The following is a 140,531-nucleotide window of genomic DNA, read 5'->3' on the forward strand; positions in this document are numbered from 1 at the left end:
ACAATGATGACAATTCCATACAGTGACTGTCCCAATTCAACTGATAATAACAAGGACATTTATTTTCTTAAATCCATGTTCCACATGCCTGCTTGTCAAACCAATCCAAGGGTCATAGAAGTCATTTTTCCACATACTTGCCACCACTTTTTGGGCAAAATTAAGTTTTGTTTTCAACTGAAACCGAGCTTTTCTACATTAGGACAAACCATTTGAGATACCAAAACTGAATATATTTGTATGTTACTATACTTCATTTATTTCTTTATTTTATTTGATTGCTGTTTTATGCAATACTCAAGAATATTTCACTTATGTGATGACGGCCAGCATTATGGTGGGAGGAAACCGGGGCAGAGCCCAGGGGAAACTCACGCCAATCCGCAGGTTGCTGGAAGACCTTCCCACTTGCAGCTGAAGAGGAACTCCCAGCGACCTCATTGGTGAGAGGCCCCCGGGTTATTACGCTACGCTAACCAACTGAGCCACAGAGGCCACCAACACTTCATTGATTGAGGTAAATATCACTGCCTATATATAAACTCCAGCTGGCCTCCTACAGCTTGTTGATACTGTAAACTGATAATCAGCACACACTGTGGTTTAATATTGTAACACGTATTTCAGGATACCAGTCCAGTGAAGTGTGAAGACCTGCCCAGAAAGCTTAAATATCTTAGAGCATCAGTCTAGATCGACTGAACTCGCAACAAGAGCTATTGGTCTTGACATTACTTCAAAAAATATTCAACAGACATGACTCAAGACAGAATGGTCATGTATTAATGGCTTATGGAATGTGTGGCTATCATTCTTAGTCTGAAAAAGGAAATATCCAAAGTAATGAAAAGAAAGAAAAAAAAAACATTTGAGAAAATAAAAAATCATGCATCACCTTACACGTAAGCTTCTCTGCACATTATCTGAATTCTCTTGAAATATTTTCCTTACTAGTAAAAATAATCGAAGATTTCAATCAACAAAATAGTTCAAAACAAGGTCTGATTTGACTTATTGACTGGGTACTAATCACATGAAATTTACTGCAAAAATCAGCCACCTGTAATAAGAAAATGAAGAGACCCACAAATAGTAATTTACTCCATGGAGTATTAACTATAATGATATTCAAACAGAAGGCTACATATTTACAGGGCTAAAATACACTGCTACGTTATGTATCAATGAATTATCACTTTTTCCATGACAAATACAGCTGGATTTCAAAGGCCTGAAGTCCAGTCTGGCACATATCTCCTTGTTCAGTCTTTGAACAAAAAACACGCTTTTATATTGAATTTATGTGGCTGGTAAGTGCATCTTCATGTCTGATAAGGTCTTAATTTCGCTGCTATAAGCATTATGTAATTATATAACTATCCCTGAGAACCGATTTGGTGGAGACCAAAGAAGCTTACTATGTCTCATGTTTCATACACCCCTCAGCTTCCAAAAATTGCCTTCTTAAATCTAATCAACACAGAGGGTCATAGAGATTTCCATTAAAGGGAGATAACTCGTAACAAGAACAGTTTTCTTCACAGAATTTTGAATATCTTCAAACTGAGGTAATGTAAAATTTTGAATATTTCTTTCAAAAAACTACCTCAATATGAATAAATATAACCAGCTAATGAGTTTTTTTATTCAATCAATGGACTTAATACTGGCTCGCAAGGCTTGCAATCATGGGTTGATCACAACAACTTCAAAAAAATTTTTTTTTTTTTTTTTTTTTTTTAACTTTTTGTTTTTCTGAGGAAGGGCAACCTGAATTTTCGATTTCATCAAAGGTCAACAACTCTGGTTGACAGCTGTCCTTTGGCTTACCTTGACATCTGCAGAGAAAATGATTGGTGTGATGAGGCCATTATCAGTTGCCACGGCAACGCTAACATCTACTGTGTGATATCTACAAAAAGATATGAAGGTAAAATATAACCCAGCACAAAGCTATCATCATGACGCGCCTTAACATGCTTGGTAGGTCTATAACTCAACATTTAATAAGGAATTCTTACAAGGCCAAGAGATGTGCCATGCTGGAGCAACCAGAAACAACATGTCGCATCACTCATACCCCGCCCACACATAGTTCAAAGATAAAATAAAGTTTGGGTAATCAGAAACAGCAGAGCCCTCAGATAATAGAAATAACTCCTACCTGATTGGTTAAAACTGATAAAACAGCCAGCGCTTTCAACTGTCTCATTGTGTGCAGCTTTGGCTACACTGAACTGTGATATCTCGGTTGTCTGACATCACAAAAATAGAAAGCTAAGCTTTTAAAACTTCCTGTGGGATTTCTTCATCAATGCACATATACACTAACAGATTTGAGCTACAATCAGTAGTTTTCTCCATAGAAATGTCTAAATGACACAACCCTACTTTAGAAATAGAAACGTAAGCCTGTGTATTTAACATAGACTTTAGAGGTAACTGTTCTACTATACATGTACTGTATGTATGGTGAAAATCGTTGACCTGTAGTGAAGGCTGAATGCCATAAATACAGTAGAGTGGGAAGGTGCATGATGAGACATGCAAACATTCAAAGTTTTTTGGGTTTTTTTTTTTTTCCTTTTGACAAAAGGAATAGTATCTTTCCAAATACAAATCACTGTTTTTATCCTACAGGACACTGGGCATGTTAATTTTGATGGATGATTTAATACTTATTAAATTGTTTTTAAATTTTTAAATTGTAAAATTTCAGCTGGGTACTTACTGTCTGATAAACGAATCAAGCCAGGATGAGTTGGCTTCTGGAACACGTTTACTGGCCAGAGCTGTAGCTTTGATCACAAAGTCATTAAGGGATAGCTTGATACTGTCTTTGTCTAAAACGTGGTTCAGTTCTTTTCTCACACTGGAACACAAGAGGGAAATTTACTAAATGTGTATTCATACTGTATTGTGTCTCGGTCAAATTTCAGACAAAAAAGTGAATCAGAATGGCACGAATAATTTGTACAGAAATATCACCTATGTGTCTCCTGACATCATTAAGTGGCATTTAGAAGTCGGGTTTGATCACACTAACTTGACAAACTTGCTTATGGATAGCGTCAATGTCAAGTCACTGACCTGAAGAAAGTGTGAGTATCTACACCAAAACATTATCCAGAATGAAGACAGTAGTTGTTATCCATTAGCAAGTTTGTCAAGTTATTAATGTGTCTCTTGTCATGTTTGTGGGAGGATGGTCTTGATGCCTTAAAGTGAACATAAAGTCAGCCAGTAAAGTTGAATTAATTAATGCAGTAGTATTCCAGAAATGTTCTAAAAATATTTTAAAAATTCTAAAAACCTCGGAGCTCTCTGTTCAGCAGTATTAAATAATATGAGAATGAGAAAATACAAACAAAAATGCCTGATATCCAACCAAAGAGTATCAACTCTATTCCGTGTTCAAAGGGCTGATGTTATTTTTTTTAGCCTGGCGCTCAGTCTGGGTGATCTTCATAAGCACAAGCGTCGTGTTTCAGCGGTCCTGCTTGTCCTTGTCTTGCATGGGTGTAAGCATTAGGCCTTGCTGGCTATACCGAAATCAGGAAATTTATTGAACATAGCAAGACCTTTTGATTTCTAAGAGACTCTTTCATGCAGGGGAAGATATTTTTCGTTAGAAATCTGACTTGAACTCACAGCGATCCCAATGGCGACAAGCACTACGCCACGGCGTTCCCCGCTGTAACTCCATTAAACAGACTGGCACTAAAATACTAAGCATCATGTGAGTAAGCCACTAAATCCATTATCCTGAAGGTTTCAGCCTACCAGGTGAACTAGTATTTTTACCTGTTGCCGTATTTCTACTTCATACCTGATGATATTTTCCATGTTAACATCGACGGACAAATAATAATGAGGGATGGTTTGCTTGGACTGGAGTAACCGCTTAGCTATAACCTGCAATTAAAGAAATGAAACAAAACTCACAAAATTGTCAAAAACTACTTATATGTATATTTAAATGTAACATTTACTGAATGACTTTGAGAACTTGGTTAAAAGTAGAAAGCAAACAAAACAAAAATGGTCTGGTGCTCATTTTAATTTTAAAAGAAAACAGTTGGCATGCATTTTTTTTTTAACCACTCCCCTTACCACTTTGGAAACGAGTCTGGGCTCAGGTGTTCAAAAGGGTATTAGGGCTTAAGTTCACTATCAAATTTAGTCCACCTTGTTTTAAGTTTTAAGTCTGTTTAATTATAGTGAACACACTTTTCAACAACGGGGTTTATAAATAGTACATATAAGACTTAAGTCATAAATTTTATTGATTTGTTTATCTGATTGGTGTTTTACGCCGTACTCAAAAATGTTTCGCTTATAAGGCGGCAGCCAGCATTATAATGCAGGAAACTGGGTAGAGCACGGGAGAAACCCACGCCCATCCGAAGGTTGCTGGAAGACTTTAAATGATACATGCAAGGGCTTTAAAAAACTCGCCAACAGGAAAAAAAAATTAAATAGTGGTTGGTACATTGTTCTGTAGTAAAGAGTCACTGTGCACATTTTAAACATTCTAGATCAAAACATATTAATCGTAGCTAAGTTTGAATTTTGGACTTAACTCTTAAGACATTTGATAACTATGGGCCCTGACCCCTACTTTAAATGGAACATACTTTACAGTCTGTGTTTTTTCAATCTGTATTCTCCATAAACCTACATGTAGTAACACAGATACATGTTTTTACATAGGTCTGCCTGCTAATCACTGTTGTATTTTGCCCAAGCTCAGTCTTGCGCTCTTACCTGTCTAACATTGGACAGAGGTATATCAGTGTAGGCTGCCCCTGGTGCTGGGGAGGGGGCCTGTTGGGCCACAGGCTGTGCCCCTGGGCTGAAGTTCAGCACATCCTGTCCCCGGATCCTCCCATCTGGGCCAGAACCCCCTGAGATTTGCTGCCAACAAAAAAACACCACCATTCTGCATCTGCCTTTTTTTTTCTCTCTCTGACACACTGTTAGTTACATCCTACTCAGGAATAGTTTACTTTAAAATTCAGCTACTGTCAAATCAGAGAAAACCAAAGAAACTACCGTAAGTTGCATCACACACACAAAAAACTTCCAGGTATAAAGTCATAGTGGACACAGTAACAACTGGATTTGAACCCTCAATCTCATTTATCAAGGGTTAATGATGCATCAGCTGAAGCAGTCGAGGTACTCAAGGATATACCTGTACAAATCGGCACCATAAATTAAATGTACAATAAACTCAAAAACATCTATTGCAGATTAGCTTTCTAACTGATAAAAAAATTTAGTAGTCCAACAAACATTTACACTATGTGCATTACCAGCGATATCCTGGCTTAAATGCAAATGTGGCTTCGAGTGAGTTTGGAGAGGCCAAAGTGAATGCAAAGCAGCAGGAATTAACCTAATCATTTGCATTACTGAACTTGCTGAAATATGACTGTGTCAATGGACAAATTCCTGAACTGGTTTAGAAAAAGACTGGTAGTGTGAACGCAACATTTCACAAGTGGCTACAATTTAATCTGTACAGGTTTGATCCAGATTAAATTTTGGGGATGTGAATGTGGTAGCTAGATGTATTAAAGAAAACTTTTCTCAGAGAGGAAGAAAGTTAAGAAACTGTAATTACTGGAATTCTTTTGATGCTAGCATGCTCGCCAGTGGACTGCAGAGATTCCTCCTCACATGATTCAAATTTATAGTCCCAATAAACACAGGCCAAGAGGAAAGTTTAAAACTTACCGTAATATCAATGCCTTTCTCTGCAGCTAGCGTCCTTGCGAGTGGACTGGTGAAAACTCTGCTTCCTGCTGGAGTGGCAGGTTTGGCAGCTTGAGGTTGTGAGGGTGGGGGTTGAGAGGCAGCCGGCATAGCAGGGGAGGAGGGAGGAGGGGAAGTCTGCTCAGCTGGAGGCTGAGAGCTGGGGGCAGATGCCTGATCTGGTGTGGAAGAAGGTGCTCCTCCTATTGCCTGGTCATCAGCTTCAGTAGGAACATAGTCCTTAAAGGCAGCAATGTCTGATTCCTCTGGCACTATGATACACAGCAGCTGAAATTTTAAACAATATTAAACATAATTTAAGCATTGTAGATTTCTTCAATGAAAGGTAAACTGCAATGGTTTTTGGTCTGAAACTGAGAGTTATCAGAATAAATACATGGTGGTGACTGTGTTACATTTTTCTATAATTTTGTATATGTTCAGGTATTCTATAGCTTTTATATAATACCAGGGATTAACCACACAAATATTTATAGTGTATATAATGTAAGTATGAGTTACACATAATGTCCAATTCGCAGTAGAACGCATGATTTTCTTCAGTGACGTGGCTGCAGTGCTTGGATACTCAATATGTATTTTATGAGGACAAATACACTGATAACTGTGACATAATAAAAGAAAGAACAAAATAGTTCATAGCTTTAGACCATTTTGTTACACATGTTAAGGAGTTTTACAATTTCACCACTTGCTCAAAACGTGGCTTCTTGAGCATTCAGAATGTTGTGACCTCAATGTAGTCCAGGTTCATTCATCAGGATCTTCAAAAACATCACAAAAACTGTTATGTGTTTGTTAACATCACTAAAAGTCACCACCAATAACACTGCCAGGTTCTTCAGATTTTTTTACATTCACAAACAGTGGTTTGGTTTACGAGTAGAGAGAATACTGTAATTCTCCAACCAATTCGTTTTCAAGGTGATTATTCAAGCATATTCTGAAGGCATTTTCCTGTGTTGTCTTAAAAAATTATACTTTTTGTGAAGCCCTGAAAGTGGCCAATCTAACCAATGTAGTTTTGTCTCTAATACCAAATTAAAAATGTGTATAAATTGCACTTAAAGTTGCTCTTTTCTGTGTGAAATGGTAGGGGACATGTATTTGATGCTCCAGTCAAATCTGGCTTGGCCATCAGCCAGAGAATTAAATTAAAAAAAACAAACGGTTTTACACTGTCAGGTATAACACCTAGAAATGTTTTCAGTTTTAAGAATCCACTGCATAACACACCAGAGATGCCCTGTACATACACATAACCACGGCAGCCCTACTCCATGGGCTCCTTGGTTTCTAGTCTGACCTTGCCAATGGGCACATCCTTGCTTCCTGCAGGTATGAATATCCTGGCCAGGTAGCCCTCGTCAGATGATTCCCAGCCCATGGTGGCCTTGTCCGTCTCGATCTCCGCCAGCAGGTCACCCTCATTGACGCGTTCCCCCTCCTGCTTCTGCCAGCTCACAATGCTCCCCATCTCCATGGTGGGGGACAGGGCTGGTAATGCCACCTTGATGTGCTCAGGCAGATCTGGACAAGGAAAAAAGATTTCAATATAGAGTTCTAGACTAGAACTGTGTCAAATCTGTCTATCTTTTCAAACACACACACACACACATATATATATATATATATATATATATATATATATATATATATATATATATATATATCTGATTGGAGTTTCACGCCATACTCAAGAATATTTCACTTATACCACAAAGGCTAGCATTACGGTGTGAGGAAAGTGCACTGGGCCAGACAAAAAATTCACCATCCACAGGTTGTAGACAGACTTTCTTTCGTAAATCATTAAACTACATCAAGGATTGACCTTTCACAAGCATTTTCTTGGAATTGACATACATTTCTATATGTGTTTTTGAAATAATAATTATCAACTAGTAATTGTCAGGCTTAGCATGTCTTTCCCAGACAAGGTCATGATAAATGGACAATTAAATGCAGTGGTCTTAGGGTTAAATACCTGAACTGCTGTAAAGGCGGGTCTGTTGCCATGGTGCCACTTTGCATAGATGTTGTTCAGCTGACCGGGACAAACTGAAGTTAAAGAGAGCCCAAACCTTGGCTTTAACAATTTCAAACATAATTTACACAGAGTCTAAAAGACAATAAACAACTTACTCCTCCTACTTAAAATATATACATAACAATAGTCTAACTGTTTAATATTGTTGTTATCTCTCCTGTAAATGGGCTATATGTCTGTTTGTGGATGAAAATTATTCAGACAATAATCAGAAGAAAAAATCCTTCATTTCCACAAATGAAAACTGAATATGACTCAATCACAGATTCCCCTTAAGTCTGGAACAAGCTCTTTCAGCTTCAGCTGTTACTCTAAATCAGGAGCTTCAACAGGTACCTGGCGAAGCTAGGGAGGTTATGTACTCCAGTTTCCTCCACCCATAACTTTCACTACTGACAACAGACATAAGGGATACGAGTTGTAAGTGAAAAAGTCTTCAGTATACTGTTAAACAACTATGAAATGAATGAATTGCCAACATGTATCATCACATAAACTCATATAATCTATTTTGGCCATTTGTGCTTTGTCAGGATGTAATCAAGATCAAAACCAACTGATCGCACGACATAACAAGACTCTGAATTCTTAAAACAGTAAATTACATTAACTGTCATTGTTTTGTACCTTAACAAAACATGACACACAGTATTACTGGATATGTATGGAATTTAGGAGTGACAAATATCTTGTGCTAAGGGAGGCAACTCTTGTAAGAGATGCCACTTTAGTGTGTAGATTTTTTAATCTGAAATTATAAATGATTTAAATTCAAAATTTAAACAAACATTCATTTAACAAAGAATCTGTTTGGAAATGAAGTCTATGGACAATGCATACAGTAACAAAATAAATAAATGAAAATTTACACTTTTCTAAAAACTTCAGTAAATATATGTTAGCAGGAAGTCCCATAATTGTGCAAACATACAGCAAATTTAATATTTTGTATTACTAAAACTGCTCTGTTTATATAAATCCACTTGCCCATCTTATGACAGCCTACGTTTGCCACAGCTTCTCATCATAAATACAATTCACGAGTTGTGTTTCAGATATCACTTCAGTCGCTACAGATTTTCTTACATACATATGCATCCTGTTAGGCTGTATTCAATACGCAATCTTAACATTCTGCAATCAGTGCAAGGCCGCCACTGGTATGACATGCATGCACGTTTCTTGCATAAGGCACAATATACATCTATGGGCTAAAATATTCCAGAAAAATAATACAGTAAGCAGTCCAAAGATTATTAGGTTTGTCAACAAGTCATGCATCAGGTGATTTGACATGAAGGGGGAAAACTTCCATATAAATGAAAGAGAAAAATTTGTCGTGTAAACGTGAAAATGATTTGCGCCACGGTATTAGAGTTGTCAAATGATTAATGTCATTTTCCTGGACATGTAAACTATTTTTACATGATTTACTAACACAGTCATTGGCGACGCTAACATAGTGATAAATCACTACTCATTCAGCACAAAAAAAAAGACCCGTTCTGAAAGTGGATTTTATGTGTAAATCTGCAAATGAACTTCATCTTCAAGTTCAGCAGATCAGAGAAACCGAAATGACAGACCCATACCTTCTACACCGCGTCCTTGCATTTTTCAGAGCTCTTGTGCACAAACATCTCGTGCTGGTCGATTTCAGAGATTTCGGCGTGAGAGATCGCCTTATAACGGTTCTTACGACATTTGTTGAGCGAAACATTCTTCAAATTTTAAGAGGCAAGCAGCCGACCTTGCCGGTAATCGAAACAGGCGATGAGTCTGAATGCGAAACGGCGGCTAAAATGTAGGAGAATCTTATGACATCTGTTGAGTTCATTATAATGCACACAAAAATATAATCTGATATGAAAAACATAGTCAATACTTCAAAAAGGTCAAATGTCATAAATAAAAGATATCAAGCAAGTGATTATGTTCGAAAATTGCGAAGACGTTGCAATAGTAGCTCTGCATCTAATCCTCGTTTGATTACGCGAGATCCTGCGAGAGTTGTAACCATAGTGCTCGTCGATGCTTTCGGTTCATGAACTGGGCACCTCTACACAGATCGAGAAAGGAGTAAAATCAGAAGATTGCAGACGAAATAACAATGCCTGCCGGTAAGAAATTAGTCTCTATGTTCTAGTCATCTTTTCGAAGTCTAAAAATTGCACTCAGCAAAGATTATTGACATGATATTGTATCAGCCAATTCTCTGCCGGCTACAGCACTTAGTAGACCCTAGCCTTGACACCTGTTAAGTTTATCGTCTGCTACTCGCTTGTTATCTTGTTTTGCCACTTTTAAAAAGTTCCACTCTCCCAAGATTTATTGAAAGTATGTATAAAGTCAGTACAGTGAAATGTGTAGAATAACACTTTTATATTTGCAATAACAGAGAAGAAGAAAGAGAAGACGAAAGGAGACGAACCAGAGGTGTGCAAAGGGATTTACATCTTCCCGAATGGAGACAAATATGGTAAGGCTGAAAATCTCTTTGTTAATCGTCGATGTTTTAGTTAGGCTTCCAAGCGACAATTTTGTTTTTCTTCTTCTCTGACAACTGGTTTTTTTTTTCGTTTTGCGAGAAAACTGCGTGTCACAGTTGTTAACTTTATACACATGTTCAGTACCAAATCCCTTGGGCTACCTGCTGGAGTGTAAAACGTTACCAACCTGTGACCAACTTTTTGGCCATATTGGAGAATTATTGAAATGTAAAAAATACTTCTTCTCCAGATTGTCTGATCTGATAGCATTGAAAATTGATTTATTTATTTATTTATTTGATTGATGTTTTACGCAGTACTCAAGAATATTTCGATCACTTACGACGGCAGCCAGCATTATGGTGGGTGAAAACTGGGCAGAGCCCCAGGGGAAGCCATGACCATCCTCAGGTTGCTGGCAGACCTTCCCACATACGGCCATTGAAAATTGATATGCATGTGCAAGACTACTGGGGTTATCATGATTGTAAATTTTGTGTCAACCACTTGACCAAAAAAGCATCAAAAATATGAAGTATGACGTAAAATGCAAGGTCTCATTTTGCCAAGGTGCATGCAGTTCACTCGTTCGGAGAATTCATTGTTTAATATGGCTTACCTCTGTTTTTTCCGTCGTATTAGAAAAACCTGAGGACTTTTCAGAAGAGCATAGATCTGATAGATTTGAACGGCCTGTTGTGAAGAAAGTTGAAAGTTTTAGAAAGTGGACGCTAAAAGCTGTGTGCACAGACTGCTTGGAAGCTGTATAACTACATGCAGTTCTAGATTGTCTTTTATTTTTTTCTTTTATCTTTTAGTTTTACATCTGACAAGCGCATGGGCTGACAGGGTAAATGTCAGAATAAAAAGAATTATAATGGAAGTCATTTACCTTACAGAATTAAAATTCTTCGACCATTAAATCCTCAGTTAGCTGTATTTTTTTTAAGTGCTTTTGTTATTTTATTCCTGTGACCTGAGGAGTGAGGGCCATTGATCTGTATCATACTGAACACGATTTTTGCGCATACTGTAAATATAAGTTGCCCAGTCTTACTCTTAAATCTTTTCTCTTCATAAAAAGAACAATACATTTTTCTGTAACTTCTGGATGTTGTTTTCTATATTATATAATAGTGTATTTTCAACCTCTGTTTTTAAAGCAAATTTTTGACTTTTACAGAGAAGACAGAAAGGCAGAACATTATCCCTTTGTCTGTGGCATGGGCATTTGTACATGTCATTTTGACAGAGGTTACTGCTGTCAGAATACTTCCAATGTCATATGAAAGAGTCATTCTGATTAGCACAAGTCTAGGAATAGGTGCCTGACATTTTGGAAAACATGTCCCTTCAGAGGTAGTTGTAAAACTCATTTTGGCCAAATTGCAATATTGGACCAAGGTCAGTTAATCAATAACTGTTTTCATTTTGTTTATATTTACAGATGGATTTTACATACAGATAAATGGTTCACAAGAAAGGTGTGGAACTGGTACTAACCATTTTGTGGATGGGATTGTGTATGAAGGACAGTGGGAGAATGACAAGATGAATGGCAAGGGGAAATTAACTCATCCCTCTGGTGCAACTTATGAGGGAGATTTTGTGGACAATAAATTTAACGGAATGGGAAAATATTCCTGGCCTAATGGTTCTTACTATGAAGGACAGTTTGTGGAAAATCGGTAAGTCTTCAATAATAATGTGTTTGTGGGTTTGTTTGTGCTGTGGGAAATTGGGATATTCATGTATAACCATGGTAGCTGAAGTATATGGTTACAAACTTCAAACGGATTCAATACTATATTCAGACAGGAAGTTTTCCCTGCTTCCACTGTTGGCCATAGGCCCTGCCTCGGTGGCAATAAGGTGTCAAGCTTACTTTTTTGTCTTGTCTTACATGATGTTCACTGGTGGCTGTTAAGAAGTACACCAGTGAAACATCTTAACTTTTCATGGTTTCATGGTTTAGTTACTCTTTGCACTCATAATATACTGGATGCCATTGTGACGTAAAAGTAAAAAAACATTATTGTACATTATGTTTTGCATTATGTTAGTTAAATTTTAAATAAGAGTTGACCACAACATACCATCGGAATCCCTGTCAGAGTTCTTCACACAGCCAGCAATATATGACGCTGTACAGTGGTTTTGTTCTTCAGTTTTGTTTCTTCTAGCATTGTACATGCAAACTTCACTCAGTGGCCATTTCACACTTTCACTGCATTAAATTATGGGACTTTATGGCAAAAGCATTTGAATTTTTTTATTTTTTAAAATTTATTTTTTTACTTATTTGATTGGTGCTTTATGCCGTACTCAAGAATATTTCACTTATACGACGGCGGCCAGCATTATGGTGGCAGAAAACTGGGCAGAGCCCGGGGGAAACCCACGACCATCCGCAGGTTGCTGGCAGACCTTCCCACCCAATCTTAGAACTTGAATTCTTCAGCACAGCATTTAACACCTATCAATCAATCAGTCGGTCAATTATTCAGTCAATCATCTGAAAACTATGAGTTTCATCTGTTTCAGCATGGAGGGTGAAGGTCAGTTCACAGACACAGAAGGGCAGAACTGGACAGGGACATTCAGGTTTAAGGCTGCTCCTGGGTTGAGGTTTAAACTCAATTTGGACTGAAAGTAAGCTGTGTGAAGAAATTGGATTGGGCTGAACTTGAACTGAGAATGAACCTTTGGAACAGGTTCAAACTGAAAAGCAGGGGTACAAGAAGAGCTTAAAACTTACCTTGGACTGACAATGAAACCTGTATGTTATAAAACGGCTGTTAATGGTGATCCATTGTGATATGAACTGAAAAATGGTGACAAAATAGGATAATGGGAGCTTTGAGGTTCAAATGAACCTCCAAGTTCCAAGCCCATGGAAATTTGGTGATTTCAGTGACAGTAACAAATTTCATCAAGTGGTTTTCATGTTCCATTTTACGGTGAGGCCTTGTCTCCAGCCTGCCTTCAATCCTGCATGTATGCAATAAGCAATAAAGTGTTGGGCCTGTACACGTTTGGTGGAGATTTACGCCAAAATGACTGTGCAAAATATGATGGTAATGAGCGGGGCAGAGTAGCTCAGAGGCTACATGTACGTGGAATATTGAATTTGTGTGGAACTTCCATGAACAAGGCCAAGGTCGACCATGATACAGTTCATGAAAATTCTGGAAGATAATGAAATTTCAAAATTCTTTTTTCCAGGCCTTCACGGTGTGTAATAGAATTTCATTCTCTATTCATGAAATGTCATGGAAAATTAAAACGACAAATTTCTATTCCATCTGTTGGCTGTATTCAGTTCTTTCATATACATGTCTGCAATACATCTCAAATTATTTTCAGTGTGAAGATTATTTTGTGGATACATTGACACACAGGTGACGATATGTCGCGACGAACACTTGTTCATTCCACTATTGCCACGGTAAAAGAGTGCCATTTCCCTGATATCTAGGCTGATAGGTATAGTCTTGGTGACACCTGACGTCAGGGGAGTGAACCAACGATCCAGCGATTATGTCCAACATTCGTTATCTCCCTTGCAAATGGAATACCGGCGCGGAACAGCACAATTTGAAAGCAGCCGAATGTCTGACATCATTGAAATATTGTAATGGATGAAGGTAAGGCAGTAGAAACTTAACAAACATCTCCATTGATATATCTCCACCAATACAACATGAATTATATTACCAAGCATAAAACCAGACCAGCTACGAGTGTGACAAATGACAAATAGCCACACGTATTATCTGTATAACCAGCGAAATTTGGTCTCCTGTTAATTCATGTTCAAATATTGGTATATGTTTACATCTGTTTGTGACATCGCGATACTGTCGGCCGTGAGATGACGTAATTAATGGGAAAAGTTAGGAAAAATTCAGTGATTCAGGCGAAATCAGGTTCTATAGAAAGTTCAAAGAAGTCGTTTGGACGGCCGGACAAGTCGATTGAACAACCTCAATATTAACCAGATTTTATTGGTTGTTTCTAGAAGATTTTATTTAAATTCTTCAGGAATTAAAACGTTTCTCATTGAAGACCTTAGCCTGACTTTGACAGCTTTCTCTTGTTTGCGAACGCCTTTTCGTTTCCGGTTGACGTAGTCCATCTATGCGGAGTTCGTTGCCGGCTCTCAAAAAATCGCCGCACATTTCCTAACTCCAACTCGATGGGACCGGTTTCAATGAAGTCTGCGCAAGACGGCACCCAAACTTAGCTGCACTAAAAATACAAGCTCTTATTCTCTATGTCTTTTGAGTTGAATTAAGAAGGTTGAAGTTGTTCTTACAAACGGCAAAGGAAATGCAATAGTTTTCTCGAGGATTTCAATGCCAAAACTCCATTTCAAACCCAGAAGTAGGTCACGTGACAGTTCAGAATGGCTGTCGAAGGCGAGGAACTCGATTCTGTCGAAGTTGTGAGTAAATTAATTTCATCGGTGAGGCTAGTAAAGTAAGAGGATAGCATTAGAGATTTCACGGTATAATTACATTTTAATGAGCAGAGGAGGTGAGATACATTGCCATAAGTGGTAAGGATATGGGACTTTGAAATCCGCGCCATGTTTTTTGAGAGGCGGCGATGTTACGCTGAATGTCAGAATTTTAAAACAGAACACCGAGTTCATCTAGATGGACTACGGTAGACGTTGTTTCCGAACCTTGAAAATATTGGACAATCAGAGCAACGGACAACACCATGGGACATTCGTTTTAAAGTGGACGTGGAGGTATACACTCGATCCAAAAGTTGTCACAGTCAGGAATATATCGAAGGCTGGACTGATGAACAGAGAAAATATTGTATAAGAAAGACAGGTACTTATGGTAACAAGTTGGCCACTGTGGAATTGGCGACACAAGGCCCTTTGAAAAGGGGAATAATTGTTGCTGGCAAATAGAGCTCGCAGGAGTAATCTACCTTGTAATTCCTTTATACATGTATATTTAAGTGGTCAATAAAAACAAACTGTTTTTAAATTGTCCAAAAAAGAAGTCATTTGCATCTTCTGGTATGAATATGTTCTGAATGAACATAAATGTACTTGTTAACTTCAGTGATTTCTCATAATATTGCTCAAATTAAAATAATATTAAAAATTAACATCGGTAATGGGATAAAAAATTTTGAATACAATAAATGACTGGTAGGTTGAGTGAACAAGCCATATGAATTTAAGAGCTGTCCAATCATGTTTGTAAAAATATATTTGGGCAATAAAATGGAAAAAAATATTCTAATTGGATATAGTCGCAGGGCCTAATCCAGCCCTTCCCAGCGTCCGATTACCGGACGCTGCCGTTCCCTCGAAGTGCCCTTTGCGTTAAAAAAAAAAAAAAAAAAGAAACAGCCGGAATTCAAGACTCAGATTATCTGCGTAGTCGCTAGGCTTCGGTTAGCCATTCGCCACATTAGGTTTGGCGAATATAATTTCGCCAAATACTTGTGTGGCGAAAGCATATTTGCGTCCCTTCGCCACAGTGGCGAAAGCAATGAATGCCTTTCAGCTGTTTAGGGTTAAAGTTCATAAATTTACTCAAATTTAATGTTGGATCCAGAATCAAGAAGGAATATTTGACTTCAGTGTGAAAGAACTTGGTTATGAAAACAGCAAAGTTTTAAAACAGCATTTAAAATCGGAAATGTATGCCCTGTAGGTGACGAAAATTGGGCCTGCTATACTTCAATTAGCATTTAGATTAATCGGGCCGGGAATTACTTTTAATTTACTATCTAAAAAAAAAAAAAATGCCGACCGACCCGATTCGACTTCAAATAACAGGGTTTGTTACCCAGAACAAACAACTTTTAATGATGGTCTGGGGTAACTATGATACATATATCAGTAAATACAAGCCATCCTTAGACTGATTTTTCGGGCTAGGTAGCTGTTGTGGGGTGGAGTTCAACCGTAGGAACCGAGGCCCTTAAAAATGTATGAGAATTGAAATATTCAACAATGGGGTGCCCGTCACCGGTGCCCCCCTCCCCACCCCCCGGCCTCTTGAGGCCTGATTAGGCCCTGACTCGAGGGCTTGTAAATTACCAAAATATTCCGTTTGAAATAAAAATTTATTCAGTTTTTGCTTTACCTTCCAAGAAGAGTTTATAAGGGTAACAACCATACTGTCCCTGTCTACGCTCATTTTCATAACTGCCGTCACTAGACAAGGTTAAGTTTTGGAGGCTGTGTTACGCACCTAGGCTTAGCCTCACGAGGTCGCTTCGCGCATTCATCAGTAAAATTTGTTTCAGCTGTTGAAAAGGATCATGTTGTGCTTACAGTATCAGTAATCAGTAATATCAGTAATTAATAGAAACAGTGGTTGAGACAGAACTTTTGTGCTTTCTGACATCACTTCCTTCATGCCTCATCACGGTGACCTCAGTGACCTCGGCGTTTTTGAAGATTTCTGTACAAACTTTTTAATTGGTGACTGTGATGTAAAGCAAACGTATAGAGCGGCGCACGCGCTGTTAAGCAGTATGGGTAACGACAACGAAAATGTTCCTGGGCCCTTGCCTACATTCCAACATTCGGATTGTTCTGGACAAGAAACTTACCTAAAATATTTGATGTTCCATCACCAATAAGTTCTTTAATAAGAATTATATACCAATATAGGTCTATATAGAAGTATAACCAAGAGTTCAGGGGATCCTTGCGTTAAAGGTCGCGGCATACCAGGGTTTACTCCGTGTCGGTCGATATCACTGACATTTTGCTATTTTTTTGTCAATGTCCGTCGGTCGTGTTTCAACATATTCCAAAATGTGATAACATTCGAAACCGGTGGTAGCGAACGCAATTCGAAGGTTTCCCATCGCTCGCTCTAATACAGCGTTTTAGACAATATTCACGAGAAAATAAACCTACAAAAAAACACCATTGTTAGCATCCCTTGCCAAGTGAAAAAGTGTTGGCCGGCTAGACGATAACATTTCTCATAATAAATTAAGACTAAACATACCATTGGTAATGCGATACACATTTTGAATACAATAAACGACTGGTGGGTTTGAAGGCGTTATGTTTTATTTATTTGTTTGATTGTTGTTTTACGCCGCACTCAATAATATTTCACTTATACGACGGCGGCCAGCATTATGGTGGCAGAAAACCGGGCAAAGCCCGGGGAAAACCCACGACCATCTGCAGGTTGATGCCAGACCTTCCCACGTACGGCAGGAGAGGAAGCCAGCATGAACTGGACTTGATCTTATAGCGACTGCATTGGTGAGAGGCGAGTAATGTTTTATTAGGTCATGTGAATTTAAGGTCTGTCCAATGATATTTTTAAAAATATACATGGAAAGTAAAATGAAAAAAATATTCTAATTTGATATACTTGAGAGCTGGTAAATAACCAAAATATTAAATTTTAGGTAAAAATTTGTTCAGTTTTTTGACTCAGGGTACGTAGGAAAGTAACTTTTACAAACCCCTATATTCTCAAGCCACGTCACATCCAAAGCAATCGATTGCTCGATGGTCAACCTTGATTAGACAGCCCTCGACATAAGAGGAGATCGAACCGACCGATCACGTGTCGATCACCTCATTCGAAAAAAGGGGGACCGAAACGTCGGTTACCATAAAAGCCACAGGGGACCGATAAATAATTTCGGCAGATTAGGAGTGAACGTGTACGTAGTGTCTGCCGCTGCCGAAAATGCAACCGCTCAGTCAAAGGGGAGCTTGTCGCAGTGCGGCGCGAAGGGAAATGCATGCATGCGCTATGAGCCGTGGGTCAGGACGCAAAAGACATTTGGTCATCACAAAAATAAAACAGTTAATTGGGTCACTGTCCAAGCGCGGCGCACAGAAGGTGTAGTTTAACGTTCACTGATACCCATGTATCTTTACCAACCAGAAGTTTAGGGTCCAACAACACTGACAGGCATGCATATGCTGTGATCTGGACGATTCCAATTATTGGAAACTAAAGGGGTGGTGAGGTTGTTCCAATACGCGTGTGTTGTACTTCGATCTAGGAATTTCATAACTGTCAATGAAAACTTTGAAGAGAATACGTACTTGTATCATATATCACAAGGCCAATCTTAAAATGCATTGCATGGATTATTTTGCTTGAATTGGCTTGCAAACCTAAACTCAAAGGTCCCTTGTTCTGCTGCTGTCTAGAAATCTGGTGCCGCGTCTCTTTCAGGCGATTAAAACAATGCCAGCTAAGTTTTTGCCTTCATATTCATATCTGTCCATCTCTTATTCTATTGATATCGGTTCTGCTGCAAAGACAATGTACATGTATGTATTAATAGAATGCAATATATGTGTACATGTGTCCGTTTACTCGATCGCAAAACAAGGTAATCAAAACAAGGTTAAAGTCCATGGCATTCCACCGTTGGGTCAACGGTCGCCAGAAATAATAGCCAATCGTTTTAACTGCTAATTAGAATATTGACAGAGGCGCCGCGCTGTAGATGTTTGTCACAGTCCAGAGCGGAATATTGGCGCTACGTCGAGCAGAATCTTTTGAGGAGCTGACGAATATTGCTTAGATTTTAATCGTTATTTGTGTATAAATATGTTTTGATGGCTACCAAAAAGCCAGAGACTGTCCATCAAAAAACCTTCGAAAAGTGGCCTTTCAAGGAAGAGTTCAGAGTTTTGGCAACTGACAGTGATGGTAATATCACTAAACTGCAGTGCAAAATATGTGCGGACAACTTGGCAGCTATCAGGGCAGAGGCGGCAAGGCGAAATGTGAAAGGTGCAGCGTTTAATGGCATTGTGAACCTGGCAGACGGTGTTGAGTGCGTCCACCGAGGAAACTTATCTCGTCATATCAAACCTGGTGGACTGCATGACTGGGCCAAGCAAAGATTTGGCAAATCACCCGTGGCATCAACGAGCAGTGCTCCACAGGCAGGGTACGTACCATTTAAAGACATTAAATTTAAAGTTTAAAATAAATGTAACTGTATAGGAAAATGATACACACTGATGTAATAATGTAGAATATAATAATAACTTGTTAAATATAATCACGAAAATATTTAAAATATAGGTGCCGTATGCATATAGTTACACTGGTGTGCATGTGTTGTTCATCGTATATAGATTATAATTTGTAATGTTTAAGCTCGAGTTTCTAAATGATTTTCTCTCCCTTTTGTTTAAGGCCTCCCAGTGGATCTGGTCAACGCCGCATTGATATTCTTATCGACCAAACTTCAAGCACAGCATATAGGCACCTATTCAACACCGCCCTTTGCATTGTCCGGCATGAAAGGCCGTTTTCTGACTTTCGTAGTCTTGTTACGCTACAGCGCAAGAATGGAATCAAACTGTTAAGCGGAAAAGACACTGACAAATGTTGTCGCCAGTTCGTTTCTATAATGGCCGCAATACTCCGACAGGACATTGCAAAAATGCTGCTCCGCTCCAACTTCTTCTCGGGCCTTATGGACGGCTCCCAGGCCAGGAAGACGGGTTCAGAAAAGGAGCTAATCTATGCAAAAATTGCAGTGAACGGATGCACTGTAGAGCTCCTTGTAAAGTGCCAGGATATGGCCGAGATCGGAGGGGAAGATGCTCGAAGTTTAAAGCAGGCCTACGATCAGGCATTTTTGGATTCCTGTGAGGTGCCGAAGGAAAGGCATGACAAACTGATGGTGAGCATCTGCACTGACGGCGCCAGTGTAAACATGGGGAAATATAATGGCGCATGTACCCAACTGAAGGCTGAACGAGAGTGGCTGCTCGTGGTACATTGTTCAAACCATCGTCTGGAGTTGGCCATTAAAGATGCCTTTGCCTCTGACAAATCGTTCGAAGAAGTGGACGAAATCATGACACAAATGTATTATCACTTCAGAAACAGTGGCAAAGCCAAACGAATATTCACAGCGACAGCAATCGCATTGGGCGTTACTTGCGTCGCTTTCACGAAGGCGCACGGGACGAGATTTCAAAATCACAAGTACAGGGCATGCAAGGCCATGGTGATTAACTTTTTGCCCCTCTGCTTGTATTGTGAAAATATGATAGAAACACCAGGCGCGTGCAAGACAGAAACGGTAGCAAAACTCCGTGGATACCTACGAAAGTTCTTGTCATACTCCTATCTCAGCAGTCTTAACTTCTACATGCAAGTCCTGAGGGTCACAGCTCAAATGTCATACGTCCTGCAAACCCCAACGTCACTAATAACAGACGTCATTGAATCGATTTCAGAGGCAAAAACCAACCTTCGTGAATTGACGGCAACTGAAGAAGACTTGCCGTTCGATACGGAAGGGACAGCCGAGAGTGACAGTGTGAAACTATCGGCCAAAGCAACAAACTTGCCAGCGACGCTTGCCTTCAAGGAAAAACTAAACGAAAAACAAAAGAGACAGGTCGAAAAATACTGCACTATTGTGAAACAGGACTACGACATCAAGTTTGTGCGCCAAGGAAAAGCAAATGTCCGGAGAGTTAAAGAGACTCTGATCCCAGCAATATCTGAAGCTATTGATGCGAGATTTGCTCCTTTCCTCTCTGAACAAGAAATCTATGCATCTGTTCAAATAGCTGACCACAGATGCTGGGACTTCGAAGAAAAGACATTTGGTCTTGACAAAATCCAGAAGCTGAGTGAGCATTTTCAAGAGCCGCTGGGGTATCATGAGTACGACATGAAAAAGGCCCAATCGGAGTTCAGACAGCTGAAGGCCGTTGTTGCTGCGAAGTACAGAAAATTCCGCAACCCCTTGCAGCTGTGGAAAACAGTCTTTCAGCATTATGTCTCTAAGTATCCCAACATCCTACTGCTGATAGAATTGTGCCTTTGTTTTGCTTGGAGTTCTGCAACGGTGGAACGCGGTTTCAGTGTTTGCGGCCGGACCTTGACAGATGCCAGAACGTCCATGAGCAAGGGTACACTGGATGACCTGCTTGTACTCAGGATAAACTTGCCATCGCTCGAAAAACTGGACAGCGAGTATGAAACAAGCCTGGTGGATAGAGCAGTGTCACAGTATCTGTCAACACCAAGAAGAAAAAGTGGAAAGGCGAAGCAAGTCGCCAAATCTGGAGGTTCTAGCGAGCCTGGACCAGCCATAATGCCCACTCCATTCTCATCCAGCCGAAATCCTCTGTTAGAGGATGACAGTCATCTGTATATTTCAGAAACTGATAGTGACGCAGACAGTGTGTCTGATGATTCAGAAATAAGCGATGTCGAATCAGTGGAAATGCCGATGGAATTCGAAGAGGAGATTCTGAGTGATTAAAAACAAGATCGCCTACATAAAAGTGTAAAACTTTAGCTAGGTGCCATTAAATTTAGTTCTTTGCCTTGCACTGACTTTGTTGATTGACTGTTACATAATCATGGCTGAACTTTTCACGTCAACACGTTATTACTTCAACAGGAAAGAATGACTTTTGTGCAGATCTCGTTTATTTGGTTTTGAATTTTTAACGTTTTGCTTTGAACTAAAATATTTCTACAACATACATGTATAATATATATGATAATGTGTGTGGACGTCGTATCATTCTTGCACATTGATTACTTATTTAAACTCATTTTTTTACCTTTTATCGCAAACTTAAATACATGCATATAATATATATATATATAACGTTTGTAACGAAGTCGTGTGTGTGATGACATACACCTCGGGGGACCTGGCATTTCAATGCAATAACGTCTTATATGTTATGTCTTTTACATTAAAACCATTTAAGTATGATTGTGTGGTTTTGTTACATATTCAACTGCGCCTGTATTAAAGACAAACGTACAGAAGGCTATTTTTCAAAGACTTGCGCCAGCATTGGTTCTTTCGTGGTATGTTAACATACAATTACAACTCCAAACGGTAACAACGCGAAGTAACGAAAACTCCGGCCGATATGAGTCATTTGAAAAATAGTTTTTGCAAAAATAGGTATAGCAACGGATACGCCAGGTAGATATGTCATGCATATTTATCCTCATTGTAGAAAAGTCAATGTTCTCCTTCACCTCCTATCTTGCCAAAATACTGACTGCGAATCCACATGGCGTGAGTGAAATGTTTGTAGACATCGCCATGATCTACATGCATCAATCAATCCTTGTATTTAAATTCAATAATTACGTTCTATAACTTATGCGTATATACCGCAGGCTGGTAGTCATAAGTCTGCTTTAGACAGATCGCATAACAAGTTAGGAATACGAAACTTTCAATTTTGAGTGGTTAAATTTCACCGTGGCAGTCCCCGCCTGTAACTGATTGACTGGAAGTGTGGGCGAGTCCAAAAGCATGCTAGCGTAGGGGGTTTTCGACTCGAACTAATGTCATTATTATTTAATGCTTGGTTCCGCTGATTTTCTGTGGTAGCAGCAATCGGGACACGTCATGTTTTGTAGAAATAGTGAATTGAGAATATTCAAGCAACATTTACAAGTTGTATCATTACTTTTCGAAAGACATTTCTTTACGCAACTTCAAAACTTACCCACCCCGTGTGACCCTCTCGCAGCAGTCAGCTTTGCGCGGGAACGTGCTGGAGACATTATGCCTTTCAGAGCAGGATTTGTATTATTTCATTACCTGCTTGGAGTACTGGGTACGTTTATTTCTAATACAAATACAACAATAATGTGATCAGTAGTGACAATGATAAATTCTTCATTTTTTACACGATCAGTACGTCAAACACCATAGACATTGCTCCAATCAATTCGCCAGTTAAACCCACCACTCGGACTTCGCTGCGATTGCCAGTGGGTTTCATGGACGGCGTACCAGCGACTGCAGCGAGACTGGGACTAGTTACTTCTGAAAACAGACGGGAAGCCCTCTAACAAAATTAAATAATGCAGAGCATACATATATATCATTGTGTACATGAACTTCACGGCATACCTGTATATTACAAGGAACAATTTTGGTTCTCGAAACCTACGTAATCGATACAGGGGATCGATCGGTTACCAAAGAATTTGGGGGAGATCAAATGTCCGATCACCTGAACGTTAGGTCGGGGGATCGATTTCTCGATCACCATAATTATCCTTATGTCGAGGGCTGATTAGAGCTACGATTTGCATGTTGACCGAACATACTTTTCACACCAAGCTTGCTTAGAAGACTGAAGTTCTACATTCTTCAAGTTCCCACTTGGGAGATCTCCAGATTATATACAAGTAGTATACAAGTAGACCTCGCCACACGGGCGAGGTCTAGGCTAGTCGCCTTTTACACCAAGCTTGCCTAGAGGGGTGAGGTCCTATCCCGCATGTTCACCGGACCCACACGGGAGAGGTCTAGGCTAGTCGCCTTTTACACCAAGCTTGCCTAGAGGGGTGAGGTCCTATCCCGCATATTCGCCGGACCCACACGGGCGAGGTCTAGACTAGTCGCCTTTTACACCAAGCTAGCCTAGAGGGGTGAGGTCCTATCCCGCATATTCACCGGATCCACACGGGCGAGGTCTAGGCTAGTCGCCTTTTACACCAAGCTTGCCTAGAGGGGTGAGGTCCTATCCCGCATGTTCACCGGACCCACGCGGGCGAGGTCTAGGCTAGTCGCCTTTTACACCAAGCTTGCCTAGAGGGGTGAAGTCCTATCCCGCATATTCACCGGACCCACACGGGCGAGGTCTAGGCTAGTCGCCTTTTACACCAAGCTTGCCTAGAGGGGTGAGGTCCTATCCCGCATATTCACCGGACCCACACGGGCGAGGTCTAGGCTAGTCGCCTTTTACACCAAGCTTGCCTAGAGGGGTGAGGTCCTATCCCGCATGTTCACCGGACCCACACGGGAGAGGTCTAGTCGCCTTTTACACCAAGCTAGCATAGAGGGCTGTCCTATTCTGTATGTTCACCGGACACACACGGAAGAGCTGTTTACGCAAGTCGTCTTTTACACCAAGCTTGCTTAGAGTGAACTGTATAGGCTATAGTCGCCTTGTACGCCAAGCGTGCTTCTTCTGCATGTTCACCAGCTATATAGGCTTTTGTCAGCTTGTACACGGTAACAGCAACAATTAAGCAAAGAAAACAAAGCAATTTCTATATGCTTCAAACAAATTATTATCATTTCCCCTGCTCAAGTTGCCCGTGTGACCTTTATAATGTTTATATGGCTCGTGGGAAGCCATCCCAACTCGTCAGTTTTAAACAAACGTCATGACGTCAAATTGCAAGCGTCAAAACATCGGCAGCGTTGGATTCGAACTCTTAGATCATTGTTCATAAATTGCAGTGTTATGTGGATCAGGATGCACAGTATATGACGAGTTAAAATGGACACCTGTTAAATCTGAAATAATTCATAGGTAAAACTGTGTAAACACCTTCAGCGCTTAACAGGTGTTTTTAATCAAATCCATAAATTTGCAAGCTGAATGGTGTTGCATGATTGCAATCGATATAATGACCCAATGTTAGACTCGATGTGGTGTGGAGGACATTCTCCTACCGTTCAACCCCGAACTTCAGCATTACTTCAAACCCCACGTGTTGCTCCTATCAGTCCTTCCGTTAATCTCCCCGCCGCCCCCTACCCTCATCGTTGCCAACAGCTGGTGGATTTCAGTCACTTCTGCCCTCTTCTCCTCTCAATTACACATCCCTTGTAAGCTTATACGGACACAAGCGCCCACCTTCTATGTCTATTTTTAGTCCTTCTGCGTACCAGATCACCGTGACCCCCCATCTGAAGCCCCGCGTACTACTTAAACCACCTTAAACCGTGTCAGAATGATACGCGCCACAGATGCGGAAAACGGGGGTAGTAGGGGCTGTCCATGTTAACAACAGAACTTCTGAGTTATCTGCCGAGCATTTAGGACACGTCCTTGGGAGGTTTTGCAGAACTTTGAACTGTAGTTTTATACGTAGTCTGTCCCAGTTGTTCGAGATTGCATCATTCAGATGTCAGTGCAGTTTTCTTCGAGAAAGTTTTCGTAGTCGTGGAGGGATGCCGGTCGTCGGCTGGCCACTGGCTGCCCCCGAAAATAGACACTGGCGCGGCGGAAAGTTTGACTGCGGCAAGCGTGATCTTCCCTGCTAACTTCACCGAAGAGAGCTTTAGATCCTGTTCACCCCGGACGTTCACCTTGCGACCTTGGGAACGAGTTGGGATTTAGCGGGTAAGCAAACAGTTGCCAGCCCCTGGTAACAATGTAGAGACCTAAGATACACGTGGTTTACTGTGAATTGGGCATAGAGATTTAAGCCTGCATGTGTGGAACAAATGTGTAGAAGGGCGGGGGGCGCAGTTAAATGTTTAGCGTCTATTTCTGTACTGATAGTTACAAACAAAAACAGCATGAAAAGATAGCCTAACTAGGCACATACAAACCTTACCGGTTTGTTCTGTTTAACTGTAGAAGTGGCTGAAAAATTGCCGAAGAGGCGTTAAGCTTTACTCATTTATTTATTTATTTATTTATTTATTATTATTATTTGTCTACCTCTTTAACCAATTCCTTACAAGCATTGTGGTATTACAATTTGATCGAATGTAATAACGTATATGTCGACCTTACGTATACGCATTGTACTAAAAGAAAAAAACAATGTTAGTTTTATGCAGTGTGTTGTGTGAGGAATGCTATGTATTTTGATGTTATGACATATTCAACACAATATTCTGTTAGTCTAACAGAATCCATATGTTGAAGTAATAGAATACCCGTGCCTTGTTGACAGAATAATCTGCTGCAGTAACAAAATACATTCTACCATGACAACAGACTTCCTGGTAAACTTAACAGATTATTTTTTGAGAGTAGAAGTATACTGCAATTTCCATTTAACTCACTCCGTGATAAAAAACGAAACAAACCAAGAATGCTTCAAGTTAATTTTATAATTGCGTGTACCCGTTGGAAGTGGGCGATTTACGCCATGACCAGAGCGTTATTATTTCTTAAATAATAAACCACCCCGCGTGTCTAAGTTTAAATATGTCATTTGCAGTATGAATACCCCCCACTGTGAACACGTGTACGACGTAGTGTTGCAAGACTTCATTAGCATAATTACCAGCCCAGTCAGACAGGGCCATAGCTTACACATAGTATGTACCAAGATAGTATGGCACGGCTCGGTGAGCTATTAGCATACATGTATATGCATGTATACACGACCGGAGCGTCCTGATAAAATAACTTGCAGGTAACTTACCTTGCATTTGCGTTTGAGGACCGAATAGATAGGTCTAATCATCTATACGCAATTGGTCGTTACAAGAGATGTTGTAAGACCCATATTCGGTCGCCATGTTGGACAAGGTAGTTACATTAATAAAAGAAACAGGGGTAGATAAATACTGGGGGTAGTTAGAGCAAGGGCAACATGGTAGTTACACCATGAGAAACAATGTAGTTACATACTGGCAAACCGCATAAAAGCATGGAAAACAGTAGAGTTACATCACGGGAAATGAAGTAGTTAAACTGTAGGAAAACGGATAGTTACATGATGGGAAGCAGGGTAGTTACATCATGAGAAACATAGTAGGTAAATCATCTGAAACAGGGTAGATACAACATGGCAATAAAAGAAATTATATATCTTCGGAGCCAGGGCAGTTATGTCCTGGTTAACAGCATTTTACCATCCTAGGGAAACAAAGGAGCTCAGTTCTGGCAAACATCATAATTACATTAAACATAACAACATATATAGTTACATCCTAGAAAATGGTGTATTTGGGAATGGGCGAGTTTTAACCTGGGAAATGGGATAATTATACTCAACAAATATTAATAGTTGCATTGTGTCACATGGGGTACCTCAGTCCTGGGAAACAGAATGGTTCAGTACTGCATGAAAATGGATAATTACAGCATGGAAAACAGGGTAGTTACATGCTGGAAAATAAGGTGGTTAAGTCCTGGCACACAGAACAATTTCAAGCTGGGGACCAGGGTAGTTACATGATTGGAAATAAGGTGGTTACGTCCTGGGAGTCAGGGTAGTTACATCCTTGGGTGTATTGTTTAATTCTTGGAAATAGGGTAATTAAATTTTGATTTGATTTGATGTGATTGGTGTTTTACGCCGTAGTAAAGAGTATTTCACTTATACGACGGCAGCTAGCATTATGGTGGGAGGAAACCGGGCAGAGCCCGGGGGAAACTCACGACCATCCGCAGGTTGATGCCAGACCTTCCCACTAAGGGGCCTGAGAGGAAGCCAGCATGAGCTGGACTTGAACTCACCGCGACCGCATTGGTGAGAGGCTCCTGGGTCATTACGCTGCGCTAGCGCGCTAACCAACTGAGCCACGGAGGCCCCGGTAATTAAATTCCGTAAAAGAACGTTGAACTATGAACAAGAACACTATGGGAAATGACATCGTTACATCCTAGGAAACGCATTAGGCACAAGTTAGTTCAATCCTTGAAAAAAAGGTAATTACCTGGAATCAGAATATATTTGCATTGATTTTTTAGGAAACAGTAGTTCAGTTGTGGGAAATGAGGTAGTTACACCCTGGGGAACAGTGTAGTTATATGTTTGGAAATATGATTTATCTTGGAAATCATGGTAGTTACTTTATGGGAAGTAGCGTTGTTCATTCCGGGGAAACAGTGTAGTTATATGTTTGGAAATATGATTTATCTTGGGAATCATAGTAGTTACTTTATGGGAAGTAGCGTTGTTCATTCCGGGGAAACAGTGTAGTTATATGTTTGGAAATATGATTTATCTTGGGAATCATGGTAGTTACTTTATGGGAAGTAGCGTTGTTCATTCCGGGGAAACAGTGCAGTTAAATAATTGAAAGCAGAGTGGTTAACCTACATACTGGGAAACAAGATGGTTACATCATGGGAAACTGGGTGGTTTCTGAGATACGCGGTAGTTCGACTAATTTTACAATGAAGTTTTATTTTTATATACAGGGGCCGCCAAAGAGACAAAAAAATATCAGTTAGTGATATCAGAATTGAATATCAGTGATTACGAAATCTCACAAACTGGTGGACTAAAACAACCCAGATTACACTAATTTTCACACTTAGCTCCTTTGTCCATATACAGGTTACAACATTGCAATCACTTTTAAAGCTGTCGAAGATTGTGTCCGGCATTGTAAAAGTTTTGAATGTCCGATTTTTACTTTTGAAAATCTCGGCCGCCTGGGACAGGTTGATGCAGGACTTTGTTACTAATACGTAGCGGCCCGCTGTCCGCGTTGGTCAGGTGTTCACATACTACAGGTCGTTTAACATGGAAATTCGTTCGGTCGCGGCAGAGAATGGCCACATAGGACATAGACGCTATATACAGGTGCCCGTAAGTACAGGTTTGACTATATATATATTTGTATCCCCGCCCGCCTTCTGATACGTTTGTCGAAAGTGTCACATCCGGTAGTTTGTAAGTCAGTAGTAACAAAAAAATATAAATAAATAAAACTACAAGCGTTTGCGAGAGTAACTGAATACGAGGTGTGTCCCTCACTATTGCAAGGTTGCCATGAATTGTTCTCATTTTCTGTAGACCCTTATGCATGTATCAGAGAAAAAACTAGCCGCTTTACGCACACTCTATTTATTACGGCATTAGACACGTCATGCTACATTTCTGGGAAGCCACGAGGTACAAGTAACTAAGCATGTAGATGTTGAGGTTCGTTGGGAAAAAGTTGTGTAAACACTGACACGCATTTTATCTCCACCCAAGATATAACCAGAATGACAACCTCACCCTCTTGCGAGAGAATGGGAGGGACCTGTTATACAAGCTGACTAATGAGTGTAACCGTGTTTAATTGACTGGCGCATATATACTGTTGATTATTGTAGGGATGCACAATGCTGTAGGAAGTGTTTGATTTGCCATACAACCCACACATCCCAATTAGTACCACATGTTTTTATGGCAGCAATTTAGGTCATAGCTAACAGGCGTGTTGCAGTGATAACGGTTACAACGCGAGGGCACATGCGTAGTTAATTGTTAGTTTTACTTATAGATGTAGTTGCACGCAGTTGATCACACCTTCTATTATGAGAATGCGATAGAAAGGTAACAGTTTTATTTAAAATGATTCGGTTCTATCATTTGCAATAATAGTATGACAATTGAAGATATTTCTCCTCTGTTGCAAAGCGGAGAAAAAACTATTCTGATTGCATGATAACAGTCCCAGTGTGCCAGCTTTAGGCATCCATGCAGTTGCGAACTATCATGTATTTATAAATGTTTATGTATTTTTATGGCCGAAGTTGTAAAAGTATTTACATATATTTGTTTAACCCTGCATGCATAGGCTACGATGTATATATATATATATATATATATATATATATATATATATATATATATATATATATATATAATTGCATTCTTATCAGAGAGGGTTTGGTTTTGGAACCGCGTCTCGTTGATAAAACAAAACACTATACTGTACAAAGAGTTTTTCTGTCGTAGAGATTAGACGTTTGTATGCGTGCAACAAGTTGTCTCTATGCTGGATTATGCTATCAAGATGTACACGTCATATTGCTTTGGATTGCTCTGACTGTCAGCTTGTTTTAGGTCTCCTTGACCTGACACATAATCCCGGCACTGAAATAAAACTCGATTACGTGAGGGCATGTTCTCAACATTACTGTATGAATATACTTCAGGTATAGCATGTATAACTCATTGTATAACGGTAACCGGGATTCATTTACTAGAACTTCCCTGTTGAAAAGACTCTCTCTATATATACTTCGTCAATATAAAAGCTGTTGTTACGCATGCTGCAGATCAGGTGCGATATATATATATCGCACCTGATCTGCAGCATGTCACTCAATCCATCTGTTAATATATCTATGCAGACAAAAGACAGTATCTCTTGTGATATTTTGGTTTGATGATAGTTTGAACAACATGTGCCCCAAGCTCTTTACCGTCAATCACATTTGTTTTTTGTTTTTTTTTTTTAATCTCCGTTACTCTCGCAGCACAGTTGCTCGAGTTACCTCACTCGACGACTATTCCTCTCTATGATGAATTTCTTTTCTTATAATATTATAACTTCGCCGCTGGCACCTGTTACATATATATCTATTGGAAAATGTCGCCACGACTTGGTCACAGTATTTTCTTTGCGGCTTTAAGTCATACTCATTCATTAATTTATAGCCTATAGCGTAGATATCTAGGTGCTTAAAGTTCAGCGCCCTCTTTGATTGGGTACATCTGGATACGAGCCAGTCAGGCGACTTCATCCCCGGTGAATGACAGCTTCGTCAACCGTAACAAGTAAACAAACACAGTGAGTCAATATAAGCACACGTTGTGCGTACACATGTATACGCTCTGTGATGCATGGGGCTTCGGAGGATGAAAATCGCATGTCGAATGACGACACATATTCCTATGACTATATATTAAACTTATGCGGAGCCCTTTCGCATAAGTTAAATTGGAATCAAAGCGGTGTAGTCTGTTGTTCTTTCCTCCATTTGCTTTGATGTTTTATGAGCAATCTGGTGAAGTAGTGCTTTTGTTGTATAATAAAAGAGTGGTCTGGCCGCCACGGATTCAAGTCGAGATTGGACGAGAAAAGGCACCCCATTTAAGCTGTATTTCTTCATTAACAGAGTATTAGGTTATATGGCAATTAAAACAACCAGTACAACTTGCCATGATGAGTTGGGCTTCATCTCACAGTAGTTATGTTGGCGAGAGGCTCCTGGGTTATTATGCCGCGATAGACCTCTCTAACCACTAGGCCACGGAAGCCTCAAAATCAGATAATCGGGTCATTAAACCTAGTATAGTACTCAAACATTTCAACGCATTTAAAAAATCTAAAAAAAAATAATGAATGAAAAATGTATGTTTGCGCATAATTTTCAGCTGCCCACAAGATCAATTTACGTCATTTTTTAGCTTTCTTTCCCATATAGATGATCGCAAAATACCAAGTGAAGCCTTCGTCTTTCTTTTTCTCGACCCGCGCTTGAACTCCAGGCCCCGGTACCACAAATCGTTCTTAGACATACGTCAAAAGTTCAATCACTAAATTTGGTATGTTCCTTTCCGTTGTTTTAGCTGAATTTTGTTTTGCAACAGGTTACCGAGAATTTTGTTATCATGCGGTGTTTCGACCTTCATACGTAAGAAACATATATTTTAAAGTGTTTTGAAATTTTGACTTAAGTCTGAGATCGCTTTGTGATCCGGAAGCCAGTGATAAGTCTTATACGTTCTTCATTGTACAGATGCGATTCATTTGCTCCTGCTGGTAAATGCAATGGTAAACAGTTACCACATGATTTTTTGTGTAGATGTCCCTCCCACGGAGTCATCCATCACTCCGGCTTAAGGCTTGCACTCTAGGGTATAAATGTACATAAGCTGTGGTTCACCCGCGTCGTGACTTCAACCTCCTGACAGTGATAATTTTTGTTATCGGAGATTCCATTCCATTACATATGGGATAAGGCATCACATCTTGTAGCTCATACTGTAACAGTGATGTCAGTCGTAGCTGCTCTGGGCCAATCATCAGCACACTCTTTGGTAATGTGACTAGAGTATTGGAGACGATTTTAGTGTGAAAGTGAAAAATATACCTTTTAGGTAAGAAATTCTTTCTTAAACAGAATGTGTCTGGCTTTCAAATGTGATAGTTTCAGTGTGTTGTAGTGTTTTAAATTTTAGGAATCGGCAAAAAACAGCAGGTCGCCCATTTAGCCCCGTGTTATATGTATCACCTTGTTTGGAACCTGGATACTCGAAACTAGCAGTGGACTCCAGGCTGTGTTTTTATTAGAAGTTAGACATACAGAAATAAAAAGAGGAAGTGAATAGCGACGTTATGCCCAAATCAAGCAAATAAGGAAATGGTCGATAGATACCAGCACTTCCTGCTTCCCGAAGAGTTGAGAAGGGTCAAATTAAAGAGTAGATTTCTGATAGGCAAGCTTCGCTTAGTTATAAAAGGAGACTGACCATGCAAGAGCTCTCTCGTGCGGATCTGGTGATCAGAATAACGGTGTGTCTGTTTTGTTTAAAAGGTATAACATTTTAGTTTTGTGATATTCCATAACCGAGATATCGCAGTTTAAAGTAAGCAAAATCGCGTGCATTAAAAAAATCGAAGTGTTCAGTTTAAACCAATCAAGGGCAAGTTATTTCTAGAACCTGAGATCGAAACTGTTTCCGATGACGTGATGCGAACAATTTTTGCCTTTTAACCATCTGTGCTTGGGCTACGAGTGACGCAACATCGTGTTTCTGGTTACTCTTATATATGGTGTCTTCCATGGCCTCGTAAGAAGTCCAGGTGAGTTACCAAATCAGAACAAACAGGCCGTGCTCGTTTTGTTCTCTTCCCGCCTCTCTGCCGAAATAACTGAGCTTATGTTATTTGTGGTCTTTTTTTTTCAACACAGTGTAAAGGTGGGTTTCGCATTTTAACTATTTAATTTATGTGTTTTTTTCTATAAATCTATAAATATGTATATAACATATAGAAATGGATGCATATTTGGAAAAGCCAGCATACAGATTTCTGGTTTTAAAAAGTTCTCGCTATAATACATCGGAAATAATGTGTTGATGTGGCGTTAAACCATGATCATTTATTCTCCATCTCCATTGTATGGCTATGACTTTGCCAGTCTGCCGTAGATACAGTCATTCAATCATTTATTTTATCTGCCTTACTCTGAATCTAAAACGGTGTTAATGTCGTCTTTGTATATGCTTCAGATGACTTCCAATAAAACAGTCACTTTTGATAAATTTTAGTTTTTGTTTCGATGAATTATCAGTGTTGAGGTCATATTTGTTCCGGTTTAGACATCCGGGTTTTATGTGAGATGGAAGTATTGCCTAATTATGGACATTTACTGATATTTGTAAGTCTTTCCAGTATTTAAGCCTATTAAGTAGGTCTCTTTTCGTCCGTCTCGTTGGGTGCCATGGCGATATCGCGTCTGTGGCTTTGTCAAGTGACCTCTGTCATGTTGAGGCGGAAGTGTGTTTAGCCTTGTTAAGATGATAGACACGAGTCCCCAGGTTATCTTGGGTCATCGCACACATATGTATATACACAGCGTATAGGTAATAAACCAGCACCCTTGGTGTTATTTGTACAGTATAAAAATTATGATGCAATTTTACGGAAAAATAATAATAAAAATGAAAATGACAGTACTTCATGTACGGTCGTTTTACATGCATACACAAACTGTCATCTTTATATGTTCATGTCTTAAAAAGAATTGGTCTGTGAGAAATTTAACGTAAGACTGAATGAATGAACGAATGAATGGATTCATGGATGGGTGAATGAATGAATGAATTAATGAATGAATGATTGAATGGATGGATGGGTGAATAAATTAATGAATGATTGATTGAATGGATTGATGGATGGGTACGGTTTAAAGTAACATTGACAGTATTTCAGTCACATCATGGCGTGACCAGGTCAGAACCAGAGAACAGTTGTGGTTTTGCGATGAGAATGACGCCATCTGGAATCAAAACGCAAAGGAAACAAAACGTTAACTATTGTATGCATATGTGTAAAATATCGTTTAAATTATATATTAACAGCATACACTCCAAGAAAATAATCTGATAATTTTAACGCAAAATCTGTTGTCTGAGTGAAGCTAGAACATGTTCTGTTATTGAAACATAATACTGTAATCTGTTAACCTTATCCAATATTTATTTATTTATTTGATTGGTGTTTTATGCAGTACACAATATTTCACTTATACGAGGGCGGCCAGTATTATGGTGTGAGGAAACCGGACCAAGCCCAGGGGAAACCCACGACCATCCGCAGGACTCTCTGATAATATTTACAGATTACTTTTTTGAGAGTACACTCAAATGATTGTCTAAAGTCAAATGTGTGGAACCTTCACCAAATATCGGCAAAATCGACGAGGGCATTTTTGATATCATATTTGGTCTCGCGTTAAATCTAAACTTCCGAAATCGTTGACAAAATTATCTTTAAAACGGATGAGAGGTCTAGAGGCCTCGCGAGATTGTATGCTACATGTAGATGTGTTAATGCTGCGGTTGGAGATCGGGGCTTCATCCTAACCTAACCACATGACATGTTGTGCGTGACTTCTAATCGGTCACCTACTTTGCAGCGGCTCGTAAGATATTATTAACAAGCCTTTGCTGACACGGTTTACTTAAAGACGCTTATAGATTTGCGGTTGTCCAGACCGTTTTGAGGTCAACGTTCGAGATCGTTTGCTCTATCGTATTAGCCTCTGATTTAAAATCTCGTGTGGCTGAATGCAGCACACCTATCGACGTGCATATGCATACACAGGTGAATAGAGTATCTCTCTATATAAAGACCTCCCCCCGGACTCTGCCCGGTTTCCTCCCACCGTAATGATGGTGGCGTCGTATAAGTGAAATATTCTAGACTACAGCGTAAAACACCGATCAAATAAATGAATGAAGTAAGTATAAAGACCCATTGATTTGGAGCATTTCTGTTGTTCTTTGAACCATGGACTTGAGATCTTGCGTTAATTGTGATGACTTTAATCTGCGTCACAAGTTGCTAGTTCAAAAACTAGTTTGTCAAGGATACTCCATCAAACGCCTTTATTCTAAGTTTCTCAAAGTTTACAATGAGTATAACACTCTCGTTGGCAGGTATGGACAGAGCATTCAGAACCTCTGGTGATCTGAATTGTGATCAACCACTTAGACGACGCTGTTATCCCTATGTACATATCTATCACGTACATGGTATTTAACAACATAGATGGCGCTGGTTGCCCAGCGTAACCGTCTATCTTGTATGTCATGTGTAATATCACAGATGGCGCCTCCTGTAGCATGAGATCTTTACAAATTAACGCGAAAGACGTAATCGTCCGTTACTTTTGAATCACAATATTACCGGTTAGGGTCTGTAACGCTCGTCATTTTCAAACTGTATCTAATACCGCTTAACCTGGGGCTAAGGGCCGTAAAGGTAGCCATGCTAATTACATCTGCATGATGCCTTTATGAACAGTTGCAATTAAAGCGCGACTGAGATACTTGTTTAACTGTTATTTGACATGGAACTCATTCACGGACTACGAATTTGAATTTTGATATGGAATTCATGCCTGGAATATTCATTGTCTGCCCGGCATCATTGAAAACTGATGACCGCTTCTCTCTTGTGTGTTACCGGCTTTATTTCTTATTTGTATAGTTTCTAACATACCTTTGTCTTTGGGAGTTAGTGTTAAACGTTCTTTTGTAAATGGATCTTGCGATTATCGACTTGGAACGCCTTTTACGGACTATGAATGGTATATGAATATCGGACTTTATATATACTTATATATATAAATACAGTAAACCTATATGTATTCGAAGTATACCTATGGTGTACAAACCTAAACCTGTAAATATACATTTACTCTCTCTGTATAGGCCTATATGTTGAGAGCCATTGTATATGTTTCTGTATACTGTAGTTTGGACTAAGGGATTGTAGGCTTATGGGTCTTGTTTACGTAACTAAGTACAGTAAATCTATATTGGGGATTCCTCCCACTATAACGCTTGCCTCCGTCGTATAAGTGAAATATTCTCGAGGACGACCTTAAACACGAATCAAATAAATAAATGAATCTATTAATATTCGAAGTATATCTGTGGTGTGTATGCTTAAACAGGTAAATATACCTCTCTTATCTAAATCATGTAGCTGAACGGACCAAATTCTATTGCAAATATATTTATTAAACAGATGTTACATCATCATTTATAACATTATTACATACAGAATATGTATATCAAATGGTGATCCCGAATTGCCACCATACAATTTTCTTTTTTTTCAGGTGCCTTTTTCTTTTTAAAGAAAAATCGAAATAGTACTGAAGATCACATTTACAACTAACTTTTCGGGTTCTTTCATCTGAACTTTATATAGTTTATACATTTTTTTCCAGCTTTAAGTTCAGTTCACCTGCCATTGAAGCTGTCTTGTGCACGCAGCTTTTTAGGGCGTGTAAGTGAAATCACAATTACCCACGCGTAATCGGAAAAATGTAGTTGACTTGGAAATGATGGCTTGTGTAGCTGACGTTAATTTGCTTGTAATGGAAAATTAGTCAGCCGGATAATTAACATTGATTGCGTTCCTTTTTTTTCTGACGTGCATATGTATTTGTAACGCCTTATTTAACACACATTGTAACCGTACACCGTGGAGAGTGAAACCAGTGTAAATCTGAGGGTCCAGCTGTATCCAGTCATACGATATGTGAAACACAACAGAATGAATAGTAAACCAGAGCGGCAGCAACCATGTGACCAAAATAGTCACACGTAACCTTTGAAATCCGGCCTTTTTTTTTCAGGTAACCCAGACTGTAATATCCACGAAAATTAACATTTGCAGAAAAATGGAACTTTGTGCGCTCTGAAACGTACTAAAGTGTGTATCATTGGTAACACTAATCTAGCTATTAGGCCTACCAAAGTTTGAGAAAACTTCAAAGGCTGAATAGCCTTCACGACTAAATTAAATTAACTCTAAGTTACAAGGCACAACTCTGTACATAGGACTTGGGCAATAGCTTTGTGTGGTTGGCTGAAGGCTATCACATCTACAACACGCTAAATATATGGGCGTTCGAGCAGGGCTTCAGTGTTACGCTGGGATCAGGTTTACGCCCCACTTTGATTTAAGATGAATGCTTTAAAATGAATAATCCCCCAAAAATGTGATCAGTCCTCATAGACAGACGAAGTTATATATATATATATGATTTTTTTTCCGATTTCGCACCAAATGCACTGTTTTTCGGTATATAGAGGGTAGAGGAACCCAGTGTAAATCTTTCTAGAGGAGACGTTCCGAATTTAAAAGCAGATCATTTAAACTTCCGGTCTGATATCGCGAAACATGAATCATATTTTTTTCATAAAAAATATGTACAGATGCAAGAAAGGAATTCTCAGATCAGTTGTAATGAAAATGAAAGCCCATTGTTTGGTGTTCCTATAGCAACAGGATTTTTTTTTCTTTTGCAATTTAAGACTACAAGGCTCAAAAGATAGGGGAAAAAAAAACAAAACCAAAAAAAAACAATCAACAAGCCCAAGCTGCATGTATACCTCTCCCATGACAAGTCTCTCATGGTAATGCTGTAATTAGATATGTGGTTATCCCAGAAAATTCCCTGACATCAAATCTAGGAGTAGACACGCGATAGCATGGTGAATACGGATATCAGTTGAAAGCTATACAATATTACCTCCAGAACTCATTGTTCAACTAGCCGAATCTTTTTGTGTGTGTAAATTGGCTATTTTTGTTCTTGTAAATTCTGAAATTAATTCATGGGGTATTTTTGTATTCGTTTCTTGTAAAATAAAAAGCTAGAAGATTGTGATGTGGTGTCCTCAGACCTACATCCGCGCACGCGAGCTGTTCGTTCAACATCATCTGCATTTACATCATCAATTTCTGAGGAGCACGTTTGCCTTCGTCAACCCGCTAGAAGATTGTGATGTGGTGTCCTCAGACCTACATCCGCGCACGCGAGCTGTTCGTTCAACATCATCTGCATTTACATCATCAATTTCTGAGGAGCACGTTTGCCTTCGTCAGCCGTTTCTATCTCCAGATGTCACAATGCTTTATTGTGCTGAAATCGATTTTAATTTCAGTTTTCCCTAAAATACACTCAGGAACCGACACATGTTGCAGCTTATCCTGCATTGGATATGGATTGCATGATATAATTCTCACATTTACTAAGTATACAAGATTGTAGTTCGTGCTTCAGGGTCACCAGATCAGTATGACTCGGAAAATGGTCAGCATGTGCGGTAGAGACGTATTGTCTTGACGGGAACTACTTATGAAGAGTGTTTGAGTATATATTTATTTGATTAATGTTTAACGCCATACTGGTTTATGACTGGAGGAAACCGGATACCACCAAGAGTTGGATTCGACTACGCACAAGATCTCACACACTCACAAAGTTAATCTGTTAATTTTCACAGAAAGTTGGGAGTGATATTAGAATGTATTCTGCTGTCGCAACAGATTATTCTGTCCAATATAACACACACTACACACTATTCTTTTAGCTGAATATAAAGATTCTATAAGACCAACAAGAAATTATGTTCAGTATGACACATTCAGTACTACATGTATGTTGTAATAACGCAGTGCATTCTGGCATCAACAGTCAATAGATTTTCTGTTCAGATTTTAAGATTAGTTTTTTAAGTGTATAGGCCAATGGACCTGGTACTTACAGCCGGCCAGTGTGTTAACGATATGGGCCATGCGGCGAGGCCCCGCTGGACGTGTTTGAGTCACCAGTATCACATGGAAACGGCCAGTGACGGCCTGGCGCGTAAACCACGTGTACACGTATTGTCCTAAGATGTCAACTGTATCGACATTGTAGGCGATTACGTCTGTCATGTATCCTGTTCGAAACCCGGATTGGCGTGAGCCAATTTTCAGAACTTGAATCTGTGCTATATGCACGGGAAGTGTATATAGTTGTCGCCGAAAAAATCCCATCAGATTTGCAGTATATATTGTTACAATTAGTTGTCCGGCTCATTATATAATTTTCAGAATAGTGAAATGCTGATGGACAACATATTAAGGACTTTAATGAAACATTCTACATAAACAGATATTTTTAGTCCGTCTTCTTTTTCTCTCTGCAGGTGAAAGCATGACCTAGGAAGACAAATTCGCCATTAAATAAGCATGGAGAAAGGCTCAGAGAATAAGACGATGCTACCCCCTGTCAGCTGTGTCGAAACAAAGGAGACAACCCCGCAGAGATGTCTGAATCGGCTATCAGACATCCGTTTCTACACGGCCAGTCTTACTTTTGCCATGTTCTCCTTTTCTCTTACTTGGGGATACTTCCTGGCTTCGCTAACGACAGTCGAAAAACGGTTCGGATTTGGCAGCACGGAGACCGGGATGATTTTCGGCTGTTACGAAATCGGCCATCTCTCAATCGCCTTGTTCATTAGTCATTTTGGCAACCGCGTTCACATACCTCGGCTTTTGTCTCTGTCTTTCTTTGTACTGGGCTGCTGCTCCATCACCCTGGCCTTGCCTCACTTCTTCCTGGGACCTCTGACGATTGGCTCCGATCCTATCACCGGTAACGCCACAGATTTTGAATCTGTGGGCGAAATCTGCCAGACTGAGTCTTCGCCCAAAGCCGATCCTCTGGTATCCGGGGACAAATGCGCAGCATCGGAAGCGGGCGCAATTTCCGGTATTCCATATTTTGTTCTCCCGGCTATTATATTCGTCATCAAAGGGATGGCAGGAACGCCGATGAGCTGTCTTGGTGTGGCCTTCATTGATAACAATGCCAGCGAAGGCAAATCCCCACTATATATGGGTAAGAAATTCATCAAAGGTAGTTCCCAATCTGTGTTTGTTAGTAGTTTTAGAAAGAGCACAAACAAATATGGTTATGAGATAAAAGACTTCTACAGGCATAGTAAAACCAGAGCGATGAAGGTGTGATAGTTTACAAATGGTCACTCGTAACCGTTAACATTCGATCTAGTTTACTTCATTTAGGGCTATATTCTAACTGTTCAAGCACCATGGTTTTTGCAGAATAAGAAAAAAATATTCAGAGATGTAAATTGTAATATATTAGACGGCACTCGTCTAGAATGGCTGAAAGTGTTGTATTGTCGAGCACCAGACAATGAAAAACATTTAAGAGGGAACAGATTTTGACACAAGTCCAAGACCTATATTCATTGTCCAGTATCGTAATTTAGAAATTGGCCAATTTGTGCATACATATGATATTTCTATACAACTTAATTGAGCTTCCATAGTTCACATTCTTAGCTGATGTCTCTTTTTTTCTAGGTATCTGTTTTGCCGCCATTTCTCTGGGACCAACGGTTGGCTTTTTCCTCGGTGCGTGGTGCCTCCTGATGTACGAAGATCTCACAGGTAAGGGAACAGACGTTGCGTTATACATGCATATGAGTAAATTAAAAGTGAATTACACACTTTTTGGTAACATAATGAGCATGTATAACTGATCATGTGGCTCTACCAAAATAATGTAGAAAATAATTTTCTGCCCCAGTTAAAAACGAATTGATATTATGAACAAAGCAAGTTTTCCAGTTTGCACTGATATCCCCATTTTAGGAATAGTATTGAATGCGAGCAAAGTGTCCGGATGTTCGCGTTCTCAAAAATTGGCTGACGTCCGGTTATTTTGCAGAGCCCGCCATTACGCCATCTCACCCTCGTTGGATCGGAGCCTGGTGGCTAGGATTGCTCATGTCGGGTTCTCTGGAGATACTGACGTCATTGCCGCTTCTGCTGGTTGCCAAGAAGAGGGACAAAGTGAAAGCCTTAACAGCAGGGGAAGAGAAAGTGAAACCGCCAGTAGATGTGTACACGTGCAGAGGTGAGACAACTTTCAGAAACGTATAAAAAACAGGTTTAGTTTCTTTTTGGAACCTTTCTCGCCTAAATCATTTAATTGATTTGTGCGATTTAAGTTTTTTGCCGTAGTCAAGAACAATTCGCTTATATTAGGGCAGCCAGCGTTGTAGTGAGAGGAAACCGAGCAGAGCTCCGGGGAAACATACTTCCATCGGAGGGTTGCTGATAGACCTTCCCACTTAAAACCCAGTTACCTTGTTATGTCTTGTAATATGATTTATGAAGTTATATTTCCTGTACTAGTAAAGCGGGTGTAGAGGGCTATTTACCGGTGGACTCCATATGTAAACATTCATTACATGTTGTTACATCTCTTTATGCTTTGGTGTTACAGGGTTAATCCAGTCTATGATTCGTATTCTGAGAAACCCGGTGTTCCTCTGTCTGACCTTGTCAGGAACGTCTGCTGTCTACGTCGTCGCCGGTTTCTTCACTTTTTTACCCAAATACCTTGAGAGTCAGTTTGGAGTCCCAGCATGGAGGGCGAACTCCATTGCAGGTGCGTGTTGTCGTGACCAGATAGAGGGTCGAAACCTTTTGACACCAATTTGTCTTTAGGTCCTTGTCTTCTCAAAGCGCACATAGGAGATCGACAGCCAATGCTTCGAGTATGTGTCGAGTTTTAAAATCCAACTCGTCGTTAATGGTACAGAAATTCCTCATTTATCACGTGACAAAAATGTTAGGCACCTTTTGTTGGCATTAATTTCCTGATCACGTTTCTCACCGTGTCAGGGTGGCACAAGTGACCCTTCTTTCCCCAGACTCACTTCCCCAGTCAATCATCTTCCCCGTTTGTTTACTTTCAGTAACATTTTGTGAAACTTTTTCAGATGCGGATGCTATAGTAAATGTTACAAAAAAACTTTTTCTGACAGATCATTGGTACACCAGGACTCTTTTTGCCGTTAGCGATGAAAGAGTTCGAGCGCGAAACTCCCCTTCTATGACATCATTGGTCTTACTGTAATTTCTCGTTTTGCTAATCCAAATCATAAAACATACTCTCATGTTGTAAACCAATATTCTAGATTTCTTCTCTTTAAAACAGTGACTGCTGTATTTGACACCTTAGACAAGAATGAAGTTGATAGAAAATTAAAATTGATTTGGTTTCAAGAATGGTTCAAAACGATGGTGCAGTATTGTCTTGAATGCTTCCCCAGGTTTAGTCAGCGGCTTCGCAGCAGGCCTTGGGTCGATTGTAGGGGGCGCTCTTGTCACCAAGCTCAAACTACGCTTCAGGACAACTCTCCTGCTGTGCATGATCTCGATGTGCATATCATTGCCCACAATGTTGTCCGGTATGCTGATGGGATGTGACAACGTCAACCTCATTACCTCCAACTTATCCATGAGGTAAGTTCATCTTCTCTTAATCTTTGTCTGAACAGTTAGAATGAAACAGTAAAACCGTATGTGAAGTAAGCGGGAAATCTTCCCCGCGTAATGTAACTTTGGTCTAAGCTGGGTAGCCTGTTGCTGATTCCAGCCTCGGCGGTGACTGGTGAAGTAGTACCCATGGATTACAAGAGAACGGTGGGCAATCCAGATTGTACCCGAATAACCATTGCGTGGGAAAAGCTAACTCAGTGTAGTGTACTAAATGCTGTTACATGTATCTTCAAATATATGTCAACAGCATTAAAGTTACGAAGGTAGTGAAGTACGCAAAGTGATGTCGTTGGGCTTATTTTTTGGGTTGGGTGGTGGGGGGGGGTCTTTTTGTAGTCCGTAAAAATTCATTTAATTTAATATTATGTTGAAATTCTGGAGCCTCGTACCAATGCGGTCATTGTGAAGGCCTGTCAGGTTTTCTCCTACAACAATGCTGGCCGCAGTCGTATAAATGAAATATTCGTGATTACGGCATGAAATACAAATGAAATAAAAATAATAAATGTTGAATTTGGGATGATCTACAGTCAGACATGCCCACGTCATGAAGTAAACAGTTCGAATTGTGGGTAGAACAATACGTCCGTTGTTCAATCCAGATTCGACTGATGCCTAAGACTTTCATAATATTAATCTCAGTACTACATGGCTTGGCACTCAGTATAAGAGGAACGGACCGAATACTGATTGGCCCGGTGTCAGTATAATGTGATTGGGTGGGGGTGTCATGTCTGGTATCTTGGGCATGGCGTTCCAGAAAGGCATCGCATTAAGTATGCTGGCATAGGGTTCGGCCTGGTACGATTAAGGAAACACCGTCGTCAAGGGACCGAAATAAGTTGAAAGAAACGTTAAGCCCTAATCAGAAAACACTAAGACAAACAAAAATACTAAATAGGCTTTCAGGGTAATCTCAGCTACGTTTGAAAAATTAGCGCATTATGGTCTGTTTTTCTTTTGTTTTGTTTTGTTTTTTTAGCCCGGGTGTCAACAGCACATGCTCCAGCGCATGCGCATGTTCCGACACTGAGTACTATCCAGTGTGTGACCCGGTCACCGGAAACTCGTACCTCTCGCCTTGTCACGCGGGATGTCAGTCACATGATCTAGTGGAGGTTGCAGGAGAAAAGGTATTGCATCAAAGCAATGACGTTGTGATTCCAGGGACTTCGCCAAGTGCAAATATGAAGCCTGTTATAAATTTTAGTTATGGTAAATCAGTATATCTTCCAGTAGAAAGGCAGTATGCATTTGTTCATGTGTTTGAAAGTGCATCTGTAAGTGCATGGTAATGTTTCAATCTTCATACTTCTGTATGCTATCGTGCAAAACTTAATATTCAGTTCATGACATCCGAAATTTCCCATCAGCAGGGTCCAAAAAAGTTATTTATTTCAGAATTGCAATTTGTTTCGAAAGAGAGGTTATCTCCCCTTGATTCCGAATTCAGTCTGGTGTGTCTGTTTCAGATGTTTACGTCCTGCACATGTACGTCCGGTGGTAACGCCACCCTGGGACTGTGTCCGCGGGACTGTGGGGTCCTCATCCCTTACGCTATCATCTTCATTGTCTTCACCTTCGCTCAGAGTCTGTTGACAGCCCCAGGCCTGATACTCACCATGAGGTAAGCAGCTCTTGAAATTTGCGGCCGCTAAAAAAAAATTCCGACGACACTTCAACTGCATTTTTAAAAAGGCTTAAGACAACAAATAATACAATTACTCCACATATTTCCCTGCACAGCCTACAGAAAAGTGTTATTATATCGCCACTGTACCCAATTAAATTGTCTCGATTCCATCCGTCAGCAGTTTTTTGTTTAACCATTATCAAGCAACACATCAGAGAATTGCGTAATTCGACGTAACAGCTTCCGATGACACGTGATTCGTTGTCGAACAAATCACAACTCCAAGTAAAACGCATTGTTTTCGCGCTAAAAAAACCTGGAATGAATATTTCAACCTTATCCGCACGAATCCACACAGACATACACTACAGCTGAGTTTACCTTATATAGCTATTATTTTAGTTTTGTGAATTAGGATTCCAAATCGTAAGAGTTATATTTTGCCGCAACATTGACCAGACAAGAAGTGAGGATGCTTTTTGGGCCTTGTGCATAAGTCTCTGTCGTGATGAGCACGACTCGCGTTGATATCTTTCAGCCCTTGGCGCATTGTTAAAGATTTAATTGTTTGCGATTTTTGATCTTTACATGCATATACGATAAAAAGGAAATAGGAGTAAAATGTTTCTTTAATAAGAGCATAATCTGTGGTAGTAGTGACAAACTGATTACGTAGGTGAGTGCATGGCGATCTAAAACCCTCTGATTTGTTGGTAGGCCTACATGTTTGTCTACCCTGGTAACTGTATATTAAATGAAAAATGTAATTGCGATCATCACTCTTTCTTGGACTGGTCGTGCTCGTTAATGTGAATTTTATCTTTTCCCGTTTTCCGTAACTTACGTATTCACATTATTGCTGCAAAGAGTTGCCGTCGCGAGTTCAGCTCAGGCCAGATTTTACGTCGGATGCCGAATGCCGCCGCTAATTTTGAGGGCTGGGTAGGTGGTAGGGAACGAGACGAATGAGGTTGCGTATTCGAATCCAGTTTGAATCTTCATGTGGGGATATCAAATTTTTTTAATAATATCATCTTTTTAATAATAATTCTTTTAATGTAAAAAGTTCATTTAGTTATAATTATTACAATTTACAATTACTATATAAAATTTTCAGTCGAGATATTTTGGGATGTCCAGTGGTTTTCATGACCAATTCAGCACAATAAACTTAACTACTGAAATATTCTTGAATATGGCTGAAAATCTGAATCAGATAAATATATTAATGGGAGAAATAAGAAAGTCATTTTCTCACATAATGAGCAATGGACTCTGTTCTATAAGAATAAAAATATTCCACCATCCTGATGTGTCGGAAGGTCTGTCAGCAACCTGTGGATGGTCGTGGGTTTTCCCCGGTCTCTGCCTGGCTTCCTTCCACCATAATGCTGGCCGCCATCGTATGAGTGAAATATTCCTGAATGCAGCCTAAAATACCAATCAGATAAATAAGTTCCGGCATCCTTTTACAAGAAGACGGCTTTCTGATACGACCCAAATAATACTGACCATAAATCTGAAGTTGTAAGTTAATGCAACAATCAATCATTCCATTCACCCTTCGATCGATCAGTAAATTCTTTCCTTCCTTAGGTGTGTGAAGAAGAGTGACAAAGCCCTGGCCGTGGGAATAGCCGGCTGTATTGTGTCCATATTGGGTAAGTACAATTTGGTATGTGCATTTGACGTATTCATTATAGCAGGATCTGTATTAAACAGCAGGCAATACACACTCTGAAACTGCCTGGTAGTAAATGGAGAAATATTACCAATATTATTCTGTAAATGCTGTTACATGTATTTCGCGCGCTCTGACGTTGGTTGTGGAGGGCAATCATTGGCTGAACAAAATTTTGCCTAACCCAACGTCAGAGCAATCTGAAACCATCACAACATGGCGCCTTGGAAGTTTGATACGCAGCAAAAGTGACTGTGTTGAAAACAAGAATGGTACCGCCGGTGAATAGTACCGCTGAAACACTACAGATGTGTTGTAGTGAAACATGCGAATTGAGCAAATAGCGGCCTGGTAGATAATATATTGTCATTTCGGTTATAATGAAGTTAACTATTCACAGGTTTTGTTGAGCCATGACTTTGTGTTACAAATATTGAATTTTTTGGTGTCACCTCTTGAAATGTCGGCTCTGTTGCTTGCAGGTTGGATCATGGCTCCACTGGTGTATGGTATCGTGATCGACTCCGCATGCGCACTCTGGCAGACGACGTGTGGTTCCGAGGAGAAAGGCACCTGTTGGCTGTACCACAACGGCGACTTTCGCATCAAATTCCATGGACTCACTCTGGGTTTTGGCCTCTCCTGTCTGATGTTCTTCTTTTTTGCATTTAGATTCAGTCGAGGTAAAAACTTTGACGAGGATAACGATGAGGAAAGGACTAATCGAACCTCTGGAGAGGACAGTTCGAATTGCAATATGGTGGACTGTGGCGAAGGCATCTGCGATGGACAAAACGAGTCTGTGCCACTGAGACAAGTAAATCCCCCAAACGACAGCCAAAATAACAACCAAAATGTTCTCTAGCTCTTGTGGCAATTGTAATAGGCGCCGAGAACCAGTTTTGAAAAAGGGACCTTGTGGTGACATGTATTTTTGTCATGACTGAAGGCCATTGTGCATAATCAACGCTTGACAGCTGTAGGATCCAGGCTACAGCCAACTGTAGGATACATACTGTGGCTAACTGTAAGGTCAACCCTGCGGCCAAACTGTAGGTTCAGCGGTAGCAACAACTATAGGATCCACTCAACAGCCAACGGCGAACAGTATGATCAATGCATCGTCAACCGTAATCATCCACGGTAATTTGTTACTCATTAGAGATGTAAACTGGTTAATATTATGGCCTGTTTTCACGAATTTACCTCAGACCATAGATTATTTATTTTTGATGAGTAGTAATGCGGTGTCCGTGCTTACCATGCTGCTAAACGAACATAATGCCACAGAGAAACGGGCTTCATATTTGCACTTGGCGAAGTCCCTGGAATCACAACGTCATTGCTTTGATGCAAGTTTTGATTGACCATAAATCAAACGGCAGATGATCTCTACAGTAGTTGGCCACACTTGCCTCAACAGTACATACACGTCCCACCGCCATTTACTTGCCTTGTGAGGAAGAAAACAAAACCCAGAAAGGTTTCTGCTTTGGTAAACTGCTATACCCCAAAGAGGAAGAGACTTAGGAAGGCTTACTAGCAGAAGTTACTTGAAGTAGCTAAAATGTACGCTTGCATTGTTTATTGGGAGAATTTATTGGGAAAACCTAATGTAAGCAGTTTCGGCTCTGAACAGCAACGCACTAGATTCAAGGTGAAGGACAATGTTTATTTGCCACTATCTATGACGATGGTGCTTATCCGCCCTCTACCAGGGGAAGGAGGTCTTGTTTGTGATGGGACGGCAGTGCCTTCTACTTGAAAAACAATATCAGCAACGCTTATGCATGGTCACTTGAATTATTATTGAAAAGAATGACATTCTAATAAAAGTAGGACTCAGAGGCCTCGTACCAATGCGGCCACTGTGTGTTTAAGGCCAGATCATGATGGCTTACTCTCCCGTTACACGTGGGAAGGTTTGTCAGCAAACTGCAGATAATCGAGGGTTTCTTCTGGCTTCTGCACGGTTTCCTTCCATCACAATGATGGCCGCGGTTGTGTAGTTCTTTGAATCCCAACGGACACTGCCTACTGACATTATGGCACTGCTCTTCTGTGAGATTTGCTTCCCTTTGCAGAGAGCTGGTGTCGGTTTTAGTACAGATGAAAGATAGAAAGTACGAAGCCAAGTGAGTTTTCCTCTTTATATCTCAAAGTCACGTTGACATTGACGAGCACAACCCTACGCACAATATGCCATAAACATCAATCAAGAGGAGTATTCTTCAGCCTAGTCTGTTTCCGGTGTTAGAGTCGTTGTGGTCACTGAAGTGAAGCTGGATATGTTCATTGTTAACAGGTGTACCTTTACCAGGGAAATACTTCACGTATGTATGTATGCCTGGAGGAAAGCATGCTTACCTGAAAAATGATTTCTGCTGAACCTGACTTTTGTGACGTAACAAAAAAAAATACCCGGATGTATATCACCATATTTGCAGTTTTGACTGCGGTAGACTGCAGATATGCAAATTCGTGGCCTTATAATCTTGGTTACACGTATATGACATTTCTGACTTCTAACAATGACAAGTGTGATGCCTGTCTGAACACACAACGTTGGAAGGGGCATATATGTACTCTGTTTTCTGCTTGACAACTGTGAACTTTCTGTTATAGTGAGAGAGGACATTTGTCTGCTTGTCTGTGTCAGGGACTTGCAGGAGATCAACACAAACTAGTAAGTGCTGACAGAGATAACTGCAGTCAAACAATGGAATTTATGCATCAGGAAAGCTGTTCTCCTAATTTAAAAGCTTATAAAGTGTTGTCTCCGGCCTCTAGACAACGGTGGAACTAAACTGCTGCCCAAAATGCCTTTAAACATCACCGTAGCGTTAAAATCGTGTTGAAAACTAAGGAAATAGCACGCCGTTTTTATAGGTGATACGGCGTGAACGATGATGTGTTGGGGGCTGTAGTAAGAATAAGATGAGCTTCACCACGAGAAGTTAATCACCGCGAAAGTGCCATATTCAGTATTACCTGACGTATGTGATCGAATGTCAGTGCCAAACAGCTTTTAATTCACGTCATGCTTTATGGTATCCGGTGATGATTGATATCTGGAGAATAATGCGGTTCGCTGTAGTGAAGTCATTGTCCAACCTGTGACGTAGTTGATGACGTCATGGCGATGGTGTGGCGAGCTCGTGACATTCTAAACCGCACGTGTCAATAGGTCATGAAACTTACGCGATTGAAGCGAGACTTGGGCTTGTGACATACGTTCACTTTTTCTCGAGACATCGCATCTCTCTCGAACAGGATAACATTTAGGATTTGGCTGATGTATATGAGAGGCGTATGACTTTGAAAATGAAAGCTGAAAAGAATGTTTTAATGAACTGAGTTTATTCTGTTAAGTTGTCAAATTGTGTACGTTGTTTCTGTTGTACAGACAATTCCAATGTGAAATGCGATGGTTGTATGAAAATCAGGGATATAGTTGATATGGAATCGCTTTGTGTTGATGTAGAGAAGGATAAACACATTTTCAGAAAGTGTTATAAGACTGGATATTTATATGAGCACGAGGTTGTGTAGAAAACAAAATTTCTGGCGGAGATAGAAACTTGTGACGACCCAAGAATTACATTTTCAAGTCTTTTTAAGTTTGTGAGACAACTCTACCCTAGTTTCTACTGTCAAGACGTGCTCTGGTAGGAGCCATTTTATTTAGTCAGACTGAGGTTAAGGTAAGTCATTGTGTGATACGGCTGATGTGAACTATTTTGCCATGGATTAAGTGTTGACATACACTGTATGGATGTCAGCCAATCAGAAAGCAATATGGAAGTTTTTCGTGTGGTGAATGCCGTAGAGTTGTCAGAAATGTTTAGATGTTGACTGTCACCCTTTGCTTTATATCACGACTCATTCAGAGGTGGTAAGCAGAAGATTCTTTGCACAATCGGCTAATAACATCGAAGGAATGCACTGTAGCCCTTCTATGAACAGAAGTACATTTTTCGTGGAAGAGTACTTTCTTGATTATGCATGACCAGTGTTCCTTCCCTTAGGCAGTGTATGGAGATCATTTAGAGGCGTTTTTGCAGAGATATGTTTCAGAGTTCAGTCCTATGGGCCTGGATAGTCAGCTTTATTCAGCTAGTCTTCCACATGTCATATACCAAGATGGAGTGTTTCTCTACTTTGCTGTAGTATTATTTGTCTTAAGCCAAAATGTTTTGCGTAAGCAAGCAGTTTAGGGCGTTTCGTGAAACTGTGCCTTCACACTTATATCACTGATATAAAGAATGCTACGTTTTGAATATAACCACTTCATTTACAATCTTATCCTTAAGTTTGGTATTAGAAAGGCGTGATTCTCAGGGTGTATGTTTATATATTAAAGTGGTTTTTCCACTCGCCTTTCTGGAATATCCTCGAAGTAACAGCAAGTGGGTCAAGGCTGCATTGTAACAACTCTAGTCATGTACGCGGCAAAGCCCATGTTTTATTGGCTCTCATGTTACTTACAGAGTATGATTCATTGAAGGGTGAACTCCACAAGGTCACAATATTGTTACAGTTGCCGATTCGAAAGCACAGTCATTATTGAGGTTTTCTACATAACCTACAAGCACCAACTTGCAACGTTAGGAGTATCATTGGCCACTATTTCTGGGTTTCTCCCCCTCGATGTTTCTGTGGAATCACATAGGCCATTGTCCAGAATAACCACTTAAAGTCTAAAGACCAGGGCCAAAATTTCGCGTGGATAACCCGGAAGTTGTGATGGATGAAAATGATGTCTTGGTGTTTCAGATTTTGCGTAGTTATTCTAGTTCTGCTGTTTGTCTCTGGTATAAGATGTAAGATAAAGTATAAGATCAAGTGAGTCGTGTGGTTGTCATGAAGACGTTTCACTAAAGGTATCTTAATACATTCTTTGTAACATGTCCAAAATGGCCTTAACCTCTTCGGGAGACCCGAACAACGGTAGCCCTATTTGATCAGTGATATTCACACAACTGTGCATAGGCGTCAGCATTTTTACACGCATATCCCTGGTCAAATTTACCCATGTCATGGAGTATCACCATTGTGCCTTTGTATACATGATATTATGGTAATACATTTTTTCTCCTAATTTTTGGAGATGCGACTACATGAGAAGTAGCATCATTGTGGTTACTGTTGGAACTCTGCATTTTGTCATCCGTCGCTTGAGAAACATTTTAGGTCATCTAACAATGTACGTTTTTACACCTTAAACGCGTATCTATGCAGTGTGGCAAATTAATGTGCAAATAGGCAATGTCTTTCTTTATTCCATTAAAAACTGCTATGCAATAATCTTTACGGGACAGAAAACAAAAATTATATTCAAATCTCTACATTTTTGCCCATGGGATGATCATAGTATGTAAGGTATATAGTTTACGTGCACTGTTAGGTAAATAGCCTTGATGAAAAATCAATATTTTACATGTACATCAGAGTTTGATCCAAGAACCAGATAAGTGTCATTTTTTGAAGGCAGCAATGTTTTGTTGTTCATATATTAGTGCCTCTTACACAAGTGTCCTCGATCTTCTTGGCCACAGTTAAGCTGGAGTTCCTACAACCGAACTCCAAACGGGAACAAATATCTTCTATTTTAGTCGACGCTACAGCGAATTTAAACCAGTGCGTATACATGAAAAGCACACTGAACTACTTTTTGTCAGCTGTAGTCGTCCCTTAACCTCAGAGGGGCTGTGTCAGAGTACGCATGTGGCATTATGAGAATAATGCCTTGTACGTCGCGTTGGTACCAAAAAGCAAATATAACGAATTATCTTCCATATATAAGTGTTAAAGGCGTGTTCAAAAATCATTTGTACAACATCGATAAAGAAACATTCAACGACGATGACCTTTTTTTCCAGTATATTTTATTTCGTGGTGGCATTTCTTTTGTTGGCATGTGCTGATATACCTTCACATTGTTATAAGCAGAGGGTAAAAATATGTCCGTTTTTCGTGTTTATTTTGTTAAAAATATGATATTTTGATTCACAAATCTGATTTTTTTTTTTCATGCAGGTACATGCAGTCATTAGATCTCTTAGTCTACTTAAGTTTACCTATTTCACGTATTGCACTACTTAGGTCTTGTAACATATCGCACGTTTTCACCTATTGTACTGGTTTATAAATATATGCTGCATTTCTGATGAGATTTCAAGCCGTATCGGTCCTAGGATACCATAACCTACTATATCAGATATGATGAGATCTCTCAAATAGTTTTAAGAGCGTATACCTGTAGGACAAGATATTTAGAGTTCACTTTGATGTGGAATCAGAGGAGACTTGTTTTGATGCTCTCATTTCCCTTATAATGCCACAGCTGATGGAAAATTGGTGTTCCGTGAATCCAGCAAGTGTTCAGTTTGACACTTCGAGAAGGTGTCACAGTTGTGCCAAAAATATTCAACTTGTAATCGATGTTGTGTTTATGAGCTTTTCCATCGGTGCTATCGACCTTGATTCTTCCACACGGTAAACACACGGGTGCTAGTGGTGCTATAGTGTAAGTAAATCTACAATATGATATTAACGACATAAGCCTTCGATGCCACCTCATACTTACAGAAAAGTTTAGGTGTGATGGACAGGCGTAAATAAGGAAGTTTCCTACCTGATTGTCAGTGTCATATTTCAGTTGCAATTACAGCAGGATTATTGGTGCGATATTTGTAGCAAACAGGGTCTTTTCCCCAGATACTGTTGGAGTTTTTGTAGTATATATCCTGCGGATGATTACTGCACAAATGATGTCGTTTGGAATTGAGAATCTGCAGTTTAAAATCTAAAACGCAGAATATTTATTTACAGCTGTTTATTACAAAGGAAGAGAATTTTGCTACAGCGTGTAGCGTGTAGTAAAGTTGTATATTATATATGATAGTGTGTATGTGGTTCTACAGTACTTGTACTTCATTGATACAACATCTCTGTCAGAAAGTAGTTTTGTGCTAAATTTTGTACTTAATGAGTATTCCCGTGATTGATTAAAATTATGTATAAACAGGTACCTACTGTCCGAAGTCATGGTTGTAAGAGTAATGTAAGAGATAAATGAACTGTTAATATATTTAATTTAAGAGGTATCGGACATTGTTTATCCAAAGTTACTGGTTGTTTTTTGGTGCTATCTTGTTGAAGAGTTCCTTGTAATGTTTCAATTAAAACTAATCTTGTTTCTTTGTGTTAAGTCCACTGGTTTACTTGGTTTATTTTGCTTGATTAACGAAAAATTCATTAGTCAATTAAAGATGGTTTGCTTAGTTACCTTATAAATCAGCCAGCCATCATAGAACTCCTTTTGTACGTGGTTTATTAAGAAAGTGAAATCATCTTTCACCGGGTGGGGGGGGGGGGGGGGGGGAAGGCATCTGTGACTCAGGAGGTTAGCACGCCAGCGCCGTGTAATGACTCCAATGCGGTCGGGGTGAGTTCAAGATGGCTTCCGCTCCGGCCGTAAGTGGGAAGGTCCGTCAGCAACCTACGGATGCTCGTGGGTTTCTCCGGGCTCTACCTGTTTTTCTTCAACCGTAATGTTAGGCGCCGTCGTATAAATAAAATATTCTTGCGTACGGCGTAAAACACCAATCAAGCAAATAAATAAATCTTACACCTGATATAATTTAGTGTCTCTCCGCTACAGAGACTTTAAAAGAGGGAATTATAGATGAAACTTTGGTGGTTCAGTGGTAGAATTCTCTCCTGCCATCCGCGTGACCCGTGTTCGGTTCCCTATCGGTGCAATATTTTGGTTGAGTTTTTGGTGTGACCTTTGACCTACTTTACTGGCGGCAACATAGACTATAGAATTTTTAAAAAATGCAAAATTGTCGAGGGGTTTCGGTCTGGCTGTGAAGAGTGAGTGTTTTGTTTCTTGCTCCAAGTATCCTTCGGAATCTGCAGGTAATCCTGCCGCCGTTGTAGATATTTTTGTGTGTTTTGTATACTGGAGTGCCAAGAGAGAGCCTGATCGGGTTATTTCGTGATCTTGGAGCGTAAGCCTCAAGATATTCAGCATGTCGAAGCCGGTTTTTTTAAGTCCTGTAAACCGGCCATTGAGAACGTCTTCTGCGGCTATACAATGTGCGGACAGGACGGCCTTCGCCATTGCAATGCAGATGATGTTTTTACCCTGAAGAAAGTCGTTGATATCAAGCGAGTTTCCAGAAGAACTACTTTAGAAAAGTGTTTTATGTACCTGTTTCATCTGCACATAACGCCTTGCTGGCCCTGGGGAAATTTTCAGTACATGGTACTGAATGGACCATCACTCCAGCTTGTTCATCTTCATTAAATCATTTAATTCATTCATTCATTTGCTTTACTGAGCAATATTAACTCTTGAAAACCCTTAACTTTACTTCATAAATATGCATGAGTCATGGTCCAGTCAGATTCCACCTTAGTTACTGACACTGGCAGGGGTTCAAAACAACGTAAGCTTTATTTATTTATTTATTTGGTTGGTGATTTACGCCGTACTCAAGAATATTTCACTTATACGACGGCGGCCAGCATTATGGTGGGTGGAAACCGGGCAGAGCCTAGGGGAAACCCACGACCATCCGCACTTACAACAACATAAGATGTGGCTGTAATGAGAAATATGCAGTGGATCTAATACATTTATTTCATACTAAACGTAGAAGTGCTAGCGCAAAAAATATCACCATGTACACCGACGTGTTAAAGGTTATCGTGGGGTCGGACATGTTGAGGTAAAATAGGCTCGATGGAAATTAGTGGCAAAACAACAACAACATAGACTACAATACATCGATTGGCTGCTCTGCCGCTTTCGCCATCATCGATACTGCCTGGTAGCACATTGACTTTCCGCTGCCTGTTCGTTTCAATAAAACATGCGGATCAACGTTCATAGCACTGCTTAATGCTGTTGTATAGTGCTGTGTCAAGGAAAAATCTGATCCGAACGTACACGCATTTACTTTGAAACAAAGAAATACACGCCCATACGGGACGATCAGTGATTGGCTGAAAATGCCCCGACGGAAGTACGCGGGCCGCAATATCATTGGCTGTTGAAAGAGTAGGTTCTGAAGACTGTTATATGTACAATAAAGCAAGGGTGATTACGAAGCGTATATAGTGCAGTATCAACCTTATTGGTAGAAAGATGCAGCTTGTTCGACGTTTGTAAATTTGACAGTGCACTGGGCTCCAGACGAACTGTCTGATGATGTAATTACCCCCAAAGACTTATGGTGTATGCATGATAACTCTTAAACCTACATTTTTAAACGAGGTCCTTCAGCAGGTGCGTACGGAAATCCGTATATATAAATTTCTGTGCCACTCCCGACGTTATGTCCCCAACTTTATCAACTTTGCGTCGTGACGTTGCAGACTCGCTATGACTACCAAGGTGATCGGACGTGTTTTTAGGAACTCTCCACAGTACAGTGTTGTTGTTGTTGTTTGTTGGTGGAATACTTCAAGTACCTGCTTGAAGTCAAGCATGGCCTTCCCGCAAGGCCGGGGAAGGCGGGAGAGACATGATAGTAAGGATTTTACAATCCTAGTGCATATGGAAGAAACGCAGAAGGTGCCTGCAGAAAGCGTTCGCCGTGTGTTGGAGGAAAGCTGTGGACTGAGTGGAGTGTTGGCATGTGTGCCGAAAGCTGGGTACCATTATGAAATTACACTGTCGGACAAAATTTCATGTGACCTACTGAGTGACGGACTGGAGAATGAGGGTGTAAATTATGCTTGCATGGGTGTTTCGCAGAGAACTGTGATGGTCTCATTTCTGCATTTGCCAGCATATGTGAAGGACGATCAAATTGTGGAAAAGTTGAATAGTGTTGGAGCGGAAGCAATCTCAGAGATCCAAAGGCGTTACTGTCAATTGCAGACGGTACGGGGTATGTAAGAGGTACAAAGAGAACTAACAAAAAAGCCGCTACTGTATGCAATGAAATTTACAAGTGGAAACAGTTCGGAGTATTTTTAAGTGCTGCACGACAACCAAAAAAAGTCTGTTATTTGTGCCTTTCGGAGGAAAATTTGTTGAGGCAGTGCCCGGAGTTTACATGCTTTAAGTGCAGAGGTCAAGGTCATGTTGCCCGGACTTGCCAAGCTGAAATATGTGCGGACTGTTTGATCTATGGAAACAGGTGTGGTTGAATTTTATGCGAAGTTTGTGGAGCAAAAGATTGTGTGTGTGAGAGTCCGGACCGTTTGTGTCAGTACTGCGGCATGTTGGATTGTGCGTGCTCTAGTGGTTTTGTAGAGACCGAAATGGAGGAATCAACAGCAGGGGAAAGCCAAGAAAACCTCGTAGAAAGCCCAGCCGTGGGGAAGGGCCCCGTTTCAAATTGTAGGCCTGAAAACCAAGAAGCAGAACGTGCACCCATGCAGATACAAAAACCTCAGGTAGAAAAAACAACAGATATCAAGACGAGTGAGTTATATCAGAGGGAAATGGGCAGCGATGAGATGGAGGGGGGGGGGACAGCATGCGTCGCGAGCGGAAATAGGCAGCAAGGAAAGGGGCGGTCCAAATCGAGCGGCGACGGGGGGAAAATGGCGAGGGCTGGTGTTTTGTCAAAACAAACAAAAAGGTGAACAAGGGAAACAAACAAGGCGTGCAAAGAACTAGAAGAATTGTGCCCGTACCGAATCTGACCAATGCAAAAAAAGGAAAGCTTTTTATGCTAATCCTGCAGACGTGGGACGCGGAGGTCTGGCCTTATAATCGACAACTAGTATTTGCATAATTATGAATATGGAGGTATGCTGCTTTCTCTTTCATTTCATGGCAATGTTTTATTTCGCCACTGTAAACTGTAATGGTCTTAGAAATATTCATAAGATCCAAGAACTTTTACTTGCGGATATAAAGACATGTAATAGCACTTGCAACCCTAACTCGCTCTTTATTCACCGTGTGAACATATGCTAAAGGGTAATGTACATTACAACAATTCTCCAGAGGGTTACAAAGGTGTAGCCTTCGTTATACGGAAAGGGATTGCGTGCATGATGACGCTGGACGTTGGATAAAAATCACTGTTGAGATTAATAGAAAAGAATTTGATATTTTAAATATTTATGCATCCAATTATATAAATGAAAGAGTGAAATTTTTCCAAAATTGTGCTAAACTGCTGGATGAAAGACCTGTTGTCGTATTGGGCGATTTTAACACGGTGCTATCTAAGAAGGATAGGGCAATAGGTGTACTAGAGAGTGGTAAGTCTAGATCTGAATTGCATAACCTTACGCAGAATTTCAATTCAGAGAAAGTGTGGCGTGTTGGACACAGACCCCCATTACAACTTCCGTTTTTCAGTAGGGACGATTGTAGTTCTGTGTATTTTAGGATGTAAAGTCTTTTTTTGCTGCCAGCCTGCCGTTTTTGGTGTACAGGTGCATGCTTGGTATCAAAATGATGGAAATTGTCTAAGCTTTGGGCAGGTATGAGTTTTAATGGTGAAAGTTTGAAATTCTGGGCGAGAGGACACAAGGAGACAGGTGGTGATGAGACTGCGAGTGACGTCCCCTTGGCGTTGCTAGGCACCCCTGCCAGCTGCCGGCATGGAAAGGTCCAGATTTTGACGGTTAACCTATGTCAAGATTTTTACAGCTTCTTTCTCACAGGCTGGGCCAGGTATGCACCAAAGCTTATTGGCCTCGGAATGTTTGGGACTGAGCTACAGCGCTAAACGTTAACATTGTCGCTTATGGAAATCTAATGGGGGTCTGTGGCCTGTTAGACACCCGGACAAATCGAGCTTTACATGGCGACATGCAGCAGGAGGGGTGTTACGCCAGAGCCGAATTAACTATGGTTTAGTGTCTAAAGAGCTATTGTCAAAGTGTCAAACTGTTAGTATAAAAAATACGACCATTCCATTGTTTACCTTAAATGTGATTAAATGTGATTTCACATGTGGGGCCTGTATATTTTTAATGATACTCTCCTGTGTGATGAGGTTTTTTGAGCGGGCATTTATGAAATGATCAACAAAAAGTTGACATGCTCACTCCATGTTGAAAATATTTCCCTTTGGTGGGACAATTTGAAATATCAGTTGAAAACGTTTGCTAAGCGCTATGGGGGAAAGCAGAAAAAAAGAAGAATATGAGAAATCAATGAAATTCAGAGGCATTTAGATAATGAATATCTTCGCGCAAACGCTATACCAGGGTACGACCTAAAGCGCATTCGGCAACTTGAAGCCGATTTAGAGTCCATTGAAAAGGCCAACTGTAGAGGCGCCATTTTGAAATCAAAATCCCTTTAAGTTCACGAAAGTGATAAAAATAAAAGATAATTTCTTAACATGGAAAAGAAGATAAAGTTATCAGGTCTGTAGCTTTGTCTGATCGTTGTGAAGATATTTTGGATTGTGTACATGATTTTTACCCTGATTTGTATAAAAAAAGATGATATTAATAAGGAAGCTATGGAAAGTGTATTGTTAAAAGTCAATATTACATTGAGCGAGAAAGAAGCCACCAGTGTGACCAACCATTGACCTTAAATGAAATATTTGATACTCTGATTGGTATGTCTAAAAACAAAAGCCCTGGTAATGACGGGCTTACAGCTGAATTTTATGTCCATTTTTGGGACATTTTTGGTCCGGTTTTGTACGAACTGTATGAGGAAACCTTTAACACGGGACAATAAGGCGTAAAACACCAATCAAATAAATAAATAAATTTAACACGGGACAACTAACGAGGGTTATGAAAAGCGGTCTAATATCCTTGATATACCAGCAAAGTGGAGATAAGTCTCAACTCAAGAACTGGAGACCAATTAGCCTATTTAATGTAGATTACAAAATCATCTCTAGGTGTATGGCTAGCAGGCTTAAGAATGTAATGAGCACTATCGGTAGTGATTGTCAAACCTGCTGTATTCTAGGTAGAGATGTAGCAGATACTATTTGTAGTCTCAGAGATGCTATATATTATGTTGACAATGATAATGTTATAAAACCGGATCAAGAGAAAGCTATTGATAGAGTATGACATGATTTTTTGTTGGCAACTTTAAAGAGCTTTGGGTTTGGTAATATTCTTTTGAGATGGATAAAGATATTTTCCAAGGACGTCAGAAGTGCTGTTAAATGCAATGATCATGTGACAAAATATTTTCCCGATTGTAAGTCTGTGATATAGGGCTGTCCTATATCGGCTCTATTGTATGTACTAAGCGTTGAGCTCCTTGGTGTTGCCATCAGGCGATTTGACTGTATTCATGGTGTTACTATTTGTCTAAAATCAAAGTTGTTTTGTTTAAAAGATTTTTTGTATATTTATATTCCGGTTTACTTACCAAAGAATGTTATTATAGAGATTGTGCAAGAATGTACACAAGCTGAGCAAGAAAAGATTATTAAGGATTTTGATCTTGTAAAAGCTGCAGTGGCTGCAAACTGGCTGACCAAACTGAAAGTTGGAAACAAAGGACTTGCGGCGGAATGTGAACCTTTGCTAACCGCTAAAGGAGAATCTGTCCCGCTGTACTCGTCAAGGACTGGTAAGTTATACAAGGCTGTAAGGCATATGTATGTTGTTGAGTCTCTGTGTGTTCAGTATTGGAGGAACGTGTTTTTTCACTTAGATTTGGTAAAATACTGGCCGTGGCTTTACTTGCCGCGCAAGAGCCCGGAATCTGTTCATTTGGAATGGAAGATCCAATGTAGTGTATACTAGAGAAAAGCTAATCCGTTTTGGAATGATCAGTTCAAATGTCTGTGTTTTTTGTAATGTTTGCGTAGAGGATTTACATCTTTTGTTTGTTGTGTGAACTGCAAAATGTAATTACATACACTATATTCGTGACATTGCAGAATCCCTTTTTCAGTTTGAACATCCAAGTCTCCTGAATAATGTCTCGTATGAGTTTCTTCTGTTGTTTGGTTTGTGGCAGTGTCAAAGGTCTGAATGTTGTGTTCATTAACATAGTTTTATTGCTATCAAGGCCTCCATTGTATAAATCACAAAGCGTTATGTTGCTAAAAACAAAGGTATGTACCTCCAAAATGTCTAGTGTAAATGCCTTTTTATTCGCGGGAATTAACTTTCGAGGATTTGGTAAGAAGACACACTCGCGGGAATCAACTTTCGCGGATCTTAACAGAATTTTTGGACAACTGATAAACAAAAATCAAAATTCAATACAGAAACGTCAAGTAATAAAACAACTCAAGCATTTAAGGAACAATGTTATCAATTTAAACTTGTTTGTACCTGTAAGATATGACAAAAATTCTATACAATACAATGACTTGATCAGACAAAGGAAGTTAATCCTCCCAAGCTTTTAATCTTTTGATTAAACCTTTGATTAAACTGGTAATCCTTATAAGACGAAGTTGTGTGAGCAAATATTCGTGTTACACACTCTGGGGGACGACGAAGGATTAGATCGGTTATATATTCAATGACACTTATTCGCGAAATCCGCGAATTTTAGAACCACGTGAATAAAAAAAAACACTTACACTATTTAAATCACTTCTGGACACAAATGTGAAGAGCGCTGCATTATATTGGAATCGACAAAACTCTGTGTTTCCAAAAAAATTATTTATACAAAAATCCCTTTCTTAAAATGCATCACGAAGGTATTCCTGTTCTACAATTGCCTCACTAAGTCGTTATCGTAGCAGGTATCTTGTTGAGTAGCACATATTGTAAAGCTGCAAAACTGTTAGCCTGCCTATCTGTGATATTTCCTCTTTTAAAATGGGCTTATTCTGAAGCCTATTGTGACCTTCTATGCATGTATTAATGAAATTAATGTAAGATAAATTATTTTCAGGACAAAAAGGAATTCTCGGCTGCAACGGGAGTGACCCGAGTTAGATTCCCTGCCGAGGCAAGATTTTGCTCAAATTTTTGGTGTTACCGTTTTTGACCTACGTTACTGCCATCAGCAAAGACTTTGCAACAATTTATTCTCGGAAATGATGATGATATCAACACAAAGACGACAAATGAGGCAACATTTTCCCACATAAATAACTTGTTTGTGAAAAGTAATTGCTCCACGAAAAGTGTTGTTTTTGTAGCCTGTTACTGTGCTGTTATTTCATAAAACTGACAACGTTGATGCAACGCGTCATCAATTTTATTTAACAAAAGTGTATGGTCGAATTTTTGGTTTGACCTACGTTACTGGCATCAACATAGACTTTGAAAAAACTTAATGTTGGAAATGATGATCCCATCAACACAAAAACGACAAATGCGCTAACATTTAATTAATTGCTCCACGGAGAGTGTTGTTTTTTAGCCTGTCAAATCCTACCTTGATGCAACGCGTCATGGATTTTATTTGATAATTTAGTCTCTGCCCGCTACAAATACCTTAAACAGGCTTGTTTAAAAAGAAAGTTATCAGTGGTTCAGTGGTAGAATTATCGCCTGCCACGTGGATGACCCGGGTTGGATTCCCGGCCGATGCAACCTTATGGTTGAATTTTTGGTTTGACCTGCGTCACTCGCATTAGCATTGACTTTGCAAAAAAATAATGTTGGGAGTCATCTTTTCTGTGATATTTTATTTTAATTAAGACTGCCTTGTGATTTCAAAAGTGTGTGATAGCCGGGTATTGTAAAATCTTGTGTATTTAATGACAATCTGGGAATAAATTCAACAATTTTCAAAAAAAAAAAAAAATAATGTTGGAAATGAGGGTGCCACCATCAAAAAGACAAAGACGTAAAAACAGGCTTGCTCAAAATTTTCTCATGTAGATGGCTTTTTCGTAAAAAGTCATTGCTCCACGGAGAGTGTTGTTTTTTTATCCTGTCAACTGTTACGTTAATGCAACGCGTCATGGATTTTAGTTGATAATTTAGTGACTGTCCTTTAAAAAGACCTTAAACAGGCTTGTTGAAAAAAGGAAATTATACGAAAAGCATCGGTGGTTCAGTGGTAGAATTCTCGCATGCCACCCGGTGACCCGGGTTCGATTTTTGGTTTGACCTGCGTTACTGGCATCAGCACAGATTTTGCAAAAAGTGAATATTGGAAATGAGAATGTTACCAAGACAAAGACGAAAAATTCGGAAACATTTTCTCATGTAGATGGCTTGTTTGTAAAAAGTATTTGCTCCACGGAGAGTGGTGATTTTTAGCCTCTCAACGGCCACGTTAATTCAACGCGTCATGGATTTTATTTGATAATTTAGTCTCTGCCCGCTACAAATACCTTAAACAGGCTTGTTTAAAAAAGAAAGTTATCAGTGGTTCAGTGGTAGAATTATCGCCTGCCACGTGGATGACCCGGGTTGGATTCCCGGCCGATGCAACCTTATGGTTGAATTTTTGGTTTGACCTGCGTTACTTGCATTAGCATTGACTTTGCAAAAAATTAATGTTGAAAATGAGGGTGCCACCATCAAAAAGACGACAATTGGGGCAACATTTTCTCACGTCGATGGCTTGTTTGTGAAAAGTAATTGCTCCACGGAGAGTGCTATTTTCTAGCCTGTCAACTGCCACGTTGATGCAACAATTCGTGCACTTTATTTGATAATTTAGTGAGTGTCCGCTACAAAGACGTAAAAACAGGCTTGCTCAAAATTTTCTCACGTAGATGTCTTTTTTGTTAAAAGTAATTGTTAAACGGAGAGTGTTGTTTTTTAGCCTGTCAACGGCCACGTTAATGCAAGGCGTCATTAATTTTATTTGATAATTTACTGTCTGTCCGCTACAAAGACGTAAAAACAGGCTTGCTCAAAATTTTCTCACGTAGATGCCTTTTTGTGAAAAGTATTTCCTCCACGGAAAGGGTTGTTTCTTAGCTTGTCAACTGCCAACGCGTCATGGATTTTATTTGATAATTTAGTGACTGTCCGCTACAAAGACCTTAAACAGGCTTGCTTGAAAAAGGAAATAATACAAGAAGCATCGGTGGTTCAGTGGTAGAATTCTCGCCAGCCACCCGGTGACCCGGGTTCAATTCCCGGCCGATGCAAGTTTTAGTCGAATTTTTGGTTTGACCTGCGTTACTGGCATCAGCACAGACTTTGCAAAAAATGAATACTGGAAATGAGTGTGCCACCAACACAAAGAGGATAACTTCAACAACATTTTCTAAAGTAGATGGCTTGTTTGTGAAAAGTAATTGCTCCATGGGGAGTGGTGTTTTTTAGCCTGTCAACGGCCACGTTGATTCAACGCGGTATGGATTTTATTTGATAATTTAGTGACTGGCCGCTATTTCCTGCGACTTGTTAGGTGTAGTTTTACTAGACTTTGGTGCAGGAATATCATTAGTTGCAAAGTCAGAGGTGACAAGTTAATCTTTATGCTAAAGTAATTTTTGAATTTTTCTTACGCTAGTCTAAAAAGGTGTGTGATATCGTATTATTGAAATGGACTTCGTGTAAGAATATACGTAATATTGTAAATTGTACTGTATAAATCTGTTGTATTGAATAAAATAATTAAATTACTTTTAATTCAAAAAAATGTTAAAACTGAGGGTGCCACCAACACAAGGACAACAAATGCGGCAACATTTTCTCAAGTAGATGGCTTGTTTGTGAAAAGTAATTGCTCCACGGAGAGTGTTGTTTTTTTATCCTGTCAACTGTTACGTTAATGCAACGTGTCATGGATTTTATTTGAAAATTTAGTGACTGTCCGCTACAAAGACCTTAAACAGGCTTGTTTAAAAAAAGAAATTATACGAGAAGCATCGGTGGTTCAGTGGTAGAATTCTCGCCTGCCACGCGGCTGACCCAAGACAAAGACGAAAAATTCGGCAAAATTTGCTCACGAAGATGGCTTGTTTGTGAAAAGTAATTGCTCCACGGTGAGTGTTGTTTTTTAGCCTGTCAACGGCCACGTTGATTCAACGCGTCATGGACTTTCTTTGATAATTTATTGTCTTTCCGCTATAAAGACGTAAAAACAGGCTTGCTCAAAATTTTTTCAAGTAGTTGGCTTTTTTGTGGAAAGTAATTGCTCCACGGAGAATGGTGTTTTTTAGCCTGTCAACGGCCACGTTGATTCAAAGCGTCATTTCTTTTATTTGATAATTTAGTCTCTGTCCGCTACAAAGACGAAAAAGCAGGCTTGCTCAAAATTTTCTCACAAAGATGGCTTTTTTGTCAAAAGGAAGCATAAAGACCTTAAACAGGCTTGTTTAAAAAAATATGATTATGCGAGAAGCAAGGATGGCTCAGTGGTAGAATTCTCGCCCGCCAAGCGGGTGACCCCGGATCGATTCGCGGCCGATGCAAGGTTTAGTCGAATTTTTGGTTTGACCTGCGTTACTGGCATCAGCACACAATTTGCAAAAAATGAAAACTGGAAATGAGTGTGCCACGAAAACAATGCTAAAGTAATTTATCATTTTTTCTTACCCTAGCCTAAAAAAAGTCTGTAATATCCTATTATTGAAATGGACTTCGTGTAAGAATACACGTAATATTGTAAATTGTACTGTATAAATCTGTTGTATTGAATAATGTAAATCAATTTTTTTTAATTTAAAAAATAATAATGTTGGAACTGAGGGTGCCATTAACACAAGGACAACAAATGCGGCAACATTTTTTCACGTAGATGGCTTGTTTGTGAAAAGTCATTGCTCCACGGCGAGTGTTGTTTTTTATCCTGTCAACTGCCACGTTAATGCAACGCGTCATGGATTTTATTTGATAATTTAGTGACTGTCCGCTACAAAGACCTTAAACAGGCTTGTTTAAAAAAGGAAATTATACGAGAAGTATCGGTGGTAGAATTGGCATCAGCACAGACTTTGCAAAAAATGAATATTGGAAATGAGAATACCACCAAGACAAAGACGAAAAATTCGGCAAAATTTGCTCACAAACATGGCTTGTTTGTGAAAAGTAATTGCTCCACGGAGAGTGGTGATTTTTAGCCTGTCAACTGCCACGTTGATTCAACGCGTTATGGATTTTATTTGATAATTTAGTGTCTGTCCACAACAAAGACGTAAAAACAAGCTTGCTCAAAATTTTTTCACGTAGATGGCTTTTTTGTGAAAAGTAATTGCTCCACGGAGAGTGTTGTTTTTTAGCCTGTCACCGGACACGTTGATGCAACGCGTCATGGATTTTATTTGATAATTTAGTGTCTGTCCGCTATTTCCTGCGACTTGTTAGGTGCAGTTTTACTAGATTTTGGTGCAGGAATACCATTAGTTGCAAAGTCAGAGATGACAAGTTAATCTTTATGCTAAAGTAATTTTCGAATTTTTCTTACCCTAGTCTAAAAAGGTCTGTGATATCGTATTATTGAAATGGACTTCGTGTAAGAAAATACGTAATATTGTAAATTGTACTGTATAAATCTGTTGTATTGAATAATGTGAATAAATTACTTTTAATTCAAAAAAAAATGTTGGAACTGAGGGTGCCACCAACACAAGGACAACAAATGCAGCAACATTTTCTAACGTAGATGGCTTGTTTGTAAAAAGTAACTTCTCCACTAAGAGTGTTGTTTTTTAGCCTGTCAACTACCACGTTGGTGCAATGCGTCATGGATTTTATTTGATAATTTATTGACTGTCCGCTACAAAGACGAAAAAACAGGCTTGCTCAAAATTTTTTCACGTAGATGGCTTTTTGTGAAAAGTAATTGCTGCACGGAGAGTGTTGTTTTTTTAGCCTGTCAACTGCCACGTTGATGCAACGTGTCATGGATTTTAGTTGATAATTTAGTGACTGTCCGCTACAAAGACCTTAAACAGGCTTGTTTAAAAAAGGAAATTATGCGAGAAGCATCGGTGGTTCAGTGCTAGAATTCTCGCCTGCCACGCGGGTGACCCTGGTTCGATTCCCGGCCGATGCAAGTTTTAGTCGAATGTTTGGTTTGACCTGCGTTACTGGCATCAGCACAGACTTTGCAAAAAATGATTATTGGAAATAAGAATACCACCAAGACAAAGACGAAAAATTCGGCAAAATTTTATCACGAAGATGGCTTGTTTGTGAAAAGTAATTCCTCCACGGAGAGTGGTGATTTTTAGCCTGTCAACGGCCACGTTGATTCAACGCGGTATGGATTTTATTTGATAATTTAGTGTCTATCCGCTACAAAGACGTAAAAAGAAGCTTGCTCAAAATTTTTTCACGTAGATGGCTTTTTTGTGAAAAGTAATTGCTACACGGAGAGTGTTGTTTTTAATCCTGTCACCGGCCACGTTGATGCAACGCGTCATGGATTTTATTTGATAATTTAGTGACTGGCCGCTATTTCCTGCGACTTGTTAGGTGTAGTTTTACTAGATTTTGGTGCAGGAATGCCATTAGTTGCAAAGTCAGAGATGACAAGTTAATCTTTATGCTAAAGTAATTTTTGAATTTTTCTTACGCTAGTTTAAAAAGGTGTGTGATATTGTATTATTGAAATGGACTTCGTGTAAGAAAATACGTAATATTGTAAATTGTACTGGGGGCCTCCGTGGCTCAGTCGGTTAAAGCGCTAGCGCAGCGTAATGACCCAGGAGTCTCTCACAAATGCGGTCGCTCTGAGTTCAAGTCCAGCTCATGCTGGCGGCCGTACGTGAGAAGGTCTGCCAGCAACCTGCGGATGGTCGCGGGTTTCCCCCGGGCTCTGCCCGGTTTCCACCCACCATAATGCTGGCCGCCGTCGTATAAGTGAAATATTCTTGAGTACGGCGTAAAACACCAATCAAAAAAAAAAATTGTACTGTATAAATCTGCTGTATTGAATAATGTGAATAAATTACTATTAATTCAAAAAAAAAAAATGTTGGAACTGAGGGTGCCATCAACACAAGGACAACAAATGCAGCAACATTTTCTAACGTAGATGTCTTGTTTGTGAAAAGTAACTTCTCCACTAAGAGTGTTGTTTTTTAGCCTGTCAACTACCACGTTGGTGCAACGCGTCATGGATTTTATTTGATAATTTAGTGACTGTCCGCTACAAAGACGAAAAAACAGGGTTCCTAAAAATTTTATCACGTAGATGGCTTTTTGTGAAAAGTAATTGCTGCACGGAGAGTGTTGTTTTTCTAGCCTGTCAACTGCCACGTTGATGCAACGCGTCATGGATTTTAGTTGATAATTTAGCGACTGTCCGCTACAAAGACCTTAAACAGGCTTGTTTAAAAAAGGAAATTATGCGAGGAGAGTGTGCTAGACGCCGAAGTGAACGGACGTGTCGGTTATTCTCTGCTGTTTACACATTTGTGCAACAACAACGCTTGTTTTTGAGACTGATTTTTTAGCGAACTGGGAGCCCACAGAGCTTGAGTTTGGCCTGTGGTTACTGTTTGGTGAAGGGCGTGTGCCCCGTTGGATTAGGTATGTCCAAGCCCGTGTCGTTTTCGCCTGTAAACAGGCCAAGCAGAACTTTGTCTGTGTCAATCTCTACACGAAGCAGCCCGGCATTTTCTACGGCTGTCCAGAGGGACTTTATTCCCTTTCTGTCAAGTGTATTAAATATCAAGACAGAGCTAATAAGTTTTCAGAAGAATTATTTAAAGAAACACTTCTATCTCCGCGTGTCTACAGTGGCTGGGCATAATGCCCTAGTGAGTAAATCCAATGTTGTTATAAATGGAACGACGTGGTCCATTATGCCCGCGTCGTCAGTTTACCTGAATCTGACGGCCCACTGGGCACCGGATGAAATGTCAGATGACACTATCGAGGCAGCTTTGCAACCCTATGGTGAATGCCTGGGTGTGACGAAACCCAGATTTTCAGACCCGGAGCTCTCACATGTTCGTACAGGTATTCGAATTTACAGATTTAGGTGTCACAAAGTTCGTTATGTACCAAATTTTATTAATTTCGGTGGTGACATTGTTATGTTTACCTACCCCGGGCAAACCTATGAATGTCGGAAGTGTGGCCAAAAATCACACAAGGCGGCAGAGTGTAGGGCACTGTGGTGTTCTAACTGCGGCGGTTTCTCCCCCCATGAGAATCCTCATACAGAGAAGGACTGTAGAAATCCATGCCGAATGTGTGACTCAGGGCTTCATACGGTCAGTGACTGTTGTGCGAGAGCAATGTCGTACGCGGCGCGAGTTAAGGGAAACCTACCGACTATGCGCCAGTATAATAAGGAAGACGCCGTAAAACAAGATGACATTGATATTGACGTCAGCGACGATGAAGACCCATTCAACGCACCTGCTATGGAACTGGTTCAAGACAGCGAGGAGAACGAAGACGAAATCGACGGGAATGTTGACGACAGCGCCGATGAAGACGTCAGCGACGACAGCGAGTCTGATAAGGAGATGGACGTCCGGGAGAATACTAAGAACACCGAAGAAGTGGATGTTGGTGATAATGAAACGTCATCAGCTATCCCGAGGGTGAAGAATGTGGTCGTGGCTGACGTGCACGCTCCCGACGTGCGTTCACCAGTCCCAGTCGAGGAAAAGCGAGCTAAGTTGGACAATGGCAGTACAGCCGAAGAGGCAGCGTCATCTATCCCGCCCAGTTCCCATCCTACTGATTATGATGGTGTTGATGCCGATCAGTCGTCAGACTGTATGACGCCGACTCCATCTCAGGAGGGGGACACCATGCTTCTGGAATACAGGAAAAGAAAATCGCTTGCTTCTCGTGCGAGGCAGCGAATGAAAAGAGACAAATGAGTTGTAGTGTAATTAGGGCTCTCTTATTTGACCACAATGGGTATGTATGCTCTACCTTTACTTATTTGTATAATGAGCTTAAATAATATTCGTTTTGGGACTTTAAACATTAATGGTTTACGGGATCCGTCTAAACAAGAACATGTCAAGCAATTTGTTTTCGATAAAGGAATTGATGTACTATTCTTACAGGAAACACACTTCGAAAACTATAATGACACTAAATATTTGCAAATCCCGGGCGATGCAAGGTGGGCGTATGGGTCAAGTCGAAGTTGTGGGGTGGGAATAATTATTAGGTATACGGTAGACTGCTTTATACGGAAAATACAGAGGTGCCCTAACGGTCGCTACATAAGCCTTAGGGTTGAGCTCAACAACACTGCTTTAAACCTTGTTTGTGTATATGCCCCTAATAATCCAAAGGAAAGAAAAGAGTTTATTTCTAATCTAGATAATGTGATGCAGGGCAGTGATTTGGTTATTATGGGTGGGGATTTTAATTGTGTTGAGAGCATTGAATTAGATAGAGCTGGCTGTGCCACTAATGGAAGGAATGATGGAGTGGACGAAATTAATAATTTGAAAAGAGATTTTGGTATTTGTGATATTTTTAGGAAACTGCATCCGAATAAGAATTGTTACACGTGGTCTAGGCGCCAGCGTGCCAGTAGATTGGATAGATTTTATATCCCTAACGCTGTGTTTAAGTATGTAACCCAGTGTGATGCTGTACATGTGCCTTTTTCTGATCATTCGTGTTTGTTTTTTGATATCTCTTTTGAAGATGTCATTTCATGGGGGCCGTTCTACTGGAAGTGTAATACTTCTGTGTTAAATGACACGGAGCTTGATGATATTAAATCCGTCTTCCATTATATTTTCTCTGTCTGTACAACTGGTCATGCAGATCTAATAGACAGATGGGAGACATTTAAAAGGGAATGTAAAGACAGGATTCGGAGTTACTGTGAGGAGAAATCTATGAACAAAAAACGTGATTTGTTGGAACTTGAACAAGAATTAAATGCGTTAAAATCTAGTCCAATCATTAACTGTGAGCGTATTGACAATGTGAAAAAGACTCTAAATGCCCTTTATAAGTCGAATCATGCGGGAGCGGTTATCCGTGCTAAAGCTGTTCATTTTGATCAGGGAGAAAAACCAACCAAATATTTCATTAGACGAGAAGTTGGTAGGGGCAGAAAGAAGATGATCAAAAGTATTACTTGTCATAGTGATTCTTCAATATCCCATGAATCTCAGGAAGGTATTGCTAAGTGTATAAGGTCGTATTATATGAAATTGTATACTGAACAAGATACTGACTCCTCCATTCAAGATGAGTTCTTGTCATCGCTTCCGATGTTAAATGACGATTGTAAAACTGCCTGCGAAGGCCTTTTGACTGAACAGGAGTTGTTTTTTGCAGTGAAAAATATGTCTAAAAACCGTTCGCCGGGATGCGACGGTTTGCCAGCAGAGTTTTATGTACAATTTTGGCCCCTGGTTTCGGGTGTGTTTACGGATGTAGTTAATTACTGTTTTAACTTGGGTAGATTAAGTAATTCACAGCGTTCTGGGTTAATCACATTATTATGTAAGGACCCCGACAATGCCGAAAGCATAAAAAACTGGAGGCCAATTAGCTTACTAAATGTAGATTATAAGATTGTTTCTAAAGCTTTGTGCAATCGGTTAAAAAATGTGATCGATACAATTGTACTTCAGAATCAGACATGTGGAATACCAGGCCGAAGTATTTTTGACAACCTTCACTTATTACGAAATACATATGATTATGTTGAACAAAAAGATTTAAAAGGATGCTTTCTTAACTTAGACCAGGAGAAAGCCTTTGACAGAGTAGACTGGTCATTTTCGTTCAAATGTTTAGAGAAATTTAACTTCGGACCCGACTTTTGTAAGTGGGTGCAATTATTATATACTGACATTACAAGTAGTGTTATTGTGAACGGGCACATAACAGAAGAATTTAAACTGAGTCGACAGGGTTGTTCTTTGTCACCATTATTGTATGTTTTGTCCTTAGAGCCCTTTATAGCCGCCATTAGAAACAATGACGAAATTAACGGTGTACGGTTACCCGGCACAAATAAGGAAACGAGAGTGTCGGCATTTGCAGATGATACGCCTGCAATTTTATCTGAAGAGAGTTCTGTTCCGCAGGTAATTAAACTAGCAGAAAGTTATGGAAAAGCCTCAGGAGCAAAACTCAACTTGTTGAACAGCACGGTTCTTCCCATTGGTAACTGGGACGAAACTAACGTGCACAGTGGTGGGCTTAACATCACTACAAATTCAAAGATTTGTGGGGTATTTTTTGGAGCAGATCAAACAGAACTCAATTCTGAGCGTGTTTTAAGTAAGGTAAAGAAACATGTATCAGCATGGAATGGAAGATATTTGACCCTACGGGGGAGGTCTGTCTTAATTAATACAGTTGCTTTAGCTGTCTTATGGTTTTCTGCACAGTGTACTCTGTTGCCACCTAAATGTGTCAATCAATGTTCCCAAACTGTGTTCAGATTTTTGTGGGATAACAAGCCCGAAAGTTTGAAGAGAGTTGTCGTACATAATAAAATAGGGAATGGAGGTCTAAACGTACATAATATAGAATGTAAAATAAAAGCACTTGTTACTCGGCATGTTTTAAAATTAATTCATGGAACAACAGCGGAATGGAAATATTTTGCCATCTATTGGTTGGGTTTACCCCTAAGGCATGTTTGTCGTGAATTCTGTCGTTCCAATGTCCCACATTCTGAAAACATTCCACCTTTTTATAGACTGGCCTTGAGCGCCTGGAGAGAATTTACCACAGGTGTACAGCAACCTGTAACATTGTGTTCAAGCAGGTATATTTATGAATATTTTGTAACAAAAATAGTACATTGTCCAAGAGCAATGGTGTCTATGCCGCATTTGGACTGGGTTAGAATATGGAAAACTGTTTTTCATCAATTCTTAGATCACAATTTGGTCAACTTCAGTTACAAGTTGGTTCATGACATTTTGCCCGTTAAGGAAAAACTTCTTAGGAGAAATGTAGCCACCGATGACTTTTGTGTTTTTTGCTCCCTGTCTGAAACTCGGCAACATCTGTTTGTACAATGTAAAATCGTTCAGGATGTGTTTAATGACTTTAACCGGATATTTGTTTTGTTTGCGAACTACCTACCAAATATGGACTCGGAAACATTAATTTACAAGGTATTCAATTCCACCTTTAACCAGGAAGTTAGAGCGGTGATGGTGTATGTCATATGTGTTCTTCAGTTTAGTATTTGGTGTGCACGCAACGACATAATATTTCAGAAAAAAATAGGGATTCTGTTGCTATTGTTAAGGCTGCCAAAGGAATAATTAAAACCCGTATTCATGTTGACTTTTTTCGACTAGACAGGCCATCTTTCGAGAAAATCTAGTGTATAAACAAAGTCTTCTGTACATTACAAAATGATAAATTAGTGTATTTATTGAAATGAGCAGCTAATGTGCAATTGTTCTATTCACAAAGCAGTCATCTTTTCTGTGATATTTTATTTTAATTCAGACTGCCTTGTGATTTCAAAAGATTGTGATAGCCGGGTATTGTGAAATTTTGTGTATTTGATGACAATCTGGAAATAAATTCAACAATTTTCAAAAAAAAAAAAAAAGCAAATGAGAATACCACCAAGACAAAGACGAAAAATTCGGCAAAATTTGCTCAAGAAGATGGCTTGTTTGTGAAAACTAATTGCTCCACGGAGAGTGGTGATTTTTAGCCTGTCAACGGCCACGTTGATTCAACGCGGTATGGATTTTATTTGATAATTTAGTGTCTATCCGCTACAAAGACGTAAAAACAAGCTTGCTCAAAATTTTCTCACGTAGATGGCTTTTTTGTGAAAAGTAATTGCTCCACGAAAAGTGTTGTTTTTTAGCCTGTCACCGGCCACGTTGATGCAACGCGTCATGGATTTTATTTGATAATTTACTGTCTGTCCGCTATTTCCTGCCACTTGTTAGGTGCAGTTTTACTAGACTTTGGTGCAGGAATGTCATTAGTTGCAAAGTCAGAGATGACAAGTTAATCCTTATGCTAAAGTAATTTTTGATTTTTTCTTACCCTTGTCTAAAAAGGTCTGTGATATCGCATTTTTGAAATGGACTTCATGTAAGAAAATACGTAATATTGTAAATTGTACTGTATAAATCTGTTGTATTGAATAATGTAAATAAATTACTTTTAATTAAAAAAAAAATGCTGGAACTGAAGGTGCCACCAACACAAGGACAACAAATGCGGCAACATTTTCTAACGTAGATGGCTTGTTTGTGAAAAGTAACTGCTCCACTAAGAGTGTTGTTTTTTAGCCTGTCAACTACCACGTTGGTGCAACGTGTCATGGATTTTAGTTGATAATTTAGTGACTGTCCGCTACAAAGACGAAAAAACAGGCTTGCTCAAAATTTTTTCACGTAGATGGCTTTTTGTGAAAAGTAATTGCTCCACGGAGAGTGTTGCTTTTTAGCCTGTCAACTACCACGTTGGTGCAACGCGTCATGGATTTTATTTGATAATTTAGTGACTGTCTGCTACAAAGACCTTAAACAGGCTTGTTTAAAGGAGGACATTATGCGTGAAGCATCGGTGGTTCAATGGTAGAATTCTCGCCTGCCACGCGGGTGACCCGGGTTCGATTCCCGGCCGATGCAAGTTTTAGTCGAATGTTTGGTTTGACCTTTTTATTGAAATGAGCCGCTAATGTGCAATTGTTCTATTCACAAAGCAGTCATTTTTTCTGTGATATTTTATTTTAATTAAGACTGCCTTGTGATTTCAAAAGTTTGTGATAGCCGGGTATTGTGAAATCTTGTGTATTTGATGACAATCTGGGAATAAATTCAACAATTTTCAAAAAAAAAAAAAAAAAAAAAAACAAAGACGAAAAATTCGGCAAAATTTTATCACGAAAATGGCTTGTTTGTGAAAAGTAATTGTTCCACGGAGAGTGGTGATCTTTAGCCTGTCAACGGCCACGTTGATTCGACGCGGTATGGATTTCATTTGATAATTTAGTGTCTGTCCGCTACAAAGACGTAAAAAGAAGCTTGCTTAAAATTTGCTCACGTAGATGGCATTTTTGTGAAAAGTCATTGCTGCACGGAGTGTTGTTTTTTAGCCTGTCAACTGCCACGTTGATGCAACGCGTCATGGATCTTAGTTGATAATTTAGTGACTGTCTGCTACAAAACCTTAAACAGGCTTGTTTAAAGGAGAAAATCTTGCGTGAAGCATCGGTGGTTCAGTGGTAGAATTCTCGCCTGCCACGCGGGTGACCCGGGTTCGATTCCCGGCCAATGCAAGTTTTAGTCAAATTTTTGGTTTGACCTGCGTTACTGGCATCCGCACAGAATTTGCACAAAATTGAATATCGGAAATGAGAATACCACCAAGACAAAGACAAAGAATTCGGCCAAATTTGCTCACAAAGATGGCTTGTTTGTGAAAAGTAATTGCTCCACGGAGAGGGGTGATTTTTAGCCTGTCAACGGCCACGTTGATTCAACGCGGTATGGATTTCATTTGATAATTTAGTGTCTGTCCGCTGCAAAGACCTTAAACAGGCTTGTTTAAAGGAGGAAATTATGCGTGAAGCATCGGTGGTTCAGTGGTAGAATTCTCGCCTGCCACGCGGGTGACCCGGGTTCGATTCCCGGCCGATGCAACTTTTAGTCGAATGTTTGGTTTGACCTTCGATACTGGCATCAGCACAGATTTTGCCAAAAGTGAATATTGGAAATGAGAATACCGCCAAGACAAAGACGAAAAATTCGGCAAAATTTGCTCACGAAGATGGCTTGTTTGTGAAAAGTAATTGTTCCACGGAGAGTGGTGATTTTTAGCCTGTCACCGGCCACGTTGATTCAACGCGGTATGGATTTCATTTGATAATTTAGTGTCTGTCCGCTACAAAGGCGTAAAAACAAGCTTGCTCAAAATTTTCCCACGTAGATGGCTTTTTGTGAAAAGTCATTGCTGCACGGAGAGTGTTGTTTTTTAGCCTGTCACCGGCCACGTTGATGCAACGCATCATGGATTTATTTGATAATTTAGTGTCTGGCCGCTATTTCCTGCGACTTGTTAGGTGCAGTTTTACTAGACTTTGGTGCAGGAATGCCATTAGTTGCAAAGTCAGAGGTGACAAGTTAATCTTTATACTAAAGTAATTTTTGATTTTTTCTTACCCTAGTCTAAAAAGGTCTGTGATATCGTATTATTGAAATGGACTTCGTGTAAGAATACACGTAATATTGTAAATTGTACTGTATAAATCTGTTGTATTGAATAATGTAAATAAATTACTTTTAATTAAAAAAAAAAGTTGGAAATGAGGGTGCCACCAACACAAGGACAACAAATGCGCCAAGATTTTATCACGTAGATGGCTTGTTTGTAAAAATTAATTGCTCCACTTAGAGTGTTGTTTTTTAGCCTGTCACCGGCCACGTTGATTTAACGCGTCATGGATTTATTTGATAATTTAGTGTCTGTCCGCTATTTCCTGCGACTTGTTAGGTGCAGTTTTACTAGACTTTGGTGCAGGAATGCCATTAGTTGCAAAGTCAGAGGTGACAAGTTAATCTTTATGCTAAAGTAATTTTTGATTTTTTCTTACCCTATTCTAAAAAGGTCTGTGATATCGTATTATTGAAATGGACTTCGTGTAAGAAAATACGTAATATTGTAAATTGTACTGTATAAATCTGTTGTATTGAAAAATGTAAATAAATTACTTTTAATTGAAAAAAAAGTTGGAAATTAGGGTGCCACCAACACAAGGACAACAAATGCGGCAAGATTTTTTCACGTAGATGGCTTGTTTGTAAAAAGTAATTGCTCCACGGAGATTGTTGTTTTTTAGCCTGTCAACTACCACGTTGGTGAAACGCGTCATGGATTTTATTTGATAATTTATTGACTGTCCGCTACAAAGACGTAAAAACAGGCTTGCTCAAAATTTTTTTTACGTAGATGGCATTTTTGTGAAAAGTCATTGCTCCACGGAGAGTGTTGTTTTTTAGCCTGTCAACTGGCACGTTGATGCAATGCGTCATGGATTTTATTTGATAATTTAGTGACTGTCTGCTACAAAGATCTTAAACAGGCTTGTTTAAAAAAGGAAATTATGCGAGAAGCATCGGTGGTTCAGTGGTAGAATTCTCGCCTGCCACGCGGGTGACCCGGGTTCGATTCCCGGCCGATGCAAATTTTAGTCAAATTTTTGGTTTGACCTGCATTACTGGCATCAGCACAGACTTTGCAAAAAATGAATATTGTAAATGAGAATACCGCCAAGACAAAGACGAAAAATTCGGCAAAATTTGCTTACAAAGATGGCTTGTTTGTGAAAAGTAATTGCTCCACGGAGAGTGGTGATTTTTAGCCTGTCAACTGCCACGTTGATTCAACGCGGTATGGATTTTATTTGATAATTTAGTGTCTATCCGCTACAAAGACGTAAAAACAAGCTTGCTCAAAATTTTCTCACGTAGATGGCTTTTTTGTGAAAAGTAATTGCTTCACGGAGAGTGTTGTTTTTTAGCCTGTCACCGGCCACGTTGATGCAACGCGTCATGGATTTATTTGATAATTTAGTGTCTGTCCGCTATTTCCTACGACTTGGTAGGTGCAGTTTTACTAGACTTTGGTGCAGGAATACCATTAGTTGCAAAGTCAAAGATGACAAGTTAATATTTATGATAAAGTAATTTTTGATTTTTTCTTACCCTAGTCTAAAAAGGTCCTTGATATCGTATTATTGAAATGGACTTCGTGTAAGAATACACGTAATATTGTAAATTGTACTGTATAAATCTGTTGTATTGAATAATGTAAATAAATTACTTTTAATTCAAAAAAAAAATGTTGGAACTGAAGGTGCCACCAACACAAGGACAACAAATGTGGCAACATTTTGTAACGCAGATGGCTTGTTTGTGAAAAGTAACTGCTCCACTAAGAGTGTTGTTTTTTAGCCTGTCAACTACCACGTTGATGCAACGTGTCATGGATTTTATTTGATAATTTATTGACTGTCCGCTACAAAGACGAAAAAACAGGCTTGCTCAAAATTTTTTCACGTAGATGGCTTTTTGTGAAAAGTAATTGCTCCACGGAGAGTGTTGCTTTTTAGCCTGTCAACTACCACGTTGGTGCAACGCGTCATGGATTTTATTTGATAATTTAGTGACTGTCTGCTACAAAGACCTTAAACATTGGAAATGAGAATACCACCAAGACAAAGACGAAAAATTCGGCAAAATTTGCTCAAGAAGATGGCTTGTTTGTGAAAAGTAATTGTTCCACGGAGAGTGGTGATTTTTAGCCTGTCAACGGCCACATTTATTCAACGCGGTATGGATTTCATTTGATAATTTAGTGTCTGTCCGCTACAAAGACGTAAAAACAAGCTTGCTCAAAATTTTCTCACGTAGATGGCTTTTTTGTGAAAAATAATTGCTCCACGGAGAGTGTTGTTTTTTATCCTGTTACCTGCCACGTTGATGCAACGCATCATGGATTTATTTGATAATTTAGTGTCTGGCCGCTATTTCCTGCGACTTGTTAGGTGCAGTTTTACTAGACTTTGGTGCAGGAGTTCCATTACTTGCAGAGTCAGAGATGACAAGTTATTCTTTATGCTAAAGTAATTTATAATTTTTTCTTACCCTAGTTTTAAAAAAGTCTGTAATATCGTATTATTGAAATGGACTTCGTGTAAGAATACACGTAATATTGTAAATTGTACTGTATAAATTTGTTGTATTGAATAATGTAAATCAATTACTTTTAATTCAAAAAAATAATAATGTTGGAACTGAGGGTGACATTAACACAAGGACAACAAATGCGGCAAGATTTTTTCACGTAGATGGCTTGTTGGTAAAAAGTAATTGCTCCACTAAGAGTGTTTTTTTACCTGTCAACTACCACGTTAATGCAACGCGTCATGGATTTTATTTGATAATTTAGTGACTGTCTGCTGCAAAGACCTTAAACAGGCTTGTTTAAAGGAGGAAATTATGCGTGAAGCATCGGTGGTTCAGTGGTAGAATTCTCGCCTGCCACGCGGGTGACCCGGGTTCGATTCCCGGCCGATGCAAGTTTTAGTCGAATGTTTGGTTTGACCTGCATTACTGGCATCAGCACAGACTTTGCTAAAAATTAATATTGGAAATGAGAATACCACCAAGACAAAGACGAAAAATTCGGCAAAATTTGCTCACGAAGATGGCTTGTTTGTGAAAAGTAATTGTTCCACGGAGAGTGGTTATTTTTAGCCTGTCAACGGCCACATTTATTCAACGCGGTATGGATTTCATTTGATAATTTAGTGTCTGTCCGCTACAAAGACGTAAAAACAAGCTTGCTCAAAATTTTCTCACGTAGATGGCTTTTTTGTGAAAAATAATTGCTCCACGGAGAGTGTTGTTTTTTATCCTGTTAACTGCCACGTTGATGCAACGCATCATGGATTTATTTGATAATTTAGTGTCTGGCCGCTATTTCCTGCGACTTGTTAGGTGCAGTTTTACTAGACTTTGGTGCAGGAGTTCCATTACTTGCAAAGTCAGAGATGACAAGTTATTCTTTATGCTAAAGTAATTTATAATTTTTTCTTACCCTAGTTTTAAAAAAGTCTGTAATATCGTATTATTGAAATGGACTTCGTGTAAGAATACACGTAATATTGTAAATTGTACTGTATAAATTTGTTGTATTGAATAATGTAAATAAATTACTTTTAATTCAAAAAAATAATAATGTTGGAACTGAGGGTGACATTAACACAAGGACAACAAATGCGGCAAGATTTTTTCACGTAGATGGCTTGTTGGTAAAAAGTAATTGCTCCACTAAGAGTGTTTTTTTTCCTGTCAACTACCACGTTAATGCAACGCGTCATGGATTTTATTTGATAATTTAGTGACTGTCTGCTGCAAAGACCTTAAACAGGCTTGTTTAAAGGAGTAAATTATGCGTGAAGCATCGGTGGTTCAGTGGTAGAATTCTCGCCTGCCACGCGGGTGACCCGGGTTCGATTCCCGGCCGATGCAAGTTTTAATCGAATGTTTGGTTTGACCTGCATTACTGGCATCAGCACAGACTTTGCTAAAAATGAATATTGGAAATGAGAATACCACCAAGACAAAGACAAAAAATTCGGCAAAATTTGCTCACAAAGATGGCTTGTTTGTGAAAAGTAATTGCTCCACGGAGAGTGGTGATCTTTAGCCTGTCAACGGCCACGTTGATTCAACGCGGTATGGATTTCATTTGATAATTTAGTGTCTGTCCGCTACAAAGACGTAAAAACAAGCTTGCTCAAAATTTTCTCACGTAGATGGCATTTTTGTGAAAAGTCATTGCTGCACGGAGAGTGTTGTTTTTTAGCCTGTCAACTGCCACGTTGATGCAACGCGTCATGGATCTTAGTTGATAATTTAGTGACTATCTGCTACAAAACCTTAAACAGGCTTGTTTAAAGGAGGAAATTATGCGTGAAGCATCGGTGGTTCAGTGGTAGAATTCTCGCCTGCCACGCGGGTGACCCGGGTTCGATTCCCGGCCGATGCAAGTTTTAATCGAATGTTTGGTTTGACCTGCATTACTGGCATCAGCACAGACTTTGCTAAAAATGAATATTGGAAATGAGAATACCACCAAGACAAAAAATTCGGCAAAATTTGCTCACAAAGATGGCTTGTTTGTGAAAAGTAATTGCTCCACGGAGAGTGGTGATCTTTAGCCTGTCAACGGCCACGTTGATTCAACGCGGTATGGATTTCATTTGATAATTTAGTGTCTGTCCGCTACAAAGACGTAAAAAGAAGCTTGCTCAAAATTTTCTCACGTAGATGGCATTTTTGTGAAAAGTCATTGCTGCACGGAGAGTGTTGTTTTTTAGCCTGTCAACTGCCACGTTGATGCAACGCGTCATGGATCTTAGTTGATAATTTAGTGACTATCTGCTACAAAACCTTAAACAGGCTTGTTTAAAGGAGGAAATTATGCGTGAAGCATCGGTGGTTCAGTGGTAGAATTCTCGCCTGCCACGCGGGTGACCCGGGTTCGATTCCCGGCCGATGCAAGTTTTAGTCGAATGTTTGGTTTGACCTGCATTACTGGCATCAGCACAGACTTTGCAAAAAATGAATATTGGAAATGAGAATACCGCCAAGACAAAGACGAAAAATTCGGCAAAATTTGCTTACAAAGATGGCTTGTTTGTGAAAAGTAATTGCTCCACGGAGAGTGGTGATTTTTAGCCTGTCAACTGCCACGTTGATTCAACGCGGTATGGATTTCATTTGATAATTTAGTGTCTATCCGCTACAAAGACGTAAAAATAAGCTTGCTCAAAATTTTCTCACGTAGATGGCTTTTTTGTGAAAAGTAATTGCTTCACGGAGAGCGTTGTTTTTTAGCCTGTCACCGGCCACGTTGATGCAACGCGTCATGGATTTATTTGATAATTTAGTGTCTGTCCGCTATTTCCTACGACTTGGTAGGTGCAGTTTTACTAGACTTTGGTGCAGGAATACCATTAGTTGCAAAGTCAAAGATGACAAGTTAATATTTATGATAAAGTAATTTTTGATTTTTTCTTACCCTAGTCTAAAAAGGTCTGTGGTATCGTATTATTGAAATGGACTTCGTGTAAGAATACACGTAATATTGTAAATTGTACTGTATAAATTTGTTGTATTGAATAATGTAAATAAATTACTTTTAATTCAAAAAAAAAATGTTGGAACTGAAGGTGCCACCAACACAAGGACAACAAATGTGGCAACATTTTGTAACGCAGATGGCTTGTTTGTGAAAAGTAACTGCTCCACTAAGAGTGTTGTTTTTTAGCCTGTCAACTACCACGTTGATGCAACGTGTCATGGATTTTATTTGATAATTTATTGACTGTCCGCTACAAAGACGAAAAAACAGGCTTGCTCAAAATTTTTTCACGTAGATGGCTTTTTGTGAAAAGTAATTGCTCCACGGAGAGTGTTGCTTTTTAGCCTGTCAACTACCACGTTGGTGCAACGCGTCATGGATTTTATTTGATAATTTAGTGACTGTCTGCTACAAAGACCTTAAACAGGCTTGTTTAAAGGAGAAAATTATGCGTGAAGCATCGGTGGTTCAGTGGTAGAATTCTCGCCTGCCACGCGGGTGACCCGGGTTCGATTCCCGGCCGATGCAAGTTTTAGTCGAATGTTTGGTTTGACCTGCATTACTGGCATCAGCACAGACTTTGCAAAAAATGAATATTGGAAATGAGAATACCACCAAGACAAAGACGAAAAATTCGGCAAAATTTGCTCACGAAGATGGCTTGTTTGTGAAAAGTAATTGTTCCACGGAGAGTGGTTATTTTTAGCCTGTCAACGGCCACATTTATTCAACGCGGTATGGATTTCATTTGATAATTTAGTGTCTGTCCGCTACAAAGACGTAAAAACAAGCTTGCTCAAAATTTTCTCACGTAGATGGCTTTTTTGTGAAAAATAATTGCTCCACGGAGAGTGTTGTTTTTTATCCTGTTAACTGCCACGTTGATGCAACGCATCATGGATTTATTTGATAATTTAGTGTCTGGCCGCTATTTCCTGCGACTTGTTAGGTGCAGTTTTACTAGACTTTGGTGCAGGAGTTCCATTACTTGCAAAGTCAGAGATGACAAGTTATTCTTTATGCTAAAGTAATTTATAATTTTTTCTTACCCTAGTTTTAAAAAAGTCTGTAATATCGTATTATTGAAATGGACTTCGTGTAAGAATACACGTAATATTGTAAATTGTACTGTATAAATTTGTTGTATTGAATAATGTAAATAAATTACTTTTAATTCAAAAAAATAATAATGTTGGAACTGAGGGTGACATTAACACAAGGACAACAAATGCGGCAAGATTTTTTCACGTAGATGGCTTGTTGGTAAAAAGTAATTGCTCCACTAAGAGTGTTTTTTTTCCTGTCAACTACCACGTTAATGCAACGCGTCATGGATTTTATTTGATAATTTAGTGACTGTCTGTTGCAAAGACCTTAAACAGGCTTGTTTAAAGGAGTAAATTATGCGTGAAGCATCGGTGGTTCTGTGGTAGAATTCTCGCCTGCCACGCGGGTGACCCGGGTTCGATTCCCGGCCGATGCAAGTTTTAATCGAATGTTTGGTTTGACCTGCATTACTGGCATCAGCACAGACTTTGCTAAAAATGAATATTGGAAATGAGAATACCACCAAGACAAAGACAAAGAATTCGGCCAAATTTGCTCACAAAGATGGCTTGTTTGTGAAAAGTAATTGCTCCACGGAGAGTGGTGATCTTTAGCCTGTCAACGGCCACGTTGATTCAACGCGGTATGGATTTCATTTGATAATTTAGTGTCTGTCCGCTACAAAGACGAAAAAACAGGCTTGCTCAAAATTTTTTCACGTAGATGGCTTTTTGTGAAAAGTAATTGCTCCACGGAGAGTGTTGCTTTTTAGCCTGTCAACTACCACGTTGGTGCAACACGTCATGGATTTTATTTGATAATTTAGTGACTGTCTGCTACAAAGACCTTAAACAGGCTTGTTTAAAGGAGTAAATTATGCGTGAAGCATCGGTGGTTCAGTGGTAGAATTCTCGCCTGCCACGCGGGTGACCCGGGTTCGATTCCCGGCCGATGCAAGTTTTAGTCGAATGTTTGGTTTGACCTGCATTACTGGCATCAGCACAGACTTTGCAAAAAATGAATATTGGAAATGAGAATACCGCCAAGACAAAGACGAAAAATTCGGCAAAACTTGCTCACAAAGATGGCTTGTTTGTGAAAAGTAATTGCTCCACGGAGAGTGGTGATTTTTAGCCTGTCAACGGCCACGTTGATTCAACGCGGTATGGATTTCATTTGATAATTTAGTGTCTGTCCGCTACAAAGACGTAAAAAGAAGCTTGCTCAAAATTTTCTCACGTAGATGGCATTTTTGTGAAAAGTCATTGCTGCACGGAGAGTGTTGTTTTTTTAGCCTGTCAACGTCCACGTTGATGCAACGCGTCATGGATCTTAGTTGATAATGTAGTGACTATCTGCTACAAAACCTTAAACAGGCTTGTTTAAAGGAGGAAATTATGCGGGAAGCATCGGTGGTTCAGTGGTAGAATTCTCGCCTGCCACGCGGGTGACCCGGGTTCGATTCCCGGCCGATGCAAGTTGTAGTCGAATGTTTGGGTTTGACCTGCATTACTGGGATCAGCACAGACTTTGCAAAAAATGAATATTGGAAATGAGAATACCACCAAGACAAAGACGAAAAATTCGGCAAAATTTGCTCACAAAGATGGCTTGTTTTTGAAAAGTAATTGCTCCACGGAGAGTGGTGATTTTTAGCCTGTCAACGGCCACGTTGATTCAACGCGGTATGGATTTCATTTGATAATTTAGTGTCTGTCCGCTACAAAGACGTAAAAACAAGCTTGCTCAAAATTTTCTCACGTAGATAGCATTTTTGTGAAAAGTAATTGCTGCACGGAGAGTGTTGTTTTTTAGCCTGTCAACTGCAACGTTGATGCAACTCGTCATGGATTTATTTGATAATTTAGTGTCTGTCCGCTATTTCCTGCGACTTGTTAGGTGCAGTTTTACTAGACTTTGGTGCAGGAATGCCATTAGTTGCAAAGTCAGAGGTGACAAGTTAATCTTTATACTAAAGTAATTTTTGATTTTTTCTTACCCTAGTCTAAAAAGGTCTGTGATATCGTATTATTGAAATGGACTTCGTGTAAGAATACACGTAATATTGTAAATTGTACTGTATAAATCTGTTGTATTGAATAATGTAAATAAATTACTTTTTATTTAAAAAAAAGTTGGAAATGAGGGTGCCACCAAGACAAGGACAACAAATGCGGCAAGATTTTATCACGTACATGGCTTGTTTGTAAAAAGTAATTGCTCCACGGAGACTGTTGTTTTTTTAGCCCTGTTCAACTACCACGTTGGTGAAACGCGTCATGGATTTTATTTGATAATTTATTGACTGTCCGCTACAAAGACGTAAAAACAAGCTTGCTCAAAATTTTTTTTACGTAGATGGCATTTTTGTGAAAAGTCATTGCTCCACGGAGAGTGTTGTTTTTTAGCCTGTCAACTGGCACGTTGATGCAATGCGTCATGGATTTTAGTTGATAATTTAGTGACTGTCTGCTACAAAGATCTTAAACAGGCTTGTTAAAAAAGGAAATTATGCGAGAAGCATCGGTGGTTCAGTGGTAGAATTCTCGCCTGCCACGCGGGTGACCCGGGTTCGATTCCCGGCCGATGCAAATTTTAGTCAAATTTTTGGTTTGACCTGCGATACTGGCATCCGCACAGAATTTGCATAAAATTAAATATCGGAAATGAGAATACCACCAAGACAAAGACAAAGAATTCGGCCAAATTTGCTCACAAAGATGGCTTGTTTGTGAAAAGTAATTGCTCCACGGAGAGGGGTGATTTTTAGCCTGTCAACGGCCACGTTGATTCAACGCGGTATGGATTTCATTTGATAATTTAGTGTCTGTCCGCTACAAAGACGTAAAAACAATCTTGCTCAAAATTTTCCCACGTATATGGCTTTTTTGGAAAAAGTAATTGCTGCACGGAGAGCGTTGTTTTTTAGCCTGTCACCGGCCACGTTGATGCAACGCGTCATGGATTTATTTGATAATTTAGTGTCTGTCCGCGTTTTCCTGCGACTTGTTAGGTGCAGTTTTACTAGACTTTGGTGCAGGAATGCCATTAGTTGCAAAGTCAGAGGTGACAAGTTAATCTTTATACTAAAGTAATTTTTGATTTTTTCTTACCCTAGTCTAAAAAGGTCTGTGATATCGTATTATTGAAATGGACTTCGTGAAATAAAATACGTAATATTGTAAATTGTACTGTATAAATCTGTTGTATTGAATAATGTGAATAAATTACTTTTAATTCAAAAAAAAAATGTTGGAACTGAGGGTGCCACCAACACAAGGACAACAAATGCAGCAACATTTTCTAACGTAGATGGCTTGTTTGTGAAAAATAACTTCTCCACTAAGAGTGTTGTTTTTTAGCCTGTCAACTACCACGTTGGTGCAACGCGTCATGGATTTTATTTGATAATTTAGTAACTGTCCGCTACAAAGACGAAAAAACAGGCTTGCTCAAAATTTTTTCACGTAGATGGCATTTTTGTGAAAAGTAATTGCTGCACGGAGAGTGGTGTTTTTTAGCCTGTCAACTGCCACGTTGATACAACGCGTCATGGATCTTAGTTGATAATTTAGTGACTGTCTGCTACAAAGACCTTAAACAGGCTTGTTTAAAAAAGAAAGTTATGCGAGAAGCATCGGTGGTTCAGTGGTAGAATTCTCGCCTGCCACGCGGGTGACCCGGGTTCGATTCCCGGCCGATGCAAATTTTAGTCAAATTTTTGGTTTGACCTGCGATACTGGCATCCGCACAGAATTTGCATAAAATTAAATATCGGAAATGAGAATACCACCAAGACAAAGACAAAGAATTCGGCCAAATTTGCTCACAAAGATGGCTTGTTTGTGAAAAGTAATTGCTCCACGGAGAGGGGTGATTTTTAGCCTGTCAACGGCCACGTTGATTCAACGCGGTATGGATTTCATTTGATAATTTAGTGTCTGTCCGCTACAAAGACGTAAAAACAATCTTGCTCAAAATTTTCCCACGTATATGGCTTTTTTGGAAAAAGTAATTGCTGCACGGAGAGCGTTGTTTTTTAGCCTGTCACCGGCCACGTTGATGCAACGCGTCATGGATTTATTTGATAATTTAGTGTCTGTCCGCGTTTTCCTGCGACTTGTTAGGTGCAGTTTTACTAGACTTTGGTGCAGGAATGCCATTAGTTGCAAAGTCAGAGGTGACAAGTTAATCTTTATACTAAAGTAATTTTTGATTTTTTCTTACCCTAGTCTAAAAAGGTCTGTGATATCGTATTATTGAAATGGACTTCGTGAAATAAAATACGTAATATTGTAAATTGTACTGTATAAATCTGTTGTATTGAATAATGTGAATAAATTACTTTTAATTCAAAAAAAAAATGTTGGAACTGAGGGTGCCACCAACACAAGGACAACAAATGCAGCAACATTTTCTAACGTAGATGGCTTGTTTGTGAAAAATAACTTCTCCACTAAGAGTGTTGTTTTTTAGCCTGTCAACTACCACGTTGGTGCAACGCGTCATGGATTTTATTTGATAATTTAGTAACTGTCCGCTACAAAGACGAAAAAACAGGCTTGCTCAAAATTTTTTCACGTAGATGGCATTTTTGTGAAAAGTAATTGCTGCACGGAGAGTGGTGTTTTTTAGCCTGTCAACTGCCACGTTGATACAACGCGTCATGGATCTTAGTTGATAATTTAGTGACTGTCTGCTACAAAGACCTTAAACAGGCTTGTTTAAAAAAGAAAGTTATGCGAGAAGCATCGGTGGTTCAGTGGTAGAATTCTCGCCTGCCACGCGGGTGACCCGGGTTCGATTCCCGGCCGATGCAAGTTTTAGTCGAATGTTTGGTTTGACCTGCGTTACTGGCATCAGCACAGACTTTGCAAAAAATGAATATTGGAAATGAGAATACCACCAAGACAAAGACGAAAAATTCGGCAAAATTTGCTCACGGAGATGGCTTGTTTGTGAAAAGTAATTGTTCCACGGAGAGTGGTGATTTTTAGCCTGTCAACGGCCACGTTGATTCAACGCGGTATGGATTTCATTTGATAATTTAGTGTCTGTCCGCTACAAAGACGTAAAAACAAGCTTGCTCAAAATTTTCTCACGTAGATGGCTTTTTTGTGAAAAATAATTGCTCCACGGAGAGTGTTGTTTTTTATCCTGTTAACTGCCACGTTGATGCAACGCATCATGGATTTATTTGATAATTTAGTGTCTGGCCGCTATTTCCTGCGACTTGTTAGGTGCAGTTTTACTAGACTTTGGTGCAGGAGTTCCATTACTTGCAGAGTCAGAGATGACAAGTTATTCTTTATGCTAAAGTAATTTATAATTTTTTCTTACCCTAGTTTTAAAAAAGTCTGTAATATCGTATTGTTGAAATGGACTTCGTGTAAGAATACACGTAATATTGTAAATTGTACTGTATAAATTTGTTGTATTGAATAATGTAAATAAATTACTTTTAATTCAAAAAAATAATAATGTTGGAACTGAGGGTGACATTAACACAAGGACAACAAATGCGGCAAGATTTTTTCACGTAGATGGCTTGTTGGTAAAAAGTAATTGCTCCACTAAGAGTGTTTTTTTTCCTGTCAACTACCACGTTAATGCAACGCGTCATGGATTTTATTTGATAATTTAGTGACTGTCTGCTGCAAAGACCTTAAACAGGCTTGTTTAAAGGAGTAAATTATGCGTGAAGCATCGGTGGTTCTGTGGTAGAATTCTCGCCTGCCACGCGGGTGACCCGGGTTCGATTCCCGGCCGATGCAAGTTTTAATCGAATGTTTGGTTTGACCTGCATTACTGGCATCAGCACAGACTTTGCTAAAAATGAATATTGGAAATGAGAATACCACCAAGACAAAGACAAAGAATTCGGCCAAATTTGCTCACAAAGATGGCTTGTTTGTGAAAAGTAATTGCTCCACGGAGAGTGGTGATCTTTAGCCTGTCAACGGCCACGTTGATTCAACGCGGTATGGATTTCATTTGATAATTTAGTGTCTGTCCGCTACAAAGACGAAAAAACAGGCTTGCTCAAAATTTTTTCACGTAGATGGCTTTTTGTGAAAAGTAATTGCTCCACGGAGAGTGTTGCTTTTTAGCCTGTCAACTACCACGTTGGTGCAACACGTCATGGATTTTATTTGATAATTTAGTGACTGTCTGCTACAAAGACCTTAAACAGGCTTGTTTAAAGGAGTAAATTATGCGTAAAGCATCGGTGGTTCAGTGGTAGAATTCTCGCCTGCCACGCGGGTGACCCGGGTTCGATTCCCGGCCGATGCAAGTTTTAGTCGAATGTTTGGTTTGACCTGCATTACTGGCATCAGCACAGACTTTGCAAAAAATGAATATTGGAAATGAGAATACCGCCAAGACAAAGACGAAAAATTCGGCAAAACTTGCTCACAAAGATGACTTGTTTGTGAAAAGTAATTGCTCCACGGAGAGTGGTGATTTTTAGCCTGTCAACGGCCACGTTGATTCAACGCGGTATGGATTTCATTTGATAATTTAGTGTCTGTCCGCTACAAAGACGTAAAAAGAAGCTTGCTCAAACTTTTCTCACGTAGATGGCATTTTTGTGAAAAGTCATTGCTGCACGGAGAGTGTTGTTTTTTTAGCCTGTCAACGTCCACGTTGATGCAACGCGTCATGGATCTTAGTTGATAATGTAGTGACTATCTGCGACAAAACCTTAAACAGGCTTGTTTGAAAAAGGAAATTATGCGAGAAGCATCGGTGGTTCAGTGGTAGAATTCTCGCCTGCCACGCGGGTGACCCGGGTTCGATTCCCGGCCGATGCAAATTTTAGTCAAATTTTTGGTTTGACCTGCGATACTGGCATCCGCACAGAATTTGCATAAAATTAAATATCGGAAATGAGAATACCACCAAGACAAAGACAAAGAATTCGGCCAAATTTGCTCACAAAGATGGCTTGTTTGTGAAAAGTAATTGCTCCACGGAGAGGGGTGATTTTTAGCCTGTCAACGGCCACGTTGATTCAACGCGGTATGGATTTCATTTGATAATTTAGTGTCTGTCCGCTACAAAGACGTAAAAACAATCTTGCTCAAAATTTTCCCACGTATATGGCTTTTTTGGAAAAAGTAATTGCTGCACGGAGAGTGTTGTTTTTTAGCCTGTCACCGGCCACGTTGATGCAACGCGTCATGGATTTATTTGATAATTTAGTGTCTGTCCGCGTTTTCCTGCGACTTGTTAGGTGCAGTTTTACTAGACTTTGGTGCAGGAATGCCATTAGTTGCAAAGTCAGAGGTGACAAGTTAATCTTTATACTAAAGTAATTTTTGATTTTTTCTTACCCTAGTCTAAAAAGGTCTGTGATATCGTATTATTGAAATGGACTTCGTGAAATAAAATACGTAATATTGTAAATTGTACTGTATAAATCTGTTGTATTGAATAATGTGAATAAATTACTTTTAATTCAAAAAAAAAAATGTTGGAACTGAGGGTGCCACCAACACAAGGACAACAAATGCAGCAACATTTTCTAACGTAGATGGCTTGTTTGTGAAAAATAACTTCTCCACTAAGAGTGTTGTTTTTTAGCCTGTCAACTACCACGTTGGTGCAACGCGTCATGGATTTTATTTGATAATTTAGTAACTGTCCGCTACAAAGACGAAAAAACAGGCTTGCTCAAAATTTTTTCACGTAGATGGCATTTTTGTGAAAAGTAATTGCTGCACGGAGAGTGGTGTTTTTTAGCCTGTCAACTGCCACGTTGATACAACGCGTCATGGATCTTAGTTGATAATTTAGTGACTGTCTGCTACAAAGACCTTAAACAGGCTTGTTTAAAAAAGAAAGTTATGCGAGAAGCATCGGTGGTTCAGTGGTAGAATTCTCGCCTGCCACGCGGGTGACCCGGGTTCGATTCCCGGCCGATGCAAGTTTTAGTCGAATGTTTGGTTTGACCTGCGTTACTGGCATCAGCACAGACTTTGCAAAAAATGAATATTGGAAATGAGAATACCACCAAGACAAAGACGAAAAATTCGGCAAAATTTGCTCACGGAGATGGCTTGTTTGTGAAAAGTAATTGTTCCACGGAGAGTGGTGATTTTTAGCCTGTCAACGGCCACATTTATTCAACGCGGTATGGATTTCATTTGATAATTTAGTGTCTGTCCGCTACAAAGACGTAAAAACAAGCTTGCTCAAAATTTTCTCACGTAGATGGCTTTTTTGTGAAAAATAATTGCTCCACGGAGAGTGTTGTTTTTTATCCTGTTAACTGCCACGTTGATGCAACGCATCATGGATTTATTTGATAATTTAGTGTCTGGCCGCTATTTCCTGCGACTTGTTAGGTGCAGTTTTACTAGACTTTGGTGCAGGAGTTCCATTACTTGCAGAGTCAGAGATGACAAGTTATTCTTTATGCTAAAGTAATTTATAATTTTTTCTTACCCTAGTTTTAAAAAAGTCTGTAATATCGTATTGTTGAAATGGACTTCGTGTAAGAATACACGTAATATTGTAAATTGTACTGTATAAATTTGTTGTATTGAATAATGTAAATAAATTACTTTTAATTCAAAAAAATAATAATGTTGGAACTGAGGGTGACATTAACACAAGGACAACAAATGCGGCAAGATTTTTTCACGTAGATGGCTTGTTGGTAAAAAGTAATTGCTCCACTAAGAGTGTTTTTTTTCCTGTCAACTACCACGTTAATGCAACGCGTCATGGATTTTATTTGATAATTTAGTGACTGTCCGCTACAAAGACTTTAAACAGGCTTGTTTAAAAAAGGAAATTATGCGAGAAGCATCGGTGGTTCAGTGGTAGAATTATCGCCTGCCACGCGGGTGACCCGGGTTCGATTCCCGGCCGATGCAAGTTTTAGTCGAATGTTTGGTTTGACCTGCGTTACTGGTATCAGCACAGTGCAAAAAATGAATGTTGGAAATGAGAATACCACAAAGACAAAGACGAAAAATTCGGCAAAATTTGCTCACGGAGATGTCGAAGCCAACCCTGAAAAGATGAAGGAACATGACCTTAAAAATTTGCAACACCATGTATGTGTCTTGTGTAATATACACTTCATACTAGTGTTATTTTTTCCTTTTTTATTGTTTTTAACTTCAAAGTATACATTTACACTCTACCCAGAGTATTACGGAATTCCTTAGTCCTCAATCTTAGTGTTTGGCGGAACTTTAAATTACCAGTATTCTGGGTGGAAATTAAAAATTTCTGCTCTGACATTGTAGTTTTCAGACATTTAGATTACAGGTAAGGAAATGACACACACTTTTTACTTACCTGAGCTAATCTACCTTAGCTTACCGTATTAATGGACGCAAATAAAAGAAGTACACAGCTGGGCCTATAAACTGTTGATAAGCTGTTATCAACCCAGCTGAAACCTTGCAAATCTTACAATTAAATATTCAGCTAATCGCGTATATGAAATACAGGCCAAATGCGTATTGCTAAATCTTGTTTGCTTCATAAACAATCCAACCACCCTTTTAATTTGATCTTTTAAATTGTTCACGATATACTGACATTTCTATGGCTTTTTTGTAATTTGCGCAAAGCCCTATCAGGTAATTTTTCACCTGATCACATCAAAATGTGTGATAACTCTACCTTTGTAGAAAGGCTATCATGCCTCTTACTCAGCCCGTAAACATGTTAGTATCAATTAGGTTTGGCCACTTCGGGTGGCACCAATATCATGTATGGCCCATGGACTACAGCCAGTAATGTACCATGTTGGTTCAAAATAACCATGCTTCAAATTTCACCACATCCTAAATCAAGGAAAACACTTTTAATCAATAAAAACTTACTTCAAAATCTAGGTCGCCTTTCTTCGATTCACAGTTGGTGACTGACACCAAATTGACAAACATATCAGTTCATTATTTTTACATACATTGCTTCACAATCCTTTCCTTCATGTTAAGACGTTAAATTCAGGGAGTATCTGAAAAGTTAGGAGATGAGGTCATCATATTACATAAACATGTAAGTGCTCATACACTTACATGCTAATTTTTTTTTTTTTTTTTTTTTTTTGATTGGTGTTTTACGCCGTACTCAAGAATATTTCACTTATACGACGGCGGCCAGCATTATGGTGGGTGGAAACCGGGCACAGCCCACGACCATCCGCAGGTTGCTGGCAGACCTTCCCACGTACGGCCGGAGAGGAAGCCAACATGAGCTGGACTTGAACTCACAGCGACCGCATTGGTGAGAGGCTCCTGGGTCATTACGCTGCGCTAGCGCGCTAACCGACTGAGCCACGGAGGCCCCTTACATGCTAATTAAAACACTGACTGCTTCAACTAACGCTGCATGGGGCTGTAGTGAGGTTATTTTGAAACTAATTAAAATGTATCAGAATTTTGCCGGATTTGGACAGAACCGTAAACTGTGTATCAAGGGCTTATTACTTTTTAGTATTTCTGAAGGCTAAGGCTGGAATAATGAAACAGGTCTCAGATCGACCTAACCTACAACTACAACACATCGACCACACCACTACTCGCCACAACAGCTACGCAGCCACGTGTATAGTAATGCACTACACAACATAAATTGTGCAGCAGATACATGCACAAACAATTTTATGAGAAAAAATAAAACCAATCAGAAAATACCAGTACCGCAAATGACAAATATAGAGACACTTCTCGACATCTTCTCTTTCATTAAGGAGCAGGCTACCAGCTTCGCTTTCGATAAGATCACGTGTACTATGGCGAGCATGCGCGAATAAAACGTCTAGGTGTTTAGACTAAACACGTGGGGTTAGCAACTGAACTAAATAATAGCGTCATAAATATCGTTATATGGACATGTTTTGCTGTTACGTGTGTTTTTAATAATGTGCTTATCTTTCTGTGAAGCAATTATGCATGTTTAGGTAGATACGTGCTTAGCTTTGCGCCATCTTTATTTTTAGCTCGTATATGCTCATACAAATGTCCTATGGCCAATAAACGACGATTACATGTTTACAATAATCGTGTTTAGCGATTAAACGTCAACAGATACTTCGCAAAATTTCCTAAACGCGTTTAGCATTTTGGCACATTAGGTGACATGTCAAACTTTTTCAGATTCCTCCGGTATGTGTTAATCCTCCACGTCACAATTAGAGTGTTCGTCTACCTCAGATAGAAATAAACTACCCGACAGTGCTAAATGTTCGAAACAATTTGTTAAGAATATCCCTGGGCTTGTGAACGGCAAAAAAAAAACAAAAACAAAACAAAACAAACTAATCCTGGGTTGAGTCACACCCAAGACCTTAAAAGAGGAAGTTGTAATTTCCTCGCTTGGCGTTCAGCGTGAATGGGACAGTCCAGCAACCGGCTGACCCGTAGGCCTATCAGTATAATGGTTAGGGCGGGGCAACTTACTTGCCTTTGGTAAGGCGTCATCCTGTCGACGTCATATGTTAAGTATGTTAAACCCCAAGCACGGACTCGTCGGTTCTGTAGCAGATTTCTCCCCTGCGACGCGGGTGAGCCGGATTTAACTCCCTGCCGATGCAGATTGGTTAAGTTTGTGACCTACGTTCTACAATTCTATTTTCAGTCTCTAAATCTTTGAATTAATTTGAAATGTACAGCTTTCATTTATTACGGTACTTCCGTTAACTAAATGTACACATTCCAAAGTCCAGTATTTTGGGGGGTTTTAATGATGTCAATCTATGTTTCACCTAAACGACTGGCAATTAGCAGCTACATCAATCTGGCAAATCTCTAAGTGCAAGGCATTCGCATTTTACCTGTACATATAACTACCTAGGGCATTTTATTTCCTGTAACCTTTTGTTGTTGTAAAGATATGGTTGCTGACTTAACTGGTCGCTGATCCGCTTATGTGTTCATTGCGAAAAACATATGCTTCAATGAACTAACGTGACTTTGTCAAGAGAGAGCAGTCCCGGCTTAACAATATAACAAAAGACGTACCGTCTATAAAGTAAAATCAAGACAGTGTGATAATTGGAAAGTGGTCACATGGAGGTATATGGAAGAAGGAACAACTCGGGCTTCAAAATGTTCAATGTACGATACCGACACAGCAGGACTTGGGCTTTGTTTTAACAGACGATTAAACTGTCTACCTTGTGGTAGGTCATCGCTCTCGAGGCTAGTAGCTTTTGGCACCTGGGGTGACAGGTACTTAGGAGCATCCCTATATTCCTCTATGGTGACACGAAACCCCTGAAATGCGGCCTTTTGTCAATCCACCTCAGTTAGGGTATTCTCTTTGTGAACAGTCTTTGGTGTGTTTTACATCCATTACATAAACTTTTCCCTTGTACCTGGAAAGGGAAAATATACTTGCGTATGGTATCTGTATTGAACAGCGAACTTCTGTTTGGCGCTGTCAGCTTACATTTACGCCAGAGGTGTTGACAATCCGCAGCCTTGCCAATATTGGGGTTGTGTTCGGTGAAGCGTCTCGCCACGTTCTCCATTCTGAAGCAACCGGAACCTTGGCAGGGCACTTTGTCTCCTTCTGTTGTCACTCATCAAACCGTGGACTTGGTATATCCTGGATATATTAGAATCACGTGTTATACAGGATATATATATATGGACTTCGTGCGGGTGCCCTGCTGTTCTCTAGCCAAGTTTACCCATTAGCCTGTGTGACTTGAACCGATGATTCCTGATCCAAGCCAACACCCACCACCTCTCTGTAAACCCCTTAACTCCGCACCCGCCCCAATCAGCCTTTATCTACTACCCATAACCCTTGCCTATCTCGGTCCGTGCTAAAGTTGTCATAGACATTGTTTTGTGAAAGGCTTGAAGTTGCTTTACCCGGACTTTTCTGCCTGCTAGTGACTTTTCTTTGTTTTGCTTCTATGTTATAAGATTTTTAGGTGAAAAAGCTGTACTTGTAAAACAAGTCTTCCCAAGCGTTTTGTGCTACTCGCACCACCTCGCAAAGCCCACATGAACAATATTCTTGTGCGTCCGTTCAAAGCTTTTTGAAATGCATCTAACATATCAGAAATTATATTATATAATCATATTAATATGGGTGCTACGTTTTCTAGGTTTGTATGTAATTCCCCTTAACCCACTCCATATCAGCTGTATCGCCATGGCACAGTTTTTATACCGTGAGCTCAAGCCCAGTTCATTCTTGCATCCTCTCTGGTCGTACGTGGGAAGGTCTTGCAGCACCATGTGGATGGTCTTGGGTTTCTCCCAAGCCCTTGTCCGGTTTCCACCAACCACAATGCTGGCCGCCGTCGTATAAGTGAAATATTTTTCAGTACGGCGTAAAGCACCAATCAAATAAATAAAAAAATAAATGATACCAAGGTAGGGTCGAGGGGGGCAAAGCGCCCACCTTAAGCGAAAGTTGATAGAAATCCAATATTATTGGACGCACTGAGTTGTCCCTATAGCTAAAGAGACATATGCATATACACTAAGTGCCAGCTGACTTATATTGGCGAATTCGCTTTTTAAGTGTCGTTTCAGGAGAGAAATACAAAAGAGATCAAATAGGCACTTTGCCCCACGGGTGGGGAAAAGTGCCCACGTATGTGGGGCAAAGTGCCTATACCCGGGCGCTTTGTCCCCCCCAACCCCGTCGAAATAACCAAATTAAAATACAACTAATTGAAGCGGTGAATTTTTTAATTCACTTAATTGTTATGATGACTGTAAATATACACAAATTTAGCTCTCAGAATCACCTGAGTCACAGTTCGGGCAAACAAAACACACGTCGCCAGCAGTGCATTCCTCGTGTGCCCATTGTTCACAGCACATGCACTGCACCCACACTTCTTTAGATCGCGAACGCGAAAATGGTTCACTACAAATAAGGCAAGGCCACTGGTCGTCTCCATCCTCGTCACTGTCTTCGCACTGAGTTCCCTGATGTTTGGTACCTCTGGGCTTTTTGATTGTTGTTGCCTTGCCCTTTCTGCGGCTTCCAGTCGACTTCCCTTTCTTGTCCTTCAAAGCTTTCATGTTCTGTTTCTCAACCAACTGATCTTTATAAGGGGACGCTGTCAGCAGTGTTGCCTCCTCTGATTTCCGCTTTCTGCTACGGGGAGCTGCCAATTTAGGCAGAGGTGACAAACTTCGAATCAGTTGAGTTATATCTGTAAGCAGTACAAACAAATCATGTTTTAATTGAATACACAGATGTATATCACTAGTATACATATAAAACTATCCATTTTTAGCTCAGTTGAGCCTGGAGATGACAGCATTGGTATTTTAAAGAGCAGTGTTGTCAGCAAAAGTAAAAGCTCTTGAACACAAAAGCACATCCAAACACTTTCACATATATAAGCCACGTGCATATAAGCATTTGCAGTGGTTTGAAATTATGACTCTTGGAGACGTATGTATTTAAAGAGAGGACAGTATAAAGTCTTGTTAGTTTTAAACGAAAGGACACCATCTCACTGAGTTGTCCTCTCTTTAAATCTTATTTAACGGTAAAAGCAATAAAACATGTTTATTAGCTTTATGTTAACTCACCTGCAGTACATTCCTGGTGAATCAAATCGTCTGAATTTGTCTGTTGAGTAGCACCTGCGATATCGGAAGATCCTGGAGATTTCACGGTAGTTAACGGCGTTTCTCCACAAGATGATGGGATACTGGCAGAAGGTTCCCCATCGTGTGATAAGCCACGATGGCTTTCTGGATCATCTGGCCCTTCGTCCTCTTCGGATGAATCGCCAGTGGAAGGCATATTTGGTAAATCTGGTCGTACATCTGGATCTTCTGTGGCCACAATTTCATTATTGTCCGGTTCTGGTTGGTCCGTAACGGTTGCCGCTGCAAAGTCTTCGTCCGAGAAGACGTTCTCATCGAATGGCCAAATGCCACGCATGCGAAAGCCGTTTATACATTTCTCTTGGGTAGCCGACCGATGAAACGCCTGACCAAATATTCCTGCCATGTCAAAGAACGATATACGTCTCCCAGGATGCGACACCATCCAGGAATCTGCGGCAACATTGTAGGCACTCTTTAAAGATTTAAAGTATGTCCGATCTAAAGGTTGCATCTTATGTGTGCTGTGTGGTGGGAGAGTTAGCAGGTGAATCCCGTGTGCCCTTGCAAAAGTGACTGCAGCCAGAGTCTTGTGGCTGTGGTGTCCATCCAGTATTACTATTTGTTCGTGAGAACCTTGTGTGGCATTTGTGAAGGATGCAAAATGTTCTAGCAATTTAATGAAGAGTTCGGAATCTGTCCATCCACTGGGGTTGGCATATCCAACGGATTGTGGTGGAGCACCTGTCATCAATGTGTCATTCATTCTCTTTCTCGGAAATATGAACATTGGAGGAACATATACTCCAATAGCGTTCATAGCACAGATAACAGTGACATTTTTCCCTCTTTCACCGCTCATCTTACCAACTTGCCTTATGCCTCTTGTTGCCAAAACTTTCCCTGGTTTGTGGACGTTAGTTACTCCAGTTTCATCCATGTTCCACACCTGTCTTGGTGTGAATTCTTTGGATTCTAGCAACTGACGATACACACCAAAAAACTGTTGAACCTTCGGTTTGTTGAAGCCAACTGCTCTGGAAATGTTAGTACCTTGTGGCACCCTGATGCTGATATCTTTATGGCGTAACAGGAAAGCGCGAAGCCAACCCCTTCCAGCCATCTTCTTTTCATGACTGAATGGATGCTTGAGATTGCATTTTTCAGAAACATCATACGCCAAACGTCGGACGTCATTTGTGGTTAGACCATATAAGGATTTTTCCATGTGCTTTATGTGAGCATGAAGCTCATTCTCCACCTGCGTGGAAAGAATATTTCTGTATCGCCCCAGTTGTGACACACCAGGATTGGCAACTCGTCCATCTCTATGACGACGCAGAGTTCTTGGCGGAATTTTGAACTCCTTGGCTGCGACAAGCAGCGGTATTCCTGTTTGAACTTTCTCCAGGGCTAACTTTAACTGGTCATTTCCATATCCCCCTTGATTAGTTTTACGCTTGTAAGTCCTAACCATGATGCTGAAAGAAAGGAAAATACTGTGATTATCAAGTATTATAGCCAACGCTGCACAGCCAATGCTGTAAATATGTAGTTCTAATATTTATCTTGCAGATATTTGTTTAATTATTTTTAAGGAAAGACTTTAGATGTAAGAGTTTTAGTACATTTTAGTACTATTTAAGATGTAGGGGCAAAGCGCCCACTAAGAAGGGGCAACGCGCCTAGGTAGGCGCTTTACCTCCAACAATTGAAGGGCGCTTTGCCCCCACCACGTGCTTTTTGATCTTTCTTTTTATGGGATTGACCCTGAAAGTATCACTTACTAATTTTGTGGTGATTATGTACTGTACATATCAGTTTATTGGTGTGCAATAGCATTTCATCGTTACTGTTAATAAATTGGCAGTAGAACGCTTTATGTAACTGTCAATTTTTACATCAATCCTGGGTAAAATCAAACTTACCTCGCAGAAAACTCAACCACCGCTCGATCGGAGATGATGCAACAGTCAGTTGACAACATAGAGGGCAGCACCTGTGTCGCATTGCTGCCGAGGATGGAGATGACGTCATATTTTGTATTTCGGCAAAAGGCGCTTTACCCCGAGTGGGCGCTTTGCCCCGCCCTACCCTACTGTTCATATAAACAATGGCACGAAAGGCGTAAATGAGATACTTTTCACATCTTTTCTTGCTTTATTGCAGGATTTTATGTATAACACAAATGTTGAGCTTTCAAACTTTCATGGATTAGACACTTTGGATGTTATACACACTTATATCTTTCCCACATACTTATATCTTATCCACATTTCTCACATAAATGGAAACCGTTGGCAACTTTTATACTTCCAGATAACTACATCTGCCAAGAAAATTATACGCAGATATTTTAATAGATTGATACCCTAATATTAGTAGTGAAACTAGACATTGGGAATTTTGATTTTACTGTTGATGACCGGAACTGTGACTTGGATATTTCGCTTGCCTGGAGCTGAGAAAGCTGGATTCGAACTCGTGACCTGATTGTCCAAGGAGCTGACACTCACAGTTGGCCAGCCCTTCAACCAATGGTGTTGAGAATGGTGTCTCTTAGAATTACTGTGCAGAATAAAATGACTGAAAAGAAGACAATTTAACATCTTGAAAAGGATCTGTTCGTCCTTTAGCTGTCTTTGTTTTGTGTTTTTGGCACATATTTTAGTACTAATACTGTCATATAGTGATAGGCTTACACAAGGTTAATCGAACAACAGTTTTAAACCACAGTTAATTTAAGTCTTCTCGTCAACATCTTACAGACTATTAGTAGTTCTCTGGCGCTCAGACAATATAAAGTTATGTTTCACTCCAAATGTTTTATCGTATTAAGGCGATATGTTTATAAAATATTTGACCTTAAGCTTTCCCCCTGCCACCATTCGCAACTGTATACACTTGACTTTTCAGGCGTTATCTCTCGGTATATGTGATCTTCCAACAAACAATAATGAACGAGAACTTGTAATTCACGTGGTATCAGGTCAACAAAAAGCCAGACAATGTTACACTTCATAACATATTCAGGAAGCTGTCCACTATATTTCATGTACATCTTTGTATCAGAAAATGTATACGTGTACCGATCGATGTATATAAGAGTCACGAAACAGAAAGTAAGCTATGTTAAATGTATCCATAGGTCGCATTTAATAATGGTTTTAAACATTCAATATTTTGCATAATTCACGACCCAAAGACTTATTCATTTATTTGATAGGTGTTTTTGCGCCGTACTCGAGAATATTTCACTTATACGACGGCGGCCAGCATTATGGTGGGAGGAAACCGGGCAGGGCCCTGGGGAAATCCACCACCATCCGCAGGTTGGTGGAAGACCTTCCCACGTACGACCGGTGAGGAAGCCGGTATGGGCTGAAATTGAACTCACAGCCACCGCATTGGTGAGAGGCTGCTGGATCATTACGCTGCGCTAGCGCGCTAAACAACTGAGCATGATCCAAAGATGTAAAAGTTATGACACATTTGTCTTCGCACTAATTACGTGTTTTAAAATTTTACAAAAAATGAACGTTTAAATCCCCTAAACTTTGGCTCAAAATTCGTTTGTAGAGGTATAGTGTAAACTGATACTTTGACATACATAGTAGGCCTATATCTGTTACACTGATGGTGCTATAGTTTTCTCCATACATACGTGGAAGAAAACAGCGGAAGGTGACAGCTGGGCTTGTCTCCGCAGGGAGCTATACCCATGAAATGAGCTCATAGGCTATTGTCACGTTTGTGCCTCCATATTTTTATATTCATACATGTTTCCAGAAGGAAAGCTTCCATAAATGACACCAGAATTCAGCTCTCACTGGATCTGTGAGAAAAATTTAATACAGCTTATGTAATCTGTCGCCTTAATGGCCGCACGGTTTTAACTACACGTCTTGTGTGTTACGAGTCAGAGTGACACATCATGTTAATTATATGTGGAAGAGAAGGCTGGGATATTTGGCGTCGGTGGTGTAATGGTCAGCATGGTTGCCTTCCAAGCAGTCGATCCGGGTTCGATTCCCGGCCGACGCACCATACTTTTATTTATTGCCTTTGATTTCTTTATTCCCCAGCCCTTTCTAAATATAAGCTGTATTTTGTGTCTGTGTACAAGTACATTTATACTTACTATCTGCGAAAAAAGAGAATCCTTGTTTCTAAAAAGTACCATCCCGCAAAAGCGATTTCTTGTTTCAGTGAGTGTTAAACCATTCAACAATTTGTCTATTTTATGACGGAAAAGGTTTCAATTGGAGGTATTTGCCTCAAGCATACGTTGTTTACAATTTTCTGCCGTACGTGGGAAGGTCTGTCTGTAACCTACGGATGGTTGTGGGTTTCCCCCGGGCTCTGCCCGATTTCCACCCACCATAATGCTGACCGCGGTCGTATAAGTGAAATATTCTTGAGTATGGCGTAAAACACCGGTCAAATAAATAAATAAATAAATACAATTTTCTGGGTGCAAAAAGTAAGTGTTGAAATCAAGTCTTAAAAATACTGCACCTGAGATTTTGAAAAAAAAACCCATCGGTATCATCTGTTTACGTGTTACCGTTCAAAATCTGTAATAAAGTTCCCACAATTTATAATGATACAGTCGCATTATAAGTTTTTCTAACTTTAGAATTATTTATAACACTATCAACAGTGTAATAATGCTTAAAGACAGCTTTTCAGAGGTGAACTTCTGGATCGAAGTAAAAGCCTAAAAAAGGGACACGTCTTAGGGAATGTCGATGTGAGTGTGGGCATGATTTTAATATAATGGAATATATGCTAAGCTGATATGCGTTCAAGGCTAAATTTTTTTAAAGCAATAAAAATTATGTTTTTTTTTTTAAATATTTACACCCACTTCAACAAAGTTAGATAGAGGTCGGATTGGAGGGTGGGGCATATTGGAATCGCCCTATCTGTCCTCCTGTCTGTGTGTCTTTAGACACGATTTTGTGTGTGCATCTCCTTTCAAACTACTGCTCTGATTTTGATGAAACTTACCGTAAATCTTGCCTATCATCTGAACCTGTGCATGCTTAAGTTTAATGGCCATTTTCATAATAACCTTCATTAAGGACTATGCGTAATTGTACTTTTTCCACGCATTCAGATTTTGTCCAACTTTTCGTTAATCGTTGAACCGATTTTCATGAGACTTAGCAAACATATTCACTATAATCTAAACTTGAGCATGCTCAAGTTTAATTACAATCCTGTAATTATATTCATAATTACTGCCGTTCAAGTACTTGTAGTGCCACAATGGACAAAGATTTTTGTGTACAAAGATTTTGACTGTGTAACATTTGTTAAGTGTTGCACCAATTTCCCTGAAACTTTGAGTATATCTTTTATATCATCTAAACACCTACGTGCTTTATAATAAGGACTGCCTGATTACTTTTTTTTATTTTCATAAATACCCCCTTTCAAGTGCATAGCGTAATAATGTTTTTCACGCATACAGCTAAATGGGTAAGCTGAAGACACATTTCATTATCGTGAAATCAGGGGCTCTCAGGAATTTAGGCCGTAGCCTGATGTCAACGGTGATGTTATTTGTCAACAGAAATCTATTGGCGGTGAGGGGGGAGGGGGTGACATGGTGTGTGTGAGAGGGTGGGGAGGGGGTGGGGGTAGAGGGGCGCTAAACTGATAATAACCATAATCTTCAGTTTACAAATATCCATACATCCTTTCAAGGAGATCGAATTTCCAAACTGTATGTGTTGTAGAGGACATTGCATAACGTGGTATCAGCGTGATACATATACTTATTTAATTAAAAAGAGTGAGTGAGTGAGTGCTTCGAGTTTAACGTCGTACTCAACAATTTGTCAGTCATATGACGACGAAGGAATCCTTTAGGTGTATATATTTTTTTAAAAAATGAAGCGTCGTGTTCTTATGGCATGCCACATGATTCTGGACAGGTTACATACACAATTGTGATACAAAACAGAGACAAACATTTTAGTCATGGTCAAGTTTCTTGTTTACAAAAAGAAGGCCTATATTATTCGTTAAAGTTAGCCACGTGTCGAGGCACTGTCATTTTATACCACAATTGGTTTAAAGTATAATTAGCTGTAAAGATAGACCATGGAGCGTCGGTGGTGTAATGGTCAGCATGGTTGCCTTCCAAGCAGTCGATCCGGGTTCGATTCCCGGCCGACGCACGAAAATATTTTATTTTCTTTTTTTTCTTTTCTTAGTAATTTTTTTTTCTTTAAATAATAGAAATCTCTAATGTTAATCAAACCATATTTCAACCTTGCCAGAATGTCCCGCACTGCACACTAAATAAGAGATTTAGATAATTCGGTTGGAAGTCGACACTGTCAGTAGATGCTCAAGGCCTTGTTAACTTCCACAACACAATCAAGCTATGAAAGAACCGAAAGCCGATGTTGTCTTGTACTCATGCAGGTCTCTCGATAATTGAACGGCATATGCAAAATATACAGGATGTCCAAACTTTTACTGATCGATCGTGAACCGCATGTGAAAACAGGCTGCCACTGAAGTTTGACAAAGGCTAATTAAAATGAATGCATGACCGACCGTCGATTCTTTTTTACGCTACATGTAACAAAATAATTCAAATAACTTAAAACAGAAATAAGAGAGAAGTGGTGTAAAGTAAAATGTGAAATGCATTAAATCGAAAGAAAAAAAAAATGAGTGCGTCGGCCGGGAATCGAACCCGGATCGACTGCTTGGAAGGCAACCATGCTGACCATTACACCACCGACGCAACTGTAATGAGCGAGCGAAAGTTGATGGGTGTATAAATGGAGTTTGTCTGCGTAATATTTGCGGAGCCAAAAGTTTGAAATTGATCGAATGAAATGAACTTAACCTTTTCCTTCTCGTGAAAGATGTTTGGCTTCAGTTACCGTGCACTTTCACAGAATTCGTAATTCTCCTCTGGTCTCGAGGTTTACTTGTGCTTCATTGATATTTCCCACCTTTTTTCAGAAGTCGTGTGTTGTGTTTGTCGTCTCAAATACATTTTTAACGCATTGAAATGCTGATCATTTCTAATTAAAAGAATTAAATAATAACGCCATAAGTCCGCTGCCGTAAAAAAGCGTGCAGGTGGACATTTTTCTTCAGAACCGCAGCAAATAAGACCGGAAGTGGCAAATTTGTAAGCATAGGTTTGTTTCCAGTGAGTGTTTTTTGATGATTTTATGAAATTTTTGTTGCAAATTAACATACAATATTTAAAAATAGGCATATGGTTTCTTTTTGCGTTGACTGATTGGTAATCGGAATCACATACGCAATTACTTTCGAACTAAAGTCACAATTAATGTTGCCCGTGAGACTATCACCAATGTGTGCTCAGTTTTCGTGACACGATACCAGGAATGTTTGCATGTAAACAAAATGTGATGTTATGAAGTAAATAAGGAAACATTTAAGGGGAGTTGTAAACCTAGGGCTGCTGGGTACACTACGTGACAGACGATGTGACGTTATTTTATAGAAGAATTTGCTTTTCAGCATGATGAGAAGTGGGTCAACGAAAAACAAGGGTAGTACAAGAGTATAAACAGATTGGAACAAACACAGACAACGTTTCATTGTTCCTGGTTTTTAAAATGTCTCTTTTGGGGCTGACATTTGATAAATAATGCAAAATTTGAGTGCTGCGAGTGAAATTGGAGTATGTGGCTGATAGATATGGTGGTGTGATTAAGGATGGTCAATAAGGCCTTGCATCACATATAAGGGCCCAGCCTCACACAGGTGGATAAAAACACATCAGCAGATTAATTTACTTGGCTAGAGTAGTAGAGAGGGCCAGTGTACATTTAATTTACAAACCAAGTCAGGTTCCTCCCATGTGTGCCACCACACACTAGGTAAATGTGCTTCAAATCATCCTGCAGGTCACAAAACATTAAAAACAGGCATCTCTGCTGCAACACTGTCTGCTGTTTTGGGCATAGACTTGAAGTGGACAAGGTAAATTTTCCTCTTTAAACATAAAAATAAACCACTGTAGGCATGTAGTTTTCATTGCATGTGTATATTCATTCCTCTGACAAGTTACATGTGCACTCACACAGTATGTGTGGCGTTGGAACAAAAATGATCAATTTCAAGTTTCTAGCATACATGTAAGTGTGATCTGTTGGAATATTGCCCTTGTGAAAATGAGTCTCTGCCCCACCAGGTGTCTGTTTCTCCACCAGAACATAGTACGCTGTTCCTGTGACATCTCTAGGAGTTTTTGTTGTAGTGTCTGGCCCAGTGTGGCATCCACCTCCCTGGGCAACTGGGATTTTTTTTATGTTTCCAATGTCCTCACACACAAGTTAGAAAATGGACAGCTACATATGGCTTTCACATCCTAGTTTAATACCTGTTGAGCTTTCGTCTTGGTTTCCCTCTCTAGAATCCCCGTCATTGGTCCGGTACTACACCATGACACATACCCCTCCAGCCCCCCCCCCCCCCAACCTGGGAAACGTCACAGGTTTCTCATATATGTACGGACAGTTTGAATGTCCATTCCTCATGCCCACCCAGGAACACCCAGTGTGGAACCTGATTACGGATGTAATTTCTCACTGATTATTTGAGGATTTCTGTGTTGCTACAGGTTAAAAAGTGTAGCTTTTCCCCTCTTCTTGGGTCCCTTCAACATGTCTTGGGAGGGTTGCCTTGCTGATGAGCATGTACTGTGTAGCTTTATTTTTGTAAGTGGCAAATTCATATTTCTCCCCTCTACTTATCTCTTGTAGATGCCAGTGTCACACTTTGGTGTTTGTTATGTGGAAAGTACTAATTTAGTCTGAGGCAACAACACAGGTGGTGGGATTCTTTTGCACTGTGAGTTGAGGTAAGCCAGCCAACCAATGGCAGCCATGGGGGATACGGGAAAGGGGGGTAGTGTGTGTGTGTGTGTGTGTGGTGGGGGTGATCTTTTAAAGGGTTTTATCATGTGAATCACTATGTAAAAGGGATACTAGTCTTTTCTTTAGCCCTATCCATGGAAACTGTGCCTATGAGCATTTCTATACCAATTTGGATGCATATGTTTACTTTGATGGTGATCAAAATGTACTTTTCTGGAATTTTTAAACTCCGCTTTGCTACCCACCTGTATCACTTTGAGGCAAATTTTGCACAAAGTTGCTAAAAGGTATGTCCTATATTTTGTAAGAGAATTGTCAGATAAATTAGCTGTCTTTTGATATATATTTTGACACTTTTGGCTTTTAAGTATTTTCTTAACACTGCTGTAAACAAGAAAATCTACTTGAAAATCCATAATTTTCTAAATGTTTGTCAATGGAAAATGTAAAATACTTTGTCATTGGAATTTTTTCATTTTTCTTGCAGATATACATACCAGCTTTCCAAAACATTTGACCTGGTTGAGATATTTTGAATGGTATGTGCACTACAGAGCTTTGAACTTCGTGCTTGAGGACGGACAAACAGACACAACGCCCTTGGCGTTGCTAGGCACCCCTCCCAGCTGTCGGCATGGAAAGGTCCAGATTTTGACGGTCAACCTATGTCAAGATTTTTACAGCTTCTTTCTCACAGGCTGGGCCAGGTATGCACCAAAGCTTATTGGCCTCGGAATGTTTGGGACTGAGCTACAGCGCTAAACGTTAATATTGTCGCTTATGGAAAACTAATGGGGGTCTGTGGCCACCTTGTTTAGAAATGGTTTGCCGTGTCGTTGACTATGGGGCTGGTGTGCGATTATGGAATGGCACATACGTGGGATGTTGCGTGTGTGGGTGAGCTGAGAAGTAAGAGCCAAAGCTGCCACCAGTTTTGGACTGCAGGCATTGTTTAGAAAGGACTTAGCGGACTTGACGTGGAACGGTTTATATTTTGCCATAGGTTGCTACTATGGCTACCATGGGCCAGCCCAGTATAAAAACAGGAGTTGTAGTAGCCACATGAGGAAAGTATTTGACTTACGGCTGTGGTTACTTTTTACTGACACTTCTATAGCTAACTCTGGATGACTATGTTCGCTTTTTTGTGTTTTGACTGGAACTCATATAGTCATGTCTAGGCGTGTAAGTTTGCATGACTTTTACAGAATGATTTGTTACACAGTCATATCGTCTTCTTTTCCTGTTTGAAAAATATCCAACAACAACAACAGCAGGAGCCCAGAATATTGCCAAAGCCAGCTTAAATTTGGTGCTGGGATAAAGCCAATTAGCCAAGTCTGAAGGCATCGATTCCTGTCATATGAAGCGCTGCTGTTCCCTATCGTATTATCGCACAAAAAGGACCGAATGATAAAGAAGCAGTGCAATTAGTATTCATTAGTCTCTACTTTTGATTAGTACATACAAAATATGTTATAAGGTTCTTGAAAGTTGTTTTATGGGTAGAAGCTTTTAGTCACATTTTTATTTCATTCTTTAGCAAAGGTTTGAAATTTACGCCCATTTTACTTTAAGGCCTAACTTCACACAAATATTCAGTATTTCATATAGATGTGGCAGCTTACAGAATTCATATCATGGTAGAAACATATGTGAAAACTCCAAGGCTGGGGTAAATTGCAACTTTGCAACAAGTTGTTTTGTAAAACACGGTAAATTGGTAAGCTGTAGCATGTAGGCCTACAGTATTATCTCCGCTGTAATGTAGATAGTGCCAGTATTCTACTGAGAGCTGCCATACTTATGTAGTAAAGCAAATGAACCACATTGAGTTACAATGTAGGTAGCTCACATTTTCATAACTTTTCGAAGCCAGCATTACTTCAGAAAAAAGAATGTATATTGTATTGTGGCAGCATTGTTACTTTCATCTGATGTAAAACCCCTGTTTTCCAGCTTACGTTCTTAGTAGATTTGTCAACGACTTGAATTAGCATTTCAGGATTCTCACAAGTTTATGTGGGTTTGGGCAAAAGGTATACTAATTGAGGTTGTCTTTCTGTGCAAGGACCTGGCTGGGAGAGTGGCAACGCTGTAGGATTAAATGAGTTCACATGGATGGAGACAAACACCAAGAGGCAGTGACTGTCTCCAAACATGGAACATGTTTCTGAGATTGTGAAATCCTCCCTCGCCCGTTCAAACAGGAAGAGGAAAGTCTTCAGTCGAAAACAACGCCCGATCTTACCTGCCTCGGCACTACCGATGAGGCCGAAACCTGTTGCCATCAATCCGTTGAACAAGATTAACCTGGTAAGTTTGTTTCATTCACCTGTGGTTGAAAAAGAGTGTGCATGAACGAAGAGGAACTTAAGAATTTGAAATTTGCCACCTTGTATGCACCAGATGCGATGGGGTGTCATGTTTGGTGTCTTCTCTGTTGTAATCCAGTGAAGCAGCACTATAACTAGTTCAGCACAGTTTGACTGGGTGTCATGTCAGGTCTGGGGTGTCTTTGTCATAGTAATCCATTGAGGCAGCTAAACAACTATGGCTGGACAGGTTGACTAGGTGTGGTGTCATGTCTGTCTTCATTATGATAGTCCAGTGAAGCAGTACTTCAGCTATGTCAGTACAGTTTGAAGAGATGGGGTGTCTTCCTCATGGCAATACAATGAGGCAGCACAACCACTATGGTAGTACAGACTGATTGTGTTTGGTATCGTGTCTGGTGTCTTCACTATGGTACATGGATATCCAGTGATGCAGCTGTGCAACACTGATAATCCATGGTTGAAACAAAGCAATCAATGAAACCTGAAAAATGTAATGTGCTGTTTAATGATCCCATTAAAAATTAAGAGTAGGGCAAATTTTTTGAAGGATTGATTGGGTTATCCCCAACAGACACATTTTTATAAGAAGTGATGTTTACTGATGTTCTATATGTGGAATGCAAGGCTGCGTAAGGGTAACTTTTACAAAGTATCTGCTATGACTTCAGCTCCAAGTTACAACGTCAGTTGTTTTTATAAATATGCTGGTTTTAATTATGGGGGGATACATAGTTACAGAAATTGCACATATCTATCAGGAATCTATATTTAGTATATAAATTAACAAATGTGGTTGTTTGCACATAAACTAGATTCACCTGTACTCTTGAACCTGGTATCTACAGTCCCATTCAAAACAATATGTCTGCATTTAGACAGCAGCAAGTTTCCTCCTGTTTATATGATGTAGGGGCCGACGTGGCTGAGGTGTATGCCAGCACAGCGCAGTGACCCAGGAGCCTCTCACGAATTCGGCTGCTGTGAGTTCAAGTTCAGCTCATGCTGGCTTCCTCTCAGGCCATAGGTGAGAAGGCCTGCCAGCAACTTGCAGATGGTCTTGGGTTTTCCCCCGGGCTTTCCCGGTTACCTTCCACCATAATGTTGGCCGCTGTCATATAAGTGAAATATTGTTTAGTAGGGCAAAAGACATCAGTCAAATAGATAAATAAATGCATGGTGTATAATTTGACTAAAGTGACAAGTTTTATTTTCATTATTGTAAATATTTGGCGTGAGACCTTTTTTTGCATGTAACTTTTGTTGTCCTCAAAAATTTTCTCTGAATTAAAGAACTTACATGCTAGGCATACTGTGTCCCTGAATACTGTAGAAATGTTTGGCAGGCCATTAAAGCATGGACATATTTATGTTTTGCCTTGACCATGAGGAAAGAGCTGACGATCAGTTTTTACCTTTCCCTCTTGCCCTTTTATGTGAGCTCTAGGCCAATAAATCAAATGTTTAATGTATTAGCTTATTTTGGCGAGTCGCAAATCACTGGCCTAAATTTAAGTTTAGACCAGAACAAGGTGATGGCAAGTGATCATTCATCTCACAGGACCACGAGGCTGCCTTAGATTTTGGTCAGATATAATCCTACCCCAGGTATTACACCTGATCTGTGATTTCAGCTGATCCAGATTTACATGCAATCACAGTAGGTAAATCACAATGTAATCACAGTAGGTAAATCACAATGTAATCACAGTAGGTAAATCACTATGCAATCACAGTAGGTAAATCACAATGTAATCACAGTAGGTAAATCACAATGTAATCACAGTAGGTAAATCACAATGTAATCACAGTAGGTAAATCACTATGCAATCACAGTAGGTAAATCACTATGTAATCACAGTAGGTAAATCACTGTAATCACAGTAGGTAAATCACTATGTAATCACGGTAGGTAAATCACAATGTAAACACAGTAGGTATATCACTATGCAATCACAGTAGGTAAATCACAATGTAATCACAGTAGGTAAATCACAATGTAATCACAGTAGGTAAATCACTATGTAATCACAGTAGGTAAATCACTATGCAATCACAGTAGGTAAATCAATGTAATCACAGTAGGTAAATCACTATGTAATCACAGTAGGTAAATCACTATGCAATCACAGTAGGTAAATCACAATGTAATCACAGTAGGTAAATCACTATGCAATCACAGTAGGTAAATCACTATGTAATCACAGTAGGTAAATCACAATGTAATCACAGTAAACAATTTTTAGACTAAGACCAAGTTTGACAGTCAAAGACAGTTTGATGATCTTGGGGCAAAGACTAATTCATAAACATTTAGCAGTATGCCATAATTTCTACAATAGTCCAAAATGACTGACATTCCCGCTAAAGACATTGACTCATAACAGTATTTGTAATGTTGTAAGTGTTAAAATGAATGGCAGTCATTCTATTTACGAGTTGCCAAACTGAGTGTTTGCTACAATAAGTTAAGTTTCCGGTAAAGCTGTTCTTAATAACAGTTTAAGTTTCTGTATCAATATGGGGACTGTGTAAAAGGCAAAAATTCTTGGAATGCCTGTGCTTTTTCTCTTTTTTTTTTCCCTCCCCCTTTTTATCTGAGAAAACATGCTTTTGTCTCCTATTCAGTCACAGATCTAAACTTATTTTTAGCCTGTCAGTGTCAGAATTGTGTTCAACGCAAGTGTAAACCTTCCACAGTTTAATTATTTCGGAAAATTTAAGGAAATAATTCTTGTGTGCCTCCCAGTTTGAGAAATCTCTTGTTTTCTCTTATTTTACATATATGTTGAATACTATTCCCATTCATCGGACCCCATAGCACTGTAGAGCATCCGATTCGGGAGTGGTATGTCCAGGGTCAACCCTGTCTTGAGTCACACCTAGGACTTTTAAAGAGGAAGTTGTAACTTCCTTGCTTGGCGTTTGGGTTGTGTAATGACTGGTTTACCCGTATCAGTATAATGGCTCAGGCGAGGTGGCTTACTTGCCTTCGGTAAGGCGTCTCTGTGAAGCAGCACTAGATAAAAGAGGGGTGGAAATCTGTCCTGCAACAAGGAGGCACATTGCATGCATTCTAAGGACTCATTCGTCGTCACATGACTGAAAAATTGTCAAGTACGACATTAAACCCCAAGCACTCACTCACTCACTATTCCCATTCTCTGGTAAAGACATGACATTAATCTCCAAAAAATAAGTTCAGATCAAGGATTGTCTCAGACAATAAGTCGTAAGAAAAAGTGAGGAAAGGGTAGACAGTTTTTTTCCAAATGAATAACACAGTCAGGTGATGTTTGTGTTATTTGATGAAGTAATTGTGGTTTATTTTTTGTTCTTTCAGCCTGTCAAAAAGTTGTTAGAGATAAGACGAAACATGAGCATTCCAGTTCTTCTGAGAGAGCCAAACGTAGGAACGGAGTCTGCAGCATGGGAGACCACTCTCTCAGACACAGCCAAGGTCATAAGCCACAAGGTTATCTCCCTTAACTCATTTGAAGGAGTTTGCATTTTTTTTTACTTTTAAGCTTAGGATTTGCATACAACATGATAACACTAGGGGGATATTCCATTGTTGAAAAAATTTACAACATAGCCTCTTCTATATTGAAATCAGTGTTGAGGTACAGGTGAATGTTAAATTTATTTATTTGATTGGTGTTTTATGTACTCGAGAATATTTCACTTATTCGACAGTGGCCAGCATTTTGATGACAGGAAACTGGCCTGAGCCCAGGGGAAACGACCATCCGCAGGTAGCTAGACTTGAACTCACAAGAGTCGCATTGGTTAGACCCTCCTTGGTCATTTCACTGCGCTGGCACTCTAAACTCAGTTGGCAGAGCGTCCGCTTCAGGAGCAGTAGACCCAGGGTCGATCCTAGGTCAAGTCACACCAATGAACTTGAAAGAGGAAGTTGTAACTTCCTCACTTGGCGTTCAGCATTAAGAGAATAGTGCAATGACCGGTTGACCCGTATCAGTATAATGGCTCGGGCGGGGTGGTTTACTTGCTTTGGATAAGTCCTCTCACTGAAGCAGCCCTAGATAAGAACGATGGTAATCCGTCCTGCAACAAGGAGACACATTACATGCTCTCCAAGGATTCCTTCGTTGTCATATGAGTGAATAATTGTCAAGTACAACATTAAACCCCAAACACTGACTCACTGTAACAACTAGGCCATCATGTAAACATTCAAAGGTGATAACCAAAAAGTACTGCAAGTAAGCTCAGGATGTACACATGTGTAAAGGACAGTAACACAAAGAGGATGTTTCATACTTAATGCCCTGTGTATATATTTTATTCACCATAAACTACAACATTCATGACAGTTACTTTTGTGTAACAGATTCCATGTTAAAGTATTTATAGCACTTCATGCATTCACCCGAAGTTTGACAACCATGTGTCTTCATGGCACTGGGGGACATGTAAATTTCTAGTGTTAAAGCATTTGCATGAACAGGTAGAATGTAACCTGATTCGAGATAACTTGATGCGACCAAATATCACGTTACTATTTGTAAACTATCACAACTTCATCGCTGCTTCAGGTTTACTCTCCCTCCCATTCTTGGTGCCTCTGTGGCCTAATGATTAGCAGCACAACGCTTGAGGAGCCTCTCACTAATGTGTTCATTGTGAGTTCAAGTCCAGATCAGGCTGGCTTCCTCTCCGGTTAGACGCGAGAGCATCTGATAGCAACTTGAATTGTCATGTGTTCTCCCAGTGCTCTCAGTCTCTTGCCACCTTAATGCTGGCTGCTGTCATATAAGCATTCTTAAGTATGACATAAAAACACCAATCAAATAAGTAAACAAGCGACTGCTGAGACCCTCAAATAAATAAATAAATCAATAAATAACGTATACAGCCATAATTAAACTCCTCAGAAATATTTTCAATAATTCGGATGCGACAAATGCTTAAATGCGAAAGCTTCAAATTATCACGCCAAATACTTGGTATACAGAATCGAGTATGTTAAATATACAGGGAATGGAGTAAATTCGCCACTACTTCCACCAGCAACATGTTCCACCTCCAACATGGCTGTGTTATTCACCACGTTATCAGACATACCTGTGTACCTCAGAAAGGGAAATCATATCTTCATCCCTCCAGTTAATATTCAAGCTTAATAGGTGACCAATTAATTGATGCTCGTCATTATTAGCAGAAAAGTGTAAGTGTGTAGTGCACTTACCATTGCCACGTTTTATTGTATATGAAGTTTCAGTGTAGGGAAGGGGAGGCAATGTGAGTGGATAAGACAACTGGTAGTAAGTGGGGAGGAGGGGAGTGGGGTTATGCCTAATATGGAGTAAGTGTATTGGGTGAAATGGTTATGGGGTGTGTGTACTGGATGATAGGTTATGGGGTGAGTGTACTGGGAGGATAGGTTATGGGGAAAGTGTACTGGGAGGATAGGTTATGGGGAAAGTGTACTGGGAGGATAGGTTATGGGGTAAGTGTACTGGGATGATAGGTTATGGGGTGAGTGTACTGGGAGGATAGGTTATGGGGAAAGTGTACTGGGAGGATAGGTTATGGGGTGAGTGTACTGGGAGGATAGGTTATGGGGTAAGTGTACTGGAAGGATAGGTTGTGGGTTAAGCCTATTGGGAGCATAGGTTATGGGGTGAGTGTAGGTAATGTGGTAGTTGTATTGGGAGAATAGGTTATGTGATAGGTGTATTAGGATGATAGGTTATGGGGCAGGTGGATTGGGAACATAGGTTATGGAGTAAGTGTACTGGGAGGATAGGTTATGGGGTGAGTGTACTGGGAGGATAGGTTATATGGTAGGTGGATTGGGAGGATAGGTTATGGAGTAAGTGTACTGGGAGGATAGGTTATATGGTAGGTGTATTGGGAGGATAAGTTATGGGGTGAGTGCACTGGGAGGATAGGTTATTGGGTAAGTGTATTGGGAGTATAGGTTATGTGGTAGTTGTATTGGGAGAATAGGTTATGTGATAGGTGGATTGGGAGGATAGGTTATGGAGTAAGTGTACTGGGAGGATAGGTTATATGGTAGGTGGATTGGGAGGATAGGTTATGGAGTAAGCATACTCGGAGGATAGGTTATGGGTTATGTGTATTGGGAGGATAGGTTATGGGGTGAGTGTGCTGGGAGGATAGGTTATAAGGTAGGTGTATTGGGAGGATAGGTTATGGGTTAAGTGTATTGGGAGGATAAGTTATGGGGTGAGTGCACTGGGAGGATAGGTTATTGAGTAAGTGTTTTGGGAGTATAGGTTATGTGGTAGGTGTATTGGGAGGATTGGTTATGGAGTAAGTGTATTGGGAGGATAGGTTATGGGGTTGGTGTTTTGGAAAGGTAGTTTGTGGGGTAGGTGTATTGGGAGGATAGGTAATGTGGTAGTTGTATTGGGAGAATAGGTTTTGTGATAGGTGTATTGGGAGGATAGGTTATGGGGTAGGTGTATTGGAAAGGTAATTTGCGGGGTAGGTGTATTGGGAGGATAGGTAATGTGGTAGTTGTATTGGGAGAATAGGTTTTGTGATAGGTGTATTGGGAGGATAGGTTATGGGGTAGGTGTATTGGAAAGGTAGTTTGTAGGGTAGGTGTATTGGGAGGATATGTTATGGGGTAAGTGTATTGGAGGATAGGTTATGGTTAAATGTATTGGGAGGATAGCTTATGTGGTCAGTCTGTTGGGAGGATAGGTTATGGTTAAGTGTATTGGGAGGATAGGTTATGGGTGTACTGGGAGGATAGGTTATATGTTAATTTTATTGGGAGGATAGGTAATAGGGAGGATAAGGTCTGAGGTAACTGGTATTGGGAGGATAGGTTATGGTGTACTGGGAGGATAGGTTATATGTTAATTGTATTGGGAGGATAGGTTATGGAGTAAGTGTATTGGGAGGATAGCTTATGAGGTAGGCTGATTGGGAGGATAGGTTACATGGTACGTGTATCAGGAGGATATGTTATGGTTAAGTGTATTGGGAGGATATGTTATGGAGTAAGTACTGGGAGGATAGGTTATGGGTTAAGTGTTTTGGGTGGGATATGTTGTAGGGTAGGTGTATTGGGAGGATAGATTATGTGGTGGGTGTATTGGGAGGATAGGTTATGTGGTAAGTGTACTGGGAGGATAGGTTATGTGGTAAGTGTACTGAGGGGATAGGGGACAAATGACAAAATCTCATCTGATGATCATGTTGATACCCAAGCACAGTCAGGGACTTATATGTTCATATGTTATAGTTATATGCTCACAACAACAGATGCTTTTGGTAGTAATGCCAGCCCTTTTATAAAGCCTGATTCTTTTAAAACTGTATAACTTTATACTCAGTCATATACTCAGTACTAAAGAAAAAAAATAAATAAAAAGAATAACATGCACACATAGAGTAATTCTTAACTTGTCAATGTTTTTCCCCAGTTAATGCACTTATTTTCAGTAATTTTAATGCTGTTCTTTCCAGACAACTGAAGCCAAGGCGAAAGAAAAGCTAGCTCCAGCAGTCCAGCTTGTGAAAGGTATTACTTGGTTATAACTATAGTTTTCTTATATGCTATTCAAAAAAACTGCTGAAGGAAATGATAACGGATAACTTTAGGTTGTGATTTCATCAACCAGATGTATGGAGCCCTGAGTGGTAAGTTTAAATGCAAATTTTGAATTTCTGACCTCTTTTGCCCTTCTGCAGCATTATGCTAGGAGGTATGTCAGGCACCTTGTGAGGTGCAGTTAGGTTTTGGTGGTTTCCTCCGTGGGCTAACCTCTTTGACCCTTCTGCAGCATTATGCTAGGGGGTATGTCAAATTTGTGAGGAGCAGTGAGGTTTGGTGGTTTCCTCCAGGCTCTGACCTCTTTGGCCCTTCTGCAGCATTATGCTAGGAGGTATGTCTGGTACCTTGTGAGGTGCAGTGAGGTTTGGTGGTTTCCTCCAGGCTCTGACCTCTTTGGCCCTTCTACAGCATTGTGGTAGGAGGTATGTCAGATTTGTGAGGAGCAGTGAGGTTTGGTGGTTTCCTCCATAAACAACACATAGAGGATATTGGATATAGCACAATGAAGGTTTAATATCATAAATATTTTTCAAGTGAGAGAATTGAAAATGATAACCCACGAGCCGCAAAGCGTCGAATGGGTTATTATTTCCACCTTCTCGAGAAAAGTATTTATGATATTCAACCTTCACGGAGCAGTATTCTGTTTATTATTTATAGTTCACAGTGTCGTGATTTTGTGTATTTCGACAAGGTTAAGCAATGTTTTGGGCTGCAGACCTTCACAGGGACTTTTGTTGCATACGGCGTCTTGTATGACTTCGTGTCTTGTTGCTTGACATAAGAAATGTTAAGTTGACTGAACTTGCATTATGACGTCATTCCGCTAAGCTCGGATTGGAACGTCAGAAAACAGAATGTTTCTTTTTAACGTCATGGCGTTGGGGTGTGTAATAAAAATAATAAAGTGATATCTAACTTTAGCTAGTGAGATGTCACTTTCATCAGTGAATAAAATCCGGACATTTCGCCTTTATATAAATAATTAAAACTTACAAATGAGTGAAATATCCCAAGTAATGTATAATCTGGGGGCCGGTTTCATGAAGCGTACTTAGTGTTAAGTAACCCTTTAATAGGTAAGTACACTTTATATTTCTACAAGGTACGTTGTCATGGTAGATAAGAGCTTACTTAACTAAGTGCGCTTCATGAAACCGGGCCTTGGAAACGGGGTCAATTAGAAAGCGGAAATATGTAATACCATAAGGAACAGCTAGTGTCTTTTGCAGCCAGTCCTGATGCGATTTATAGTTCTTTGTGTGTAAATAGTCGGTGGTCGGTGCCTGTCTTGTGTAGTCCTACATGGGGTTTTGCTGGACGAGTGATGTCCCAGGCACTGTCTGGGCACTGTCTGGTTAACTCCAGTCATCAAACTACATAAACACTAGACAGCCGTTGTATGAGTGAGAAATTCCTTCTTGGCGTCAGTGGCTTCGAGAATCCCTTTTGAAATGTTTGAACTGTTTTACGTTTGAATGTGGATCTTGGTTTCAGGGGTGACGTTTATAAATTTCCGACCCTATTCCTTTTACCCCTCCACTTGACAGTTGTCATAAATAAGAATGAATTTCCATTTTAGAAACTTTTCCTGTGGGACCACCAAAGCAAAGCACAAGGAGGAAAGGGAAAAAACCAGTCAAATATAGCAGTGTTGTGTCAAGCGTTTCTGATTTCGGACAGTGGAGATGATAGCTCAGGAAACGTGTCTTTAATAAACTGTCTTAATATTAACAAGAAAAGCTAGAGTCAAACATCTCTGACCCTAGTCTTCAGGAAATTCGGTTCGCTTTCCCGATCAAGAATTGGCACCGGCGCAGCAGATACAAGTGCCTGGATTTGTGTCAGTTCTAAACATGCTAGACCACAGCGGCCTTCCGTGGCTACAACGGTTATTGGGACGAACATGTCCCCCATTGCTTGCATCTTACAAGCCCCGCTCCTACACACTCCGAATGTGGCAGAACCCCGTGCTGTCAACGGCAGCATTGAAAAACCCAATCGGAGCGCTTCAACCGGTCTGTGTGACCAACAATCAACAGTACATGCTGGTGCCAATATATGGAGGAGGAGGAAATAATCCGCTGGACTTGTCACGAGGGAACCCTTCTTCCTCCCAAGCTGCTTCATCTTTTGCCCAGAAGCTACGCATTTCCAACGAGAACTCTCTTGGACAGGGTCCTCGATCTATTAGTGCAACGGCACAACTATCGAAATACTTGGAGCAAGTAAACGTGGGAAAAAGTCACAAAGAAAAGGTGCCAAACCTTCAAAGCTAAAGATCAAGGCCTGCCGTGATGCCATAGGAAACACGTTAGTTTCTGAACAATCCGATGTTATCAGTAAACAAGTCAGCACAGCAGGAAGTTAAGGTGTCCAAACGAAGTCCAGATACTACAGTAGGGAGTGTCCGTTTATTATCTGGCGTTGGACAGGCACACGAGAGGCGAAATCAGAAAACTAAGGTGATTAAAACTCGACTCGACGATGATTTGTAAGTGAAACTAGTGTTTCTCAAGGTTCTCCAAAGATACAGGTACCACCCATACCATCCTGTAAAGCTGTGTCCAAGCGTACAAGAAAGAGGCTGGATTCACGCGAAGAAGTGGCAAAGATTCTAAGTGTGGTAGATTCGAACAGGTCCTCTTTGAAGGCTCATAGTTCTGGCACTGAAATTAACGACAATGATGTGTCAAGTAATTTGAATCCAGTGGACAACGGTTTTCGAACCAAAAAATACAAATTCTGCTTCGAAACGAATGGTCTAACAGTAATGACGAACGATAGGCACTTGATCCGTGATGATTGTGGTAACGCATCTGCACGAGTACAGAATAGTGAGATCACAGAGGTACTAAATCACACCCAGTGGAGCGCTGACTCTGATATACAATGGCGGAGAGAAGTTGCAGATACTCTTAGCGGTGATGAACACAGATTGAATTCGAAGCCAAGCAAGTGTGACCTGAGAACAGCAGGAAGGAAGGTACCAAAGATTTAGGTTACTCCAGAACTATTTCTGGCGGAGTGGTAGACCCCCGTCTTTCACCGTTAAATCGAGGAGAAGTTGCTGAAATTTTAAGTCAGATCGACACAGTTCACGGTATGAAAGAATACAGGCCGAGAAGCAAAATGTGTCCAGAAAAGACACCACAGTTCACTTCTCTCACCGTGATAAATGCAATTTCATCATCGTCCAAGTCTGCCTCTATAGTGCTCAATACGGACGAACAAGCGTCAAATCTGACCCCCACAACGTCCCACTCAGGCAATGTCGATCCATATCAAGCTAGCTTGGCCGGCCGTAAAGCGAGAGTCTGAAGATCAGGCAGATCGCCATTGATTAGGATTATCCTAGGTAAAGTCCCTATCCTGGACAGACTAGGGCCATCAGGCGCAAATAGGAACAGTGGGGAGATTGTCCGAAAGCCTAGCAGAGATATGGCGGGAAATGTGACGTATTCATCAAACGACAAGTATCGGGCATTGGAAACCCTCTGAGACCACGTCAGGCCATTTTGCTGGTGGATTTGAGCCAGCGACTGTTTCTGAAACCAGCTGTGACGACGATCCCTTTCAGTAACAAAGATACCCATCCTTCACGTAAATCTGAAGTGCGCAGCATCCGAATCAAAGAAGAACCAGTGGATCCTGATGACACAGATACATCGGAAGGGAAGGTTTCTGAGCGTTTAACAGTACACGATTCCAACTCTAAAGAGTGGGATGGAATACCGAATTCCAGTGAAAGCTCTAAAGGCACCTGTCATTACCACAAAGAATCCTAACTCGAGAAAGGATGTGTTAAAGTCACATGCGGCGTCAGCGCTTAGAAAGACTCTTCTCCCCGTGCCAGGTATTGAGATCAAAAAAGAACCTGTGGATTCACACGAGGAAACCCATGCCAGACAGGAACGTCTTCAAGTTATTTTCTGCTGAAAAACAATCCGGTTACGCTATGGTCGAATCGAGCAAAAGCTCATCGAAGTCTAAGTTCTGCTTCACGGATTTGTCTAAGTTGAAGTCTTTTTGTTTACCTGAAAGACTAAAGACCCCAGTGCTAGCTGAGCATGTAAAGTCAGAGGTAATCGAAGACGTAGACGGACAGGGAAGATCGAACCAAGGCAGCGCCTGCAGTTTAACAACAGTTTCTGTTCCTAAGCAGGGTTCATCGGTAGAAAAGGTGGGAGAAACTGAAGTGAATTTAGAGTGTGTTATAAAAACGGAGCCATTAGAGGACAGCACACAATTCTCGGGCATAACTATTGAGCCGGTGTCTTCTGAATGTGACACTAAACTTAACCGCATGCTGTTTGACTTTGCGGCTTCTATTAGCGCAAATTTCCAGATTCCGGGAATAAAACAAGAACAGTTAGAACCGGATTCACCGACAGTCGATGATACTGCCGACAGAATGGTTGACAAATCATTCATAGAAGTTCAGTCATCAGAATGCGCCGAAAAACCAACTCCCCACAAACGCACACGGCGTAAAAGGAAATGTTCAGTCGTTGTCGCAGACAGGAATACTCGACGGAAGGGAACCAGACGCACAATGGTTAAATCGGACGAGGCTGGTTACAAATGCTATTGCGGTCAAAGTTTCTTGTGTATTGCCAAGTTAGTGATCCATAGACGCGTTCACACGGGGGAAAAGCCCTGGAAATGTCCCACATGTGAAAAGTGTTTCGCACGCCGTGACGTCATGAAACGTCACTGTAACATTCACGTCAATGATCGGCGATTCTGTTGTGATCAGTGCCCCAAACGCTTTCTCTATTTGTACGAACTTAATCGCCACAGGCGGACTCACACAGGCGAGAAGCGGTTCGAATGCCACTTGTGTGGGAAAAGACTGACACAGATGACGGGCTTGAAGCGACACCTGGATACGCACAAGGGAGATAAACCCTATTCTTGCAACATCTGTAAGAAAAAATTTTGCCGGAAGAGTGTTCTTGTAAAGCACATGGGACGTCGGCACGAAAACATCTTAGTTCTTTGTCCTATATGCGCCATGGGATTTCGGTCCAAATCGGCGCAGATCGGCCACCTGGCGAGTCATTCCGGAACTAAACGAAATCAGTGTGTCGTGTGCAAAGCACAATTCTCAGGTCTTTACTCTTTACAGCGGCACATGTCTGTACATTCCATCTCCGTGAAGGGTCGGAGAAGGTGACAGTTATCTACGTTATTCATCTTTAAAAGTTACTATTTGGAAAGTTTCATCAGGCATTCCTTGGACTTTCTTTAGCAGCCTTGGACTGCTTCTATAAGGTATGCTTCTTTTACGTACAGACGAGCCGTGTCAACTGTTGTCTGCATTTATATTGTTTTTTAGGGCTTTTTTTTCAATTTCTAAATGCATCATATTTTACACTGTACGAATTTTTAGATGGGAATTTAAGAGCTAGGGTTTCACTGACGCCGACGGTAACCCCGTATATAACTCTCAATTATGTAACCACATTTCATTCATTATTGGCCATGCTGACCGCCGTCGTAGAAGTGAAATATTCTTGAGTATGGCGTAAAAGACCAATCAAAATAAAATAAATAAATTATTGGCCAATTGTTATTTGCAGATACAAGGCATAGCATTATGTAGGTCTTATCTCGATGTAACATAGTATCTGTCACAAGAAGTGATGGTATCCAAATAGAAAATAGAAATCAAACGTTCACTGGAAGTCGATCACACTCAGCGACAGTACCAAGAGGCTTAAAAAAGCATACATCGTATAAGCCTGTGTGTACCATTTTTCTTTGCAATTTGTTTTCTTTAAAAAAAAATTCACCTGAATATACTGCGTGAATTTTAAAGAAAATTTCATAGGGTAAGATTTAGAAATCACACATTCGAATATATTGATTTTCTTTTTTTTTTAGGCGTAAAACACCTATCAAGTTAGTGAATACATTTTTATGTAAATTCATTATATAGATATAAATGTGATAGATATAGATACAGATATATCAATATCATGTCATATTTTTACCATGGATATGAGGTCGTTTGAAGCATGTTAACGTTCAGCTCACAAGAAAAGAAAGATCTAGGCCTGGAAATTTTCACTGCGTGAATTTAATTATAATTTGATTTCAAATTTTTAGCGGACGCCATCTTCAGTATGCATTATAGTTAGTTGTTCCTATACCTAAAGGGTACGACTACAGGTTCTTTTGGCGTTTATTGCAATCTAGTTAGATTGATTACTTTCTGTCCTTTAATGTTAGGAAGTTTTTAGAGTTCATGTTGCGCTTGAAATATATCTTAAACAATTTTAGTTTAATTCGCTTTGCTATTTCAGAATTTTAAAGAATTTCTTTAAAACCACCCTTGGCAGCGTCAACTTGCATGGTATTTTGGTAGTGAATGTAATCTTAAGATTGATTCCTTTCGCTCAGTTAATGTTTATACGAAACTTACAGGTCTTTGCCTAGTTAAGATAAGTTCAAGTTTATTTATTTTCATGCGTCTTGATATTTTAATGAGAAGTTGGGGATCATTTTGTTTGGTCAGAATGATCATATGGGCCACATATCACAGCCAAGGTGGATAGAATATCGGATTGTCCAGCTTTGATTCTAAATAATTACATGTAAAATTTGTTGGCTGAATGTTTTGAATTCTTGATTTTTGGAACGATTTTAATTTAATTTTTAAAAAAAACTTTCCCGTGATACGATATATGGTTTTAGCTCTTATCATTAATTTATTTTTTTTACACTGTACGAATTTTTAGATGGTGGGAATGTAAGAGCTAGGGTTTCACTGACGCCGACGGTAACCCCGTATATAACTCTCAATTATGTAACCACATTTCATTCATTATTGGCCATGCTGACCGCTGTCGTAGAAGTGAAATAATTACATGTAAAATTTGTTGGCTGAATGTTTTGAATTCTTGATTTTTGGAACGATTTTAATTTAATTTTTAAAAAAACTTTCCCGTGATACGATATATGGTTTTAGCTCTTATCATTAATTTATGAACAGCTTAATTTTGTATTTTTGACAATTTTAGTGTATGTTTCAGAAAAAGTTTTGAAATCAGCTGTTAACAATTTTGATTTATTGTTTTTTTTTCTTGAATGTTAACGAATGTTTTAATTGAATTATTTATTTATTTATTTGATTGGTGTTTTACCCCGTACTCATAATTGAATTATAAATCAATAAATAAATGTTGCAATTTGAGAGGATGTCCTATGTTTGCTTCCATACACCAGTTGATGCTTGACTACCAATCACACGGCATGCTGAATTGGCTAATAGAAGATTATTTAATTTATTTAAAGACCTCGGTTACTTCATTTCGGAGAGATATTTGACAGATTTTTCAAACTATGAAAGATGCCAAATACAGAACAAGACTGATATCATGGCCCAAGGCTGTTCATAACCTCAAAAAAAGTCATTTTACTTTTACCTTAAAAGTAAGGTACTTTTGCCTTACATGATGTGAACATTACCCTGTGTAGCAGTAGATTCAGTTTACTGTACTTTCCTTGACGACCGCTTCGGTGGCCTAGTGGTGGGTGTAGCCGCCTCGAGTGGGGACTTGGGATCGAACCTGGGTTGAGTCATACCAGGCTTTAGCTGGCTCGCTTGGCGCTCAGCACTGAATAGTTAAAACAGGGAAACGGGACTGTAGTCTATTTTTTTCAGCGAGTCGCCTATATTCACTGCTTGTTGTCGAAACTAAACTTATGGAGTTTAACATTATGAATTAGAAAAAGTATTCTAACTGCATTTTCCTTGTAATAAACATATCCGTGTGTGGAGCTTGGGCTGTTACGTGTGAATGACTAAAGGCAATGTTGGTAGCGAGTATGACTGATTTTACATACAACGGCATGGACTTGCCCTGCCACAAAAAGACAGTATTTACACTCACCGAAAAACTCTTCGTTATATGTCTAATAAATTGTTAAGTACGACGTAAAACCCATTCATAGATACGTTCTTTGGCCATGCCCAACTGACCCACTGAGCGCAGTGCTAAGACTAGTGTACTGAAGTACTGTAAACATGTGCATCCTCAGCTGTTTACAGGGAATGTGATTGTGAACATATACCAGATATAATACATACATCGCGATGTTTGCTGTGAGTTCAAGTCCAGCTCATGCTGGCTTCCTCTCCGACGGTAAGTGAGAAGGTCTGCAGCAACCTGCGGATGGTCATGGGTTTCCCCGGGCTTTGCCCGGTTTCCTCCCACCATAATGCTGGCCGCTGTCGTATAAGTGAAATATTCTTGAGTACACCAATCAGATGAATAAATAAATAATTGCGATGTGATGCCAAAATGTCATCTCTTGCTGACGTCATGTGTTCGTATGCGACGTCAGATCTGGCAAGAAGTGAGATTGACAGCGGAACATTTGCTTCCGTAGTGAACCGTAGTGCAAAATAAGACGTAATGCACTGAAAACTGGTGACAGTGTAGGGTAGCAGTCTTACTCTTTTAAAAATGCACAAAAATGGCGCAGACCTGGACTAGCTCTTACATAGTTTATGCAAACTGAAGCGCGGCGTGAACACCAATCAGATAAAATACATTCAAAGCATAATAACACGAAGCGGGCATTAATTATTATTCACCGGTGGTACGTGGGAAGGTCTTGCAGCAACCTGTGGACGGTGGTGGGTTTCCCCCGAGCTCTGCCCGATTTTCTTTCATCATAATGCCGTTTGCCGTCGCGTAAGTCATATATTCCTCAGTTCGACGTGAAACACATAAGAAATAAATAAACTTAGAACAACCATAGTACCATAAACCATAATACTGTTACTTAGACTAACTTTCTAAATGGCATCAACCAAGGTGGTATAACTACGAAGGCGAACTTTACGTAATTCGGTACATCTCTACGTTTAAAGCTGAACTGAAGTCAGTGCCTCTACATGTTAAATATGAAGCCGAGTTAAAGTGAATACCATCTCGTGTCAATTGAATCTCAGTCGTAGTCGATGCCACCACATGTGATTATGAAGCCGTGTCGTAGTCAATGCCACCAGTTGTCATATGAAACCGTTTTGTACCACCTCACGTTACTCTGAAACCGAGTTGAAGTCACTGCCACATGTCACTATGAAGCCGCGTTGTATTCAGTGACACCATCCGTCGCTATGAAGCCTAGTTTTAGCGAGTGCTAGTGTCATTATGAAGCCGGTCTGTAGGCAATGCAACAGCGTGTTACAATTAAGCTGGGCTTTAGTTAATGCCACATGTTACCTTGGAACCGAGCTTAAGTCAGTGACACAGCGTGTTATAGTGAAGCCGAGCTTCAGTCAGTGAATCAAAAACATGTTACCATGAAGCCGAGTTGTAGTCAGTACCACGTGTTACTATGGAACGGAGCTTTGGTGAGTGCCAGAATGTTACTTTGAAGACTAACTGTAAGTTAGTGCCACACGTTACTATGAAACCGAGTTGCAGTCAGTGTCACATGTTACTTTGAAGTCGCGCTTTAATGTGTGCCACATGTTACTATGATGCCGGGTTATGGTCAATGTCACAGCATGTCACTACAGAGTAGTAGGGTCATACCAAGGGCAAAGTGACCAACTCCACAAAGCCTGATTTGACCTGGGATCACCTAACAAGTGTTATCATGAAACAAATGTTTCAAAATTTTAACTACAGGAGCCACAAACTGTATTAAAATTTCGACTTAAGTCAGTATTGTACCCAAGTATTAACCAGCAAGCCACTGATGCTAGAAGAGCAATAAATTATTTTGAATTGTCTGTTCCATATACGCTCCCACGGAGAAAGTCAACAGCTGGCTGTATGGGCCCACTTGATAAATATAGGGATCGTACCAAAATACCCTTATGCCTTCTGTTTCTTTAGCCCCGAGCCGTTATAGTGTTAAAACCAGGGGTAGCCAGGGCTAAATTTACCCGTTCGACAAGTGACGAGTGTAGTACCTCTACTCGTGAAGAATGAAGCTGACAAGTGACGAGTGTAGTACCTCTGCTCGTGAAGAATGGAGCTTAAAGAGTCCTGGCAGATGGGATTCGCCACAGAGCTGCTCGCTGGTTTTTATCATGTCGTCAGCTCTTGTAACGATATGTAATTGGTTTGGCAAGACACAACCTCTCCAAGCCATCTGGTTTTTGTTCAGTGCCACTTTCCAACATGAGTGTGTAATATACATTTTCACTGTGAAAGTGCAGCATAGCAGGACGCCAAGTTTCATATATCCTACAGGTTTGATTTATGTCAAAATTTGGAATTCAACATGAATGCATACTTTTTGATTTAAAATTGGGAGCCTATAATAAGTTGTATGCCAAGATAAAACCAAGATCAGAATTTGAACTTATTGAGCCGTAAACTATTTACACTGTGCTGGGTTTTAACATTTAAACTAAAAAAGTCAACAATCGCTTCCCGGAAATATAAAAGTTTAAGTTATAGTTAAACTTTGCTCTATGTTGTTTGGCATCTTTTGTGGCTTTTTGTAGCGTTCCGTCATATTATATAGGTGCATATATTTCATTACGTGTTGGCCGAATTGATCATATGAGCTAAAACAAAGGAGTGCGTTGTTCTTAACCATATATATATATATATATATATATATATATATATATATATATATATATATATATATATATATATATATATATATATATATATATATATATATATATATATATATATATATAATTATGTCAACACGACTAATACATAGTCCAGTAAAATAATTATTATCTCTGTCACTAGCGTGTCAATACACATAGAGGTTTTCATGACGATTCCTGCATGTCTTGTATTATACAAGTGGGTATTAATACGCATGCTGACACGATGCTGAGAAAGTCATCACATAACTACACAACAGACTGTTGTTCTTTTTAACTTTATAAAAAGACAAAATCAATATTTTAATCAAATATAGGTCACGGAGAGATCTAGTCCTCCAGAGTTTAATAGCCTGTTATATAATATGAACAACTGTTTACTGTTATATTTTGGACACCTTAAATTGGTTACTTGAGTATTTCCCCAGACAATGTTATACAATGTTGACAGGAAAACGGCTTTATATAACAAAGGAGTAAACATTAGCGTCTGGTTTGGTAATCTTTTATTATTTTATTTGTTTTATCTTTTGGAATAATTATTTCAATGTTAGGACTTACGATAGTTTCTTATACACTCAAAAAATAATCTGTTCATTTTAACAGAAGGTCTTTTATTTGAGTGTTTTTAACATGACACTGTGTCATATACTATTAAATATAATTGTATAAATGTTAATGCGAAACGGATCATACAAACCAAAAGTGAAACTGTATATATCATAAAGGCAATTAATATCTTTGTCTCTGATTCCTGTTATATAAACGCCTAGGTCGTACACTATTTATTTATGTGGTGTTTTACTCTATTCTCAACAATATTTCACTTATACGATGGCGGCCAACATTATGATGGAAGGAAACAAAGCCCGGGGGAAACTCACGGCTCTCGTCAGGTTGCTGCAAGACCTTCCCATGATGGGCGGGTGAGGAAGGTCATAGATTATGATTGGTGTTTGCTATATAATTATTTATTTATTTATTTGATTGGTGTTTTACGCCGTACTCAAGAATATTTCACTTATTCGACCATGGCCAGCATTATGGTGGGTGGAAACCGGGCAGAGCCCGGAGGAAACCCACCACCATCCACAGGTTGCTGACAGGCCTTCCCACGCACGGCCGAAGAGGAAGCCAGGATGAGCTAGACTTGAACTCACAGCCACCATATGGGTGAGAGACTTCTGGGCCATTACGCTGTGCTAGCGTGCTAACTATGTTTGCTATATAGGCCTATATAATCTTATAATTGTGTTTAATGTTTCCTGCTTAGGGGTTAAAGCCAAACTTATCAGAAAGCTATTATAACTTAACTGACGGCCAAAAGAAACTTTACGACTCTGTGAGATAAATTTAGTCAGCCCTTTTAGCATATTAATACCAAGTTATTGTAAAAAAAACATTTGTACGTAGCATATTCCCATGTGCGACACGCGTCATAGACGACCACACCTTCTACTGCTCTCATGTAACTGTGTCAGAGTTGATGCAACGTTACAGACAGACAGGGCAGACATTGGACAGGCCAAGAACAAGAAGGCCTAGGGTAATTACGCCCAACGAAGACGGCTCCCTGCGCACCTTACACCTGAGGAACCGCTTCCTGGCTGTGACGTAATCGTCAATCAATGCCTTAGGTCACCGCGTCAGTCGGCAGACCGTGTCCAGGAGACTCATGGCTCACGGAATTAGGGCCTATCAAGCATTCAGAGGACAGTTGTTGACAGCCGAAAATCGTCGCCAGAGGTTGCGATGGGCTCGAATTGTACGCCGTTGGCAGCGACATGATTGGCAACTTGTTGTTTTCACGGATGAAAGCCGTTTCTGCCTGTTCCGAGCCGATGGCAGACAGTGAGTTTACCGTCGAAGAGGCGAACGAACGGCTGCATCATGCGTCCAGGAGGTGGTACTGTTTGGTGGCGGCAGCATGATGGTGTGGGGTGAGATTTGTGGACACCACTGGTCATCATCTACGGGAACCTCACAGCTCAACGTTACGTGGATATAATCATACGTCCCGTTGCCCTGCCAATCCTTCAACAGCAGCCACGTTGTGTCCTGTACCAGCATGACAACTTCCTGGATGCCAACGACGTCAGCGTCTTGCCGTGGCCTGCACGTTCTCCAGATATGTCCCCCATAGAACACCTTTGGGATATCATGGGTTGTCGATTAAGACAACGGCCACACCTTGCAACGAATCCCACGTCATCAGACACTTGACTTTTTCTATGCGTCGGGGAGTTCTTGCATGCATTGAAGCAAGGGCTTGGCCACACGCGATATTGATTGATTTTGATATTGACTAACTTTTAAAATGTACTTTTTATATACTCTGCCCATTGTTAACCGAGATGGAATGGCTATTTTTCTAGCCCTGCTCTGTTTGTTCACTTGTAAAATAATCAGAGGGCTGCTATGTCCGTTCTTTCTCAAGACTTTCAATATCTAAAGTTAATGGTCTTTTATATCAAGCTTCAGTCATCCTGTTTTTTGCTTTGGTAAAAAAAATTGATTTGAACTCTTTATAAAGTTTTTTTTTTGGCCGTCAGTTTACATGTGTGTATTCATTTATTTATTTATTTATTTATTTATTTATTTGATTGGTGCTTTGCGCCGTACTCAATAATAGCTATACGACGGCAGCTAACATTATTTTGGGAAGAAACCGGTCGGACACACGGGGGAACCCACGACCATCTGTAGGTTGCTGGCAGGCCTTCCCCTGTACGGCCTGAGAAAAAGCAGAAAAATGTGTTTAAACGCTCTGAGGCCCATTAGAAGATTGTGGGTAATTGTACTGCTACACAACTTTACATGCTTACATGTTGGCGTGCTAAAGCCAAACTTATCAGAGGAGTTGATCTAACTATACGTTAACACATTTAAAATTATTGTCTTTAATGTTTTGAGATGCTGTTGATTCGCAGATGATAGTTAGCAATCTAATATTATATAACTGTATGGCCATTCAAATAAATAAGCAATGTATTCTTAGATGTTTGGGTTGTGCAGCCAAACTGATCATATAAGCTGCAGACTACAGTTCCAACTATATATAGATGTAATTAACATTTCTGTCGGCTTCTAATATGTCTGCACTGAAAGTTTGCAAGAACCTTTTCTTTCACAACTTACATCACGATATTTAAGACTTTGTTGTTGTTTTTTTTTCGTCTTTTTTTATGTAAACGTAACAGTGTGTAGCATTCTCACCACGAAGACTTGACAAGTGGCAAGCTAAATATAACGTCTTCAAAAAAAAACACATTCTCTTCTATTCCTGGTGCAACTGAGGCACTGTGGAGGTACAGCTGAAGATCATGAGTTATGGCGGCTCCTCTGGTGTAAGAGCTATATTACATGATGCGTTATATAAGAGCTAGTGTTGTTACAAACCCCCTTTATATATGTAGCCACTTAATTATGTGAGAAAAAACTTCAGAAATCTATTAAGCAGAAGCGACCATATTAAAGGCTGATGAAAGGTTAAGGTTTTTTTCTTGCCCAAACACTATAATATAGCCAACAAATGGACGGATTTCAATTGTAGGCGCAGAATAGATGTACTTCATGACACAAACACGAAAGTTCACGTGTTTGAGGACAAGCCTAAGGGTTCCTAGGAAGCTTTTAAATTTGTCTTAAGCCTGTATACTTGAATATCCCTACATATTAACCATATGTATACATGTTATTTACACTGTTGCTCTTTGCATATATATAGAATCAACTGTCAATGAGTAAAGTAGTTCTAGAGTTCCTGAAATTCCGGGAAAACATGCAAGAGGCACTCATCATTTAAGTGACAGCTTCGGTGGCCTCGTGGTTAGAGCGTCCTCCTCAAAGTCGGGAGACCCCAGGGTCAAACCCGGCTCGGGTTATACCAAAGACTTTAAAAATGGTACTTCCTGCTGTCTCGCTTGGTGCCCAGCACTGACGGTTTAGAGCAAGACACATATGTTGCTTGCCAATAAGTAATACATATACACAGGTCTTGTACAATATAACGTACGAAGACCTATATGTACCGCAAATTAACTCGCCCTTTGGTACAGTGTTCTTATAGAAAAAATACCTAGTAGGTCATGCACTATTAATGGAAAAAGAGGATAGACACAAAGAAGGTCTAATCTCTGATGGATCTGGGCAAGGTTAACGATTATGGATGAACGTATCAGTAGCCATACCTATGAATTTTTCAACTCTGCTGTTTTCTACACGTACAAATTGCAGAGATTCACTAAATGTAACTGACTGGCGGTTTCCTGCATATATCCTGTACCTTATTTTCAGTGTCACGTCGGTTTGTAGCAGGGCGACGCACCTTTAAATCCCCCAAAACCGGGTATGCTAACAGATATGATATAGTGGTGACACTACATATATACACGTAAAGTGAAAGCAACCGCGACCACGATGAGTTTTGTGTTGCAGAGTAACACGCTGGTGCATGGCTTCTCAGTTTGGCATGGTACATAACCAAGTTGTAGCGTGAGACTTTGTCAAATGCATACATACACATGCATTAGTATAGGCTATACTTTCATGCGCATTTGTGGCTATACACGAAAGCTTTTGGTCAGATTGAAGTATCGCTACCTTCGTGCTGTTATGGCAGCCATGTTGGCAAGATGATCCACATTTTTTTGTTGGTGGAAACCTTCCAGCCCGTAAACCTGTGCTAAATATCTAGACCACAAATTCCGAAAATATGTTTTAGAAAAAGTTGTTTTTCTTTTTGTTTTTGTTTTTTTTTTTTTTTGCTTTCTGATCTGATTAAATCACATTAATTGTGATTGTGTGGTTTGAAACTGCCACGTATATGACTCTCGTATGTGGAGATAAATAAAAACTGATTCAATTTAACGTGGCCCAAAGGGATACTACGTAAAAACAGTTTTGATAACTAGAAAATGATAATAACCTGACAAATTCAACAATTTAATACATATTATAAGGCAAATAGTTACATATTAAATATTCTCCAATCTGGCCATTGTAAAAGATTTGGCTTTCACGAGTATTTTTTTATTATTATAACTCATTCTTATGTCATTTTGAAGCGTCATGCTGCCAGGCTGTGTGTCTTATCATCATCCCGCTCTGTCGTTTCATTGCATCGTGTTGCGTCGGTGTGTTTCTTTGCACTGCGTCATTTTGTCTCTTCGCGCTATGTCGCTTTTTCTCTTCTCAATGTCGTTTTGTCTGCGAGCAATATATGATACACAGGTACTCTGGATATTGCCTGGTCTCTCCAAACGGACTGCATAATAGTAGAATACAGTTTTGCCTGCTGAGAACACTAAGGTTGCGTTCATCCATCCACTGCATGGATGGTTTCCCGTGTAGCTTGTGCTCTAAAATACTGGCTAAGGTGTGTGTTGTTACAACGTCCTGAAAATCAACGATTTACCATTGACAGCGTGTGGCTTATTAAATTAATGAAAAATTCAGAAAATCTACCAGCAAGACTGTGTCAACTAAGCTGCTTCAAACTAAGACAGCCTTCCTAAGGCTTTATGGTGTTCTCGTTTTATCTTTTCCTGTTTTGGCTCCCATGACTGACGCACTGGCAAATTTTAATAATACACAATGGGCGCCAGTTGTTCGAATAATTAAATACCTGTCCAACCGCCTGCGTGTTGTTCACAGACAGAGACGTGCTATGCAAGATTCAACATTAGTGTTAAGATTTATGCACGAGAGTCCAACTCTCAGCATTATTACAGTTTCTGTGAATAAACATTTTGGATTTGGTGCATGTCCTACTGTGGAGGCATGCAAAGGCAACTCGTTTATAAAGTATATGTAGGAATGGCGCGCAGACAGTATGGAAGATATACGGTTAGCCGCTTTTCGATACCCCCCATGGCGACCCTCGTCTCTTTTTTTTTTTTTTTTTTTGCAAGGCAAGCCCGAAGCGCTCCTATGACGTCATAGCTCGCTTGTCAGATGTCAAATGGCTAAAAATAGCAACAGAGTTACCGGGCGTGCAATGTACATGAGGTTAGCTTGTTTAGATGAGGGGCCCTGTTTGATATGTATACAGGCATTGTAGTAGCGTAGACGATTTAAGACTTGCACGAGGGTGAGAAGACCAAAGGCTTTGACCCACGTTGCCGTGTACGACCCCCGAGGACTAAAGCCCTGGGAGACTGCCTGCAGATTTAGCGGGTCAACTTAATACAGTGGACGCTGCCCGGCTGACATCTATTATAATTTTGGCGGCTATCTTCAGCTAACTATTATACGGCGCCTCACTGACGTCACATCATTATCAGAGGTTTATAGCGCGGACCAGGAATCTCGCTGGAAGGTGGTAGTAGTCTGCGTGGATTTACTGTACACGCATCCCTAAAACCCAGCGGCAGAATGGTAAGTTAATGACAGCTTTATCCTTTTTTTTTTGTCCTCAACGGCATATTTGTATCTCCAAGCATGTTAAAGAATTTGTCTAAACCGTAGTACCAACACACACACACACACACACACACACACACACACACACATATATATATATATATATATATATATATATATATATATATATATATATATATATATATATATATATTGCTGTATTAAATATAACGCCTGCATACACACACACATATATATGGATAACATATGGGGACTGGACCAAACGCAGCATCACCAACCGAAACGACAGCGCTGTATGTCATGGTATTTGTATATGTAGTTAGCCCTGCGAAGTAGATAGGGTATGTGTGTTTGATCTGTACATAGCGATCATATTCACCTCGCTATCATATTGTAGGGCATGTTTAAATGTTATATAATACCGTACTGTTACACGTCTTCTTTGAAGTGCTTGTATATACATTGCTGATGTATATGTTATACAATACTGCCTAGGTATATATGTAAATGTCGCTTGAAAGGAAAACAGGAAAATGCATATCGTATTATAGTGTATATAAGCTCTTTTATACACAACAGTGATGCGTCTGGCGTTCTGCTGTGCTGTATGGTATGTTGGTGCTGTATGGCTACATATTGCACAAAGCATACTTTGCCTGTGGATAGCGTTTTAAACCACATGCTGATCCAGAGTGCTATGTGAGTTTATGTTTATACACCTAGTTGTAAATTGTAAATGATGAATAAAGATAACTTACATGCAGAGATTGTATGCCTCTGGACAGAAGGTTATGATTAAAGGAAGAAAAAAACAAGAAAGAATATTTAACTACATCCTGTATCGTATTCGTAGCTTACAAAGTGTAGATAGGTTGAAACGTGTGCAAACGTGTAGCGCGTGCAAACGTGTAACGTGTGCAAACGTATATACTCGGTCATTTCAACATAGTATACATGTATGCTATTACTGATATACTATCAAATTATGTAACTGACTGATGAAGATGTCTAAACACATTCACGTGTATGATGTGTGTTAAAGCTGTACATGTTTATTACTGTTGAAGATTACATGCATGGATAATGCCTATACAGTATGTAAAGCAACTAGGTTAATGTAGGTCAAGCAGATGTACCGCAACTTAGTACGTTACTGTTACTCATATATCTTACCGTATATAGACTACACCAGAGCTGAAAGCAATGTACCACACATAGAGCAAACCACAAATAAGCTAATGTACCCTCCATGCATATTGTACCACATATAAGTTAATGCAACGGACATACAGTAGAATGCCAATGCACCATATGTAATATACATTAGATATAAGCGCTAATATACCACAGTGTACCACATCTTTGCACATCATAACTAATGTACCAGAGTCAAGCTAATTGCCTCTGATATACAATGTACCAGAGTCAAGCTAATTGCATCTCAGTCAAGCTGATGGCACCTCAGGCAAACTGTTTGCACCTCATACACGATATACTTCAGTCAAGCTAATCGCACCTCAGTCAAGGTAATTGCACCTCAGACAAACTATTTGCACCTCGTACACAATGCCCCACAGTGAAGCTAATTGCAGCTCATATACAATGTACCGCTGTCAAGCTAATTGCATCTCATACGCACTGTACCACAGTCAAGCTACTTGCATCTCATACACAATATACCTCAGTCAAGCTAGTCGCACCTCAGTTAAGCTTACTGAACCTCAAATACAGTGTACCACAATCAAGCTAACTGTACCTGGTACACAATATACTTCATTCAAGCTAATCCCACCTCACACACAATATACCACATTCAAGCTAATTACACCTTATACGCATTGTACCACAGACAAGCTAATTGCAACTTAAACACTATGTACTACAGTCAAGCTAGTTGCTCCTCACGTACACCATATCACAGACAGGCTAATCTCACTTCATTCACAATGCGCCACAGTCAAGCTAATCGCACCTCATACACAGTGTACCAGACAAGCTGATGCACCTCATACCCGATTTACCACAGTCAAGCTATTCGCGCCTCATACATAATGTACTAAAGTCAAGCTAAATGCACCTGATACGCAATGTACCACATTCAAGCTAATCGCACCCCATACACAATGTACCACATTCAAGCTGATCGCGCCTCATACACAATGTACCAATCAAGCTAACTGCACACCATACACAATGTACCAATCAAGCTAATTGCACCTTATACGCAACTTACCACAGTCAAGCTAATTTACCTCATACGCAATGCACTACGGTCAAGCTAATCCCAACTGAAACACAATGTACCACAGTCAAGCTAATGAACCTTATACGCCATGCACCACAGTCAAGTTAATCGTACCTCATACACAATGTATTACAGACAAGCTAATCATACCTCATATGCAATCTACCACAGTCAAACTAATCGCACGTCATACAAAAGAAAAAGAAATGTACCAGTGTAGCTAATTGCACATCATACAGAATGTACCAGTCAAGCTAATCGCACCTCATACGCGATTTACCACAGTCACGCTAATCGAACATAATGCACAATGTACCACAGTCAAGCTTATCGTTCCTGGTGCGCGATTTACCACAGTCAAGCTAATCGCACCTCATACACAATGTACTAGTCAAGCTAATTGCATCTCATGCAGAATGTACCACAGCCAAGCTAATCGTCCCTCAGACGTGATTTGCCACAGTCAAGCTAATCGCATATCATACATTATGTACCACAGTCAAGTTAATTGACCTCATACCCAATGTACCACAGTAAAGCTGATCGCACCTCATGCGCAATATACCACAGTCAAGCTAATCATACACATTGTACCACTGTCATGCTAATTACACCTCATACACAATGTGCCACAGCCAAAAGTACTGTTATAAAAAACTTTTCAGAAAATTATTTAATTTTAACGAACGATATCTGTTGTCTAGTATGTCCAGAGTGGATGTACACAAAACTCACATGCTCCTTTTCTGTAAATTAGTGAATGTCACCGAACGCTATCTGTTGACTCTTTGAGCTATGCGCTTTTTACAACACCTGTTGTTTTGGTTTGTTTTATTTTTTTTTATTTTCATTTTAATTAGCTGAAATTCGAAGAAAGCTAATTCAAAACAAATACCACGTGCTACATGCACTGATATACAAATATACACAAATATGTGCATGTCGATAATGACAGCTGGAAATGACGGAGCGTTCCCAAGACGCATGCTCGCCTGTCAACATATGAAACATAACACCACTAATCAAGGACCTCCCTGTCGTTTTGGTATCGTGACGTTAGCTCGCGAAGTTTCATACGCAGCAAAAATGGAGACGATCGAGTCTGGTTTGGGCGGGAAAACAACCATCTGGAAACACAATATGTACATATATATGATATCAATACGTCCCTGCTTTTATTCATTTTCATTTCTTTTTCTTTTGAGGATTCATGTTGATGGTTGTCATGGAAATTACACACACGATTATTGAATAGCAATGATAACTTTGCGACGATGGCTTCGTATACGAATACTTATTCTTGTAAGACATGTACACAACAAAAATATATGGTTCTAAAATGGTTCTTCGTAATAGGAAACGATCCTTTACCTATTTTAGGTGATTGCCTATATATTATTAGCGTATATACTGTGTGATCAGGGAATAGTTTATAACTATTTGTTATGAAAAATGAAAGCTGGTATGAAACCGTTTCAGCATTTCTAAAGCTTTGTACCTGAGCTGAAACAAACGTTATATCAAAGCTCCATTGGAGCAAAGAATGCTATTAAATTTCGTCCATTACTGTATTTCTCTCGAACTTTTCCTACCTGAATTTCTAGACAAGGAAATGACTTAAAGACTTTATCTGTGGCGAAGTTTTGTTTGCTTGACCAACTGATTACAAATCGTGGCATAGGGAATTCCAAGTATGTACAGTTGACAATAAATTTTAACAGGCTCTCAGTTTGTATTCGCTGTCAATGCTACCAGATGCACATATTCCAAACCCTCATACAAAAGTATTTTGACTTCTGGAGCCTATAGTTACACATAAATGTGTCAGAAGAATGTGGCTAGTCCAGGTGTATCAAGACACAAACAATGACCTCGCTGCTTCGATCGACAATTCACCAATAAGATCGCGTGTTCGAATCCTGCTCTCGCCATCTCGGTTTCTGCTTTGAGCCATCACAACTCAAACGTAGTCATGTGGTAAATATGTTATTTTGTATGTTTTTATTTGATTGGTGTTTCACGACGTACTCAAGACTATTTCACTCATACGACTGTGGCCAGCATTATGGTGGGAGGAAATCGGACAAAGTCCGGGGAAACCCACAACCATCGGCAGGGTAAGTATATGATACTTTTCTTTATTATCGTGGAGTTCCACGAGTATTAAGGCACATCCTGATATTTCTGTGTGGGCGGCCACGTGGACTGTTTACATGCGTATAAAGTATCCACAGCTGAAATATAATCTACAGGATAGACGGTGATGTGCGGACTGCAGTGAAAGCAGCGCAGCCAATCAGCCACAGACGAGATATTTTACCGCACCCCCCCCCACCCTATACGCATTTTGAAAAGGGAATTAACCTACATTCAAGTTCGCTCTATATTGTCTGCGAAATTGAAATCAGGAGTTTGAGTACGAGACATCCGTGTGACTGTTAAATAACATAGTGGCGGGTAACAGTCAAGTGTATGTAAACTTCTAAACTAATATCGTAATTCGCTGTGAGTTCAACTCCAGTTCATGCTGGCTCCCGCTTCGGCCGTATACGGGAAAGTCTGTCAACTTCCTGTGGATGGTCGTGGGTTTTCCATGAGCTCTGCTGGGTTTCTTCCCACCATAATACTGGCCGCCGTCGTATAAGTGAAATATTCTTGAGTACGGCGATCAAAGAAATAAATAACTAATATCGTAATTTATGGACAATAAAGCAAGAACCAATTTATTTAATAATCCACTGACTATATTATAGTTTAATTGTTTTGGAAGCTTGGCTGCTTGGATAAATGTTACCCGGCCTTCTTTGCGCAAGGTGTCACTAAGTAACAGTTATGCCCCTTTATTCAATATGGCTCACTCTGAAAAAATAAACTGCCTTTCGTAGATTTTTACAAATTTTTCATTGATATATTTTTGCAGAACGTTAGCGTTACTTTAAAAAAAAATTGTTAAATTAATAGAAGGTCGATTGTTTGAGTGATGCAGAATGTAATTTGTTTTGTGGCACATTATTCCATTAATACGAGCGTAGTCGAGCCTCATGAGCAGTGAGTATGGTGAGAGTGGGAAGAGACTCCAAATTCCATGCCCAATACCGGGTTTGAACCTGTGGCTGAGCGACTCTGAAAGACAAGATACTTTAACCATTCAGCCAAGGCCAGATCCGAATTCTCGTGTATGTAAATGTATAAAAAAGGAATCATTACAATTTTGACTGAGAAAATTTTTTTGAATCCACTTCTTGCTTCGTATTGCCAGAAATCTATTACCTTCACCGGAAATTTATTGTTGGGATGTCTGTATTAAAAATGTATTTGTAAGATGCAGACATAACACCGTATGAATAAAGAACGCCCCGACACCATCTAAATCCACCCCAGCTCACTGCAGGTTAACTGAACCTTTTTGTCACATTAATCTAGGCTCATGGAAAATCTGAAACCCTTGCAAAATAAACCCCTGGGGATTTAAGGACAGGTACTAAATCAATCAACCTCATATATAAGCTACATATGGCAATAAACATTTGACCCACATTTACCTACATAAGCAACTCAACAGTCAGGTAAGAATGCTTCAAATATGTAGGATTGCTTCTCTAGGATGTCTCATTCTACAGACTCGCTACGCTTCGTTTGTCGAAGCCCTGGACCATCGGGAGGTTAAGGGGTTATTTAAGGAGCAATCCCGCTACAATGGGCCTGAGGTTAATCTAATGAGATTGCGAGGTTCGAAACCCAATATAGTGAAAGGTTCACACGGTCACCTGTCATCACAGCGAGTATGAACAGGTTGTTTTGTCATAGCGTTGTGCATCGTTCAATTAATCTGTTGTGGGCATGTCAACATTTTCATGACGTCAGTCAAACACCCACCTACCCATCCAGGTAGTCAGTAAGTCAATCAGACACTCACCTCCCCATTCAGGTGGTCAGACAGTCGATCAGACACTCCCCCACCCATTCAGACAGTTAGTCAATCAGACACCCATCAACCCATTCAGACAGTCAGTCAGTCAGTCAATCAGACACCCACCTATCCATTGAGACAGTCAGTCAGTCAGTTAATTAGACACCCACCTACTCATTCATACAGTCAGTCAATCTGCCAGTCATTCAGTCAATTAAACACTCAGCTACCCATCAAGGCTATCAGTCAGCCAGTCAGTCAATTAGTGAACTAATGTAGCAGACAACCATCCAGTCAGTGACACAAGCTGCTTTTCCAGTGAGTCATTAACCAGTAGGTTTTGCATTAAATCGGTAAACCGTTTGGATTTTCAGCGAGTCACTAAAAAATTTAAGTTTCCCTTGAACTCGTTGGTGTTCCTCTGTCTTAAACTAGTTGTTTTATCATTTAGTCAGATGATCAAATGATCATTCATTCATTCAGTCATTTGGTCAGTGCGACGGTTAATTGTTCATTCAGATTACAATATACCACATGTATATGCCTAGGTAAACAAAACAATCACTGTTTACCCTTTGCTGTAGCTTTAGGAAGGAGGCAGTGAGCTTTTATTACGCTTACCGCGGATGAAATGACCTATTCATAACTAACCCCCAAAACTCAAGTGCAACATGCATTCACAGGCCAAAATTTCATGTTTTAGTTTCTATTTCATTTTTAATTTTTTTTTTTATTTTTTTTTTTTTTTATATTTTATATATTTTTTCTATTTCTTTTTTCTTTTCTAAGGTCACTCGCGGTCATGCGTGAAGCGGAATATATACATTAAGTTTTATACATATATGTATGTGTGATAAAGCTTCCTGTAAGGTATGAGTTATACATTTTGCTCATTAGGTATTCAGACCATGTGAAACGGATACAGCAGCTGTAGAGAGTTTCTAAATGATGTGATAATTATAGGTCTTACCTTAGCTCTGCCTCAAACTAGAGTGTTAATAATATAATCGTGTTTTCAATATATCTTTGAATAGGTCCAGGTTAATGTATGATTTAACCTGGTAGAGGGTACATAAACTTCCATGCGCATAGCTTTAACAGTGTTGGTATGAATACTTTCAGTTCGGGCAGCATTTATGGTTTATACTTTTATGCACATTCCTTGGGCAGTGTTTATGGTGTGTACTTTTGTTCACATGGTTTGGGTAGTGTTTATGGTGTGTACTTTTGTTCACATGGTTTGGGTAGTATTTACGGTGTGTAGTTTTATGCACATTCTTTGGGCAGTGTGTATGGTGCATGCTTTTGATCATATTCTTTGGGTAGTGTTTATAGTTTATACTTTTATGCACATTCTTTGGGCAGTGTTTATGCGTACTTTTGTTCACATGGTTTGGGTAGTGTTTATGGTTTATATTTTTATGCACAGTCTTTAAGCAGTGTTTATGGTTTTTACTTTTATGCACATGCTTTAGGCAGTGTTTATGGTTCGTACTTTTGTTCACATGGTTTGGGTAGTGTTTATGGTTTATACTTTTATGCACATTCTTTGGGCAGTGTTTATGGTGGGTACTTTTGTTCACATGGTTTGGGTAGTGTTTATGGTTTATACTTTTATGCACAGTCTTCGGGCAGTATTTGTGGTTTATACTTGTATGCAGATACCTTGGTCAGTGCCCCTAGTGCGATTCTCCACGGGCCAATTCCCAACACAGTAAATCAATCACTTTGTCAGTCTCTAATATAATAAGTCATTCAACTAAGAAAGCAGTTGGACAGAGATGACTGCGATGACAAATTATGTTTGTTCGAGAAACGGCTCATTAACGGAAGACCTTAGCATTAGTGAGTTAGTCAACCATTCAAAGGGTTATTCATTTAGTCAATGGAGCCTTTATTAGTCAGACATTTAACTCACCACGACTGTCTCACCGAGCAGTGCGAGTTTGTGCAGCCTGTATTATAATACTTCACCTCCACACCGCACTGGAGCACGTTCTACTTTTTGTTGTCTGCTGTGACGTATATTCTGAACTCTGAAACATTCCTGAACGCGGAGCTGGCGCTGCATGTCTACTGACCCATATTTTACGGAGGGAAATTTTCTCCAGTCGAAACATAAATAAATTCTTTGTTTGTCTATGACGTATGTGAGGTGTAAAGTTTTTTTTAAACGGCTTAGGTGCAATAAAACTTTTATCCGACCATCGAAGCGTGATGAGGCATATATGAGATTAATAGGATCAGTAGCGGTAACTGTGCTATACGTTGAACGGGTGGAAACTTTACAGTAACTGATCATTCAACATATTACCCCACCAAGAACTTATTTATTTATTTATTTATTTGATTGGTGTTTTACGCCGTACTCAAGAATATTTCACTTATACGACGGCGGCCCCACCAAGAAGTAAGGTTTTAAAAGATTCCAATGGCCGCGGGATCACGAAGCGGTTTAGACTTAAGTCAAATTTCTTGGTTTGTTACTTTCTGTTATTTTAGCTGAAATTTGTTTCTCAGTAACATACCCAGAATTTACGTTGTCAACCAATATCTTAACCCTTTTACGTAAGAAATGACAATTTTAAACTGGTTTGAAATTTGAAAGTCTAAGATCGCTTCGAGATCACGGGGCCAGGCACTCGACTGAGTTAAGTTTGAACAAACATTCTGAAGTTCAAAAACTTCAGAACATTTAAAATTTTTGTATTCTCTGTTGTAAATATACACCATTACATATTTTAGCGAAACTATTAAATAAATATATGATGAAAACAAGTACAGCTAGGCCAACAATTACCGTGAACCTTGATTGATTGTGATGTCATGTCTGGTGTCTTCAGCATAACATTCCTCTGAGGCAGCACTCTATATACTGTAATGCCTTTAACATTCGGCCCAAAAGGTGCATTTTGAGAGGCAAATAAATTTCCTGTAATATTACTTTTGGCGCTGAAGAGTCTTTATTCCAGTAAGACATCATCCTACCTTCCAAACACACCTCAAAAAAACTCTCAGAATCCGGCAAAATGAATAATTCCTGGACGAAACCGCATGCTATGGGCATAATATCAGTCTGCAGTAAAGGAACCCATAAAGTTTAC

At 39.8% G+C, this 140,531-nt stretch overlaps 8 protein-coding genes and 24 non-coding genes across 34 annotated transcripts in view; 29 read left to right on the forward strand and 3 right to left on the reverse strand.

Annotated features, from left to right (window-relative positions):
* LOC135463619 (dihydrolipoyllysine-residue acetyltransferase component of pyruvate dehydrogenase complex-like) overlaps window positions 1–7,311 on the reverse strand; it is a 12,616-nt gene extending 5,305 nt beyond the window's left edge. The window contains exons 1-6 of the mRNA XM_064740955.1: window positions 7,088–7,311; window positions 5,743–6,048; window positions 4,768–4,917; window positions 3,830–3,915; window positions 2,732–2,872; window positions 1,831–1,912 (exon numbers count right to left, since the gene is read on the reverse strand). Coding sequence (XP_064597025.1) covers window positions 1,831–1,912; window positions 2,732–2,872; window positions 3,830–3,915; window positions 4,768–4,917; window positions 5,743–6,048; window positions 7,088–7,264 — 942 coding nt within the window. The 5' untranslated portion in view covers window positions 7,265–7,311. The remainder of the gene's footprint in view (window positions 1–1,830; window positions 1,913–2,731; window positions 2,873–3,829; window positions 3,916–4,767; window positions 4,918–5,742; window positions 6,049–7,087) is intronic.
* Window positions 7,312–9,844: 2,533 nt separating this feature from the next.
* On the forward strand, window positions 9,845–13,623 carry LOC135463620 (MORN repeat-containing protein 2-like). The gene is made up of 4 exons (XM_064740956.1): window positions 9,845–9,951; window positions 10,230–10,310; window positions 11,768–12,008; window positions 12,865–13,623. Exons 1-4 carry the CDS (start codon window positions 9,942–9,944, stop codon window positions 12,968–12,970), a joined length of 438 nt encoding a protein of 145 aa, XP_064597026.1. The 5' UTR covers window positions 9,845–9,941; the 3' UTR covers window positions 12,971–13,623.
* A 310-nt stretch (window positions 13,624–13,933) lies between these two features.
* LOC135463604 (solute carrier organic anion transporter family member 2A1-like) lies at window positions 13,934–48,308 on the forward strand. Of its 2 annotated transcripts, none has more exons than XM_064740934.1 (10): window positions 13,934–13,967; window positions 39,027–39,724; window positions 40,213–40,299; window positions 40,580–40,768; window positions 41,141–41,305; window positions 41,973–42,165; window positions 43,184–43,334; window positions 43,674–43,828; window positions 45,431–45,495; window positions 45,998–48,308. In XM_064740934.1, the coding sequence occupies exons 2-10, from the start codon at window positions 39,070–39,072 to the stop codon at window positions 46,378–46,380; spliced, it is 2,043 nt and encodes a 680-aa protein (XP_064597004.1). In that variant the 5' UTR covers window positions 13,934–13,967; window positions 39,027–39,069; the 3' UTR covers window positions 46,381–48,308. The 2 variants fall into 2 exon arrangements, with proteins under 2 accessions (XP_064597004.1, XP_064597002.1); XM_064740932.1 differs by lacking the exon at window positions 13,934–13,967 and adding an exon at window positions 24,433–25,453.
* On the forward strand, window positions 18,911–21,594 carry LOC135463455 (zinc finger protein 862-like). The gene is made up of 2 exons (XM_064740715.1): window positions 18,911–19,248; window positions 19,500–21,594. The coding sequence occupies exons 1-2, from the start codon at window positions 18,911–18,913 to the stop codon at window positions 21,592–21,594; spliced, it is 2,433 nt and encodes an 810-aa protein (XP_064596785.1).
* Window positions 48,309–65,290: 16,982 nt separating the features above from the next.
* On the forward strand, window positions 65,291–65,361 carry Trnag-gcc (transfer RNA glycine (anticodon GCC)). Its single transcript has one exon. It is a non-coding gene; the product is annotated as a tRNA-Gly (tRNA).
* Window positions 65,362–72,806: 7,445 nt separating this feature from the next.
* Trnag-gcc (transfer RNA glycine (anticodon GCC)) lies at window positions 72,807–72,877 on the forward strand. The gene has a single exon. It is a non-coding gene; the product is annotated as a tRNA-Gly (tRNA).
* Window positions 72,878–73,456: 579 nt separating this feature from the next.
* Trnag-gcc (transfer RNA glycine (anticodon GCC)) lies at window positions 73,457–73,527 on the forward strand. The gene has a single exon. It is a non-coding gene; the product is annotated as a tRNA-Gly (tRNA).
* Window positions 73,528–73,819: 292 nt separating this feature from the next.
* On the forward strand, window positions 73,820–73,890 carry Trnag-gcc (transfer RNA glycine (anticodon GCC)). Its single transcript has one exon. It is a non-coding gene; the product is annotated as a tRNA-Gly (tRNA).
* A 1,470-nt stretch (window positions 73,891–75,360) lies between these two features.
* Trnag-gcc (transfer RNA glycine (anticodon GCC)) lies at window positions 75,361–75,431 on the forward strand. The gene has a single exon. It is a non-coding gene; the product is annotated as a tRNA-Gly (tRNA).
* Window positions 75,432–77,257: 1,826 nt separating this feature from the next.
* Window positions 77,258–77,328, forward strand: Trnag-gcc (transfer RNA glycine (anticodon GCC)). The gene has a single exon. It is a non-coding gene; the product is annotated as a tRNA-Gly (tRNA).
* An 884-nt stretch (window positions 77,329–78,212) lies between these two features.
* On the forward strand, window positions 78,213–78,283 carry Trnag-gcc (transfer RNA glycine (anticodon GCC)). The gene has a single exon. It is a non-coding gene; the product is annotated as a tRNA-Gly (tRNA).
* Window positions 78,284–78,732: 449 nt separating this feature from the next.
* Window positions 78,733–78,803, forward strand: Trnag-gcc (transfer RNA glycine (anticodon GCC)). Its single transcript has one exon. It is a non-coding gene; the product is annotated as a tRNA-Gly (tRNA).
* A 443-nt stretch (window positions 78,804–79,246) lies between these two features.
* Trnag-gcc (transfer RNA glycine (anticodon GCC)) lies at window positions 79,247–79,317 on the forward strand. Its single transcript has one exon. It is a non-coding gene; the product is annotated as a tRNA-Gly (tRNA).
* Window positions 79,318–80,358: 1,041 nt separating this feature from the next.
* Window positions 80,359–80,429, forward strand: Trnag-gcc (transfer RNA glycine (anticodon GCC)). The gene has a single exon. It is a non-coding gene; the product is annotated as a tRNA-Gly (tRNA).
* An 884-nt stretch (window positions 80,430–81,313) lies between these two features.
* On the forward strand, window positions 81,314–81,384 carry Trnag-gcc (transfer RNA glycine (anticodon GCC)). Its single transcript has one exon. It is a non-coding gene; the product is annotated as a tRNA-Gly (tRNA).
* A 449-nt stretch (window positions 81,385–81,833) lies between these two features.
* Window positions 81,834–81,904, forward strand: Trnag-gcc (transfer RNA glycine (anticodon GCC)). The gene has a single exon. It is a non-coding gene; the product is annotated as a tRNA-Gly (tRNA).
* A 450-nt stretch (window positions 81,905–82,354) lies between these two features.
* Window positions 82,355–82,425, forward strand: Trnag-gcc (transfer RNA glycine (anticodon GCC)). The gene has a single exon. It is a non-coding gene; the product is annotated as a tRNA-Gly (tRNA).
* Window positions 82,426–83,468: 1,043 nt separating this feature from the next.
* On the forward strand, window positions 83,469–83,539 carry Trnag-gcc (transfer RNA glycine (anticodon GCC)). Its single transcript has one exon. It is a non-coding gene; the product is annotated as a tRNA-Gly (tRNA).
* A 1,043-nt stretch (window positions 83,540–84,582) lies between these two features.
* Window positions 84,583–84,653, forward strand: Trnag-gcc (transfer RNA glycine (anticodon GCC)). Its single transcript has one exon. It is a non-coding gene; the product is annotated as a tRNA-Gly (tRNA).
* A 1,043-nt stretch (window positions 84,654–85,696) lies between these two features.
* On the forward strand, window positions 85,697–85,767 carry Trnag-gcc (transfer RNA glycine (anticodon GCC)). The gene has a single exon. It is a non-coding gene; the product is annotated as a tRNA-Gly (tRNA).
* Window positions 85,768–86,651: 884 nt separating this feature from the next.
* Trnag-gcc (transfer RNA glycine (anticodon GCC)) lies at window positions 86,652–86,722 on the forward strand. Its single transcript has one exon. It is a non-coding gene; the product is annotated as a tRNA-Gly (tRNA).
* Window positions 86,723–87,171: 449 nt separating this feature from the next.
* Window positions 87,172–87,242, forward strand: Trnag-gcc (transfer RNA glycine (anticodon GCC)). Its single transcript has one exon. It is a non-coding gene; the product is annotated as a tRNA-Gly (tRNA).
* Window positions 87,243–87,692: 450 nt separating this feature from the next.
* Window positions 87,693–87,763, forward strand: Trnag-gcc (transfer RNA glycine (anticodon GCC)). Its single transcript has one exon. It is a non-coding gene; the product is annotated as a tRNA-Gly (tRNA).
* A 1,044-nt stretch (window positions 87,764–88,807) lies between these two features.
* Window positions 88,808–88,878, forward strand: Trnag-gcc (transfer RNA glycine (anticodon GCC)). Its single transcript has one exon. It is a non-coding gene; the product is annotated as a tRNA-Gly (tRNA).
* Window positions 88,879–89,762: 884 nt separating this feature from the next.
* Window positions 89,763–89,833, forward strand: Trnag-gcc (transfer RNA glycine (anticodon GCC)). Its single transcript has one exon. It is a non-coding gene; the product is annotated as a tRNA-Gly (tRNA).
* A 116-nt stretch (window positions 89,834–89,949) lies between these two features.
* LOC135463456 (uncharacterized) lies at window positions 89,950–96,986 on the reverse strand. The gene is made up of 3 exons (XM_064740716.1): window positions 95,489–96,986; window positions 94,888–95,103; window positions 89,950–89,972 (listed from the first exon to the last, which is right to left on the reverse strand). The coding sequence occupies exons 1-3, from the start codon at window positions 96,984–96,986 to the stop codon at window positions 89,950–89,952; spliced, it is 1,737 nt and encodes a 578-aa protein (XP_064596786.1).
* A 2,495-nt stretch (window positions 96,987–99,481) lies between these two features.
* On the forward strand, window positions 99,482–99,553 carry Trnag-ucc (transfer RNA glycine (anticodon UCC)). The gene has a single exon. It is a non-coding gene; the product is annotated as a tRNA-Gly (tRNA).
* A 2,075-nt stretch (window positions 99,554–101,628) lies between these two features.
* Window positions 101,629–101,700, forward strand: Trnag-ucc (transfer RNA glycine (anticodon UCC)). The gene has a single exon. It is a non-coding gene; the product is annotated as a tRNA-Gly (tRNA).
* A 506-nt stretch (window positions 101,701–102,206) lies between these two features.
* Window positions 102,207–102,278, reverse strand: Trnag-ucc (transfer RNA glycine (anticodon UCC)). Its single transcript has one exon. It is a non-coding gene; the product is annotated as a tRNA-Gly (tRNA).
* Window positions 102,279–103,420: 1,142 nt separating this feature from the next.
* On the forward strand, window positions 103,421–117,504 carry LOC135464142 (uncharacterized). Of its 2 annotated transcripts, XM_064741636.1 has the most exons (7): window positions 103,421–103,498; window positions 104,281–104,378; window positions 104,882–105,101; window positions 106,466–106,710; window positions 110,074–110,205; window positions 114,201–114,255; window positions 115,871–117,504. In XM_064741636.1, the coding sequence occupies exons 4-7, from the start codon at window positions 106,555–106,557 to the stop codon at window positions 115,978–115,980; spliced, it is 453 nt and encodes a 150-aa protein (XP_064597706.1). In that variant the 5' UTR covers window positions 103,421–103,498; window positions 104,281–104,378; window positions 104,882–105,101; window positions 106,466–106,554; the 3' UTR covers window positions 115,981–117,504. The 2 variants fall into 2 exon arrangements, with proteins under 2 accessions (XP_064597706.1, XP_064597707.1); XM_064741637.1 differs by lacking the exons at window positions 103,421–103,498; window positions 104,281–104,378; window positions 104,882–105,101 and having other exon boundaries at window positions 106,459–106,710.
* Window positions 117,505–117,552: 48 nt separating this feature from the next.
* Window positions 117,553–121,541, forward strand: LOC135463877 (zinc finger and SCAN domain-containing protein 12-like). Its single transcript, XM_064741333.1, has one exon. It carries the CDS (start codon window positions 118,103–118,105, stop codon window positions 119,465–119,467), a length of 1,365 nt encoding a protein of 454 aa, XP_064597403.1. The 5' UTR covers window positions 117,553–118,102; the 3' UTR covers window positions 119,468–121,541.
* A 9,418-nt stretch (window positions 121,542–130,959) lies between these two features.
* Window positions 130,960–140,531, forward strand: part of LOC135463848 (neo-calmodulin-like) — a 112,325-nt gene continuing 102,753 nt past the window's right edge. The window contains exon 1 of the mRNA XM_064741300.1: window positions 130,960–131,266. Coding sequence (XP_064597370.1) covers window positions 131,264–131,266 — 3 coding nt within the window. The 5' untranslated portion in view covers window positions 130,960–131,263. The remainder of the gene's footprint in view (window positions 131,267–140,531) is intronic.

This window comes from Liolophura sinensis, chromosome 3 (genome assembly GCF_032854445.1).
Source record: "Liolophura sinensis isolate JHLJ2023 chromosome 3, CUHK_Ljap_v2, whole genome shotgun sequence".
Lineage (NCBI taxonomy): Eukaryota > Metazoa > Mollusca > Polyplacophora > Chitonida > Chitonidae > Liolophura > Liolophura sinensis.

Coding starts and splice junctions, on each gene's coding strand:
- LOC135463620 (XM_064740956.1), top strand. Junction 10,311..11,767: donor CCCGAATGGAGACAAATATG/GTAAGGCTGAAA, acceptor TTATATTTACAG/ATGGATTTTACATACAGATA. Junction 12,009..12,864: donor GGACAGTTTGTGGAAAATCG/GTAAGTCTTCAA, acceptor CATCTGTTTCAG/CATGGAGGGTGAAGGTCAGT.
- LOC135463455 (XM_064740715.1), top strand. CDS start 18,911: ATGGCTACCAAAAAGCCAGAGACTGTCCATCAAAAAACCTTCGAAAAG. Junction 19,249..19,499: donor AGCAGTGCTCCACAGGCAGG/GTACGTACCATT, acceptor CTTTTGTTTAAG/GCCTCCCAGTGGATCTGGTC.
- LOC135463604 (XM_064740934.1), top strand. CDS start 39,070: ATGGAGAAAGGCTCAGAGAATAAGACGATGCTACCCCCTGTCAGCTGT. Junction 39,725..40,212: donor CAAATCCCCACTATATATGG/GTAAGAAATTCA, acceptor CTTTTTTTCTAG/GTATCTGTTTTGCCGCCATT. Junction 41,306..41,972: donor GAGGGCGAACTCCATTGCAG/GTGCGTGTTGTC, acceptor ATGCTTCCCCAG/GTTTAGTCAGCGGCTTCGCA.
- LOC135463456 (XM_064740716.1), bottom strand. CDS start 96,986: ATGGTTAGGACTTACAAGCGTAAAACTAATCAAGGGGGATATGGAAAT. Junction 95,104..95,488: donor TCACCAGGAATGTACTGCAG/GTGAGTTAACAT, acceptor TACTGCTTACAG/ATATAACTCAACTGATTCGA. Junction 89,973..94,887: donor AACAATCAAAAAGCCCAGAG/GTACCAAACATC, acceptor TCATCTTTTCAG/GGTTGGCTTCGACATCTCCG.
- LOC135464142 (XM_064741636.1), top strand. CDS start 106,555: ATGGAACATGTTTCTGAGATTGTGAAATCCTCCCTCGCCCGTTCAAAC. Junction 106,711..110,073: donor CGTTGAACAAGATTAACCTG/GTAAGTTTGTTT, acceptor TTGTTCTTTCAG/CCTGTCAAAAAGTTGTTAGA. Junction 114,256..115,870: donor AGCAGTCCAGCTTGTGAAAG/GTATTACTTGGT, acceptor TTTCCATTTTAG/AAACTTTTCCTGTGGGACCA.
- LOC135463877 (XM_064741333.1), top strand. CDS start 118,103: ATGCGGCGTCAGCGCTTAGAAAGACTCTTCTCCCCGTGCCAGGTATTG.